The sequence below is a fragment of the Leucopleurus acutus genome (assembly GCF_964270905.1).
Source record: "Leucopleurus acutus genome assembly, chromosome: 5".
Taxonomy (NCBI): domain Eukaryota; kingdom Metazoa; phylum Chordata; class Mammalia; order Artiodactyla; family Delphinidae; genus Leucopleurus; species Leucopleurus acutus.
Window position 1 is genome coordinate 19,356,801 of NC_139147.1, and position 144,179 is coordinate 19,500,979.

Consider the following 144,179-nt stretch of genomic DNA (forward strand, 5'->3'; position numbering starts at 1 on the left):
TGTTGCCTTCATTCTGCTCATCTTACTTATGGAAAGATCTTGGACCATGATCTTCCTAGATGGGGAGTGAGGGGCCTCTAAATCAGGTTCTTAAAAGCCCATTACAAGAAGCTATTTGCCTTCTAAACTCTCTTAAAGTGTCTTCATTGCTTCACTAGTTTGGAGACTGAAATCAGGTATTCTGAGTATATAATTGGCCCAGAAAACTGATTTTGATTTAAATTGCAGTCTTACAGAAAAGAGAGCACATAATATTGTTCTTCCATCTGAGTCAAAGGAAATTTCACAGCCAGCATTGATGGCATTTTCTGAGGCCAGCTTCAAATTCATGACATTTTGGCAAGTGGAACAATATGATATTCACTGTTCTAGAAACACATAGTAAGATGGATGTCACCAAGCTACCAATATTCCTTCACGTCAGAACCTGTTTTAACACTCAGTGTGACTGTAGCTGTCATTTTCATCTTTCAGTTAAAAGGTTTCACCTTCACTGAACCAAGATTACGAGTTTTGAAAGTTTAAAAAAAATAAAAAAAGACCTCATAAAATATTTGCAGGTAATATGCAGCCATAGCAGTCTGAATTCTGATAAATAAATTATATTTTTCTCTAAAAATGAATTATTTTCACAGGAAACAACATCAACAAAAAGAATGTTTCCATATCCAGGAAAACCCAATATGCCAAGAGGTTAAAATCAGCACAAGAAGAATTCAGAAATATTATAGTGGATTAAATATCAGCATTTTCCAAATAGTCTGAAATAGAAACACCACTTTCTCTCAAATAATAATGCTCTGAACTGTTTGTTATCAGCAAATGCAATTTAAAATTAGAGCAATATATATAATAAAAACTACTTTGGTATATTAAAGGTGGCATTATATGCAACTTATTGATTTCTGGGTTTACTTAATGACAATTATGCTTCTTGTCTGTCTTCTATGATGTCTTCCTTATATTCTCATATCCACCTTTTATGCAGGCATCAAATGCCAAATCTGAGATTCAGTGGGCCTTGCTGAGAGAAGGAATGAGATAGTGAAATAAATAATCATGCCATCTTGCCTTTACTACCTTGGGAGCTCATCTGGTTTTAGGTTATCCCAACAATTTCCTGTTCCAAATAGAATGGGCTATGGATGTGAAATGTCCACAGATGTGGTCTAGAGGACCCTCATTAAGTTATTTAATTTATTTTTAAAAATCAATTAATTATTATTAGTTATAATTAATAATTATTATTATTACAGGAAATGTGTGGGGACTACGGTTCTGGGTTTGTCATTCCTCTCTCTCAGCATAGAATTATGTCCCAATGAGACCACAGATGGAATTCAGATTCTCTGGAAGATGTTGAGCTAGGGTTGCCAGATAAAATACAGATAAATTTGAACTTCAGTATAAAGTACAGTTAAATTAGTATTTCAGATGAATATATTTTCAGTATGAAAGATAGTTAAATTAGCATTTCAGATAAATAGTAAATACTGTTTTTTGTAGAAGTATGTTCCAAATAGTGTGTGGGCTATACTAAACATTATTTGCTGTTTATCTGAAATTCAAATTTCATGGGGTGTCCCCTTTTTTCCCCTCTTTAAATCTAGCTAACCCATTCTGGGCTGAGGATGTCCCTGTGCTGGACTGGATCTTGGCACTAGAGTAGACTATCTGAGGAGAGTGATATGATCTAGCAAGTGTAGACACTTGTGTTGTGTAGGTATGGAAAACATACTACATTGCAACATTGGAGGATGACAACTGCCTACTGGCATTAAGCTTGATATTTGCTAAAAATTAAATTTGAGCTTTTTATAGGATACCACCTGAAACTTCACTCAACTTTGTTATTAAACATAGGATGACCAATTAATAATGCCAAATATTTTATTTGAAATATAACAACTTTGTTGAAGAATTTGAGATTTTTGTGGCCATGTTGAGGCTTAGTGGGAAGAACATGATGTGTACAGTCAGAACAAGGTTTTGAAACATGACAAGCAAGCTTCTTATCTTTTGAGTCTTGACCTCCATATCTATAAATAAGGATAATTTAAGCCTAACTGATAGAGGAATGGTGAGTATTAAATGAGATAATGCAGATGGAAAACTTGCATGCAGGTTCTCCCCACCCCACCCTCGCCCCCAGTAATGGGAACTCTGATGTTAGATATCAAACTCTACTATGGAACCAAGTCAGTTTCTCAGCCAGATGGAAAATTGGACGTGTAAGTTTCTCTCTTTTTCTAGCTTTTCCTGCAACACCTCAGCCTGACTGATTTCATGATATCTTTTTATTTTCAAAGCCATGGTAATATTATTAAAGTCTAACCACTATGTTGGAGGTTGCTTAGGGTTATCACGGCTCAGAGATTGTGTGGCAGTTGATGGTTTGGGGAAATGACTCTCTGATATCCAGGAATGTCAATGAACCTATTTAATGATGTGAAATAACTGGCCCTCATTTTTATTTAATGAGAGAGTCTTAGTCTACTTGTGAAAAAAATGACCCCCATAATTCAGCATTGCTGTGTTTAAGACATAACTTATTTTATACCAATTTTACCTTCTTATTGAAATGTAATGGAAAGAGACTGAGAGCAGTTTCCGCAGAGTAGCATTTTAACAGGTTTTATCATTATTTAAGTATAGGAAGGGCAACACATCAGTAAACAACTGCAATTGAAAAGGTAGTTTGTTATATCCCACAGATCCCAATTCCCATGGAATTGAGCGTGCCATGGGGGCTAGATGGGAAACCACTGGGTTTGATCAGGAGACAGGGAACTGTGGGTAAGAACATTTATTGTAGTTTCCAAGGGAAAGAATCAATGAGGCAGGGCAAACAGGTTTAGGATTGGCCAGTTTAAATAATTTCAGTGGGCTCTGAGGCATATGTGTTGTCCCTAGTTGTCTGGTACCTGGCCTTGGGGTGATTGGCTGTTGGATAGTGGTCCAGAGTGTAATAGCCCCATAAAGGAGGCATTTGGGGATTTGGGCCCCGGATTGGGTCGTTTGCGTTTGAAAAGTACCCTCATGGGTGAGTTGTTTATCATCTCTAGGAATTCACTAACCTTGGGAGGGGCAGTCCCTCCAGGGTTTGCAAGGCCCCAAGGGTTAAAACATTAGAATACAGAAAATATAAGACATGATTAACATAAAGAGAGAGCCTAGAGGTTGACACCATGGTTACTTATCTTGGTTCTGCTTGGTTTTAAAATATTTTTCAAAAGAGAGCTTATCTTTAGAGATAAATACTGAAATATCTATAGATGTCTGTAATTTGCTTTGCAGTCATCTGGAGTGGAGTGAGAAATAGGTGTAGAAAATGTATTTATACCCATTTTGTTCTAAAAATAATCTCAGATGATTCTCTGTCAGTAAATGATTGTACAGTGTTTCAGTAACTTACATTAGCTTTATGAGTCTCATTTTCCTCACCTCTTAGATAAGAATAGTAATATTTCTCTCACAGATACTGTATTGGAGAAATCTAAAATATGGGCAAAATTAATATTATTAATAATGTGGTGTCCGGCAACATATTGTGTCTTAATGTCTGATGTGTCTGGTTATGAACTAATATGAATATAAACAATCTGTTCATCTTATTCAGAAACAGTATTGTGGTTTTGGTCCCTGGTAATTTTATTATGTGTTTTCACTTTTATCAAGGTCTTCTTTCCTAAGTGGTGATGACTTGACTTTTTAACTAACAAGTTCAACCTGTTTAGTTATATTATCAGATGGTAATTTCAAATTCTTTGCTCTCTATCTTTTAATAATTGCAAATATACATTTTTGATGAATCGCTTGTTTTTCTATGAGAAGCCACAGATACTAACATGTATACTGCTGAGATGGAGTCTTATATAGGAAAGATTCTCCAGGGTTGGTAAAGAAATACCGTAATAGAAAAATTACTTATCTAGAAAGAAAAAACATGAACCATCTTCAATGTAAAACATTTTTTGAGGATCAGCAGGGGGCACTAAGATTCCACAGGAAAAATATATCCCTGTAGCATTCATAAATTATTTTTCTTTTGCTTTAACTCCAAACTGATAACACCATAAACTCTGCACCTTTTTATCTTCACTATAGCTGATAGTGTATCTTCTCTTTTTAATCCTCAAGTTGTAGGTGCACTTAACAAATTTATTTATCTGCCAGTTAAAAAAAAAACCTTCAGATTAACTCATCTGCACGCTGGTTTACTCCTCATTCAACATTCAAATGCAATGTTATTTTCATCCCTTTGACAAACATACAGTAATTAGGATTTTTCACAGACAAGTGATTACCTAATAAATGACCTTCTGCAGTCAGCTCTATTAAATTGGAGCAGAAAGGATGTTTACTACAAGCAGTGGCCAAGAAAGAAGGTGCAGGGAGAAGACAAGTTCAGCATAACCAACAGCTTCTTCATCTCCAAGAATAATGAAGGCACTTACTGGACTAGCAGATCTGAACTGAAAATAATTATAAGCCTCACAAGACACTAAACTATAAACACAAATTGTGATTGGCTATTGCAACAGTTCATTAATTCTGTGGAAGTCCAAGGATAAGGTAATAATACTTATATTCACATGGGACATCTGCAAGTAAGAAAAAAATCAAAGTGTATAAACTAGGGAAGAATGAAAAGAATACTAATCAATTTTCATATGTCTTCTCTGATTCTAGTACATTTAAAGGATGAGAAAAAATTTGAACTCTAAGTAGAATATCTTTGAAGTATATTTTTGTGAAGATGTAATTTTTTTATAAAACAAATTGCTGCAGGGTCCTTGGAATGGAATGTTGGCTATGACCACATATTTTTGCCTGTACCCTTACTTTACATTTATAAACTACTTAAAAATATAGGCTTTGCTTTGGGTTATACTGGCCATGACTTTAGATAACTTATAGATTCCTAGTAAATATCCTTAGATCATAGAACCTTAGAAGTGAGAGAAGCTTTGTTGATTATATCAGCCAATCCTTTAATTTTATAAATGAGAGATCTATAGGGTACAGAAAGATCAGTCAGAAAGCTTTATAAACTGATGTGAACTATCCACCATAGTATCTGAACTAGCAGTAAAGTTCCTGACTCTAATTCAGTCTTTGCCATACTGCCTTTCTCTTTGAAGTATAACCTATTCACTCACAATTTATATGTAAATAGTGTTTATATACATATATATGTTATATATCAATATAGCATATAAAAACAGGTATATATACAGCATATTATAAAACAGTTATTATACATACTATTATATACCAGTTATATAATTGCCATTATGTAATGGTTATATATGTTATATAATGACATATTTGTATATTACATTACATATATATGTAATATCATATTATATATACACACAATATGTAATATATATACATATATGTGTTATTTTATTTTTAACAATTTGATAACAACGTGATCCTAAGGTAAACAGGTGAAAGTTGACTCCATGTGCACTTGGTAAATGTCCCTGGACCTTTTAAGCAGAGGATACTTTGGATTACAAGAATGAATATACAGGACGATTAAGGAGAGGTCCAAAGGAATGAGCATGCCACTTATTGTTTTCCCTACTGGTACAGTGGATGGTCTAGGAAGAATAAATAAGACATCCAACAAGGGAGAGTTGCTTTTCAGAAAGACTAGCGTTGCTACCAGACAGGACACCTGAGGACGGCAAAGTCAAAAAGGAGCATCTCAGCTCTATGCTGAAAGTGTATCACTTCTCTATAATTTGGAGTTGGGAGTTGGGTGCCTTGCTCTCCTCTGGTTGATTCAGTCGATCTTCTCTCTATTCTCTTCAACATAATTAAATCAATTTTATTATGCTGAGTCTGTGATGACTCAGTGTGGCTGTGTTAGCTGCCAGTGGAAATGGTTTGTGCACTACATTTCATGCTGGTTCTTTTTCTATTAACAAAAATGGAATTTTCAGGCTTCATTACAAGATTAAACTCCTGATAGAATTAAAGACTGCTGATCCTCTCTAGGCAGTTTTCTCCCTGGGGACCACCATCCTGAAAACTAGAGCTCCAGACCTCAATTTCTTCAGGATTGCATTTTTCTGTGCTCACAGGGAGAAAACTTCACAGTGTATCACTGAACCTGGCAAAGGAGGTAGACAGTGTACAAATAAATGAATTCTTTGAAATAAATGAAAGGATCTTGCAGAATAGACCACCTCAAAATACCCATGAGCTGTACAATATTAGCTGTGACTCTAGGGACATGGAAAGTTGAGATTTCTGTGAGATGGTAAAAGATGCCTTTTAACTTGATAGAACAATGATTTCTTTATTCCTTTTGGGTATTGAAAATGTAAGCAAACTTTCCTTTAAGTGGGCTTGGGATCGGTTTCCTTCTCCCTTGTAGCAAAAAATTTTTACAGAAACACTATATCATTGTCTGTTCATTTTTGCTACATGTGTTGAGTTGTCAGTATATTTTTGTTATGGCTTATCAAGAATTAGCCATAGGAGTCTGTGGCTAACAGATATAGACCCTAATGAAAGCAAAGGTGCAAACTATTCATTAAACAGACAATTTCGGGGTGGTGCAGTGGTTGAGAGTCCGCCTGCCGATGCAGGGGACACGGGTTCGTGCCCCGGTCCAGGAAGATCCCACATGCCAGGGAGCACCTGGGCCCGTAAGCCATGGCCGCTGAGCCTGCGCGTCCGGAGCCTGTGCTCCACAACGGGAGAGGCCACAACAGTGAGAAGCCCGCGTACCGTAAAACAAAACAACAAAAACAAAAAAAACCCCCCAAACCCCAGACAATTTCGATTGAAGTACCATACTTTTTTGACATATTCTTTTTCATAGTGAATTAAAGAAGAGAGTTGAATCCAAGATAAATGCAAGAGTTCATGCATGAAAATATGGTTGGATGGGGCTTCCCTGGTGGCCCAGTTGTTAAGAATGCACCTGCCGATGCAGGGGACGTGGGTTCGAGCCCTGATCCGAGAAGATTCCACATGCTGCAGAGCAACTAAGCCCGTGTGCCACAACTACTAAGCGTGAGCTCTAGAGCCTGCGAGCCACAGCTACTGAGCCTGTGAGCCAAAACTACTGAAGCCCGAGGACCTAGATCCTGTGCTCCGCAACAAGAGAAGCCACCGCAATGCTACGCCCACTCACCGCAATGAAGAGTAGCACCAGCTTGCCAGAACTAGAGAAAGCCTGCGTGCAGCAACAAAGATCCAAGGCAGCCAAAAGTAAATAAATAAAATAAATAAATTTATTTAAAAAAAGAAAATATGTTTGGAGAAGGTCTATTATTTAATGTAACTTGCTAAATGTGAGTTTGACAATCTCAATGAAGAATGCTAATTAAACATTTTTATATTTATTGAATTATTTTTTTCTCAAATAGCTTAAATGTGGACCTGAGAAGCTCTATAAGATTGGAGAGTTCTGAGCTGAATCTCCCTGGGTTCTTCACTGTCTCCTTCTTATTTTTGACAGAGTAAACTAATACATTAGAAAATGGAAATTTGTTCAATACCCAGTATGTATACTCACTATACCGCATGTGAGGTTAGAGTGGCCAAGCAATTTGGCTAAAGTCAAAAGGTAGTAAGTTGCAGAATTGAAATTTGAATCCAGGTCTATCTGATGTCAAAATCTATGTATATTTCCCCCTCTACATTATATTTCCTTTTATGTTCAATTCAATGGGCCAATGAATCTTTTAAAACAATGGAAGCATTTTTAATTGCCTCCATTAAAATATATCTATGTAATATTTTTTGAAAAACTTCCTAAGACCCAAGATCATGTCCCAAACAGTCAACAGTATGATATGGACTCACTTCAAAGATAGTAACATGGAGAGGGCTTTATTATGCTTTATCAAATATTGAAGATTCACATCTAATAAAATGACAGTATGACAACTTTTCTCTTGCCTTTTGGCTTTGTTCCTTGATTTGGTTTCTAGCCTGGATTTCTCTGTCTGCTGTAAGTTAGTCAACAAAGCTCATTTGGTTTTATAGGAATATGGACATGGAAAAAAGTTGTAAACATATTTGGAATAATGGGAGAGAGATGTGATTGGGTGATTGCAAAAGGGTTCCTAATTCTTCACTTTTTCTTGTATAATGTGTTTTGCTGTGTGACACTGAAGCTTCTTCCATCAAGAGTTAAAGTCTAGGTCCCATTTTCTTGGACCTAGGATAACCTTGTGACTTGCTTTGGATAAAAGAATGTGGCAGAATTTAACTGTGTCAGTTCTAGGGTTCTAGGCTTAAACTTCAGGAGTTCTTGAAAGCTTCTGTTTGATCCCTGCTCAGCTGCTGTGAGGGAAGCCCAAACTAGCCTGTTGGATGATGAGAGATACATGGCCCAGTATCCCTGTTGCCCCAGCCAACAACCAACCATGCACCAGACATATGAGTGAGCCTATCTTTGAAGATCCAGGCCACAGCTGACCTGCACATACATAAATAAGCCTACATGACAGCAAACAAGCATAACCCAGGTTAGCAGAACCACTCAGTCAACCTGTAGTCATGAGCTAAAATAAGTGGTTATTAATTTAAGCCACTTATTTCTGAGATTGTTTGTTACATAGCAATAGCCAGATGATAAAGAAGACTAAGGAGCAGGGCAACTGAGCATAGCATAAGGGAGCAGGAGGGGGTGGGTCATCCTCTGGGAAGCATAATGGAGAAGTAGGGAAAAGAGAGAGTTAAGAACTGGAAACCAAGGATCAGGTGAACTGGAAATACAGCTCAATTTGTGTGTGTGCATTGCTAATTCTAAAGACTAAGGTAGTTAAAAATAAGTATGCATACCTAAAATGGCAAACAAAAAGTAATATCTACAAAAAGTAATGTCTAAGATTTAGTAAAATGTGTCAACAGGTATTAGCACTAGGCAAAAATGTTTGGCTTTCTCTCCCGATGGAAGAAAAAAAATTCACTCCTTGCATTTTATTGGGATTTAAGTGGTCTGGCCTTAAGTTTCCTGCTATTTCCTGCCATCACTTGTTTGAAATGGCTGAATAAAGTAAATCATTTTGTTTTGGTATATGAGCTTTATTTTACTATTCTCTTTGTAGTTGAAATGAGCAGTGGAAAATAGCCTTTCTGCAAGGTTAGTCTTTTAAAATATGCACCACTGTTCCAGACAGCAGGTTAATTTTTGAGTTCATCAGATGTGTATTTATATGGTGAATGTATCTGTCACATAAACATTTTGTCAATCATGCCTTCCTTCTGTTCTGACACAGTGTGCTAGAGCACCATCAAAACGTGCTGAATGTTGTGCTTGTTCCAAGGGAGAATTAATTATGGCAATGACAAGTGTGTTTCCAAAGCCACCCATTTTCTATGACAATACTTCATTAACAGAAGCAACCATTGAAGTTTCAAATAAAAATTAAGTCCACAGTTAATTTAGCAAATCCTTTAGTTTGGCCCTTAAATTACTTTATCTTTTAAATGAAATTTCTGCCTAAATCAACTCAACATAAACACTTGTCAAGCGTCTAAGGTCTGAAACTGATCAGAATGAGGGAAATAATCATAAGTTCAGTGAGAAAATCATTTATTCTACTTCTACTCTGTATCCTTTGAGATTGATTTTTAAAAATTATAATGATATAAAAATAGCTTAAGAATTCAAAAAAGAGAGACAGCAGAAGCAAGAAGAACTACAATTCTGCAGCCTGTGGAAGGAAAACCACATTCACAGAAAGAGAGACAAAGTGAAAAGGCAGAGGACTTTGCACCAGATGAAGGAACAAGATAAAACCCCAGAAAAACAACAAAATGAAGTGGAGATAGGCAACTTTCCAGAAAAAGAATTCAGAATAATGATAGCGAAGATGATGCAGGACCTCAGAAAAAGAATAGAGGCAAGAAATGTTTAACAAAGACCTAGAAGAATTAAAGAACAAACAACTAGAAAAATTAGAGAACAAACAAACAGGATGAACAATACAGTAACTGAAATGAAAAATACACTGGAAGGAATCAATAGTAGAATAACTGAGGCAGAAAAACAGATAAGTGACCTGGAAGACAGAATAGTGGAATTCACTGCTGCAGAACAGAATAAAGAAAAAAGAACAAAAAGAAATGAAGACAGCCTAAGAGACCTCTAGGACAACAGTAAATGCAACAACATTTGCATTATAGTGGTCCCAGAAGGAGAAGAGAGAGAGAAAGGACCTGAGAAAATATTTGAAGAGATTATAGTCGAAAACTTCCCTAACATGGGAAAGGAAATAGCCACCCAAATCCAGGGAGTGCAGAGTCCCAGGCAGGAGGAACCCAAAGAGAAACACAACGAGACATATAGTAATCCAACTGACAAAAATTAAAGACAAAGAAAAATTATTGAAAGCAACAAGGGAAAAATGACAAATAACATACAAGGGAACTCCCATAAGGTTAACAGCTGATTTCTCATCAGAAACTCTACAAGCCAGAAGGCAGTGGCAAGATATATTTAAAGTGAGATGAAAGGGAAAGACCTACAACCAAGATAACTTTACCCAGCAAGGATCTCATTCAGATTTGGTGGAGAAATGAAAAGCTTTACAGACAAACAAAAGCTAAGATAATTCAGCACCACCAAACCAGCTCTACAACAAATGCTAAAGGAACATCTCTAAGTGGGAAACACAAGAGAAGAAAAAAGACCTACAAAAACAAACCCATAACAATTAAGAAAATGGTAATAGGAACATACATGTCGATAATTACCTTAAACATGAATGGATTAAATGCCCCAACCAAAAGACACAGGCTTGTTGAATGGATACAAAAACAAGACCCATATACATGTTGTCTACAAGAGATCCACTTCAGACCTAGGGACACATACAGACTGAAAGTGAGGGGATGGAAAAACATATTCCATGCAAATGGAAATCAAAAGAAAGCTGGAGTAACAATATTCATATCAGATAAAATAGACTTTATTTAAAAAAATTTTTTTTATTTATTTTTATTTTTTGCCGTGTTGGGTTGGTCTTTGTTGCTGCATGCAGGCTTTTGTCTAGTTGCAGAGAGCGAGGGCTACTTTTGTTGTGGTGCATGGGGTTCTCATTGTGGTGGCTTCTCTTGTTGTGGAGCATGGGCTCTAGGCACGTGGGCTTCAGTAGTTGTGGCATGTGGGCTTCAGTAGTTGTGGCACATGGGCTCAGTACTTGTGGCTCATGGGCTCTAGAATGCAGTCTCAGTAGTTGTGGTGCATGGGCTTAGTTGCTCTGTGGCATGTGGGACATCCCTGGACCAGGGCTTGGACCTGTGTTCCCTGCATTGGCAGGCAGATTCTTAACCACTGGGCCACCAGGGAAGCCCCTAAAATAGACTTTAATATAAAGAATGTTACAAGAGACAAGGAAAGACACTATATAATGATCAAGGGATCAATCCAAGAAGCAGATATAACAATTATAAATATATATGCACCCAACATAGTAACACCTCAATACAGAAGGCAACTGCTAACAGCTATAAAAGAGGAAATTGACAGTAACACAATAATAGTGGAGGAATTTAACACCTTACTTACACCAATGGACAGATCATCCAGACAGAAAATTAATAAGAAAACATTAGCTTTAAATGACACAAAAGATGAGATAGATTTAATTGATATTGATAGGACATTCCATCCAAAAACAGAAGATTACACTTTCTTCTCAAGTGCACATGGACATTCTCAAGGATAGATCACAACTTGGGTCACAAATCAAGCCTAGGTAAATTTAAGAAAAATGAAATCACATCAAGCATCTTTTCCAACCACAACATTATGAGAGTAGAAATCAATTACAGGGGAAAAAAAAAACGTAAAAAACTCATATACATGGAGGTTAAACAATACACTACTAAATAACCAAGAGATCACTGAAGAAACCAAAGAGGAAATAAAAAAATACCTAGAGACAAATTACAACAAAAACATGACAATACAAAACCTGTGGGATGCAGCAAAAGAAGTTCTATGAGGGAAGTATATAACAATACAATCCTACCTCAAGAAAATAGAAAAATCTCAAATAAACAATCTAACCCTACACCTAAAGGAACTAGAGAAAGAAGAACAAACAAAGCCCAAAGTTAGTAGAAGAAATCATAAAGATCAGAGCATAAATAAATGAAATAGAAACAAAGAAAACAATAGCAAAGAACAATAAAACTAAAAGCTGGTTCTTGGAGAAGATAAACAAAATTGATAAACCATTAGCCAGACTCGTCAAGAAAAAGAGAGAGAGGACTCAAATCCATAAAATTAGAAATGAAAAAGAAGTTACAACAGACACTGCAGAAAAAGAAACCATCCTAAGAGACTACTACAAGCAACTTTATGCCAATAAAATGGACAACCTGGAAGTAACAGACAAATTCTTAGAAAGGTATAACCTTCAAAGACTGAACCAGGAAGAAATAGAAAATATGAACAGGCCAATCACAAGTAATGAAATTGAAACTGTGATTAGAAATCTTCCAACAAACAAAATTCCAGGACCAGATGGTTTCACAGGTGAATTCTATCACACATATAGAGAAGAGCTAACACCTATCCTTCTCAAAATCTTACAAAAAATTGCAGAGGAAGGGACACTCCCAAACTCATTCTATGAGGCCACCATCACCCTGATACCAAAGCCAGACAAAAATACTACAAAAAAAGAAAATTACAGGCCAATATCACTGATGAATATAGATGCAAAAATTCTTAACAAAATACTAGCAAACAGAATCCAACAACATATTAAAAGGATCATACACCATGATCAAGAGGGATTTATCCCAGTGATGCAAGGATTCTTCAGTATATGCAAATCAATCAATGTGATACACCATATTAGCAAACTGAAGAATAAAAACCATATGATCATCTCAATAGATGCAGAAAATTTTTTGACAAAATTCAACACCCATTTATGATAAAAACTCTCCAGAAAGTGGGCATAGAGGGAACCTACTTCAACATAATAAAGGCCATATATGACAAACCCACAGCAAACATCATTCTCAATGTTGAAAAACTGAAAGCATTTCCTCTAAGATCAGGAACAAGGCAAGGATGTCCACTCTTGCCACTATTATTCAATGTAGTTTTGGAAGTCCCAGCCACAGCAATCAGAGAATAAAAATAAATAAAAGGAAAGAAATTGGAAAAGAAGTAAAACTGTCACTGTTTGCATATGACATGATCCTATACATAAAGAATCCTAAAGATGCCACCAGAAAACTACTAGAGCTAATCAATGAATTTGGTAAAGTAGCAGGATACAAAATTAATGCACAGAAATCTCTTGCATTCCTATACACTAACAACGAAATATCAGAAAGAGAAATTAAAGAAACAATCCCATTCACCATTACAACAAAAAGAATAAAACACCTAGGAATAAACCTACTTAAGGAGGTAAAAGACCTGTACTCAGAAAACTATAAGACACTGATGAAAGAAATCAAAGGTGACACAAACAGATGGAGAGAAATATCATGTTCTTGGATTGGAAGAATCAATATTGTGAATTTGACTATACTACCCAAAGCAATTTACAGATTCAATGCAATCCCTGTCAAATTACCAGTGGTATTTTTTACAGAACTAGAACAAAAAAATCTTAAAATTTGTATGGAGACACAAAAGACCCCAAATAGCCAAAGCAGTCTTGAGGGGAAAAATATGGAGCTGGAGGAATAAGACTCCCTGACTTTAGACTATACTACAAAGCTACTGTAATCAAGGCAATATGGTACTGGCACAGAAACAGAAATATAGATCAATGGAACAGGATAGAAAGCTCAGAGATAAATCCACACACCTATGGTCAACTAATCTATGACAATGGAGGCAAGGATATACAATGGAGAAAAGACAGTCTCTTCAATAAGTGGTGCTGGGAAAACTGGACAGCTACATGTAAAAGAATGAAATAAGAACACTCCCTAACACCATACACAACAATAAAGTCAAAATGGATTAGAGATCTAAATGTAAGACAGGACACCATAAAACTCTTAGAGGAAAACATTGGAAGAACAGTCTTTGACATAAACTACAGCAAGATATTTTTTGATCCACCTCCTATAGTAATGGAAATAAAAACAAAAATAAACAGATGGGACCTAATGAAACTTAAAACCTTTTGCAAAGCAAATGAAACTACAAGCAAGACGAAAAGACAACCCTCAGAATGGGAAAAAATACTTGCAAACGAATCAACGGACAAAGGATTAATCTCCAAAATATGTAAACAGATCATGCAGCTCAACATTAAAAAAATCAAACAACCCAATCAAAAAATGCTCAGAAGACCTAAATAGACATTTCTCCAAAGAAGACATACAGATGGCCAAGAAGCACATGAAAAGCTGCTCAGCATCGCTAATTATTAGAGAAATGTAAATCAAAACTAAAATGAGCTATCTCCTCACACCGGTTAGAATGGGCTTCATCAGAAAATCTACAAACAACAAATGCTGGAGAGGGTGTGGAGCAAAGGGAACCCTCTTGCACTGTTGGTGGGAATGTAAATTGATACAGTTACTGTGGAGAACAACATGGAGGTTCCCTAAAAGACTAAAAATAGAACTACCATATGACCCAGCAATCCCGCTACTCGGTATATACCCTAAGAAAATCATAATTTAAAAGGACACATGCACCTCAATATTCATTGCAGGACTATTTATAATAGCCAGGGCATGGAAGCAACATAAATGCCCATCAACAGACGAATGCATAAAGAAGATGTGGTACATATATACAATGGAATATTACTCAGCCATAAAATAGGAAAGAAATTCAGTCATTTGTAGAGTCGTGGATGGGCCTAGAGACTGTAATACAGAGTGAAGTAAATCAGAAAGAGAAAAACAAATATTGTGTATTAACACATATATGTGGAACCTAGAAAAATGGTACAGATGAACTGGTTTGCAGGGCAGAAATAGAGACGCAGATGTAGAGAACAAACGTATGGACACCAAGGTGGGAAAGTGGGAGGGGATCATGGTGGTGGGATGAATTTGGAGATTGAGATTGACATATATACACTAATATGTTTAAAATAGATAACTAATAAGAACCTGCTGTATATAAAAAAAAGAATTCAAAAAAGATTTGAAGAAGATTTTTGCGTGTAGATTTGATCCATGCAAATTTGAATAGAAATAATGATAAACTCGAATATTTGATACGTTTCCAGTATGATATTTTGGAATACCTAATATATCTAGATCATTTCCTTTGGACTTATTTTCTTAAGAACTTATTTGCTCCTGAGGAACATTATTGTAAAGAGGATAACATTAGTTTGTGAACATGACTGGATATAAATATAATCAAACAAGTAGCCTGAAGATGATAAATACTCAAATCTGGCAATTTAAAGATAAGTTTAGAATGACTAAAGAATGTTAAATTATATCCCCAGAGGTCTCAATATAAAATCGTTATTCAAGCACTGTACACACATACCTGAGTAGAATACCTGAGGTATTATATCAGACTCTCCTTATAGGCAGCACTGAATTAGGTTAAATAATAATGATGATGATGCTATAATAATAATAATAATTTTTAAAATAGCATGTAAAAAAGCCCTTATGTGTCAAACATTTGGCCTACATTTATCTCACAAAATTCTTTAATATTTTTTCCAAATATACATAAAAAATTATAGACAACCCATCTTAAATTGTCAACATTTTACTGTATTTTACCTACATGAAATGGCAATTTCATGTAGTTTAATCTAACAGGAGTATGGGTGATCAGACCATAAGTATTTGGACGCCTAAAGCCTGCTAGTTCTACTAAGTTAAAAGGAAGAGAAGCAAATCAAAGAAAAGAGGATAACAAACCAGACCCAGTGAAAGTGTGGAATGGGCAGAGTATAGCTCTCTGATCCCTGGAAGAAAGAATAGCTACAGAATTAATGACCAAACAGATGAAGTTGGTGAGATAGAGACAAGTTACCAAATACACTCAAATGTAAATCTATAATCTACAAATAAGACAGTGTGGTACGTGTTATGGAGGCAGAGAAACACAGCATGATGCCCTCTAAAAAGCATTTACATATAAGTTACAAATCCGTCTCATTGCCCTACACCACATGCTTATCACCAGGGCTTTCTTGTATTGCAAGTTTTAATTTAATTTTAAGGGAAGAGAAATATATATTTTATTATTAATTCTTTGAATGATATGAAGCATCTGAAAAGTTGTCAATTTAAGCCATTGGAAATTAGACACTACTTAAAAAATTAATAAGTGATATATTCACACATCACCGGTACTTTTTAGCAAAAGAAAAATGAAGGGAAGTAAAAGGATGGCGATAAGGTATTCCCCAAACTTCTAGTGTCTCTGAGTAAAATTAAGAAAAATCAATGTACGTTGGGGAGTGCTATTGTGGAAGACCCTGAGAAGTCTTCTGTGTGGGCCTGGAGATCTCCCCAAACCACCATTTCCTGGCAAATAAATGGGATAGTAACTATTGATTATTTTTCCTGAACAAGGTACATCAAGGCCTTTGCATGCTTTCTGAAAGCAGGCTGAATCAGTACAACAGCAGAGAAGGTATACTGTCTGCTGACTAGTGATAAAAAGATCTGTTTAGAAGTTGTGTCTGCTTGCTTTCTATTTTATATAGAATAGGATAAAACCTGCTTGCCCTGCTTCTTAGAGCCCCAGGGTAGGTGAATCATCCTGACCCATAACTCTTGCTTGTAATAAAGTGCAAAGAGGATTAAAATCAGCTTTTTCCTTCACTGGGAGTTGCAGATAAAACTGTCTGTTGCTTGCTCACCTCCATCCTCAACATGGGCAATGGCAACTCTGCAGCTTAGACTGGATATCATCTCTGACTGTTTCTGCCTTTGGATGACATCTAGGCATTGGCCAGACACTGTATTTGGTAAAATATGTAAAAGTCAGATTGTATGTTTGCCTTTTTGTGTCCTGAAATTTTTTATCATTCTGAAAAGAATAAAAATAAGAAGTATGATCTGGTCTGGACAGATAAGATAGCCCAAGTTTGACAGATCTGTAGTACATGAACTAACTTTACAATTCCTGTCAAACACTTTAAAGACTGTGCAAAATTTTGTGTGCGTGTACTATATTTTTTTTTCTGGGAAAAGGCCTAAAATGTTTGTATATCTTTAAGAGTATCTGAGATATAAGTAAATAAGTACAATTAAGAACCACTGATATAATGAAAAATGTAGGGGACTTCCCTGGTTGTCCAGTGGTTAAGACTCCGTGCTTCCAATGTAGGGATGCAGGGGGTGTGTGTTCCATCCCTGTTCAGGGAACTAAGATCCCACATGCTGCACGGAGTTGGGGCAGGGGGAAGAAAATGAAAAAGGTAGACCATCTACAGAAGGAGCCTGACACCATTACCAAAAAGATAAAGCAATACGGCAAGAATGTACTTGATTGGAAAGTATCTGAAAAAACCAAACTGCACACGCACTCACACACACACCAAAATACAATCCAATGCATATTCTGTATCTGAAGGAAAATTGAGAAACTGGTCTGAAAAGTGAAATGCAATCATAACTTTTCAGTGTATCTCTAACATTTTGTCTAGAAAGAAGATTGACTCAATAACTCAAGAATCTATCTATAAAATGTTACATAGGTCATTGTTTGATGATACCAGCATAAAGATCATTCTCCCTTCTCTGTGTCCATACTCACCAAGCAAGCTGATAACAATTTGTCTTTTCATGTAGATATATACACCCACAGGTAGACAGTTTACTGCTTAGTGGATATGAGTATTTGCTTTCTTTGGTAGTTGAACTTCTCAATGCATCTGATTTATACATTATGTCCATGAATTTGGTTACTGATGGTGTAGTACACTATCTCTACCTGAAACACAAATAGTATGTTCAGGGTCTAATAATTCATGTTAATAAAACTTCCCTGAAAATCTTTTCTGCTTTTCAAAGAAGAATGCTGTCATGGATAATTGTTCACCAAGAAAATTCTTGTAATTAGCTTCTTACAGTTTAAAAAAATGTATAAAATTTATAATTATCAGCTGGCGTCTCAGATTTTGAAGGGACCTCAGACACGGAAAATGTTTTAGTAGATTAACTCATTGGATTAAAATTTGAAAACCATTCTTTATGTATACTGGATTGTCTTGTAATCAATAGATAATATTTAAGGTGACTTGTTAGGGTTTTCTAAGGCTCTAGGAAACCCTGAACATATAGAAAATACAAACTCAGTCAAATGTTCTGATTTTCCAGGAAGTGCCCTTTATCTGAAAGAGAGTTTTCTAGGTTATTGGATGTTAATGACTAATGTTGTGATATCCAGGAAGATATGTGAGCTAGCAAGGCAAGATTAGGTGCAGGGAAAAGTAAGCCTAACATGAGAGTGGGCAGCCAGACATTGTGACATCTGCACTGCAGCAGGAGAACATGGGGCCATATTATCCAGGTGTTGTCATTTGACCTATGTTGGTAGTGGTGAATATGCCATTTAAAAAATACTTTCTTACATTCAAAGAGGAGATACAATAATAATGTAAGAAGGTTCAAATGAGATAAAATTATAGCAGTAATTCACAGTTAATAAAATGAATAAAATTTATTATTATACTTGTGTGCATGGTTTTACACCATGGTCAGATTCTTTGTCTATGTCAGATGTCACTTACATTAACATGCAGAAAAAAGGTTCTAAGACTAACAACAACTTGATACCACTACTATTGAAATGACCCATAAAAGTGTTGCAATTTTTTTAAGTAAGAAGATTTATGGGGACTTCTCTGGCAATCCAGTGGTTGAGACTCCACACTTCCACTGCAGGGGGCACAGGTTGGATCCCTGGTCAGGGAACTAAGATCCTGCATGCCAAGGAGCACAGTCTAAAAAAAATAAATAAATAAAATAAAAATAAAGAAAAAAAAATTTATGGCAAATTTGAGTAGCTTTTCCAATATATATATTTTTTAAATCTTTGTACTTACAACTTCTTATTTATTTATTTATTTTTGGCTGTGTTGGGTCTTCATTTCTGTACGAGGGCTTTCTCTAGTTGTGGCAAGCAGGGGTCACTCTTCATCACGATGCGCGGGCCTCTCTTGCTGTGGAGCACAGGCTCCAGACACGCAGGCTCAGTAGTTGTGGTGCATGGGCCTAGTTGCTCCGCTGCATGTGGGATCTTCCCAGACCAGGGCTCGAACCCGTGTCCCCCTGCACTGGCAGGCAGATTCTCAACCACTGTGCCACCAGGGAAGCCGCCAATCTTTTTAAACTTGTAAGTCTCATAATGTATGTTTCATAATATACCTGAGAATTGGCTACTTGGCTTCTTGGGGTTATTATTTTGTCTATGTGGATTCCATCTAAGATAAAAAAAAAAAAAGGATTCACTAACATCTTGGCTTAAGAACAAGTAAAGTTTCTGGACATAAATGATCTGTCCGTTTCTGAGGAGCATTAGGAGAGAGAAATGTTTTGCCCTGAATACATGTAAATAGGGTAGTAGGAATACTGAAGTGGGACAGTTTAATGTTTTCTATGCACATGACTGGTAATTTCCTAATTACCTGCTTCATTCTGAAATTGTGTTCCATCTCATGCTTTACAGCTGGTAATACCAAGGACATCTTCGGTGGTTGAGGAATGATTATTTACAAATAATCATTTGTAATGAACAAAATAAGTGTTGGGGAAATCATGGGCTAGGGAATTAGTGTCTTCTGAAGTAAAGTCAAAAAGCAATGGATGATTTACATACAATTAGAAAGAGGAGATGATGGATTAATCATTTATTTATTTATGCAGATATTGTATGAATATTGACTTGATATCTGGACTTCTGCTCCATTCATTAGTACAGAACATTCACTCAATTACTGAGTTTTTACTATACAATGTGGTCATTTACCTTGGCTTGTAAAGTTCTAGAAGGCAGAGTCTAAGGAAATCCTCATAATGCAATGCTTATAACATTAGCACATGTAATTTCATGTTTTTTAAATGATGATAATGATGATTCTGATGATAGAAAATATTGAAAAATCCTCTTAAAATACAATGTAGAAAAATGATACAAGAATGAAAGTGAAAACTAAAGCATCATACTTAGTTTTATATTATTTTGCAGGAAAGGGAATGATTACTACTGAGGCAAGATGGTAAAGAGGTATAAAAATACTTTGTATCATCTTTAAAAACTTGCTAGTATAGTTTAAAATATTGCATAACAATCCATTATATGGCTGTACCACAATTGACTTAGTCATGTCCTTAGTGATCATCATACATTTATCTTGGTTTATAACTATTTACTGGTTCAAGATTTAACTCAACATAGATTCTCAGAAGTAGAATTTTGAGTCAAAGGGCATGGTTAATTTTATGGCTATTTGGGCATACCATCAAACTGATTTCTAGAAATTTGTACCACTTGATTCTCAAACCAGCAGTGTATAGTGAGGATTAACATAGACCTGAATGACTAAGAATAGAAAAGTTACACTTAGTATATACCTACTGCTCCAGGCACAATGCTTTCACACATACTACATTATTTAAAGATCACAGCTACTCTGTGGAAAGTTTTGTGGTTGAAGTTAAGACTTGAGAAAAAACTTGAAGGATGCATAGATTTGGAAAAGGTGAAAAGAATGAGGAAGTGCCTTCCAGATGGTAGAAACTCCTGGAACACGAAGTTGTAAATAAATATAGTTCTGTGGTCTTTGAGGTGAGCCTGAAATAGCACCCCTGGTCCCTCTATGTGCTCTGAACCGATTGAAAAATATGACAGTAGTAAAGCAGAGGGGAACAAAAATGCTCCTTCTGTGGTCAAGTGTTTTCTAAAGTGAAAATCCCCAAACTAGTCAGCAAAGAGCAGCCTTCCCATTCCAACCCACCTCACTCCACTACAGCTTCATTTGGGAGCAGAACCGTTTAAAATTTGAGGCATGGAGTAAGGAGGAATATGTGTGTTTCCTGTAGGTAGGCTTGTTCACAAGGGAGAAGACAGGAGCCTGAATGGGGGTGCCTAATTTCTCTTTCCAATCTCAGCAGTGGTAAATTCTTCCTCACTGGGGAAAAGCAGTGAGTGAGAGGATGAGGAAAGGCTGGGATTCCTACAGCTAGAAGAGTTCCCTCCCCAAGGAAGACAAAATCAGGAGTAGGGAATGAGTAGTTTACCTCTGACCACAGGGCAACTTAAGGAACAGTGCAGGGCGTGGCCCGGTTAAGGATGATGCTGGGAATTACTAGAAGGCTGAACTCTGGGTCATCTGAAGTGTCTCGTTGAGGTATCAACCTTTGCCTTTGGGGACCTCTGGTGATTCCAGAGCAGTCAAGATGTAACATAAACTTTCTCTCTTTCATAATTGTCCCTTTTGACTGCTCCAGCTGTTGAATTCAACGCCAATGGAGAAGATGCAAGGTCTTAAGTAACAATCCTAGTTTATCTGGGTCCTTCTTCCAGGTGGCGTTCTGTCTTCTACTGTGTTCTTGTTTTATGGGCCAAAAGCGCCAACACAAAAATTGGCCATAATTCCATTATGGAAATCATTCTGAAAATAAGGCTTAATGTTATGAATTGTCAGTGGCCAGAAATGAGGTAACACAATTATTAATTTAATCTTTAGCATGAGGTGGCAGGACGGCCAAATCATTACTATTTTGCTCCCCAGCAAACTCCCTCTCTGAGAAGAGATAATTCCATGGGCAACTCAGTGCACCTGTCACTTACAGTTCATAGATCAGGAGCAAGGCTAATGTCTTCAGGGTGGAACAGTCAGTAGGAGAATAATGGTGCTTAAGGAAGTGAAAGGAAAGTGATGCCCACTACTAGTTTTTGGTTAGAGGATAATGCTACCCTCAGTAGCAGACAATGGCTTCACATACGTGTCCCTTACAGAGTCAGATGCAGGTTCTGTTTCAGTTTATGACCGTAATGGCCTTAAACTCTCAAAACAAAGTCTTTATTGCCATGGACAATTACCTGTGCTTTAGGGCTCTGTTGTAACCTAAAAGTCACTGTAGGCTGGTCCTTCCACATTCCCATAAATAACCAGTACAATGCATTTTTTAGGGCCCCAAGACAGCTCAAATCAGGGAACAGAGTATTTTTCCCCATAGATTTTAAAATATTGTTATAGAGCATATTTGAACACAGTACTTTTTCCAAGAGGGTAAAATGTTCTTTTTTTTTTTTTTTTTTTACGATTGAAGTATAGTTGATTTACAACTTTGTGTTAGTTTCTGGTGTACAGCAAAGTGATTCAGTTTATATATATATATATATATATATATATATATACACACACACACACACACACATATATACACATATATCACATATATATACATGTATATACACACATATATACATATTCTTTTTCATATTCTTTTCCATTATTGTTTATTATAAGATATCGAATATAGTTCCTTGTTGTTTATCTATTTTATATACAGCAGTTTGTATCTGCTAATCCCAAACTCCTAATTTATCCCTCCCCAACCCCCTTCCGTCTTGGGTAACCATAAGTTTGTTTTCTATGTCTGGGAGTCTGTTTTCCATTTCGTAAATAAGTTCATTTGTGTCATGTTTTAGATTCCACATATAAGTGATATCATACGGTACTTGTCTTTCTCTTTCTGACTTACTTCTCTTATAATGATAATGTCTAGGTCCATCCATGTTGCTGCAAGTGGGATTATTTCTAAACTGTTCTTGTTTTTAATACTTGGAGGTTGATTAAAGTGGGCAATGAAAGCCACCCCACTGTTGAGTGGAGTTGCCCCTCACGGTGACTTTTACCCTGCTGGGCAGAGGCAGACAGCTCTGCGGAGCCCTGGCTGGCGTTGCGCTCAGCAAGGCCAGCTGGAAGGAGAAGGGCTCTGGGCATGGCTTGCCCCCCTGCTGTGTCCAAATGATGGTCCCTACTTCCCCCACATGAATGCTCTGCACTAGATACTTGTCTACATTTGGCACTTCCATAGTGTCTTTTGCATTCTCCCCACAGTAGTAACTCATTCCATTGTGTTTTCCCAGCACTTTTCAGAGTCCACTCTTGGGCTTCAGCCTATATTTCCAGAGATCCCTGAGTGATGACCACTCTCATCAGGGAACAGAGGATGGTCTGTGGTTTGCAAATATAATGTTCCTAATTTGCCATAGAATGAATTTCCCCCTCTTCCTCCTCCTCTTTCTCCTGTCCCTTCTGGTGAAATAAACAACTAAACCACATTCCTTTTACTCCCAATACATTCTTAGAGAGAATTTTTGCAGATTAACTAGGAAAGTGGCAGAGTTTAGGTACACCATTTTAACATGAGACAGGGAATATATTACGATGTAAATTTTTGTTAACAAGCACTCTTAAAATATTTCTTTCAATATTTGTAAAAATGCATGTATGTGGTTACGGAAACTATGACTGCATGATAAAGAAACCCAATATATACTTTTAACCTCGTTTAGGACAGCCAAAAGTCCAAAGTGTTTTTAGTTGTGTTTCATGTAATGACAGGAAGACAGTACTGACACCCGATCTTCACACCCCATCACACAAGAGAATTTGAAGGCCATTGAGCACTGAATTTTCCATTGTACTGCAGTTACAGGAACACCTGTGCTACCTAGCTGTGCACTGAGGCCCAAGAAAGGCAATGTTCCAGAGCTGTCAAAATGTCTCATTTCTTGCCTTTAATTCAGGGCTCTAATTGTGGTCGATCTGGTTATTATGTTGTACTATGCTTCATTTATAAGCACACAGCAGAAAGGCTAATAATTTTAGGTTAAATCCAGAGGGCTTTTGTAAATATTCACCCAGGTCTGTGTACCTTTCTTTAAATAGGACTTGTAGTATATTTGCAAAAGGAAAATGGGGTTTTCTGTAATATAAAAATAATCCTTAAATGATGAGGATGCTTTAGCGGGACATGTTAAACTGGACTCAAATGCATGTTCTTGGATACCTCTCAGCTCTAAGGTCTGAGTTACGCAGTTTAAGCTCTGTCCAATACAAGTAGAGGGAAAGCTGACTTTATTCACTGGCTGATACAGTGTAGTTGCAACATCTGAACAAATTCACAGTGATTAAAAAAAAAAATCTCAAATAAGATCAAGTGATCTGGAAAGGACATCATCTAATGGATGAAATTATTTATATGACTAATTTAGAAACTTTAGATTATATATTTAATAGATTAGCTTTATCGAAATGAATACAACTCTTAAGGATCAACGCTCTACTGGAAACTCCCTTAGAACTATGATGTGTCATTTCCAAATTTAAGAGTTTTCAAGAAAATGGTTGAGAAGAAAATGGTACAATTTGGTAAATACGGCAATAAAGTTGGATTCCAAAAAGATGTGTTCTATGATACAGGTGTATACCAGGTTAAAGATTAAGCTCTTGTTAAATTTTTCTAACACAGATGTTTCCTTCTACATATTCTTTAATTTAATATAAAATTCTACTGGGCTATGAGTTCTTTGAGGCTGAGGCTGTGCTTGGTCTCTATTATCAGCAGATCATATAATATCCAGTAGGTCCTCAAATATCAGTAACTTTTGTTGAATTGAAATAAGACTCATATTTGGTTATTAAATATTTTTAGTGAAGCTTTGTATCCATGAATTTCTCTGACACCTGACTTTTAACCTTTCCTGAGTATCCAACTGAATTTAGATTTGCATTTGGTGAAAATCGGGACAGTTGTACCTAAAATGCCCTTGCAATGTGCTCCCATATTGCCTAATGCTTATCTCTGACTGTGAGACCATTTCATTCTATAACTGTGTTTATGTGTCTGTTACTTCAGCTAGCTACCTGAAGGACAGATGCTGGGTCTTTTTCATTTTTTTGTATTCCCTGCCAAGTACTATTTGCTTTGCAAATGGTGGGCTTTTAAACTTAATTAATTAAAGCTTAACATTTCGGTAATGGTAGGTAAGTCACGTATTATTCTGTTCACTGATATAACAGAACTTTTATGCTTAGAAGATTAATCGTAGCAATCCTTTTTTTTTTTTTTTTAGATTTTACTGTATTTCAATCTTTTTTGGTGTATAGTTTGTCAGTATTCTAGAAATGCTTTAGGATTCTTAAAAATGTTAATAAGTTTAATAAGTTATTTTGCAAAATCATTGTATCAAAAAAAAGAGTTAGATTTTGTTACTCAGCCTTTTCAGATCTTGTGTTATTTTATTTCTATTCTTAGGTCTAGTTCCCACCCTACTTATAAATGTATTAAAACAAAGTCATCAGAGTCCTGTACTTTACGTAATGGGCTTTCCCTGCTGTTCTACCATCAGGGAGAGTTGATGCTTCATTAGAAATAGAAGTTAAATTAAGGAATCAATTTTCTTCAGTTTTGTTTTTTCTTTTCTGAAGCTATGGTGCAGTTATGACACTAGATCAGAATTTTTTTTATAATTCAGAGAAACTGATTCATATGGAGATGGACTCTGATAGAAACCTTATTTAAGCCATTTATTGACCAATGAATTCCACTTTCTAAATGAATATATTGAAAAGTTGAGTAAAGGAAAATCATTTTGAGAACATCACTAGTTTACCTTAGATTTCCTAATACTGTGGCAAATTTCAACTGCATGTTTGATACAAAGATCAGTTTTGAAAGTAGCACCTGTAACAAACCATATTACTATGCTAATGTGTTATTAAAGGCTTTTATTCTGTAATGAAAGAGGTATCCCAGACATCTTCTAATTAAAGGATATTATCTGGTAAGAAATAAAATTAAATCCATGGAATGGAGAGATGATAGCAATATTTCTACAAACATTTTATATAATTAAGTCCAAATGAAAAGACTCTTACTATGTCTATGGAGTTAGATCAACCCTTCCTGTTAAACTTACCATCTTCCTTCTTCTCACAAAGCATATGTTGTCATTCATGCCGCTTTTAATTTTCAAGCATATAGTAAGAAGCAAGATGATTCTAGAGTCATTCCTGAAGCCACGTGTGGTGTGAAAACAAAATGCTATCAGGTCTGTGAAGTGGCTATTTGAGTTCAACACAAATGAGACTAAGTCACTGTCATTTTAGACCTTCCCATGGTCTCTTCTGCCCTCTGGATGAGCTTCAAACACCCTAAAGAACTCCCTCCTTCCCCCCAACTTCTGCCCATCTCTTCTGCCTTCTGTCTACCAACCACCTTTCACTTGGGCTTCAGCCAGACTGATCTATTTGCTAATCACCCAAATGCTCCACACTCTCCTTTGGCCCTGGGCATTGGCACATGTCTGCTTTGTCTGGAGTGCTTTTGTCCTGTTTTGCTTGATTAATTCATCATCCAGTCTAGAAGATAGTTGTTCCAAGAGTCTCTGCTCATCCCCAAAGTCGTGGTTAGTGCACCTATGATGGACCCTCCCAGGTGCATGGGGCTTCCACTGCTGCAACACTCAACTGCTCAAGGGGAAATTGATTGCCTCTTTTCTCCTCCAACTTTCTCACATGATTTCACACTCCCTGAGAGCAGGAACTATGTCTTCCTTAACTCTACTGTATCCCCAGTAGCAAGTACACTCAGTGTCTGGCCATTAGAAGGCTCTCAGTAAGTGTTACTGAATGAATGAATGATTGAATGCATGTAACCTGTTATAGGTACCTGTGTTTTCTTCTGAGAAGAGGTCTATTAAAAGTGTAACTATTTAAGCTTGACAAGATATTTAATAATTGCTATTGTTGCACTTATTTTTGAAGGGTTAAGACCAAGGTTACTTATCTATTTTGTAGATTTTAGTTTTCTTTTAATGGCTTTCTAATGCTGTTTTTTGAACTTAGAAAGAAAAAAAAGAAGTCAGTCCAACTCTGTCATTTGCCTAAGATCAATACTCAATACTAAATGAATAAAATGTGGCCAGAGCTCACCACAACTTGCTTGCTTTTGTAGTTTGACTTTAAGCGTGTCGTTATCTAAATATACCTAAAGGATCTCATTACCCAAAGCAGTCCTTCAACATAAATGACCCTCCAGCTTTGGCTACCCAAGCACTGTGATGGAGCAAAGACTTATACAGTTAATTTTGAAGCTATAATAGATGAATGAATTACATTTTAAAAACATGACTTTTATTACAATTTTCACTATATGAATTTCTTTTGTAATAATGAGAATGGACATTTTCATGTAGATTTCATTTCATGTAGATGTAGAAGCCTACCATCATTCTGTGGCGCAGTAGGACAGGGTGTTACAGACCACTGGGGTACCCATAACATAATTTTGCATTTATTGGAGTTCTTTTGACATCACTTTCTTTATATTAATTTCTTACTTCTAACATAAAAATTATTAATTTCCCCAATACTTTGACTTTATGGAAAAGAACTTTAAAAAGTTCTAATTCTTAGTTACCCTTATCTTTTGGGCAAAATAGAAATAAAAGGTGTAAAAATAATTTTCCCAGTGAATAAGGTGAATTATTTTGAATATCTTTATCTTTGCTGATGGAAGCCTGCCTTCTGGAAGTAGCATTAGCTTAGCACTCTAGGGCCTCTGTCCATTTGCATCTGTTCCACATTGCATGGCATTAATGTTCTTAGCATATACTGGGGTGGCCTCACCTCTCCCAGGATCTCTGTCCATAGTTATCTCCTCCGTATATAGTATAACATTCTCAGCTTGTATGGGGATTACCTTGCCTCTTAAGCATAGTTTGTCTGGATGGAACACCCAGCACAGAGTCAGGGCATTTTGGTCCCACATGAGAAGGTCAGCCTGAACTCCTGCATTCCTTTCAAGTTAATTTTAAAATCTGTCTTCTTTACTTGCCTGATGATGATACCTTATGAAAGCACGGTTGATGGGAACAAGCAGTATAAATTAAGTTAGCCTTTCTATAGCTATTGTTTTTCACAATATATAACAAAACTCTGTTATAAAACTACAATAATTATGAGATTTTAATTTCATTGAACTTAATTTCGTGTTCTCCTATTAAAGCATAGATTCATTGTCCTTATTGGAAAGAGTTCTGTTTTAATGATCAAGAAAGCAATAGGTATTGCTAAGAAACCAGTAACTGTAATTTTATTTCTGAATGAAGGCAAGAACTACCCAAAAAGAATTGGAATAGTCTTGGCTTAAATAAAACTTCTTATTTGCAAGCAGAAAGTGTTTAAAATTATTTGTACTGTTTAGTAAATTAATTAAGTTTTATTAGATAAGTAGCATTTTGATATTTTATATATATATATATATATATATATATATTTAAAGGACGCAGGATACCAGTTTTTTACAGTGATGTATTAAATAAATGGGCATTTCTTGAGCTATGCTTCAGGGAACACTAGTGTCCTGAGAACTGTTAATAGGTGTTTTGAGAAAAAAAAGAATTTCTTGGCTAAATTAGATTGTTAAATGTTGCAAGCTAAATTACCGTCCTAACTGTTCACAGTTTGCACTGGCATTTTAAAGTCTCTAAGAGCTACCAAAGTAAAGAAACCTGTTTAACCATGTTCAATCTAGAATTTTTTAAACTTCTTAAAAAGTTTTTTAACCTTAATGGTCATTATTGTATAAATTCAGAAAATCACATAAATGCACAGCTTAATGATTTGTAAGATGTACATCCTGGTAACCACCATCCAGGTTAGGACATAGAACATTCCCAGCCATCTTATGTACTTTCCATGTGCTCCCTCTTTCCCTCCCAATCAAACTTTACCACTACCAACCCTACAAAAAGGAACCACTATCCTGGCTTCTTTGGTAATCTATTTCTTACATTTCTTTTCCTCACAAATGCCATGTAATTTAGTTTTGTCATTTAATATATGTCTTTAAGCAGTTAAAAGTCCCTCTCTCTCTTTTCGTATAAATATATATGTAATATTTATAAATATAAATGTAAATCAAAAATGTATATCCAACATCTTGGATTAGCTGTCTACTTCAGATACCATCTGATTGTGCTGGTCTTAGTCAGTAAAAGTCAGGTGTCAGAGACAGGAGTTATAGTCCATTCAGGACAGGAGGCCTGATATGGCTCCCTCCAAGGCAGCTATAAAGAGTTCTTTGTCTACTGTCTTTTCCAATATGCATAATCTCCTAGTTTCAGGACATGGGGCATCTGATCTTCATCCAAAGATAGATAACGGTGATAAGCTTCAGGAACAAACCTAGAATGTCCTTTTAATAAGTCAATTAAACTTTACAATAATGTAATATCACAACAGGGAGCCATCTGGAAAGTGAGTCTTAGACAGTAAATACAAAAACCTCAAAGACAACAACACTAGAACTTAATATCCACTAAAAACTAATTTCTTCTCTCCAAAATTACCCAAATTTCTACCAAATATAGCCAAATTAAGACTAATTTGTCTGCAAAATAAGTCTGGTTCAATAAACTTGGCCTGATTATTTACATAAGTGTAATTGATCATACAGACTCTTAAGTTGGCCTTGCTGGAACTTTTTATAAAGAATCTCAAATCGAACTTTTAAAAGGCCTCTCAAGGCTGGAAAGGTCATGCCAACGGCTTGCCATTAGATTCTGCCTGTGATATGTATAGATTTGGATGAATTCCTCTCTTCTTGAGGTCTCTCAAATATCTTGAGATTTCCGCACCTGTCAGGAGGTGGCCTTTCTTATTCACCTGATAATGATGCTGGGAACCTAAGTGTTTCCAATTTCTGGAGGGATCAGGTAGGGAAAAAAGATAAATGTTTCAATTCTGCTCACAAAGGTATACGTTACCAAACTACTCTAAGTCATAATTCACATAAGGGTAAAGATATCCTTATCTCTGGAAAATAAAGATTAAATAGCCCTATGTTACTAATTCTTGTTGATCTTTTTTTAGCAGTTTATGAAGCCATCAGTTTTCCTATTAGAATTCTTTAACTTCGTAGGCAGTTCAGTCGTATGATCTGAAAGTTATCAGAAACCTGTACTTTTGTCCTTTCTATGTCCTTTCTATGAATCTTCTTGACAATGAAGCATTCTTTGCAAAAGCATCAGAGTATAACAATAACTGTCTATAAATGACAAAAAGCTCAAAAATGCACTGTTAAAGCCCTGATTACAATGTATTTGATAAAATAAACTTGGTTACCACTATGACATACAACATTTTAAGATAACTAGACTCATAACTGAAAACATTATACCAGGACATGTTTAAATTTTAGAAGTTTTATATAGTTTCTGGAACATTTATATTAATGGCATTTACCTGTTTGGCATAACCCAAGAAGGATTATCACCACTCATTTGACAATGTGTCCCATGTAATTTAACATAGCAAATAAGCTTAATTAGTTTAATGTAGATTTCCGGGCTCTCAGAAGCATCACAAAGCTTAGCTGGGGGTCAAAAGAACTCAGAATTTGATGCTTGGGAAGTTTTTCAAAAGTATCAGAAAGGTTTTAAAACACTTGGTCAAATAGGATCATAGGTCACTGTGAAACAATACTTATTCCCTTAACCAAAGTGGCAATAAAAGATTTCAAGGACAAATACAGAAAGTTACAACAAATTACTTAAAAGATAAAGAACTTTATAATCTGTTACCAAAAGAACATCAATATTCTAAGAAAACTTTGTCCTCATAACAGAGAAAGAAACGAAATTCAGGTTTTGCACCATCTTACCTTTAATATTAAAATCCATTTACTCAACTAAATTTATTCTAATCTTAGTCAGTCCTGACCACACACTCCTTTCTAAAGATCCCCTCCCTTTTTTTTCTCACAAACCTTCTACATCTTTCTATATCTGTGTGAATTTGTACCTTATTTTCTTTCCTATTTAGAAATAACCAGCTTTAGGACAAAATTAATTTCTTTGCCCTTAACAAAATGTATTCCCATTCCTTATACCTTCTTTTTTCCTTGTATTCAAAGATGTTTTCCTCCTTAATTTTCAGTAGTTTTAGTTACATATTTTAATTAGAATTCTTAACCTTTAAAAAACGTAATTTCTTAGGAAAATTAAGAATGCAGTTATGAACTGTCTTTTATGTTAGCATTCCATAAATTGGCAAACTTATAAATACTATTTATGGTTTCTAAAAGACACGTGTTCTTTTATAGAGTTTGTTTCTCAGTGTGACACCAAACATATTTATTAATAGTCCTAAATCTCTTTAGTTTCTCTGTAAAAGGAAACCTATGTTCAATAATTAATGTTCCAGTGTCTTATTTTATTTTGGACTGACCTAGATATTTAATAAACTTCCATCATTTAACTTCATTTATCAAGACTATAAAGTTTAAAGCTAAAAAAATTCTGGAAACTATTTTTAAGCAAACATACTATAAACAAATTTTTCTCAAAAAAATTACCTAAAAACTCTTAACCTATTTACATTTAATTTACTTATAAAAAGTTTATCATACTAAGTTATTTTTCTTGCTGACAAATTTGTAACAGAAATAATAAGACCTTATTTGACTTTTAGTAAACCTAGGTACAATCAAAGTATTATACTTAATGTTAATGACTCTAAAGACATGTCTACATTAATTAAACCAACAAACATAAACTTGTTTTTATTCATTAAAAATTAATACTAGATCACATAATCCTGATATTCATTTGGGTTATTTTCTATTTCTGAGTTTTTTTGTTTTTGTTTTTGTTTTTTTTTGCGGTACGCGAGCCTCTCACTGTTGTGGCCTCTCCCGTTGCGGAACACAGGCTCCGGACGCACAGGCTCAGCGGCCATGGCTCACGGGCCCAGCCGCTCCGCGGCACGTGGGATCTTCCCGGACCGGGGCATGAACCCGTGTCCCCTGCATCGGCAGGCGGACTCTCAACCACTGCGCCACCAGGGAAGCCCTATTTCTGAGTTTTTATATAAACACATAATTTCCTTTAAGCCAATTAAATGGAGCTCTTTTACAAATTAATTTAGGCAATACCACACATATATATATGTATGTGTTATGTTTGTGTGCGTGTTTGTATACACACACGTAGACACAGAGACCCCATAGTTCACATAGCAATATTTCTGCCATGAGTCAGGTTCAATAATATAAAAATCATCAGTTACAAATGAGGTTGTATTTGGATTGGGTTTCTGGTGGATGAAACAAATCAAGGTCATCTGTTTAGATGGCTAAACCCTTTTCACTAATGTTTATGGAGAAGACACTGAAGATTTGTATTTGTCCTTGACAAGTCAAGTTCCAAATGACCTATCACCCTTTCCTTTTTTCTTTTGATAAGACTTAACTTCCTGAAATTTGTATTTTAAAAAGATCGCCCGGGGGCTTCCCTGGTGGCGCAGTGGTTGAGAGTCCGCCTGGCGTGTCAGGGGACACGGGTTCGTGCCCCGGTCCGGGAAGATCCCACATGCCGCGGAGCGGCTAGGCCTGTGAGCCATGGCCGCTGAGCCTGCGTGTCCGGAGCCTGTGCTCCGCAACAGGAGAGGCCACAACAGTGAGAGGCCCAAGTACCGCAAAAAAAAAAAAAAAGATCGCCTAGATAAGAGATCCTGGAATAGACCAAGTAGAACATTTACATCTCAAAGGCATAGGAGGAGAAATGCAAGCAAGTTTCTCCTAGGAGTTTTGTTCCCTAAAGGCCATTTTTATTTTTTAAATATTTATGTATGTATGTATGTATTTATTTAATTTTTACTTACAAGCTTCTTAAATAGAGGAAGTTTTGGGAGTGATGAAAAGGATTAATGGGGTTTGAATTGTTTCTGGAGACACACTACTAGTTCTGTAAAGACTAGATTTATAAAACAATAACAGCTGTTTTTAATTCTTCAAAGAATTGGGTGGCCACCTAAATGATATCAAAGGACTGACATACCTATCTACCTATGTTGGAATGTGTTCCTTTCTCTCATTTAGCTTAGGAGAGAAGACCAAAAACAAACAAAAAATCCTATCGAGCTCTGAATATCAACTATGGTCACAAGTTTAGTCATATAGATGGCCTTTCTTCTTGATAATCCATTTACAAATTTTTTTTTTTTTTTTTTTTTTTTTTGCGGTACGCGGGCCTCTCATTGTTGTGGCCTCTCCTGTTGCGGAGCACAGGCTCTGGACGCGCAGGCTCAGCGGCCATGGCTCACGGGCGTAGTCGCTCCATGGCATGTGGGATCTTCCCAGACCGGGGCACAAACCAGTGTCCCCTGCATCGGCAGGCGGACTCTCAACCACTGCGCCACCAGGGAAGCCCCATTTACAAAAATTTTTTGAGGATCCTTTCAAGGTTCAAGAAGTTCTTTAACTATGGCCTTTTGTTCAGCCTTGACCTGAAAAAGATCACCTACAGCCTCAAGTGGCCCCATTTCTAAAGGTAACCTTTTAATAGCGTTTTCAGAGTGAAAAGGCAATTCAGATAGAAGATTACTAGAATGAGTACTCAAGGGATAGAGGGCATCTTCTATGTCAGGTTGTAGTTTTCTGTTTTAGGTACCTCTTACATTATTTTATTATTATTTTAATTAATTAATTAATTATTTTTTGGCTGCATTGGGTCTTCATTGCTGCGCACGGGCTTTCTCTAGTTTCAGCGAGTGGGGCCTACTCCTCATTGCGGTGTGCGGGCATCTCATTGTGGTGGCTTCTCTTGCTGTGGAGCATGGGCTCTAGGTGCATGGGCTTCAGTAGTTGTGGAATGTGGGCTCAGCAGTTGTGGCTCGTGGGCTCTAGAGCTCAGGCTCATTAGTTGTGGCACGTAGGTTTAGTTGCTCCACAGCATGTGGGCTCTTCCCAGACCAGGGCTCGAACCTGTGTCCCCTACATTGGCAGGTGGATTCTTAACCACTGTGCCACCAGGGAAGTCCCTATATTATTAATCTTCCATTATCTTTCTACAAAAAATCATTAAATGAGGCTAATTTGAAATTACAAAACCTTTGAGGCTTCTGCATACCAATTAAAATAGGTATAAGAGTTTAAAATGAGAGCTCTTTAAAATTTTAGTTCCATTCTAAAACGAAGTCTTTCCATTTAAATCAAAGGATCCAAAGAGCTAACCCTACACATATTTTCTCCTGCTAATCTAATTTTAGAAAAGAGAAACACTCTTACCATTACTGTCCCCAGTAGACCCTGAAGGCAGGGATCCAGGAGACTGACATGGTAAGAATTCTTACCTTCTGTTGACTTTGAGCATGCAAAAATCAATTTTGGAATGCCAAAGGAACCCCATCTTGGCCATTTTAGGGCAGGATTTCCTTTAAGTCCCAATTAGTAAGTAGTTGCAAGTATCAGTTCTGTAAGTGTTATACATAAACCCAGCATGTATCCTAACAGGTGGCTGTCCATCAGGGAGCTGTTTGTCCTTTGAGGTACAATTTCCTGTTATTAATTTGGTAGCTTAATTTAGATATGAGATATGATCTGAACAATTTTCTGAGGACAGTGTGGGGGATCGGATCTGTGCTGCTTCTGAGTTAGCTCCCAAGGAGTTATCCTTGGGTTGGTTTGACTCTTTTATGTGTCTCAGTTTCTCCTTCCAACAGTCTGAAACTGCTGTGGGTGCTTGGAGCGCTAGGTGATCAGTTTATCTTGTGTGTCCTCGGAGGAGCATTATTTGCTTAAGTTGTGGTGGGGTTCCCTGTGGGACTACTGCACATTACAAGGATTAATCCTCAGACACTTCCACTGTGTTCTCAGTCACCTGAGGATACCTTGTAGTTGGAAGGAGTAAATGTCCCTCGTTCTTCCTGAATAATGCTTTTATAGAGGGGACAGAAAGCTGGGATGGCTCTAGTAAACAAAGAGTCCATGACCTGTCATTGGCTGTGTCCTCGCCAGGAAAGAAGTGGAGTCTTTCTTCTTCCTGTTGGGCTCTGCTATCATCACAGGGCAGGACAGCTCCTCCTTCTGGTTTTCCCAACTCTATTTAATTGAGGTTTCTGTATATTAATTTTTTACACTTACAAAATGGTAACATCTACTCTTTTCAGATTTTCCTCTGTCTGTAGCCTCTCAAAAATAATCAGCCCAGAATAATAAATTTTCCAAACAAGCATATTTTGGTGAGGCTCATTTTGCTTCCCTCCAATAGTGACAAAGACAGAGTTAGTGTTTCCCCTCAGCTTGACTAAACTTTAGACAGACTTTTTCTTCACTCTAGACCCCTGACCTCTCTTTTCTTAGAACACTTACTTTAGATAACTTGTAATTATATATATTTTTTCTATGATCCTTTGAGATGTAAATCTTTTTAAAACCCTCTTTTTAGTTTTACAGCCTAGGATTGTCTTTCAAAGGAAGCCATGCCTTTGAAATATAATCATTTAGGAAGCTAGTGCTGCCATCTCTCAGTCTCTGTGGAAAGGTAGGAGCTTAATTTCAGTGGGCACTTTACTTCAAGTGAAACCGAGCAGGACCCTGTAGCTCTCCTGGGTACACATCCTTTCTGTGTCCCCCATTTCTTGTTTGTAGGAAATAGGCTTCATTCAGCCTCCATGACTTTCCCTGAGTTCCAAAGGGCAGGTTCAAACTGTTGCTAATCAGGGAAGGGAGGGGATACAGAAACAAGGGAGGAGCATTCAAGAAACAATAGAGCAACTATTAAAGTAGGGTCCTGGTTCATCTTCAAGGAATATACATAACAATATCTTTGAGTTCTGTAGGAACTAAGGTGCACACCCAGGTGGAGAATGGCAACTTCAGGCTGAGCACAAGATTTCGTGAGCACTGTCCTGTTACCTCACCACTAGCCAATCAGAAAATAATCCCAAACCCTGCAGCTCTCGCCTCAAATTTTGCTTATAAAATCATTTTCCCCAAAACCATTGGGGAGTTTGGGGTTTTTGAGATTGATCCCACCATTATCTTTGCTTCAACCCACAATAAACCTTTCTCTGCTCCAAACTCCGATGTTTTGGTTTATTTGGCTTCACTGTGCAATGGGCTCATGACTTGGATCAGTAACACAAGTTGTAAAATTACCTCCTGACAAGAAGATATGAGAAACTTTACTTTTCCTTTGATTAAAGAAAAAAAAGTAAATACACTTTTCCGACCACAATGCTATGAGACTAGATATCAGTTACAGGAAAAGATCTGTAAAAAATACAAACACATGGAGGCTAAACAATACACTACTTAATACACTGAAGAAATCAAAGAGGAAATAAAAAAATATATACCTAGAAACAAATGACAATGGAGACACGACGACCCAAAACCTATGGGATGCAGCAAAAGCAGTCCTAAGAGGGAAGTTTATAACAATACAATCATACCTTAAGAAACAGGAAACATCTCAAATAAACAACCTAAACTTGCACCTAAAGCAATTAGAGAAAGAAGAACAAAAAAAAACCAAAGTTAGCAGAAGGAAAGAAATCATAAAAATCAGATTAGAAATAAATGAAAAAGAAATGAAGGAAATGATAGCAAAGATCAATAAAACTAAAAGCTGGTTCGTGAAGAAGATAAACAAAATTGATAAACCACTAGCCAGACTCATCAAGAAAAAAAGGGAGAAGACTCAAATCAATAGAATTAGAAATGAAAAAGGAGAAGTAACAACTGACACTGCAGAAATACAAAAGATCATGTGAGATTACTACAGGAAACTCTATGCCAATAAAATGGACAACCTGGAAGAAATGGACAAATTCTTAGAAATGCACAACCTGCCAAGAAAGAATCAGGAAGAAATAGAAAATATGAACAGACCAATCACAAGCACTGAAATTGGTACTGTGATTAAACACCTTCCAACAAACAAAAGCCCAGGACCAGATGGCTTCACAGACGAATTCTATCAAACATTCAGAGAAGAGCTAACACCTATCCTTCTCAAACTCTTCCAAAATATAGCAGAGGGAGGAACACTCCCAAACTCATTCTATGAGGCTACCATCACCTTGATACCAAAACCAGACAAGGATGTCACAAAGAAAGAAAACTACAGGCTAGTATCCCTGATGAACGCAGATGCAAGAATCCTCAACAAAATACTAGCAAACAGAATCCAACAGCACATTAAGAGGATCATACACCATGATCAAGTGGGGTTTATTCCAGGAATGCAAGGATTCTTCAATATATGCAAATCAATCATTGGGATAAACCATATTAACAAATTGAAGGAGAAAAACCATATGATCATCTCAATAGATGCAGAGAAAGCTTTTGACAAAATTCAACACCCATTTACAATAAAAACCCTCCAGAAAGTAGGCATAGAGGGAACTTTCCTCAACGTAATAAAAGGTTTGTCATAATATATGACAAACCCACAGCCAATATCGTCCTCAATGGTGAAAAACTGAAAGCATTTCCTCTAAGATCAGGAACAAGACAAGGTTGCCCACTCTCACCACTCTTATTCAACATAGTTTTGGAAGTTTTAGCCACAGAATCAGAGAAGAGAAGGAAATAAAACGAATCCAAATCAGAAAAGAAGAAGTAAAGCTGTCACTGTTTGCAGAAGACAGGATACTATACATAGAGAATCCTAAAGATGCTACCAGAAAACTACTAGAGCTAATCAATGAATTTGGTAAAGTAGCAGGATACAAAATTAATGCACAGAAATCTCTGGCATTCCTATACACTAATGATGAAAAATCTGAAAGTGAAATCAAGAAAACACTCCCATTTACCATTGCAACAAAAAGAATAAAATATCTAGGAATAAACCTACCTAAGGAGACAAAAGACCTGTATGCAGAAAATTATAAGACACTGATGAAAGAAATTAAAGATGATACAAATAGATGGAGAGATATACCATGTTCTTGGATTGGAAGAATCAACATTGTGAAAATGACTCTACTACCCAAAGCAATCTACAGATTCAATGCAATCCCTATCAAATGATCACTGGCATTATTCACAGAACTAGAACAAAAAAATTCACAATTTATATGGAAACATAAAAGACCCCGAATAGCAAAAGCAATCTTGAGAACGAAAGATGGAGCTGGAGGAAACAGGCTCCCTGACTTCAGACTATACTACAAAGCTACAGTAATCAAGACAGTATGGTACTGGTACATAAACAGAAAGATAGATCAATGGAACAGGATAGAAAGCTCATAGATAAACCCACGTACATATGGTCACCTTATCTTTGATAAAGGAGACAGGAATGTACAATGGAGAAAGGACAGCCTCTTCAATAAGTGGTGCTGGGAAAACTGGACAGGTACATGTAAAAATATGAAATTAGATCATGCCCTAACACCATACACAAAAATAAACTCAAATGGATTAAAGACCTAAGTGTAAGGCCAGAAACTATCAAGCTCTTAGAGGAAAACATAGGCAGAACACTCTGACATAAATCACAACAAGATCCTTTTTGACCCACCTCCTAGAGAAATGGAAATAAAAACAAAAATAAACAAATGCAGCCTAATGAAAGTTCAAAGCTTTTGTACAACAAAGGAAACCTTAAAGACAACAACAACTTAAAGACCAAAAGACAACCCTCAGAATGGGAAAAAATATTTGCAAATGAAGCAAGTGACAAAGGATTAATCTCCAAAATTTATAAGCAGCTCATACAGCTCAATAACAAAAAAAACCAAACAACCCAATTCAGAAATTGGCAGAAGATCTAAATAGACATTTCTCCAAAGAAGATATACAGACTGCCAACAAACACATGAAAGAATGCTCAACATCATTAATCATGAGAGAAATGCAAATCAAAACTACAATGGGATATCATCTCACACCAGTCAGAATGGCCATCATCAAAAAATCTAAAAACAATAAATGCTGGAGAGGGTGTGGAGAAAAGGGAACCCTCTTGCACTGTTGGTGGGAATGTAAATTGATACAGCCACTATGGAGAACAGTATGGAGGTTCCTTAGAAAACTACAAATAGAACTACCATATGACCCAGCAATCCCACTACTGAGCATATACCCTGAGAAAACCATAATTCAAAAAGAGTCATGTACCAAAATGTTCATTGTAGCTCTATGTACAATAGCCAGGGGATGGAAGCAACCTAAGTGTCCATCATCAGATGAATGGATAAAGAAGATGTGGCACATATATACAATGGAATATTACTCAGCCATACAAAGAAACAAGATTGAGCTATTTGTAATGAGGTGGATAGACCTAGAGTCTGTCATGCAGAGTGAAGTAAGTCAGAAAGAGAAAGACAAATACCGTACACTAACACATATATATGGAATTTAAGAAAAAATAAATGTCATGAAGAACATTGGGGTAAGACAGGAATAAAGACACAGACGTACTAAAGAATGGACTTGAGGATATGTTCATTGAGAATATGTCCAGAAGGAAAAATATTTAAATAGAGGATATGGGCAGGCGGAAGGGTAAGCTGTGACAAAGCGAGAGAGAGGCATGGACTTATATACACTACCAAATGTAAGGTAGATAGCTAGTGGGAAGCAGTCGTGTATCACAGGGAGATCAGCTAGGTGCTTTGTGACCGCCTGGAGGGATGGGATAGGGAGGGTGGGAGGGAGGGAGACACAAGAGGGAAAAGATATGGGAACATATGTATATGTATAACTGATTCACTTTGTTATAAAGCAGAAACCAACACACCATTGTAAAGCAATTATACTCCAATAAAGATGTAAAAAAAAAAAAATTAGTAAATATAGATGGTCTTTGATTCTCCCCCATCCACCCCAGTTCTTAAAAGGCTTCCCGTTCTTTGTTTCAGAAGGGCATAGTGTCAGAATTCTATCTCTGGGCTCTTTTCTCTGTTGCTGGCTTTGCTCATCTTGTCCAGTGTGATTTTTCTTTAACAATAATATTTGATTATTATGGAGAACAATGCTAACGCAGTTGGTAGTATTAAAAATTAACATATTAAAAAATCCAGCTGTACATATGTCTAAAACTTGAATTTTAGAGTCTACATATTTGCTGTTAGTAAATGTGATGGGATTCTGTTCATATAATGGGATCTGGATATGGTAAATAAACCCTTTATCAAATGATATATTTGTCGATAAATAAAAGTAATATATATATATTTGTTAAGGTGGAAAAAAATGAAAAGCTAGATACTCAAACTCATGGGCAAGAAACACTGGTTTAAAAAACAAGGAAATGACTTTATTACTACTTACAAGAAAGTATTTGACCTGTATTCTTCAGATATTTCAAGTAACTGGGTATTGTTTTTACATGACACCTTTCACCCAGGAATTCCATAGGTGTCTGAAATAGCAAGGATTATAGCTGACATCTGGCAGGTGAGGAAACTGAATGCTTAAATAAGTCTTCCAAGATCACAAATCAATTAGTGGTGGTCTCGTGCTATTTTACATCATTTGTAAACTTACTCAATGACAAAGCTAATTTTGAACGCAATATTTCAATATGATGGCTTAAGGAAAATCATTTAAACAATTAAGGAAATAACGTTTTAATCAAAGGTGTAGGAAAAATCAGTGATAAAGACTCTAAATAGATGTATATTAAAAAACACACACAAAACGTCTGTCTGTGAATATTAGAAGTCAATTTTCTAGCTTATTATTCCTTCTCATTTAAAATTGCTTTTCTTGATTGTTTCCTTTTTTCTCCCTTGTAGCACCTCTCTGATATGCTGATTACTTAATGGATGTTTATCTTTGTGTACACAAGTTGAGAATGTTTGTATTGTTGAATGTTGCTTTTCTAGTCTTGCTTTTAATTGAGCTACAAATGTTACACTTATGAAAGTAATAATAATCTCATTAGATTACATGAATGTGTTTGCAATATAAAAACCTAAGTATTGAGGAAGTAAAGTTTTTTTATAGAAAATGTGATATTATTTGTAAAAACAAACTGATATTCAGGCATTTTACAATAATTATAAAAGTTTCCTGACCGCCAATATTGCTCAGAAATTAAATTAGAAGTTTCTTTACAACTATGATTGGAAGATTCATTATTACTGACCAAGATCTATTTTGTTTAATAACGTGAATCCTTTACCTTTTATGGTTACACTTATTTTGAATTACTGGAAAAGGATTTAAAAATTCTGAAAGTGTATTGGCTGCACTGCATTTATTCGTGTTTTAAAGAGTGTTCTTTTATTTTTAAGAACAGTAGTAGCTTTGTAATATACTTTTTTACTTCTTCAACTTATATGATAGTTAACTGTTAATTATAGCATAGGTAATTTAGATTAGTTTTTTTTTCCAAAGTAGTTCCATAGGGTGATCTTTGAAAAAAGAAGTCCAATATTTTATTAGAAATTTATGTGCACAGTTGCAAATCCTCCTGACTCTACCTCTTTCTCAGAAGCTGCTGCAGCCACCAGCTCTGAGCAGGCTCTGGATAACTTAGGGTAAATGTAATCTGACAGCACTTTTCCTCAAGCCCTATCCACATACTTCTCACAGCAGTTGGCCTTCCATAACCACAGGTTCGATGAACAAATGATCAAAAATATTTGAAAAGAAATTCCAGAAAATTCCAAAAGGCAAAACTTGAATTTGTCACTATTTATGTAGCATCTACACTGTATTTACAACTTTTTTTTTTTTTTTTTTTGTGGTATGTGGGCCTCTCATTGTTGTGGCCTCTCCCGTTGTGGAGCACAGGCTCCAGACGCACAGGCTCAGCGGCCATGGCTCACGGGCCCAGCCGCTCCGCGGCATGTGGGATCTTCCCGGACCAGGGAACGAACCCGTGTCCCCTGCATCGGCAGGCAGGCGGACTCTCAACAACTGCGCCACCAGGGAAGCCCTATTTGCAACTATTTACATAGCATGTACATTGCATTAGGTATTATAAGTAATCCAGAGATGTTTTAAAATATATGGGAGGATATGCATACTACACCATTTTATATAAGGGGCTTGAGCATTTGTGGATTTTGGTATGCAAGGGATGGGGGTGATGGGGCCCTGGAAACAATCCCCTGTGCATACGGAGGGATGACTCTCTATCCTCTGTGCTCCTCTGACGTTACAGCGTGGACTGTTTGAGAAAACTCACTTGTATTCACACATTTAAATTCTGGAAATACTGGGGATGTTGATACCTGTGAAATCACCCTAGACTAACAGGGTCTGAAGTCTGGAAAACGAGGGCTTTCCCCTTAAATCCCCTAAGTGTAGAGTTTTTTCAGCGGCCATGGCTCACGGGCCCAGCCGCTCTGCGGCATGTGGGATCTTCCTGGACCGGGGCACGAACCCGTGTCCCCTGCATTGGCAGGCGGACTCTCAACCACTGCGCCATCAGGGAAGCCCTAGAATTTTAAGACTAATTTCATAAGCCATCTCAGATGCCAGAGAAAACTAGGACTAGTTGCTCACAATGACAAATTTGTAATGAGACCTTTTATTAGTGTTTTCTAGTTTTTCATACCTGTTTCCTGAGATTAAAGCCCTGCTTTGGGGGAGAATGAAGGATAAGATGTACATGTAGATATTTTTGGCAGATGCTATCCTAACTTCCTCTATTAATTAATAAAATGTGTTTATCATACTGGAGGCTCTGAATAGTCCTGTACTAAATAAACATGTTTAGCTTTGTGAATCTTAGAATTTCTCAAAGTTAGCACACCACAAATGCCCACTTTCACCACATAACAACTATTTCTATTGTAACACCTTGAGAAATGTTGACCTCAAGTTGAGGAACGGAATGCTATGTGAAAAGCATGGATTTCATTTGGCAAGTCCTAGCTCTGCTCGCATTTCAGTTTGATATCAATCACACTGAAACAGGGGAAAGACTCACCCTGTTGCTTACTCTTCTGTGGAAAACAATCTTCCCATATAGCCTAGACCTACCTACGTCTTCAAGGCTATTATCCAAAGGGCTAATGATTCTGATTTCAGCCCTTATTGCTTGTCCTTAACAACTCAATAAAAATGGTAATTTTTTAGATTAATTGATAAAAAGAATACTTAAATAATTATGCTGTGTCAGGCATTATGGAGAATTCTTTATGCCCTCAAGAAGCTTAAAAATTAAAAATATATATACATATATGGGGCTTCCCTGGTGGCGCAGTGGTTGAGTCCGCCTGCCGATGCAGGGGACACGGGTTCGTGCCCCGGTCTGGGAAGATCCCACATGCCGCGGAGCAGCTGGGCCCGTGAGCCATGGCTGCTGAGCCTGCGTGTCCGGAGCCTGTGCTCCGCAACAGGAGAGGCCACAACAGTGAGAGGCCCACGTACTGCAAAAAAAAAAAAATATATGTATATATATATATATATATATATATGTAAAAGTTGTGGTAGCTTTTTTACTATTTATAACATCCTTTTCCTCGACTTCCAGCCACATGGAAGATGGCACTTCTGTACCCCTTAAAGTTAGCTGTGGCTTGGTGCCTTCCTTTGATCAATGAAGGTGAGAAGAAATGACATGTGACACTTGTAGGGGAAAGCCTTTGATTTCAGATACTCAATTCCTGAGGCAGCTATTTCTGAGAAATTGTGACAGCAGCAGTTTATATGGAGAAAACAAAGATGGAATCAGCCAGAATACAGAGCCAACAGGTGGAGAACCGTTTTCCTGGAGATTCACTTGGAAACACTGCAGACTTGGCCTGAATGAAATACTGTATTAAAACATTTTTTTTGTTACTGCAGCTTGACTTAGCCTGTGCTAACTAATGTAATGAAGAGGATAACAAAGAAGCAAGTAGGTATTACTTGTCAAGAACTGTGAAGGTCTGAGATTGTATCTTACATAGAGGCTAACAAGTTAGCCAACTACAGTTTAATGGATGCAGGCAGAAGATACCAGACTCTTGGGTCAGAAACAATGACAGCAGCCAGAGTATCAACACTTGTACCAGTTCCCTGAGCCTCAATTCCCACAGGGAAGCAAAAAGAGCAGAAGATAATACCTGTGCACGCAGTGGGATGTGGTATAGAACAAGAGCTCTGAGTTTAGAGAGTCTGATTTTCTTCTAAGGGTCAGTGGGCCTGCTTGACCTCTGTCCTGAAGGGAGATGTTATTATACTACATATGACTATGTCATATGAGTATGGAGAAAAATCTTCTCCAAAGGGAATCACTATCTCCATCTTCCAAGCCTGGCAACAAACTTGCCCTTGGCTCCAGAAGGAGACACTGTGTCTATCTTTCCAAGACTGTTCATATGCAAACTTGCTTGAAGAGATAGTTTAGCACAAAGATAGTCAGTGCCTCTGCCTCTAGGATGCCCAGAAACATGGGAGAATCACAGAAAATTGTCTCTCAACAGTACTTGAGGTAATTTCCAAATAACTTATTCATTCATTTATATATAAATATTTATTGTATATTTAGTATGGACCAAGTGCTCTTCCAGGCTCTGGAGATTGAATAACCAAGATTAAAAAAGATTCCTGCTCTCAGGGAACTTATATTGCAGTGTGGAGACTCAAACAACAAATACAAAGCAATTATAAATAGTGATAATAATTTTAAAAATACAGAGCAATAAAATGGAGAGTCATTTGAATGCAAGAACAGGCCACTTTAAGGGAAAAGTAGGTCTCTCTGAAGAGGAGGCAGCACTGGATTAAGAATTGAATGACAAGAAAGATCTAAGTATCGATAGGGGAAGATCTGAGATAAGGTTACTCCAAACAGTGGTGGAATGAATTTAGCTTTTATGAGGAGAGGAATTCTGCTACTGATATCATTAGCACTACCAATTACTACAACTACTATAGCAACAGCAAGATGGTGGATCTCTTCTAATCATTTTGCATGTTGACATGAGAAGACTAATGCTCAAAGAAGAAGGAGAGTGGTGATGATTAAGCAAAGTGTGAAGGAGGAGAAAGTGGTGTGAAATAAGGTCAAAATCATGGTAATGGCCAGAGGAGAGATGAGAGATGACAGGTTTGAGGTTGTAGTGATGTCAAATCTTTCCAGGAAAGGTGGATTCTGAGCAAGATTTAAATAGGCAAAGAGAAGGGGATGAGGGTATGATGGATCTGGAATCTTATAAATGGAAATAATGGGCAAAGGGAAGACCCAGGGCAGTGCAACGAATGATGAAGGAGCAGTTACATGTGTATTTGTGACTCCGTTTATGGTTCAGGTGTATGATTATATGGGTTGATTGTGGAAGACAGGGCTGGGAAGAGTATTTAATTGTATTTAGGAGGCAAACAATCCTTATGAGATATAGGCCCAGAATTCATGTGGCATAGATAAATCTACTGGTGGCAGGATTTTTTAGATGAGATTGATTCGATGTGGAGAGACTGAGGAGACCTGGAGATTTTGCAGGAGTGACTCTGGGAAACAAATATATGTTTCTCTATCAATTCTGAATTATTTTAAAAGGCTAAACCCTAAAGCTTAGGTACAACCTGGAAGCCTGCTCTTATTTCTTTCACCTTCCTGGAAGGTAAGCATCCTGTGGAATGGCTTGAGTAGCTTTGCTCTAAAGCTGCTGAAGACAAATTTTGGAATGTTACAAGGCAATGTGTTAAAAATTTTGGCCAGTGTTTGAGCTGGTGATAATTCAAGCAAGAATGTGTATTGCTGCTTAACTGTTGGTCAACAGAGTGTTGGCACAATCTCTTTCCATGGATCTTTCATGAAAAAGAGTCATGTACTCCACTTCCACAGTTATTGTAAGACTTCGTTAAAGAAAAGTCTGAATTCAGAGAAAATTAGAAGCAAATGTGAACCTTAGTTCAAGGTTTCTCAATCTTCATCATTGCTGTTATCCTAAAGTGAAAGGAAAATGAAAGACAGTGCTATTTTTTTTTTTTTCATTTTGGTAAGAACACTTGAGATCTACCCTCTTAACAAATTTTTGAGTTCAATACATTACTGTTGGCTATAGGTACAGTGTCTACAACAAATCTCTAGACCTTACTCCTCTTGCGTGATTGAAGGTTTATAATTAATAACTTTGTTCCCCCCCCCCAGAGTCCCTGGCAATCAATAATTTCACTCTTTTCTTCTATGAATTTGACTATTTTATTTAGATACTCATATAGGTGGAATAATGTAGTATTTCCCTGTCTGTGACTGGATTATTTCACTTACCATAATGTCCTTAAGACTCATCCATGTTGTTGCATATTGCAGAATTTCCTTCTTTTTAAAGAGCTGAATAGTATTCCATTCTGTATGTATACCACATTCTCTTTATCCATTCGTTCATTAATGGACATTTAGCTTGTTTCCATACCTTGGTTATTATAAATAGTGCTGCAGTGAACATAGGAGTACTTATATCTCTTTGATATCATGATTCAATTCTTTTGGATAAGTACCCATAGGTGGGTTGCTGGATCATATGATAGTTCTGTTTTTAAGATTTTGTGGAACCTCCATACTCTGTTCCATGGCGACTGCACCATTCTACATTCCTACTAATAATGTGTGAGTGTTTCAATTTCTCCACATCCTTGCCAACACTTGTTGTCTTTTGTTTTTTTGTTAATAGCCATCCTGACAGATGTGGGATATCTTATTGTGGTTTTGACTTATATTTCCCTGATGATTAGTGATATTGAGCATATCAGTATAGATTGGATGAGACTCATCCACTTTGGGGAGGGCAATCTGCTTTATTCAGTCTACCTATTTTCAAAGGTTAATCTCATCCAGAAATAAACTCATAGATACACCCTGAATAAGTTTAACTAAATATTGGGATACCTCATGACCCAATCAAGGTGACACATAAAATTAACCATCACACTTCCTAAGAAATCTTCCCTGATCTTTTCATAGAGAAGTGCTGCCTCACTTCTGTGAACTCTTACACCATATGGAGCTTATCTCCTTTTTAGTTTTGTGCAGTCAGTGCATTAGTGTTAGTTATGTATGCGACCTATCTTATCTGGCTGATGGTAAGTACTTAATATATGGTTATTATTATCCTTATGTTTGAATATTAATATGAAATCCCAGGTTCTCGCTACTCTTCTGCCCAGAATGCTGTGAAAGTTTAGCTACAGTGAAAGCAGCTAGAAAATTGATTGACTTCTTTATTTTTGAACATTAGCCTAAGTGTGTCTGAATATGCATGTGCAGTTTCTACACCTAATCCAGTTCAGAGGCTGGATTTTCACTCTGGAGAGGAGAGATACTATATTGTTTCTAGCCTATGGAAAACCTCCTTCTACTTTCAAATCCATGCAAGTATTATTTTTTCTTTAAAATAATCTTTAGGTCTATTTAAATCTGTGTGATAAAACTAGATAAAAGATAGTTAAATAACATAAAGGAAAATAATGCAAAATTGTTGTTGAATTTTTGTAATGACAATTGTTTTCTGTTCACTTGCACTATTTTTATTCAGGAGCACAATTAAAAGAACTTTTCAATAGCAAAAAATAAATCTTTCATAAAATAAGTGAAAGACATCAAAACTTTTGTTCTAAATATAGGCCACTGGAGATTTATAGGCACATTGTTATGTTCTTATAAGATAATTGGGGGGAAAAAGTATGGAGACTTCAGTAGCATATTTATAAAACAATCTTTACAGTGGTTTTATAAAACAGGAGAAAATCATACGTATTAGCCTTTATATGTGAATACACCATTGCTGTCAGATATTTATTTTTAGACATTCTCTGAAGAAACTACTTGGAAGTTCTTGAAAATTTGAATCAGATTTGGAGTTCAGGTATCTAGTTAACTATACATGTATGTTTTGATGACTAATCTTATTGGCCCTAACCAAGATTTGACTCTCAATCTTAGATATTAATTGAAAAACATTTTGAGAACTGAAATTTAGATATTTTAACGTCTACATGAATGATGTAGAGCAAATATATTATTTGTAGATCCATTATATTTTTATTCTTATTCAATGTGAACCAAAAAGTTTCCTCTTTTGAGTATGAGGCATATTCTTTTGAGTTTGTCTATATTTTAATGTCAGTGTAACCACCTGCCTTAAAATGAGAACCTAAGGAGTGTACTGCACAGCATCATGTTCTTGACAGGGGAAGGTTCTAGTTAAATTCACTTTAACCCCAGGGATGCAGGTCCAGTACTATGTGATCTGTAAGCTTCCTACCTATGAAGCCAGAAGGGATACTCAGCTGCTGCACTATACTCAGCTGCTGCACTATAGGTGGCTTAAAAAATTATACCTTCAGATTACACATCTGCTGGCGATGAGTAAGGAGTTAGATCTTGAAGACATAATTATTTGATACTTCCTTGTGCCACCCATTATGATTCATTCACAACAGGAGAAAGCACAATAGACAATATTGAACAGAATTTGCACCTAGTCTTCCTACAGGATACTTAAAAGTGGTGCATGACTCAGAAGCTTAGTCAAATGGTCTCTTATATTAGTCCATTGAGACAAATACTTGTAGACCTCCTTGAAAACTTTTTAAAAAAAGAATCACCCACATGATTTCTTATTCTCTAGTTATTTGGCTAGAACATTTTCTTTTCTTTTTCTTTTTCTTTTTTTTTTTTTTTTTGCGGTACGCGGGCCTCACACTGTCGTGGCCTCTCCTCACACTGTCGTGGCCTCTCCTCACACTGTCGTGGCCTCTCCCGTTGTGGAGCACAAGCTCCGGACGCGCAGGCTCAGCGGCCATGGCTCACGGGCCCAGCCGCTCCGCGGCACGTGGGATCTTCCCGGACCGGGGCACAAACCCGTGTCCCCTACATCAGCAGGCGGACTCTCAAACACTGCGCCACCAGGGAAGCCCCTAGAACATTTTCAATGTTCAAATTGGAAAAGGTAAAATAGAATATTGCCTGTATTTTTGTCTCTAGTTTGGGTAGGAGCCTATTATATATCTAATATAATATATACCTAAAGATAATTTTTTTTCTCTTCATCCAGTTCACAACCAGAAATTATAGCTGTAGTCATGATTAGAGGGATCATGGAGCTAACATTTACTGATCATTTACTATGTGACAGGCACTGGCTACTGCTCATATACATTTTCTCACTGAAAGGTTCCAGCTATTTTATGCCTAAGGTTCTATATTTTACAGAAGAGAAAACTGAGGCTCAGAAAAATGAAGAACTTGGCTGAGGTTCAAAAGCCAGTAAGTGGTGGAGGTGAAATTTGAACCCAAGTTTATCATGTCAAATCTCCTACTTTAAAATCCTTCTGCTTCTGTAATAGAAATACTTAAGGAGATGAAAGTTGTGAATATAAAAGTTAAAGAAATCATATATGTATAAAATCTGGGTGCTGAAAGTAAGGGACAATGGGAGAATATTTGTCTATAGAGCTTAGCTTCAGATACACTGTAAGAGGAAGACTGGTAATAGGGAGGATGAAAGTAAAATTTTGTTGACACTTTTTGGTGCACTGGTGAAGGAGTACCACCTCTAGAGGTACTGATCGGTACTTTCCATTACTGAAGCAATATGAACTTATATCTTATAGGGTCATCGGAGAATGATACAGAATTATATTTTGCAAAAATACAGAAATAAAAACATAATTAAAAACACCATGCTATGTTATTTTTAGTCAAAGAAGTTGTTTAAAAAGATGAAAAACACCATGAATGTCTTTTATTTTGCGTCTAAGCCTCCTTTTTTAAATCATTACTAGGCTCATTTTATTTTTCTATTAGAAGTTATTCCAACCTGAAGAGTATACATTGTATTTTCTTCCATCATCATTGCAACAAAAATTAAAAGTTGTAGTTTTCATGAGTGGATAACACTATTGCAGTGTCTTGCAAAAAATAATAAGTTGAGAGAAGCACAGGCTGGGAAAAGAAATGCCAAGATATCATGGTGCTGACAATAATACTATAGTGACAGGATGAGTGATGTTGAGGGTTCTGGTGGCAGGTGCAGTTATCTTAAACTGCCAGGCTAACAAACTGAATTACTACCTGGGTTGCAAACATATTACTTAAGTCTTAGAAACCCCAGAGTAGTTCTGTATTTATTAGGTATTAGAAAGGGGAGCCACACAACTTGTTATAATGTGGGGAATATCTTTTTTTTTTCTCTTTCTCTCTCACACCTCACTCCATAAGATAGATGTGCATTCATATATTATGTGAAAAGATCAGAAGAGGGAACTTAATGAAAGACTCTAAATTTTGCTTAAGGGCGAAACCATATTTCCCTGGTACCTTTCTGTTTTAGGTCAAAATCGTATAAGGGTTAAGTGTTTGCCCGGGAATGGGGGCAGGGAACAGGGAATGAGGAAAGATTATAAAAGGACAGAAGGAAATTTTGGAGGATAATGCATATGCTCATTGTCTTGATAGTGGTGATATTTACATGGGTGTGTAAGCATATGTCTAACCTTCTCAAAATTTATATTTCAAGTATCTGCAATTTACTGTATGTCAATTACTCTTCAACAAAGCTGTTAAAAAAAAACCCACATAAGAATTATGGCAGATAAACTGACTGTATTTCTCAATTAAACCTAATCTGCCTCTGCATGTATAAGACATGGTTCATAGGTCCATAGCTCCTGCCTGTGTTCTCCAAGGATATTGTAGTTTGTTCTTTTTTATAACTTATAATTGCTTTACAATGTTGTGTTAGTTTCTGCTGTATAACAAAGTGAATCAGCTATAGGTATACATATATCCCCATATCCCCTCCCTCTTGTGTCTCCTTCCTACCCTCCCTATCTCACCCCTCTAAGTGGTCACAAGGCTATTAGGTCTATTTAGGTCTTCTGCCCATTTTGGGGTTGGGTTTTATGTTTTTTTAATATTGAGCTGCATGAGATGCTTGTATATTTTGGAAATTAATCCTTTGTCAGTTGCTTCATTTGCAAATATTTTCTCCCATTCTGAGGGTTGTCTTTTTGTCTTGTTTATGGTTTCCTTTGCTATGCAAAAGGTTTTAAATTTCATTAGGTCCCATTTGTTTATTTTTGGTTTTATTTCCATTTCTTTAGAAGGTGGGTCAAAAAGGATCTTGCTGTGATTTACGTCACAGAGTGTTCTATGTTTTCCTCTAAGAGTTTATAGTGTCTGACCTTACATTTAGGTCTTTAATCCATTTTGAGTTTATTTTTGTGTATGGTGTTAGGGAGTATTTTAATTTCATTCTTTTACATGTAGCTGTTCAGTTTTCCCAGTACCACTTATTGAAGAGGCTGTCTTTTCTCCATTGTATATTCTTGCTTCCTTTACCAAAAATAAGGTGACCATATGTGCGTGGGTTTATCTCTGGGCTTTCTATCGTGTTCCATTGATCTATATTTATGTTTGTGTGCCAGTACCATACTGTCTTGATTACTGTAGCTTTGTAGTATAGTCTAAAGTCAGGGAGCCTGATTCCTCCAGCTCCATTTTTCTTTCTCAAGATTGCTTAGGCTATTTGGGGTCTTTTGTATTTCCATACAAATTGTGAAAGTTTTTGTTCTACTTCTGTGAAAAATGACGTTGGTAGTTTGATAGGGATTGCATTGAATCTGTAGATTGCTTTGGGTGATACAGTCATTTTCACAATGTTGATTCTTCAAATCCAAGAACATGGTGTATCTCTCCATTTGTTTGTACCATCTTATTTTCTTTCATCAGTGCCTTATAGTTTTCTGCATACAGGCCTTTTGTCTCTGTAGGTAGGTTTATTCCTAGGTATTTTATTCTTTTTGTTGCAGTGGTAAATGGGAGTTTTTCCTTAATTTCTCTTTCAGATTTTTCATCCTTAGTGTATAGGAATGCAAGAGATTTCTGTGCACTAATTTTATATCCTGCTAATTTACCAAATTCATTGATTAGCTCTAGAGGTTTTCTGGTAACATCTTTAGGATTCTCTATGTATAGTATCCTGTCTTCTGCAAACAGTGACAGATTTACTGCTTCTTTTCCGATTTGGATTCCTTTATTTCTTTTTCTTCTCTGATTGCTGTGGCTAAAACTTGTAAAAATATGTTGAATAACAGTGGTGAGAGTGGACAACCTTGTCTTGTTCCTGATCTTAGAAGAATGGTTTCCGTTTTTCACCATTGAGAACGATGTTGGCTGTGGGTTTGTCATATATGGCCTTATGTTGACGAAGTTCCCCCTATGCCTACTTTATGGAGGGTTTTTATCATAAGTGGTGTTGAATTTTGTCGAAAGCTTCTTCTGCATCTATTGAGATGATCATATGATTTGTATCCTTCAATTTGTTAATATGGTGAAACACGTTGATTGATTTGCATATATTGAAGAATCCTTGCATTCCTGGAATAAACCCCAGTTGATCATGGTATATGATTCTTTTAATGTGCTGTTGGATTCTGTTGCTAGTATTTCGTTGAGGATTTTTGCATCTATGTTCATCAGTGATATTGGCCTCTAGTTTTCTTTCCTTGTGAAATCTTTGTCTGATTTTGGTATTAGGGTGATAGTGGCCTCGTAGAATGAATTTGGGAGTGTTCCTCTCTCTGAAATATTTTGGAAGAGTTTGAGAAGGATAGGTGTTAGCTCTTCTCTATATGTTTAATAGAATTCGCCTGTGAAGCCATCTGGTCCTGGGCTTTTGTTTGTTGGAAGATTTTTAATCACAGTATCAATTTCAGTGCTTGTGATTGGCCTGTTTATATTTTCTATTTCTTCCTGGTTCAGTCTCGAAAGGTTGTGCTTTTCTAAGAATTTGTCCATTTCTTCCAGGTTGTCCATTTTATTGGTATATAGTTGCTTGTAGTAATCTCTCCTGATCTTTTGTATTTCTGCAGTATCAGTTGTTACTTCTCCTTTTTCTTTTCTAATTCTATTGATTTGAATCTTCTCCCTTTTTTTGTTGATGAGTCTGGCTAATGGTTTATCAATTTTGTCTATCGTGTCAAAGAACCAGCTTTTAGTTTTATTGATCTTTGCTCTTGTTTCCTTCATTTCTTTTTCATTTATTTCATATCTGATCTTTATGGTTTCTTTCCTTCTTCTACCTTTTGGGTTGTATTGTTCTTGTTTCTCTCATTGCTTTCGGTGTAAGGTTAGGTTGTTTGAGATGTTTCTTGTTTCTTGAGGTAGGATTATATTGCTATAAACTTCCCTCTTAGAACTGCTTTTGCTGCATCCCATAGGTTTTGGGTTGTCCTATTTTCATTGTCATTTATTTCTAGGTATTTTTTGATTTCCTCTTTGATTTCTTCAGTGATCTCTTGGTAGTTAAGTAGTGTATTGTTTAGCCTCTTGTTTGTTTGTATTTTTTACAGTTTTTTTTCCTGTAATCGATATCTAGTCTCATAGCATTGTGGTTGGAGAAGATACTTGACAGGATTTCAATTTTCTTAAATTTACCAAGGCTTGATTTGTGACCCAAGATATGATCTATCCTGGAGAATATTCCATGAGCACTTGAGAAGGAATAGTATTCTGTTGTTTTTGGTTGGAATGGCCTATAAATATCAGTTAAGTTCATCTTGTTTAATGTATCATTTAAAGCTTGTGTTTCCTTATTTATTTTCATTTTGCATGATCTGTCTATTGGTGAAAGTAGGGTGTTAAATTTCCCTACTGTGATTGTGTTGCTGTTGATTTCCCCTTTTATGGCTGTTAGCATTTGCCTTATATATTGAGGTGCTCCTATGTTGGGTGCATAAATATTTACAATTGTTATATCTTCTTGGATTGATCCCTTGATCATTAAGTAGTGCCCTTCTTTGTCACTTGTAATCGTCTTTATTTTAAAGTCTATTTTTTCTAATATGAGAATTGCTACTCCAGCTTTTTTTGATTTACTTTTGCATGAAATATATCTTTCCATCCCCTTTCTTTCAGTCTGTATGTGTCCCTAGGTCTGAATGGGTCTCTTGTAGACAGTATATATATGGGTCTTGTTTTTGTACCCATTCAGCAGGTCTCTGTCTTTTGGTTGGAGCATTTAATCCATTTACATTTAAGGTAATTATCGATATGTATGTTCCTCCTACCATTTTCTGAATTGCTTTTGATTTGTTACTGTAGGTTTTTCTTCTCTTGTGTTTCCTGCTAGAGAAGTCCCTTTAGCATTTTTTGTAAAGCTGGTTTGGTGGTGCTGAATTCTCTTAGCTTTTGCTTGTCTGTAAAGGTTTTAATTTCTCCGTTGAATCTGAATGAGATCCTTGGTGGGTATTGTAATCTTGGTTGTAGGTTTTTCTCTTTCATCACTTTAATTATGTCCTGCCACTCCCTTCTGGCATGCAGATTTTCTGCTGAAAGATCAGGTGTTAACCTTATGGGGATTCCTTTGTATGCTATTTGTTGCTTTTCCCTTGCTGCTCTTAATATTTTTTCTTTGTATTTATTTTTTTGATAGTTTGATTAATATGTGCCTTGGTGTGTTTCTCCTTGGATTTATCTTGTATGCGACTCTCTGTGCTTCCTGGACTTAATTGACTATTTCCTTTCCCACATTAGGGAATTTTCCAACTATAATCTATTCAAATATTTTCTCAGTCCCTTTCTTTTTCTCTTCTTCTTCTGGGACCCCTATAATGTGAGTGTTGGTGTGTTTAATGTTGTCCCAGAGGTCTCTGAGACTGTCCTCAATTATTTTCTTTCTTTTTTCTTTATTCTGTTCTGCAGCAGTGATTACCACCATTCTGTCTTCCAAGTCACTTATCCGTTCTTCTGCCTCAGTTATTCTCCTATTGATTCCTTCTAGAGAATTTTTAATTTCATTTATTGTGTTGTTCATCATTGTTTGTTTGCTCTTTAGTTTTTCTAGGTCCTTTTTAAGGTTTCTTGTATTTTCTCCATTCTATTTCCAAGATTTTGGATCATCTTTACTATCATTACTCTGAATTCTTTTTCAGGTAAACTGCTTATTTTCTCTTCATTTGTTTGATCTGGTGTGTTTTTACCTTGCTCCTTCAACTGCTGCATGTTTCTCTGTCTTCTCATTTTGCTTAATTTACTGTGTTTGGGGTCTCCTTTTTGCAGGCTGCAGGTTCATAGTTCCCGTTGTTTTTGGTGTTTGGCCCCAGTGGGTAAGGTTGGTTCAGTGGGTGTGTAGGCTTCCTGTTGGAGGGGACTGGGGCCTGTGTTTTGGTGGATGAATCTTGTCTTTCTGTTAGGCAGGACTGCATCTGGTGGTGTGTTTTTGGGTGTCTGTGAACTTTTTATGATTTTAGGCAGCCTCTTCGCTAATGGATGGAGTTATGTTCCTGACTTGTTAGTTGTTCTGCATGGGGTGTCCAGCACTGGAGCTTGCTGGTCATTGAGTGGACAAGCTTGCTGGTCATTGAGTGTACAATATTATATAAGTTATATAAGTTACAGTGTTGAGACACAGATCTCTAGGATAGCTCTCACCAATTGATATTACATGGGGCCAGGAGGTCTCTGGTGGTCTAATGTCCTGAGCTCATCTCTCCTACCTCAGAGGCTCAGGCCTGACACGCGACCAGAGTACCAAGACCTTGTCAGCCACACGACCAGGTATGTGGAGAGTTTCTTGCCTTTTGGGAAGTCTGAGGTGTTCTGCCAGTGTTCAGTAGGTGTTCTGTAGGAGTTGTTCCACATGTAGGTGTATTTTTGATGTATTTGTGGGGAGGAAGGTGATGTCCACATCTTACTCCTCCACCATCTTGAAGGTCCTCCTGTAGTTTGTTCTTTATGTGCATGTCTCTCCAGCTGGATGAGTCAGCATTTTGAAGTTTTAAAACTCTAGCACACGGCTAAGTGATATACATTAGGAATTACTCTTACATATATAGTCTGATAACACAAACTCCTTACGTTTACACAGTATTTAAAAATTTCTCATGTGCTTTTACATTTATTGTTTTATTTGGCACCTTCACAACATTGCTTTTAGGAAGTTCATTATATCCATTTTCCAGGTAAGGCAAGAGAAATTTAGAGGATTCAAGAGACTTCCCAAAGTCTTAATGCTAGGTGTACACATCATTTTACCCACAATTATCTTAATACTGACAGGTTCCTCTCTCTTATATCAACACTGAGCTCTAGTTTAATCAATGGAATTATTCATTAGTATTATGATCTTTTTGCATATTTGTGTCCTCACGTAATTACTTTCCATAATCTTTTATCAGAGCTGAGTGATGACAATCAATTAACCAAAAGAGGATCTTTTGTTATCCCACTTGAATAGTTTCATTGTGATAGGGTGTTATGATGGTGTGCTTTCTGCCTTTATTAAGCATAAAAGTGAATTATTTGGCTCATGAATTTGGGAATCCAGGAGAGTGCAACCTATTCAAATAATTTCAGCAGATTTGATCTGCCTCCATCCTTCCTTTTCTTTGATCTGCTTCCTTTTATAGCCACAAGATGGGCATCTGCACTTGAAGATTGTAGTATCTCTTTACCTATGATTCCAACAAGAACACAGAAAGTTCTCTCTGCCTCAGTATATCATTATTATCCTGAAGTATCCACATAGACACTTATTGCTTGGTCTTTATCTAATTTTAAGAATGTGCTCCTTCAGTAATGCTATGGGAGTATGAAAAGGCAGCACTCTGCTTTTTAAAACTTTTCATTTTGAAATAATTTTAGACTTATAGAAGTGTTGCAAAGATAAGACAGACTTCCCAGATACCCTTTACTCCGATTCCTATAATATTAACATCACACATAATAGCACAATTAAGAAATTAACATTGGTACAATATTACCAGTAAAGTCTAAAGTATAGACTTTTAATCAGAGTGTAGAAGTTTTTTTCATTCTGTTCCAGAATCCAATGTAATATCTAACATTGCACTTAAGCATCATATTTTCTTAGTCTCTTCCAATCTATGAGTTTCTGCATATTTCCTTGCCTTTCATGACCTTGACACTTGAAGACTGGTTCTGGATTTGGGGGAAGGATAGCAGAGAGGTGATGTGTGCTTCTCTTTGTATCATCTCAGAGTGTTCATGATATCAACCTGAATTATCACTGGTGATGCCAACCTTGATCACTTGGGTAAGGTGGTGTCTGTCAGGATTATCCCTTGTAAAGTTACTCTTTCCCTCTTTCCATACTCTATTCCAGAGGTCTGGAAGAAAAACTAGTTAGTAAATATTTTAGGCTTTGTGGGCCATATGGTGTCTGTCACAATGACTTAACTGTACTATGCAACAGAAAAGCAGACATAGACAACACATAATGTTCCAATGTGTGTTCTAAGAAAACTGGCTGACCACTGTTTTTTTCACTAAAAGGGAGCCATTAAGTCAAGCCACACTTAGGGGGAGGGGAATTAAACTATACTTCTTGGAAGGACGAATATCAAAGAATCTGTGGACATAAGTTAGAACCATCCAGAAATTAATAAATATTTTGGGGGAGATACTTTGAGGCTATACAGATATCCACTTTTCTTAAAGTTTCTTCTACTAATTTTAACATTTGGCAGTGGATCTTGCCTGACGCAATTATTTTTTTCAATTGAAGCACAGTTGCTGTACAATATTATATAAGTTGCAGGTGTACAATATAGTGATTCACAATTTTAAAAAGTTTTACTCCATTTATTGTTATTATAAAATATTGGCTATATTCCCTGTGTTGTACAATATACTATTGTAGCTTATTTCATACCTAGTATTATGTAACTCTTATGCCCCATCTCTATATTATGTTATAATGATTTTCTATTTCCCTTATTCCTTCTACATTTATTAATTGAAATTCTTTTGTAAGGAAGAGTTGCCTCTTCTCTATTTACTTATAATTCCAATTGTTTCTTTATATCAATATGGCATCTTAGATATTTATTTTATTCCTTGGGAAATAATCCAATATTTTTTCTTTATTTTATTGCTCATATTGTTATTTTGCCATTGGGAGCTCTTCTAGGTTGGCTCCTGTGTCCCTTTGACCTGTGCTTATCCTTTTGTGTTTCGAGCACTTTCTTAGTTTCTGACACCACAAGATTCTTCAGGTGCATCTTGTGTTTTTCCTGCCCCAGTGCTAGAGTCAGACATTTCTCCAAGGAGCACTCGTTCCTTTTCTTGGAGAATGATATTTAATAAACCAATACCTGGAGCTAGGTGTGCTCATTGCTACTGGAGTGTCACTGCTTCTGGGTCCTTTGGGCAGATGAAGCTAGGAAGTGTTATATGTTTGCCAACCCATATATAGGCTTATATCTATGTTTACTCCTGTATCTATCTACATATTTATTAAAATAAACATGAATTCATGTTGTTATATACAACTTCAATCTGGCAGCATGATTTTCTTCTAGCATTCCCAGTTTTCTTACTTGTAAGTTCTTTCTCCTACAGTGGTAAAAATAGCTCTCAGAAATTGACAATACGAAGTTGTTTCAGAATTTTTAATGTGTACTCCTGTGAGAAATAATTTACCAACAATAGTACAGTGTTTGTGTACAGTTCTTTTTGTTTTCAGACTTATAGTATAAAAATCAAAACACGGGGGGGACCTTGAAGATGGCGGAAGAGTAAGACGCGGAGATCACCTTCCTCCCCACAGATACACCAGAAATACATCTACACGTGGAACAACTCCTACAGAACACCTACTGAACGCTGGCAGAAGACCTCAGACCTCCCAAAAGGCAAGAAACTCCCCACGTACCTGGGTAGGGCAAAAGAAAAAACAGAGACAAAAGAATAGGGACGGCACCTGCACCAGTGGGAGGGAGCTGTGAAGGAGGAAAAGTTTCCACACACTAGGAAGCCCCTTCACGGGCGGAGACTGCAGGGGGCGGAGGGGGGAGCTTCGGAGCCGCGGAGGAGTGCACAGCAACGGGTGCGGAGGGCAAAGCGGGGAGATTCCCGCACAGAGGATCGGTGCCGACCGGCACTCACCAGCCCGAGAGGCTTGTCTGCTCACCCGCCGGGGCGGGCGGGGCTGCGAGCTGAGGCCGGAGCGCAGGGAGAGGACTGGGGTTGGCGGCTTGAACATAGCCTGAAGGGGTTAGTGCACCACGGCTAGCTGGGAGGGAGTCCGGGGAAAAGTCTGCACCTGCCGAAGAGGCAAGAGACTTTTTCTTCCCTCTTTGTTTCCTGGTGCGTGAGGAGAGGGGTTTAAGAACGCTGCTTAAAGGAGCTCCAGAGACGGGCGCGAGCCGCGGCTGAAAGCGCGGACCACAGAGACGGGCGCGAGCCGCGGCGGAAAGCGCGGACCCCAGAGACGGGCGGGAGACGATAAGGCTGCTGCTGCCGCCACCGAGGGGCCTGTGTGCGAGCACAGGTCACTCTCCACACCCCTCTTCCGCGGAGCCTGTGAAGCCCGCCACTGCCAGGTTCCCGGGATCCAGGGACAACTTCCCCGGGAGAACGCACAGCGGGCCTCAGGCTGGTGCAAAGTCACGCCAGCCTTTGCCGCCGCAGGCCCGCCCCTCACGCCGTGCCCCTCCCGCCCCGCCGACCTGAGTGCGCCAGAGCCCCCGAATCAGCGGCTCTTTTAACCCCGCCCTGTCTGAGCAAAAAACAGACGCCCTCCAGCGACCTACACGCAGTGGCAGGGCCAAATCCAAAGCTGAGCCCCTGGGAGCTGTGAGAACAAAGAAGAGAAAGGGAAATCTCTCCCAGCAGCCTCAGAAGCAGCGGATTAAATCTCCACAATCAACTTGATATACCCGGCATCTGTGGAATACCTGAATAGACAACCAATCATCCCAAATTAAGGAAGTGGACTTTAGGAGCAAGATCTATGACTTTTTTCCCTTTTCCTCTTTTTGTGAATGTATATTTGTATACTTCTGTGTGAGATCTTGTCTGTATAGTCTTGCTTCCACCATTTGTCCTAGGGTTCTATCCGCCCATGGTTTTTTTAAAAAATTTTTTTTCTTAATAATCAATTTTAATTTTAATAACGTTATTATACTTTACCTTCTTTCTTTCTTTCTTTCTTTCTTTCTTTCTTTCTTTCTTTCTTTCTTTCTTTCTTTCTTTCTTTTCTTTCCTTCCTTCCCTCCTTTAGACAACGAATCATCCCAAATTGAGGAGGTGGTCTCTGACAGCAAGATTTATGATTTTTCCCCCTTTACCTCTTTTAGTGAGGATGTATGTGTATGCTTCTGTGTAAGATTTTGTCTGTATAGCTTTGCTTCCAACATTTGTCCTAAGGTTCTATCCGTCCCCCCTTTTTTTTTTTCTAAGTAAGAATTTTTTTAATTCAATAATTTTATTATACTTTATTTTATTTTTACTGTATCTTCTTTCTTTCTGTCTTTTTTCCTTCTTTCCCTCCTTCCTTCCTTCCTCCCTCCCTCCCTCCTTTCTTTCCTTCTTTCCTTCTTTGCTTCTTTCTTTCTTTCTTCCTTCCTTCCTTCCCTCCATTCCTTCTTTCTTTCCTTATACTTCTACTAATTCCCTCTACTTTTTCTCCCTTTTATTCTGAGCCGTGTGGATGAAAAGCTCTTGGTGCTCCAGCCAGGAGTCAGGGCTCTGCCTCTGAGGTAGGAGAGCCAACTTCAGGACACTGGTCAACAAGAGACCTCCCAGCTCCACATAATATCAAACGGCGAAAATCTCCCAGAGACCTCCATCTTAACACCAGCACCCAGCTTCACTCAACGACCAGCAAGCCACAGTGCTGGACAACCTATGCCAAACAACTAGCAAGACAGGAACACAACCCCACCCATTAGCAGAGAGGCTGCCTAAAATAATAATAAGGCCACAGACACCCCAAACACACCACCAGACGTGAACCTGCCCACTAGAGAGACAAGATCCAGCCTCATCCACCACAACACAGGCACTAGTCCCCTCCACCAGGAAACCTACACAACCCACTGAACCAACCTTAGCCACTGGGGACAGACATCAAAAACAGCAGGAACTACGAACCTTCAGCCTGCAAAAAGGAGACCCCAAACACAGTAAGATAAACAAAATGAGAAGACAGAAAAACACACAGCAGATAAAGGAGCAAGATAAAAATGCACCAGACCTAACAAATGAAGAGGAAATAGGCAGCTTACCTGAAAAAGAATTCAGAATAATGATAGTAAGGATGATCCGAAATCTTGGAGATAGAATGGACAATAGAATGGACAAAATGCAAGCATCAGCTAACAAGGACCTAGAAGAACTAAAGATGAAACAAGCAACGATGAACAACACAATAAATGAAATTAAAAGTACTCTAGATGGGATCAATAGCAGAATAACTGAGGCAGAAGAACGGATAAGTGACCTGGAAGATAAAATGGTGGAAATAACTACTGCAGAGCAGAATAAAGAAAAAAGAATGAAAAGAACTGAGGACAGTCTCAGAGACCTCTGGGACAACATTAAACGCACCAACATTCGAATTATAGGGGTTCCAGAAGAAGAAGAGAAAAAGAAAGGGACTGAGAAGATATTTGAAGAGATTATAGTTGAAAAGTTCCCTAATATGGGAAAGGAAATAGTTAATCAAGTCCAGGAAGCACAGAGAGTCCCATACAGGATAAATACAAGGAGAAATACGCCAAGACACATATTAATCAAACTGTCAAAAATTAAATACAAAGAAAAAATATTAAAAGCAGCAAGGGAAAAACAACAAATAACACATAAGGGAATCCCCATAAGGTTAACAGCTGATCTCTCAGCAGAAACCCTACAAGCCAGAAGGGAGTGGCAGGACATACTGAAAGTGATGAAGGAGAAAAACCTGCAGCCAAGACTACTCTACCCAGCAAGGATCTCATTCAGATTTGATGGAGAATTAAAACCTTTACAGACAAGCAAAAGCTGAGAGAGTTCAGCACCACCAAACCAGCTTTACAACAAATGCTAAAGGATCTTCTCTAGGCAAGAAACACAAGAGAAGGAAAAGACCTATAATAACGAACCCAAAACAATTTAGAAAATGGAAATAGGAACATACATATCGATAATTACCTTAAATGTAAATGGACTAAATGCTCCCACCAAAAGACACAGATTAGCTGAATGGATACAAAAACAAGACCCATATATATGCTGTCTACAAGAGACCCACTTCAGACCTAGAGACACATACAGACTGAAAGTAAGGGGATGGAAAAAGATATTCCATGGAAATGGAAACCAAAAGAAAGCTGGAGTAGCAATTCTCATATCAGACAAAATAGACTTTAAAATAAGGACTATTAAAAGAGACAAAGAAGGACACTACATAATGATCAAGGGATCGATCCAAGAAGAAGATATAACAATTGTAAATATTTATGCACCCAACATAGGAGCACCTCAATACATAAGGCAAATACTAACAGCCATAAAAGGGGAAATCGACAGTAACACATTCATAGTAGGGGACTTAAACACTCCACTTTCACCTATGGACAGATCATCCAAAATGAAAATAAATAAGGAAACACAAGCTTTAAATGATACATTAAACAAGATGGACTTAATTGATATTTATAGGACACTCCATCCAAAAACAACAGAATACACATTCTTCTCAAGTGCTCATGGAACATTCTCCAGGATAGATCATATCTTGGGTCACAAATCAAGCCTTGGTAAATTTAAGAAAATTGAAATTGTATCAAGTATCTTTTCTGACCACAATGCCATGAGACTAGATATCAATTACAGGAAAAGATCTGTAAAAAATACAAACACATGGAGGCTACACAATACACTACTTAATAATGAAGATATCACTGAAGAAATCAAAGAGGAAATCAAAAAATACCTAGAAACAAATGACAGTGGAGACACAATGACCCAAAACTTGTGGGATGCAGCAAAAGCAGTTCTAGGGGGGAAGTTTATAGCAATACAAGCCCACCTTAAGAAGCAGGAAACATCTAGAATAAACAACCTAACCTTGCACCTCAAGCAATTAGAGAAAGAAGAACAAAAAACCCCAAAGCTAGCAGAAGGAAAGAAATCATAAAAATCAGATTAGAAATAAATGAAAAAGAAATGAAGGAAACAATAGCAAAGATCAATAAAACTAAAAGCTGGTTCTTTGAGAAGATAAACAAAATTGATAAACCACTAGCCAGACTCATCAAGAAAAAAAGGGAGAAGACTCAAATCAATAGAATTAGAAATGAAAAAGGAGAGGTAACAACTGACACTGCAGAAATAAAAGAGATCATGGGAGATTACTACAAGCAACTCTATGCCAATAAAATGGACAATCTGGAAGAAATGGACAAATTCTTAGAAATACACAACCTGCCAAGACTGAATCAGGAAGAAATAGAAAATATGAACAGACCAATCACAAGCACTGAAATTGAAACTGTGATTAAAAATCTTCCAACAAAGAAAAGCCCAGGACCAGACGGCTTCACAGGCGAATTCTATCAAACATTTAGAGAAGAGCTAACACCTATCCTTCTCAAACTCTTCCAAAATATAGCAGAGGGAGGAACACTCCCAAACTCCTTCTACGAGGCCACCATCACCTTGATACCAAAACCAGACAAGGATGTCACAAAGAAAGAAAACTACAGGCCAATATCACTGATGAACATAGATGCAAAAATCCTCAACAAAATACTAGCAAACAGAATCCAACAGCACATTAAAATGATCATACACCATGATCAAGTGGGGTTTATTCCAGGAATGCAAGGATTCTTCAATATACGCAAATCTATCAATGTGATAAACCATATTAACAAATTGAAGAAGAAAAACCACATGATCATCTCAATAGATGCAGAGAAAGCTTTTGACAAAATTCAACACCCATTTATGATAAAAACCCTGCAGAAAGTAGGCATAGAGGGAACTTTCCTCAACATAATAAAGGCCATATATGACAAGCCCATAGCAAACATCATCCTCAATGGTGAAAAACTGAAAGCATTTCCACTAAGATCAGGAACAAGACAAGGTTGCCCACTCTCACCACTCTTATTCAACATAGTTTTGGAAGTTTTAGCCACAGCAGTCAGAGAAGAAAAGGAAATAAAAGGAATCCAAATCGGAAAAGAAGAAGTAAAGCTGTCACTGTTTGCAGATGACATGATCCTATACATAGAGAATCCTAAAGATGCTACCAGAAAACTACTAGAGCTAATCAATGAATTTGGTAAAGTGGCAGGATACAAAATTAATGCACAGAAATCTCTGGCATTCCTATATACTAATGATGAAAAATCTGAAAGTGAAATCAAGAAAACACTCCCATTTACCATTGCAGCAAAAAGAATAAAATATCTAGGAATAAACCTACCTAAGGAGACAAAAGACCTGTATGCAGGAAATTATAAGACACTGATGAAAGAAATTAAAGATGATACAAATAGATGGAGAGATATACCATGTTCTTGGATTGGAAGAATCAACATTGTGAAAATGACTCTACTACCCAAAGCAATCTATAGATTCAATGCAATCCCTATCAAACTACCACTGGCATTTTTCACAGAACTAGAACAAAAAATTTTGCAATTTGTATGGAAACACAAAAGACCCCGAATAGCCAAAGCAAGCTTGAGAACAAAAAAAGGAACTGGAGGAATCAGGCTCCCTGACTTCAGACTATACTACAAAGCTACAGTTATCAAGACGGTATGGTACTGGCACAAAAACAGAAAGATAGATCAATGGAACAGGATAGAAAGCCCAGAGATAAACCCATGCACATATGGACACTTTATCTTTGATAAAGGTGGCAGGAATGTACAGTGGAGAAAGGACAGCCTCTTCAATAAGTGGTGCTGGGAAAACTGGACAGATACATGTAAAAGTATGAGACTAGATCACTCCTAACACCATACACAAAAATAAGCTCAAAATGGATTAAAGACCTAAATATAAGGCCAGAAACTATCAAACTGTTAGAGGAAAACATAGGCAGAACACTCTATGACATAAATCACAGCAAGATCCTTTCTGACCCACCTCCTAGAGTAATGGAAATAAAAACAAAAATAAACAAATGGGAACTAATGAAACTTCAAAGCTTTTGCACAGCAAAGGAAACCATAAACAAGACCAAAAGACAACCCTCAGAATGGGAAAAAATATTTGCAAATGAAGTAACCGACAAAGGATTAATCTCCAAAATTTACAAGCAGCTCATACAGCTCAATAACAAAAAAACAAACAACCCAATCCAAAAATGGGCAGAAGACCTAAATAGACATTTCTCCAAAGAAGATATACAGACTGCCAACAAACACTTGAAAGAATGCTCAACATCATTAATCATTAGAGAAATGCAAATCAAAACTACAATGAGATATCATCTCGCACCAGTCAGAATGGCCATCATCAAAAAATCTAGAAACAATAAATGCTGGAGAGGGTGTGGAGAAAAGGGAACCCTCTTGCACTGCTGGTGGGAATGTGAATTGGTTCAACCACTATGGAGAACAGTATGGAGGTTCCTTAAAAAGCTACAAATAGAACTACCATATGACCCAGCAATCCCACTACTGGGCATATACCCTGAGAAAACCAAAATTCAAAAAGAGTCATGTACCAAAATGTTCATTGCAGCTCTATTTACAATAGCCCTGACATGGAAACAACCTAAGTGCCCATCATCGGATGAATGGATAAAGAAGATGTGGCACATATATACAATGGAATATTACTCAGCCATAAAAAGAAACGAAATTGAGCTATTTGTAATGAGGTGGATAGACCTAGAGTCTGTCATACAGAGTGAAGTAAGTCAGAAAGAAAAAGACAAATACCGTATGCTAACACATATATATGTAATTTAAGAAAAAAAATGTCATGAAGAACCTAGGGGTAAGGCAGGAATAAAGACGCAGACCTCCTAGAGAACGGACTTGAGGTTATGGGGAGGGGTAAGGGTGAGCTGTGACAGGGCGAGAGAGAGTCATGGACATATACACACTAACAAACGTAGTAAGGTAGATAGCTAGTGGGAAGCAGCCGCATGGCACAGGGATATTGGCTTGGTGCTTTGTGACAGCCTGGAGGGGTGGGATAGGGAGGGTGGGAGGGAGGGAGACGCAAGAGGGAAGAGATATGGGAACATATGTATATGTATAACTGATTCACTTTGTTATAAAGTAGAAACTAACACACCATTGTAAAGCAATTATACCCCAATAAGGATGTTAAAAAAAAAAAAAAGGTGAATCACAGAAAAATAAAAAATCAAAACACTACTTTTTCCAAAGTAACTTAGGAAATGTTATTCTCTACCCCTTCAGTGAGGTTATGTCATGCATACAATTATGTGCATCTGTCACAGTATGCATTCTTTCTAGTGTTCCCCTGACATTCTGATTGATAGATATTTTAAAAATTTGTTTACAGTGACATTCACTATTTGTGACATACAGTTCTGTATGTTTCATGAAAACATAAATGCATGTATCCACCATTCCAGCACCATACAGAACTGTTCCATCACCTTAAGAAAGTGGTCCCCTTTCCACAATCTCCAGCCCTTGACAACCACCAATCTGTTTTCTGTTCATATTGTTTCAAATTTTCTGAAATGTCACATCGATAGAGTCATACCATATGTAAACATTTTTCATCTGGTGTTTTTTTACTTAGCAAAACACATTGCAAATTCATCTATATTTTTGTGTAAATCTAGTTCATTCCTCTTTATTTCTGAATAGTATTACATTGTAGGAACATATCACAATTTATCTATTCACCTGTTGAAGGTCATCTAGGTTGTTTCCAGTTTTGGCTGATTATGAATGATGCTTCTATAAACATTTGTGTAAAATTTTATGTGAACATAAGAATTCAATTCACTTTGGTGAATATCTAGGAGTGGGATTGCTGGGTTGTGTGAAAAAGTGCAAAACTACTAGCAAGTTTGACATGGGATGGGAAGTAGAAGAAATATAATGAGATAAATAGAGAGAAAAACCATTGCAGGATTCCAGCCTGAAGCAAGCCTGAATTTGGTGAGGAGAGAAAACACTAAATCAAGATCAGATTTTCAATGACTAATTTAGGCTGGACATAGCTTAATTGAGAATGTTTTTGTGACTGTTTTGGTTGAGTGAGCAGAAAAGTCATGGGACATGCTAAATTTTTACCCTAGTGGTGAATACATTTTAAAGGGACAGAAGGAAACACAAAATGTGCACTTAAAGTCATTAAAAATAATGTCTTTTGAATGTCCCAAATCACCCAACAACCAAATTACATCCACTTTGGTGATTAATTTACTGTTCAGTCATTAGATATGATAAAATTAAGTCAATTTCTCATAACTTTGCTATTATGAAAACAACAGCAATGGTTTCAAGTGAGGCAATGATAAAACAAATATAATGCTAGTTCTGAAACAGGTTAGGTTATACTTTGTTTTGAAATCAGTGAAATAAGTACTTAATTTTTCGGTCTTGAAGATAAGAATTTAAGGAAGAACTATGATATCTTTTTTACCCCTTATAATATGGTACACTAGTTTATCTAAAAGGGACTGAAATAGATAGTTATTGAATGAATGAATAAATGAAAGCATAAAAGTGGTGCTCAATAAACACTAACATTATTTATATACATATATACCTTGTTTACATGAATATCATCCTGAATTATGCTGTTTCCTTCTATATTATTTGTTTTTGAGGCAAAAAATGGATAAATAGTCTAACAATTTATTCTTTTTAAAAAGGGAAATGTTAATGATCAATAATGTGACAATTTACAGTGTATAAGAATGTGGATTTTAGATAGATCAGAATTTTATTTCTGGATTCACTCATTATGGTGAACCCTGGGGTACATAACTTCTCTGAGCCTTCCTTTATTTGTCTACAGTCATAACACTGATCTCAGAGGTTACTGAGAGAATTAAAGGGGAATTAGATATAAAGAAGACCTGGGACATGGTGACCTCTCCATAAATGTTTGCTCTTAGAGCTCTTATTAAGTTATTAATTCAACCCACAGTGTTCCTATCTGCTTTGGTAGACTGTGCATGTGAGCCAAAAAAATTACTTCTCCATGGAATTCTCATTCTGGCTATATATATCCTGGGATTCTTGTTTGCAATCAACCTATTTGTTATTTGAACGCGGTCGTATGCAGTTCACTGATCATACAGAGATATGAGGAGGCTGAACATATTGATTAAGTAGTAATTACAAGTTTTGACCAGAACGGTCTATTCGATATGGCAGAAAATATCATTTTGAGGCAAATGTTTTATTGAAACATTTCCTTAGACAGATCTGATTCCTTCATGAAGAAAAATTGGCCAAATGTAAGTAGCTAAAAGAGGCACATTTGTGAATAGAGAAACTCTCCAAAAGACATTACTTCTGCTAAATCAAGGGAAATGAGGATTATTTGGGTCACATAACACATTTTTTATAAATTTGCTCTTAAAGTAAATATACATGTGTATACTATTTAAAATTTTAAAATAATGCAAGAACATGGATTGCATATAATTTGTATTCATTTTTAAAACTTTTTGTTTCAAACATATACAAAAGTAGATCAAATAATATAATGATCCCCCCTTTCTGCACCCCACCCTCCACCATGAATTCAATACCTGACCTTAAAAATGATCCACTCATGGTTAGTCTTGTTTTGTCTATTACCTTCCCAACTCTCTCCCTTACTTCTGGATTATTTTGAAGTGAATCCCAGAGAATTTGTCCTGTCTGGGTCCATTTTTTTTAATCTTGGGAAAATATGATTCTATAACTTTATAGATATAAGGGTAACCTTGTGTCATTCACTCTATCTTTGTCAAACAGAGAGAGTGCTTCAAAAGCTATGCCTACATATTAAAGAAATGAAATATGCTATTTGTATCATTCTTAAGTATATTGCAAGTTACTTTTTTAACCAAAATATCATAGATGAAAAGCTTTGAAAAAAATGTACCAATACTGTTTTACAAATCAGCATATCAAATGAATCTCTAGTGGCAGTAAAAAATTTATTATGACATATTTAGTTTCACATAAAAATATGTATGTGTATTGAAGCCATATTTTTAAAATCCTAAGTATTAATTTGTATGAGAAATATAAAGAAACAAATCCAAATGTGATTGTCTTTTTGTCCTTAAATGGCATACATTCTTTTTTTTTAAGGTTTTGCAAAATAAAATTTATTTGCTGATGAAATTAAGAAAATATAGTGAAAAAGCAGAAAATGCTTTTTCAGAAGCTTTTATCATATTTCATCTATATTCTATTGATAATAATTACTTCTATTTTTATTATTTGTATATCACCTTTCAGTTTACAAAGTCTTATCTAATAATTCTCTCATACCTTAACACTAGTCAAACCACTTGAAACCATTTGAAATAGTTTGATGGGGCTTTGTGACATAGTGTAACACATTTTCTTCCACAGATTTTCAAGAATCATATAATGAAAATAAATGGAATACATTCTTTTTTCTAGAAAGCATACAACTCTTTAGAAGATCAAGCAGTTTGACCTTTCAGTTCTCCATGATTGTATTTTCCTGGTTGTAATCATCTTTGGCAGTAATTAGATTTCCATTTGGAATTTATGAAATGAATATTGGTAATATTAGTTATGCTAGGAGTTTTAAGAGTTCAGAAATGCATAGAGCTTAGAGTAAATATTCGACCAGGATAAATATGGCATATGAATTTTAGAGCATCATGTACTATCATAGAAAGAAAATGAATGTTGTCCAAATAGCAATCATTCCATATAGTTGGGATTTAATGGAGCAAAGAATTAATTTGAAGGGCATAGAGCTTTACTTTGCTTTGATATGATAAATAGTGAACACATACAATATGAACTAATTCATTTAAAGCACATATTTCAAGAAATATTAAATCATTTCTAAATACCCAGTATTCAAGGAGATTTTAAAAAGCAAAAGCTTTATGTTTGCTTTAGCATTTATATTTATCTTCCTTATAACCAATTTCTCATTCGGGGGAAAAAAAAAGATTTCCATTCATATTTCCAATCCCAAGTTTCTTTTGACATGTAAAGGACTTATTTTTTAAGATCCCAAATAATGCTTTAGTACAGTTACATTATAACTTTAAACCCTTGATAGTTTTGTGTGTGTAACTTTGATGATAAGGTATTCAGTAAGTGAAGAATACAGTTTTGATATTGATAGTAAAGAGAAAACCAAAATGATGTATTTGAAACTGGAGTAAGAGAATACAAGTATTTGTCAATTTAACGACTGCATTTGTTGAAAACAGAAAAGAGTAAATTTAGAATTCTTTTTAGATTAGATTTTAAAATTAATAGTGGGATCGTTACATTAAACTATTGCAAAATTCCTATTTATTGTTAAAAATAACACTTTTATAAATTAGATCAGCTAGATAAGACCATTTAAGTTAATGAAATGAACAGTTGAAACATCTGCAAATGAGAAATTACCCAATTAAAAATTGTTGATGTTGATCATTGGGATTGAGGGGAGAATTAGAGATTCATTTTATGATTCTGTGTGTTTATTTGGCTAGGTTAAGATAGGAAATGGAAGGTTAAATTTTCTGTACCATTTATGTAAACTTGCCTTATAGATAATTAAAATAAACAATCCTTCACTGTGTTTGTATTATGTCCAAATAATTGCAGTAATTATTATGAAGTCTAAGGATGAAGAACACAGGGTACTGTCATCAGAAATTATGACATTTCAACTTACTGCTTACTTTTTTTTAAATAACAGATAAGTTTATTAACTGTATGACATGATGCTTATTTACTGTTCATTAAGTGGAAGTGGATCATCATGAAGGTTTTCCCTAATATCTACCTCACACTGTTGTTGGGTAGATGAAATGAGATAATGCATATTAAATGCCAGTACATGGTCAATAAAAGGTAGCTGATATTAATATTATTTTCATCTTCATTATCATTATTGCCTTTTAGAAGTTACCTTTTCAGGGATTCAACTGAAGCAGCTGAGTTCTCCTAACTCCAAAGGGCTGGAAATACTCGACCAGTTTGGGAGCTCCTGTTGTTCTGTTGGAGAATCAGAGGCCACTGGATCTTGACTCTTGGTTCCCACATAGGTCTGCTTTGGAGCAGCAACACGAATCAACTCCAACCACCCATCATAGGTCTTATCTGATTGCAGGCTCTTGGTCTTCAAGGACTGCTGACTTTCTAGGAACCTGAATTACACTGAAAATAAAATGTCTAAAATCAACCATCTTTGCTAAGATCCTTTTACAGGCTGATTATTTATCAGATTTTCTCACCTAATAAACTAACAATCTACTTCCCGGCTTTATGTTTTCTGGACATATTTACTTGGTTACCATATTTACTTGGTTATATATGGGGGATCTCTGTGGTACATTGTCTCTGTCACATGATACATCTTCATTCAGGCTGATATGAGTGGGTCACAGGAGATTAAATTGGGTCAGTGAAATGTTTATTTAAAAGGACCAGAGCAGGAAAGTGCCAGAGGAGGAGGGAAGGCATGTTGGAAGGAACACCCTAAGTCAAATAGTGCATGTCTTAAGTTTGAGCTCAGAGCAAGAAAGGTGTGATGAACATAAAAGTTTCAGTAGTTGTCTGGAACTGAGACAGAATAAGATGACAGAGAACCCTGAGCAAAGCAAAGTACAAAATAGTGCTGAATGAATTTAGAGGGCCGCAGGCTCATTTCACAATATTTATTTTCTGTTGAGTAGAAATAAATCATTTTCTAAGTGGTTAGCTATCTCTTAAAAGAACAAACCTCAAAGGTAACAATTATTCTTAACAATTCACATTGGGCTGCCTTCTCTCTTCCCTATTTGTTCCTGACTTGTTCTCATCTCCCAGACCACGACTCCAAATTCCAGCTTTACAACCCACTTCTGAGCCCTCTCACTTTGGGATACACCAGACCTTCTCTCCATCTCCAGTGCTTCATGAGAGTTGCACTCTTCCTGGCTTTGTTCTCTGGTTTTTGTCACTTCTACTTGCTGTGAGGACTGCCAGCATCAGCTTCAGTCCCACAGAATCATGCCTCCAGCCAGCCCTTCTCACCATCATATTCGTCCCATGGAGAAGCAGATGGAGGTCAGGTGGAGACAAGAGAGTGACAAAAGAACAATGTGGAGGAATGGACTGAGTTTGAATTTTTCCACATGCAATCAGGTTAGTTTTTAAGACCATTAGATTTTTTTTTAACATCTTTATTGGAGTATAATTGCTTTACAATGGTGTGTTAGTTTCTGCTGTATAACAAAATGAATCAACTATACATATACATACAGCTCCATATCCCCTCCCTCTTGCATCTCCTCCCCACCCTCCCTATCCCACCCCTCTAGGTGGACACAAAGCACCAAGCTGATCTCCCTGTGCTATGCAGCTGCTTCCCACTAGCTATCTATTTTACTTTTGGTAGTGTATATATGACCATACCACTCTCTCATTTCATCCCAGCTTACCCTTCCCCCTCCCCATAAGACAATTAGATTTTAAAATAGCTTTGGGTAATATGATATATGCTGTTTGTGTGTGTGTGTGCATATTGTCAATACTAATTAAACCAAATTTTTAAGATGTGTGCTTTTTATTATTTGTGCTTTTTACTTCAATTTTTTTAAAAAAAATGTAGGTCTGCAAAAAAGTATATAATATAAACCTATTCATGCATAGTGATTACATACAAATATCAATTTGCAAAGAAGAAAGTAAATTATTGGCATTCCCACTGTTCAAAGGTAACCACTACACTTATTTTGGTAAACATTCCTTCAGATACCATTTCTTGTGTATGTGTGTACATACAGATCAATGATTCTCAACCAGGTCGTTTTACCTACCCTTCCCAGCCCAGGAGATATTTGTCAATATCTGAAGGAATTTTTGGTTGTCACAACTGGAGGGTGCTACTGAAATCTTGTGGGTTGGGGCCAGGGATGATTATAAACATCACACAATGCATGGGACAGCTTTCCTTGGCTCCCCAGCAAAGACTTATATAGTCCAAAATGTCAATAGTGCCAAGGTGGAGAAGCTCTGATGTAAACAGACAGATAAATGTATATTACCATTATGCATGGATGAATTCATAGCATAAATGCTTTTGCAGATGTACTTTTTATTCATTCATTTTTTATTGTGGTAAAAAGCATAAACAATGAAAAAGCACCAATCTTAAAGTTTGTTTCATTAACTCTGACAAATGGATACATCCATGTAGCCACCACCAAAAATAACACAGAAAACATTTTCATCACTTCAGAAAAATCTCTTATGTGTTCTTCCAGTCAATTTCCACTACCCACAGAGGTACAATTTCTGACTTCCATCCTCATACACTTGGAAGTCCTGTAAATGTGTCATGCAGTATGGACGTGTGTATGTATGTGTGTGTATTCCTTCAGTAAATGCTTTTTGAGAGCATCTCATTAAATGTTTATGAAATTTATCCATGTTCTTGTGTCTAGTTCATCTCTTTTCTATCACTGAGTGATATTTTGTTGTGTGGATATAACACCATTTGTTTATTCATTTTTTGGTTGATTAAGGATAGTAAGACAGTGTTGTGCTATGCATTAGAGCAAACAGGAAGTGCAATTCAAAAGAAAATATTAGCAAATATTATGAACTAAACTGCCTTGCCTTAACATAAAATACTATTATAACTTTGATTACATTATTAGGAGTGACATTGATCATATTATAATATCTATGTGAAACAAATAAATTATGCAAATATCCTAAACATTATAAAACAACTTTCTTGACATAAAAATTTTGCTTCAGTAAAAAATATTTTGAAGGAAGGAAGTGGGTGGTAGTAACAGATAAGAAAATTAGGGATTAGTGAGATATTCTGTCCATGTGTATATTACAAACATTTATTTTTCAGGGTTTGAACATCATTCCTCCTGATAGACTATTAAAGCCAAGTAAAATTGAGATCCATACAAACTTAAGTGCCATTAAATCAGCCAGCAAGTTCTGGGAGAGAATTCTTTCTTTACTACTCATTGGACATGCATCTGCTGAGCCTCTCTTATACAGGAATTGTTTCAGTTGTATGAATAGGAGAAACAAGTTCAGACTATTTGCATTGAAAAACATTTCTTTAGAACCAGCCAAGCTTAGAAGTGGCCCAGGCTTTCAAATGTCACTTGTGGAGCAAATACTTAATCAAATATACAGTAAAATGCATTAACATAGATGCAAAGTACTAGGGGCGCTTGAGTGAGGTGGCTTTAAGAGTAGACTCTCTAGTCTGGCCATCTGGGTTTTAATCCAACTTCACTGTCTATTAGCTCTGGGGCGTTGGGCATTTGACTTTACCTCTCAGTGGCTTAATTTCCTCAAGAGTGAAGTGGAAATCTGACTTAGGTTTTATGAATCTTAAATGAGAAAGTGCTTTGTGAAATACTTAAACAATGTCAGGTACCTAGAAACACTCAAAAATATTAGTTATAATTGAGATACAACAGGCAATTTATAGAAAAACTAATATCCAGTTTTTAAAAGAAGCTGTATGTATTTCAGGTTGGGAATAAAATTTGGGTCCGCATCAGCACGTGCTTACTGAACTACAATTAACTTCCCCAAACCCTTTAACTTCCCCAAAGGTTGTTAAATGCCAGATGTGAGAGTAACCAAGATAACATGCGTCATGAAAGTGACTTCCCAGAACCCTGTGCTCTTTCCTCACCTCCAGGTCCACTGTCCCCAGCCTGACTAAAAGCCTGAAAAGGAAACTTCCTAATCAATCAGGCTTGGAATATCAGATATACAGATTTAAGTGTATTTTAGGTGATATTTTATAATAGCAACATTATAGAAACCTGATTTTTTTCCTCCTCTTTTTCAACTTTGGCTTATTTCTGTTATATTTCTTTTGTGGTTTTATAATAATTTATTTTCTTTTATGTCCTCCTTTCTAGACTATGAACTCCTTAGAGGCTGGGATCTGAATCTTGGTCATCTCTGAATCCTGGGCTCCTGGCTTAATAAACCGAAGATAATTTCGAATAAAAAAATATATACCTGAGATTGATGTGAAGTTTAAAGTGTGGGCCAGTTTGAATACAGCCTTGGGAACAGGGATTAGATCTATCTATAATCTATCTATCTATCATTAATCATCTATCATCTCTCTCCAGCCACTCGTCTGCCCATCCATCCATCATCTATCTATTATCTCTCTCTCTCTTTCTATCTATCCAACCATTTTTTGTTTTATTGGTCTTACTTATGCATCAGCTGATGACCATGACTTGCTCTATATGTGAGACACTCTAGTTAAGCATAGGGTCTCTGAAGCAAGATAATAGGGATTTGAGTCCAGGCTGTGCCTCTTACTAACTGTGCAAAGAAGTTTGTCTGTTTCTCTGTTTCACCTCATCAATAAAATAAGAAAATAGTAGTACCTATATATATAATATTAGGTTTATTGTGAAGACTAAATGAGTTAATACATTTTTACCTTTAGGAAGAGTGGGAGGCATAAATTAAATGTGCTCAATAAATGTTAATTACTATTTTCTGCTTCCTGAACTCAATTTTTATCTGTCCAGTTGGTTCTAGAGTAACTGAATTCATGTTTCTGGTTATATTTTATCAACTTATTCATTGAAAAATTCTCTGTAATATAATAAAGATTTCCAAAAATTTCACATAAAAAATCTATTATCTTCAAAATCCTTCATATGGCCTATTAAATTCTGCTACCATATTAAAAAAAATACACAACACTAATTTAGAACTAAAGCCTGGAAGTTTCTGACTATAGGTATTGAAAACCTAAGTTGAACTAATAAAAAATGTACTCAAGAGATTTTTTTAACTGGCCAGAAAGAAACACAGTCATTTTCTTAACATACTTTAAAAACATTTGGAGACAGCAGTGCATCAAAAGTATAAACCACAAAGGATCCTGAGAGAGAATGGACCCTCCCTTTTGGGTCCAGTGAGTCTTAGCATATGACTCAGCTCCATTCTGCATTTTGCTGCAGAAGAATGGTGGCATGATGACAGCACATGTTCCACATGTGACACTCTGTGTGGGTACTTCTGAGTAGTGAAAGAGAAGCACATTTTATTGTAAACTGGGCCCTTAGCTACGTAGAACAAAGGATAGAAAGTAAAAATTGGTTTAAGGTCAGACACATTTTTCCAGGAATGGATAAACGGGGTTGGGGGGGTGTCCAAGGAAGTAAACAGAGAAATCTGTGGAATGCTCCAGCCTTTCTTGGGTAAACAAAAATGTGAAATATTTTACACCCATTGGAGCATAATGGATTATGTGATGAATTTACTGTAGGGACCTAGCCAGGGATGGCATGGTATTGGACCACAGCGATGAATGAAAAATTCTATGAAGGAGACAGAAAGAAATAAAGGAAATGAAACCCTTGCTCACATGTGGGTATTTGTGGGCTATTGTCAGTTGTGTTTGTTAAGACTCCATGGTCTGCTGATGTGACATTTACATCTTTCTGAGTTCTATTTTTTCATAGCCCAGAGGAATCCCATTCTTTCTTGACATTTTAAAATGCAAAGCAAATTATTATTCCTTCTAGCAGAAACAAAAATTATTTTTACTTAAACAACTTAATTGTTAAAATATAAAATTACACGATGAGACCCAAAAATGCAATGGGAAGAAAAATTACTTCCACCTTGCTAATTAGCAAATAAGCTTCTCCTTGCAAAATAGCAAATGTGTAAAATGGCTGTTGGAAGCTCATATTACCTACAAGTTATAATATTTGTTTCAAGCCACACATGCATTTTTTTTCCTGTTAAGCAAAAAGGCCTTTTCCTCCCATAAGAAGGCTACATTAAATTTTTTTCCCTCTGGAAATTTACATAAACTACTCAAGAAACGTTTCAAGTCTAAACCAAACAATTGCGTTTTTGTCCCTAGACTCTCTCTCTCTTTGGTTATAGCCCTTGTCATGGAGGTAAGATTTCGGCATTAAAGCCTAGAATATTGTTATAAATGAGATCAGTTGGATCTGCTCCTCCCCACTCACATAGGGATTGAACAAGAGAGGAAAAAGCCCACGGGTTTACTCTTGTCAAAAGAAGGAAAGAAAAGATTGTGAAACAATTGTGAAAATTCTTGTGAAAGAAGAGATCAGTTGGTGATTGGCAAGGAAGGGAGACAGGGACAGGCAAAGGGTGCAGATGGGCCATTGAGTCCTCTGCCATCGCCTGTCCTTTCTCTAATCCTTTGGACACCCATTATGCCATCTAGATGATGAGCGCTGTACCACGCAGGTCACTACTGTGTTTTTCTTCTTTTCTATTCTCATAACCATGTAAGTTCTCTCTGGACTCCTTGTTGGTTCAAGGAGATCATTCTACTGCTCCCTTGCCCCACTCTGGACTTCAGGTCCCTGTGTGAAACTGTCTAAAGTCTGCACCTGTGTCATGCCGCTCTCAGATGCAACAGAAATCTTTTGCTTTTGCAGGCCCTGCTGAGGCATGAGGAATTCTCCGAGGCTGCCTCACTCCCATCTGCCTTAATACATTCCCCAGGCATTTCTGCTCTGGGATTTTATTGCTTCCCAGGGTTCTATTCAGGAAAGGGGGCCAATAGAGAAAGGTACTTTCTACTCTCAAATATCCATAACCCTTTCTGCCAAGCTCCCGCCCATGTTCAGGTTAGAAGACTGGGTGGGCCTTTCTCAGGGACCCACACCATCTACTCATCTTTCACTTTTCTTCTATCTTTCCTCCATTCCAGACCAGGGAACATTTATTGCATCTGTGGAGTCCAGAATCTTTCACATGCTTCCATAGTTTCTCCCTTCCATGTATTATTCATACACTGTAGTCTTTTGGCATCTTCCTGAAGAGTGAATTTATAAATTGAAAGCAAGGAAAATGTTTGTCTCTTCCGTTTGCTATGTCATCCTTTCTTGGAGACAAAAACATCCTAGACAGCGAGGAAGGGACAGGGATAAAAGGAATTTTAAAGAAAAAAATCACTACCACGCAAAGCATATTAGTTAATATTTTTGAAATTTTATAGTACCGCACAACACAGAGGATGTATCTGAACTTGCCTCTCTGACAGTGGATTGGTATGGGAGGAAAAGTAATGTCAGTAAACTGGGACTTAGTGTGAAATGCAAGAATAAATTTCACTTTCTTGCATAAGGCTACACTGACTCCTGAAATACTTAAGGCACTGATTTTCACTTTCTTTAAATTTCGACACTTCTTTTTAGGCACTGGACAAGAACTGCTTAGAGTATTAAAATGAGATGTTACTAATTCTTCAGCTTTTCAGCCAGAAGATGTCAGTTTCAAAGGAAAGAATAAACTTTTAAATACAGACATATTTGATGAAAATGATTCATTGCTCAAAAGTATTTATCAACCATTAACAATATGCATAGGAAATGTAAAACTTCATTGGACGTTTGAAACTGCCTAGGAATTACCTTGATAGAGTTCGTTTGTTTTGTTGTTTTTTAATCTGTTGTGGACTTAAGATGGAACCCAAGTGATTTTTAAATAAAGTCTAAGTTTAAAGAATAAACTTAAGTAGTTAATTCTTACAAGCCTGTGATTTCACTTGCCTTTGTTAAAACAGGCTGGCCCTCCAGCTCCTATAAATTTGATCTAAGAGTTTTTTCTTATTGTTTAGCTCAGGATCACATGCATTTTTAGAATCCAGATAGTAAGTACTCAGTTCTGCCTTCTGCAAATAATAATTCACAGTACATATTCAATGGTGCTGATTTCTTTATGATGGTGACTGCTGTACAAATCTCTTGTACACTGAATGTTGAACATCTTTTACCATTATTTTGAAAAATATCCTTAGGTCTTTGGCACTAGTTTTGACAAATGGTCATAATGAAGCTTATTCAGATGGACGACAGGCAGCTGTAGTGCAGTTCAACCAATCGATTTTTTGCCATGGAATGATTCACAAAGGCTAAGGAAAGTGTTAATCTGACTTGACAGTGGGAGATCCGTCTGCACTGTGGACTGTCGGTGTTGTTAATGGGCTGGAAATACTAGGCAGAGGCTATCTTCGCCAGAGCAAGTCAAATAATTACCGCTGTCAACTCCCTACATTGTAAAACCCTGGCCTATATGATTGTGCTTAAAAGTGTGTTTATATAAAAATAAACTTAATATGAGCTTGCTTACCATGTATTTAAAATGGATTAGCCAAGTCATTAGGATCCATCTAGATAAGAGCTGTGTGTGTGTGTGTGTGTGTGTCTGTGTGTGTCTGTGAGTTCAAAATATACAACACGGTTAGTAGATTTTGAGTGATGTTTTAAATAGTGAAACCAAATAACAAGAAAATAAAATACACAGAAATATCCTCATGTAAGTAAATCTTATGTGTTACCTTGGTTTTCAAAGGAGGTATGTTTGTAAAACTTCTCTCTGTTATTTTTCTTTTAACTGCTGAAGTGGTTATGCTGTGAAAGAAAGAAGATTGAACTCAATCAGAAAATCTGCTTTGGAGTCCTGCCTCTGTAAATTTACCCAATTCATTTAATACAGTGTTTTTCAATTTTTCATTATTGCTCTTCCAAGGAGACTTATTAAACATTTTATCTTAATTAGCCCATCTTCACTGAAATGTTCATTTCACAGATACACTGTTTGTCTGCTTGTGTACTATAGTACATCAATAATTGTGTATTATGTATATAGTATATGAGTTTTTTTTTAGTCACTCTCCAAGAGCCAATTTTTGTCCCTGTTGGCAGTGATATCATTCCCATTGAGAGTGCACAATTTATACTTTTCAATCATGTGAGAATCATTTATTAAGCACTTGCTCTATATCAGATATTGTACTATGTGTTAAGGATATGAAAATTAATAATGCTCTTGACCAATAGACTTTTACAGTCAGTAAAGAAGATTCCAGCATGCAAAAGAAATTATGATACTGTGAAAGCTCTAGCAGAAATATGTGCATGAAGATGATGGGAGAATTTAATTCTGCAGTAGTCAGGGGACACATCAAGAGGAAGACAGAGTAAAACTGGGTTTTGAAGCATGAGGAGGAGTTTGTTGGATAAAGGTGGCGTGCAGGGCTTTCCAGGCAAACAAACAAAATGTGTGAATCATGAAAGCATGTAGTCACAATCTTTGAGATTTATTCTTGCCTGTAAATAAACAAAATAACATCTTCATTATAGAACTATTAAAGGATTAGAAAAATACTCTATGATATAAACCTTTGGAGACCACAGAATACTAGATACCTTTACAAAATTATTCATATTACTAATTCCTTGCTGATTAAACAACCTATTATTCAAAATATTCATTTAATTGGGTGTTTTGTTTATAGCGAGTTTTTGGTAGACTGAAGATGAAATATAAAATCTTTTTGATTTCAGCACTTCTTAAAATATAAATCTTAATAAATTAGGATGGAAATGTATATGTTCTATTGACTAAGCAAACTACATGGATCACAGCTTATTTATATATTTATGTATAAATTTTTATTACTTTTTATTGCTACCTAGCTATCACCTCAAAGTATTGCAGCTTGAAGCAGTATTTATTGTCTCACAATTTCTGTGGATTAGGGATCTGGGTGTAGTTTAGCTGGGGACCCCTCAGGGTCTCTCAAAGGGTTGCAATCAAGGCATAGGATGGAGCTCTGCTTTTCTCAGAAGGCTCCACTAGTGGGATGAGAGTGGGGCAGCAGGATTTCCTTCTAAATTCACTCGAGTTGTTGTGGGCAGCATTTAGTTACTAACAGGTTATGGGACAGAGGGCCCCATTTCCTTACTTATTCCTTCCCAGAAGCCACCCTTAGTTCCTTACCATGTAGACCTCTCCTTAGGGCAGCTCACGACATAGCAGATGGTTTCCCTCAGAGTGAGTAAACAAGAGTGAGAAAGAGAGCCCAAGATGGAAGCCCATTCTTTTTTTTTTTTTTTTTTTTTTTTTGCGGTATGTGGGCCTCTCACTGTTGTGGCCTCTCCCGTTGCGGAGCACAGGCTCCGGACGCGCAGGCTCAGTGGCCATGGCTCACGGGCCCAGTCGCTCCCCGGCATGTGGGATCTTCCCGGACCGGGGCACGAACCCGTGTCCCCTGCATCGGCAGGCGGACTCTCAACCGCTGCGCCACCAGGGAAGCCCGGAAGCCCATTCTTTTTGTAACTTAATCTCAGGACTAACATCCGGACACTTTGTCATATCCTATTTTTTGAAGAAGGTCATTAGGGACCCCCCCCCCATCACACAACGAAAGGAATGAATACCAGGAAGCAGGAGCTAGTGGAGGCCATTTTTTAGGTTACCTACCGTATATGCATTAATTCATTTCTCAATCCAGTTCAGACTATCGAAAATAAGTAATATTTTTATAGTCTTACAGAATCATTTAGTTCTAAAGTATAGTTCACATATGATTATTAAACCCTGATTAAAGATATCTAGCAACAGGGCTTCCCTGGTGGCGCAGTGGTTAAGAATCTGCCTGTCAATGCAGGGGACGCGGGTTAGAGCCCTGGTCCGGGAAGATCCCACATGCCGTGGAGCAACGAAGCCCGTGCACCACAACTACTGAGCCTGTGCTCTAGAACCTGCGAGCCACAACTACTGAAGCCTGTGTGCCTAGAGCCTGTGCTCTGCAACAAGAGAAGCCACTGCAATGAAAAGCCCACGCACCACAACGAAGAGTAGCCCCCGCTCACCACAACTAGAGAAAGCCTGTGTGCAGCAACAAAGACCCAACTCAGCCAAAAAAAAAAAAAAAAAAACTAGCAACAGATACCTCGTTGGTAATGAAGGTATAATTTCCACTTCTGGGTAGCTGTGATGGTATACATTTTTCTATAATTTCTCAAGGTAGTATTAGAAGACTGAGCCTATTAATTCATTTTAACGTTTATAAGTAGATGTTTGAGACCATAGGATGTGGAGGACGTGAGCTAGAGGTTAGAGGAAGCTGACTAGGGGGAAATTGAGTGACCCCTCCCCCCTTGTTTTTGCAAGGGACTCATTCTTTCATTCCAACAATTACTGAGAATGTAAAAAGCTCTGGACCAGGCACTGAGAATACATTTAAAAATCCCACCTTTGTGCTGTTAATTCCGAGTGAAGGGAAGGGTGTGAGAGCAGAAAAGTCAGGACCTGGTGTCATACAGCAAACTGATACAGGACAGGATAGGGTTACTGCAAATAAATAGGTTGTGATATGCATTAAATTGTTAAAATGGAATTCCTAGGATCTGTGTCCCTTGAGTCACAAAAGGAAGAGCAATACAGTAGGTCCAGAGCACTCACTTATCATAAGGTGGGGCCTGGATCAGGGTTTACCAACCACTAGCAGTAAAAACATTAAAAGGAGTATTTAGTAATACAATTATTTGCAGAGTTGTTGAAATGCGTGTGCCGCTCCCTGTCGCTGCCCTCAGCCCCCAGCATGAATAAGAAGGAGATATTTTCCCTTTATCTGATTCTAAGAGAGAGGTGATGAAGAAACTCACCAGGAGAGTTGAGGACTTTGTATGCGTCTCCTGGGTTTGGGGAACCTAAGTCTGCAGTGGGAGGTGTGTCTAGATCTGTCAAGAGAGTGAGTAGAAAGAGACAGGGTTCATTGCGTTGGTGATGACTTGGTGAAGTGAATGTCTGTGTTTTCTGTGCCCACACTGAAACAGCCTCCAAGAGCATCCTCTGGAGGAATAAACAACGCCCAGAAACCGAGGCAGAAACAGAGAGCAGCCAGTAGAGGGCGCACGACTGCTTTAAGCGAATTGCAGTTGGAGAACTGAGCCGCTCCCCCAGCCTTTGAGAAGGAAGATTCAGACTTGAGTGTTTGCCAAACTCAGAGGACAGTCTTATAGAGCCAGACAGCACCAGTCCCCTAAAATCGTACCCACTCTCCTCTAATCCTCTTACATCCTGTGCCTGACCCTCTATCGGTCAGAATCTAAGCCGGTAAATTAAGGCAGAAGCCAGTAGAAAAGTAAATTGGGGCAAGAGAATATGCTCACATGTCTCTTCCCCAAAAGAATCTGTCAAGCTAGGAGTGACCTCAAACTGATAGTTATGGGATGAGGGATTGGGTGAAGCACATACCCGGGCAAAGAGAAGTGACATGGAAATGTAAAGAGACGAAGGGAGTTTTCAGTCAAGACTCCAGCTCCAGGATAAGATTGACTTGCATTTGCCCCTCAGGTCCTTTGTTCCCCTCCTGCACATTCCTGGACAAATCACTAAATCTCTTGGATACTAAGTTTCTTAGTATATGAAATGGGAATCAAAATAGACTCACCTCATAGGGCTGAGATGAGGATTCAATGTGAGAAGAGCTGTAAAGTGCCAGCCACAGAAGAAGGCTCAATAAATGCTTCTTGTTGCTATGAAGTAACTGAAGTATTTGAAATTGGGGTGCGATAAAGCTTACCCCAAATCAGCAGCCAATATCCAGTGTAGGCTGTGTTTTGCTTCAAATATTAGTGAATCAACATGTTTTAATTCAGTCTTTTTGCACTACCTTTTGCTTTCTCTAACACATTACAACTTTTGAAAAAAAAAGTAAACCTTTTGCTTTCCTGAAAACTATATAATTTAAATAGAGAAATCTTACCCCCCAAAATTTCATGCTGCACATTTCACAAGTCAAAGGCATGTGGAATAATGAAATCTATAAAATTAAAAATAAATTAGTTCTTACAGAAACCTTACTCATGACAGGATTTGGGTGAATCTACTAAAATATATATACATTTGTCAATAAATCATATAAAAACATAGCAAGTAGGAAAAATATGTTTATCAATGTAATTTCTTGTTTAAAAGATACTATAACAACAGTAAAGTCAATTAAAAATAATAAAAACCCTTGTTTCCAAAATCTTAATAAGACTACTTTTTTATTTTTAACATCTTTATTGGAGTATAATTACTTTACAATGGAGTATAATTACTTTACAGTGTTAGTTTCTGCTGTATAACAAAGTGAATCAGCTATACTTATACATACATCCCCATACCTCCTCCCTTTTGCGTCTCCCTCCCACCCTCCCTATCCCACCCCTCTAGGTAGTCACAAAGCACCGAGCAGACCTCCCTGTGCTATGCGGCTGCTTTCCACTAGATATCTATTTTACATTTGGTAAGACTACTTTTTTAAATTAAGATAGCCTACCTCCCTTGATCATATTTTTACAAACTTCAAATTATATTTTAGTTAATATTAAATAACAAATATATTCATGTAACAAATATATGCATGTTTTTTGAAAAGGAAGCCTATTAATTCCACCAAACTAGAATAACTATTATAACAACTTGATATTTTTCTTTTTATCAAATCCAATTTTGTCACACATGTATACATGTGTGTTTTAAAAATTATTTTTATTTTCCTTAGAGTAGGTACGATATAATTTGCTAATTTTTCCACTTGGTTGGCTACAAAATAAGTGTAGTAATTTCCCGGAAGTGTAGTGATTTTTATCTTCATTGGCATTTGATTTTGGGGCCCAGAGTTTTGACTATTCTTAATTATGTTAGCAAAATATGACATCATAATTGCTCTCATTTCCATTTACGTAACTTTAGTGATACTAAATATACCCCACAAATTTTGTTTTAATCTGTATATCTTACTTTGTATCAATGTGTTTTGCTCATTTACACATGGAGAGCTTAGATATTTCTTTTCAATTCTTTTACATTTTTAATATGATAAAATATTAGCCTACTGGTAACATTTTAAATACAAGTATTGCCTCTATAGTTAACTTTCTGGTTGTTATTTCAAGATAACAATTTTATAAAGTATTTATAACAGCAAGATTTTTGAACTAATATATACAATATAATTGATTTGTTTATCTTCCATCTCCCCCAAATGAAGACTGGTTAAATTCGTATCTACAAAAGAGTACAAAAGATTTTCTGCAATTCTGCTTAATTTAATTGTTAATTTTTATTTTTTTAAAATGTGCTATCTTAAATCACAGATTTATAGGATCATTTGTAAGAATTCTACGGTTGAATCTTTCACAGGACATAGTGGCACTGTAGGTGCCAGGCAAGACATTTTCTACCTAGGTTTGAAATTCTTATGACATTTCAAGTCCATTTTTAACTTAAAGAGAATGAGAAATGGCAAGGACTTCAAATTTACAGTGTGCCTGAGGCGGAGATGGAACTGAATTCAGCTGGTACTATTATTCATGGTAGACAAAGCTAAAAATTGAAGTGTATTCCTTAAATAGTATATTAAATGTGTCTTGAGAAAAAGTTCGTTTAATGAGGGAAAGTTTTCCAATTTTAGGCTTTTTAAATGACTAAAGCCATTATAAAATGCAAATAATCTGAACTGAAATTATTTTGTCTTTAGGTTTGAGGGAAAACTTTATATGAGTGCTTTATTTTTAAGAAAAAGTCATACTTATAGATAGTAAAATCTGGTCTGTAAATTTCCATAGTCTCAATTTAAAAGAACACATCAATGTTTTAAAACTTTTTAAGAAGTGAATTTCTTAAATGAGCATTTAAGTTAATTAATATAAGCAATCAAGTGGAAAAAAATTACACGCTTTCATTATAAACCCTAAGTCTTAGAACATTTGGATCATCGAGAAAATAACATCTTACAAGTTATGATGATTATGTGTCAACTTGGCTGGGCTAAGTGATGCCCAGATAGCTAGCATAACATTATTTCTGGGTGTGGCTGTGAGGGTGCTTCCAGCAGAGATTAGTATTTGGATCTATAGACTAAGGATGACACTCCCCAATGCGTGTGGGCATCATACAATCCACTGAGGGCCTGAATAGAACACAAGAAAGCAGAGGAAGGGAGAATTTGCTCTTTGCTTGAGCTGAGACATCTATCTTCTGACCTCTAACATCCGTGCTCCTAATTCTCTGGCTTTCAGACTCAGACAAGGATGCATGCCATTGGCTCCCCTGGTTCTTGGGGCTTTCATTTTGGACTGGAACTGTACCACTGGCTTTCCTGGTTCTCCAGCTTGCAGATGGCAGACCGTGGAACTTCTCAGCCTCCATAATCATGAGCCAATTCCTATAATAAATCCCACCTTATGTATATCTATATATATTCTATTAGTTCTGTACAGGTTAAAGGTTGATTAACTGTCTAAAGAACTATTTATAGGAGATTGGGAAATGTCAATAAACTTATCCACTTGCATTCTCGCTTTCTTCATTATTCACTGTAAAAGCAGGAAAACAATGTACTTTAGAAGTGATTAGTTTATCCCTTCCTTACGGTGATGAGCTCCTTGTTAGTCTCAGAGTCTGGAGTTCTAGAGTCTTGCTCTACACAGTTTGTTTTTGGCACATCTGTTCTTACACATGGTCCTCTGTATAGCTGAACTTTTCAATGTTCAGCCTACGAATGTACAATTCAGCTTTCAGGTCCACTCTTAATCCTTATCTCATTTGTTAAGACCAGTGCACTGTTTATCAGTGAATTCTCCAGGCACTGTGACTGCTAAACCTCCCCATAGGCATCTTACTGATATCACTTTCCAATCTCAAGAAGCCCAGTTTAATTGAACACAGCTGGCTCAAAGGTATGAGACCTTGAATCCCATCAGCAATCCTTCTTTACTGTGTAATCCACATGCAGTGTGATTTAAGCCACTTCCTAAGTTTTGTCTAAGTACATTACCCTCCAGAGATTTCATTTTCCTCTAAGAGGGAAATTGCTCCTTTGCTCTTCAATTACATGTATAGATAAGGTGTAGGATGACAGTTCTTTTGGAGAGGACTTCCACCATTGATCCAGTATACAATATACCTGAAGCTGTGAAATCTTCTGGTATTACTCATGAAAATAAATATGATGCAGGAGTTGAAGCCTGCAAAGTTACAGCTGGCACTTGCATCTTTAAAAAGGAGGGGATATTTTCATTGCAATATTGAAATATCATTTGTTAGTTTCCACATTTGTTAAACTTTATAGAGTTTATATCAAGCGATATGTAGAAATACAAAAATAATGATTGAATATCTGTCTTAAGGAAACTCAAAATCTATTTCATTAATGGTCATATTTTTCAACATTTATTTTATTTATAAAAATAACTAGAAGTTAAATTAATCATGATGCATTGTATCATTTTACTGTGTGAATCATTTCACTAATAATGACTATCTACCAGACTCATTTTATTCATTCATTCTCATTTGTTTAACATATATGTGTGTATAAATATATATATAGAGAGAGTTTTTTTTTTTTTTGAGTACCTGTTAGGTGTTAGTGAGAAAGACAGACAAAAATTTAATAAATACATAATATATACTCAGAAGATATGGCGGCCCTGGATGTGTGTCACTAGTATCTCCCTTCAAGAGAAAATCTGCTGCAAAAATTGCAGTCGGCCTACAGCTTCCAGAAACAATGCCCTTGGAATCTGCATCCACCCTGGAGCCATGAGTGGACAGCACCAGCCAATGACCGGGCATCTGGGGGAGTAGGGCATATCCACTTTCGCCCATCACAACTCTCCTCTAACAAGCCATCTTTGCTCTGGAGCTCTCTGTTGGGCTGGTCAAGAACTTCCCAGGGTTGCACTTTAGTCTAAAGCTCTGTTCAACCCTCTCTTTCCCTCCCTCTTCTCCAATACCTGTCAGACCTGCATTGTGGCTTACCTACACCTGCTCCTTTTCTCCTTATCTTCCACAGAAATACCGCCAATTGAATTACTTGTGCTTCTAACTCTGTCTTGGTGTCTGCTTCCAGAAAGACATGACCTGACACAGATGGCGATAAATATAATTTAAAAAATGGCAGCATAATGTGGTAAGGGGTTGGGTTTACCATATGGGAAATGGAGGTTAGCAACTTTAAAGCACGGTAAGAGAGGTGTCCCTGAGAAGATGAATTTTGAGTAAATCCTTAAAGGAAAAAGGAGTGATCTATATGGATAGAAAGACAGAGGGAACTGCCAGCCAAAACTCCCTTCGAGACCCATATGCTGGTTCAGTGTGATGGAGGGAGGCCGCATGCTCTTCACTCATCATTGAAAAAAGCTTGTTGGAAGAAGGATGATTTCATGAGTCCTTACCTGATGTAGAAGCCACAGTTCTCAATCTGTGAAGTCAGGGACGATGTTCCCACAGTGCAGCACTTTAATGAAGTCATGCTTGTAGGAAAGGAATAAGCCGGTGAAATGAGTTTGCATATATTTTTATAAGATGAACCATTTTCTTAGGAGGAGTCAAAGTTGGCATGAAATTCTCTAGTGGTTTTCAAGCACTTATAAGGATAAAAGCTAAAATATATGATGTAATAGTTATAAAAAAATTAGAGTGAAATGCATTGTTAAAATAATGCACATGTACCTTGTATTTTTACTCTGAATTTTTGTTCATCTTTCATCAGTATTATTGTACATATCTTTAGGAATAATGTTTTGAAGTTTTTCTGTTTCATCCCATTATGAAAACAATAAAAATACAAAACCAAACCATTAGATTACTTTGGGTCTCAGGATGAATATACTACTCTGCTGTCAATTTTTCTCAAATCTCTGAAAAATCAGTTAAAATGCCCTCTTGAGAAGCAGCTAAAAAATAAAAGTGTCATGTGTTCCTCTGGTTTGAAACAGAAAACCAAATGATGTGGAGTAAATACACAGGGAGGAAATGGGAAGTATGACAAGATAAATGAAGTTAAATAATTCCCAAAGGTTAAGGCTGCCCTCTGCCTATATAGTAGTGGAAAAACACTGGACTGGGAGTCATAAGTCACCAAATGAAAAGTGCTAATAGCGTGAAGGAGATGAATGACACGTATATATGAGGCGGAGTAGATGGAAAGCATATTTGAATTGAGGTGGGTATGTAGTGAAGAGTTGGTTAATTAATTAATTTTTTAATTAAAAAAATATTTATTTAATTTTATTTTTGGCTGTGTTGGGTCTTCATTGCTGCACGCGGGCTTTCTCTAGTTGCGGCGAGTGGGGGCTACTCTTCATTGTGGTGTGCAGGCTTCTTATTGCGGTAGCTTCTCCTGTTGCGGAGCACCTGCTCTAGGCTCTCAGGCTTCAATAGTTGTGGCACGTGGCCTCAGTAGTTATGGCTCATGGGCTCAGTAGTTGTGGTTCGTGGGCTCTAGAGCACAGGCTCAGTAGTTGTGGGGCACTGGCTTAATTGCTCCGCGGCATGTGGGATCTTCCCGGACCAGGGCTCGAACCTGTGGCCCCTGCATTGGCAGGTGGATTCTTAACCACTGTGCCACCAGGGAAGTCCCTGGTTAATTTATTATAAGCCTTGCAAATGCTCAAATGGAATCCAAGATGAAGGTTGAAGAAAGAAGCCTAATAAATCTTAAATCTCACAGTACTTAAAGAAGAACTGAAGTGCACATATCCTCAGCAAACTTTTCAATTCTGACACTCTCTTCTGGAAGGAGGGGCCTGTCAAAATAGGTTCTAGTGGTCAAATGATGGATCTTCTTCCCCAACACAGAGCAGCACTTTCTGGTTTGATGAGAAAATGTTAAGTTTACCCTTTGGACGTCCAGTCCCAGTCAGTGTGTTGCTTTAACAACTGTTTTCCAGGGACTGTAGCAATAAAACATGGCAAGAGCAATGGATTTGCAGCAGATGAAGGTGTTGCCAAATCCCCAAAGCTTTGCCTGCTTCTGTGTTGACAGAGGAAGGCAGAGGAACAGATGCTAGAAACAAACAGTTCTCAGGGCAGGAAAAATAAACACTAAAGGAAAACTGTATTTTCCCAGAACAGATGATTAAGAAATTAGATGATTAAGAAATTAAAATAACTGATGATAAAGGCTAGGTCCAGATGCATTTATTTCTGACCACCCAAAGAAAAGAAACATTATGGACAAAAAAATGCAGATCCCAGAGATAACTAAATTCCCTATGAAACTCTGGAATATACAGAAGACAAGGAAACTATTTTTTTTTATTTAGAAAGAAATATGGGCATAATAGTTACTATAATGCTATCTGACTAAATATCAAAAATAATATTGCATATACTTACTAATTATTGCTATCAGATTAAGGTAATGATGAAAATTTTAATGATTAGTTTTTTTAACTTATAGAAAAACAGCAATTAATGTTTTGGTTTTTATTAGTGCTTTTAACCAAAAATTTCTCCTGGCATTCCTTGAAGTTAGGTGTGGTCATGTGACTTAGTTGATCATTGAAATGGGTGGAAGTAATGGGTGTCACTTGCAGGTGGGAGATTTAATGTCTAGTGCATGATTCACCATGTCCCTTTTTTCAGTCTTGGCAATTGTGGAAGCAACTGAGTTGCAGTGTGGTGTCCTGAATAAGATGATGTACAGCAGAGCGAGGTATAGCAAAACAGTTATAATTCTAAGTCACTGAATTTGGAGTTATTGCAAAGCATAACCTTGACTCTCCTGATGGATGCAAATATTTAGTAAAATCAGCATATTCACAGGATAACAATTTAATTTTTTATTCAGTGGCTTTTATAGAATAGCAGTTGTGTGGAATTTTACCCAAAGAGCTTTGGCCAGTTCAAATAAATAGAATTAGCAGGTCTTGTGCAAAAGACTATGTCATCTAATAAATATTGAATAACCTAATTTTTTTTCCCAGAAACATTAACATATAGACATGATTCTCATTTCAGAGCTAAAGAATCTGGGAACCTGTGCATCACATGCACTAACTGAGACTCAAAAGGCAGCGATACTAAGAAGGGTGAGGTTGGAGTACCTAAGTAGAGGCTGAATTTAGATTTTTAAATCTATTTTTGGGCCTGTACTATAAGAAATAAGGATTTGAGCCCAGAAAATTGATCCAAAGACAGGCAATAAATCAAAGAGGGCAGGGGAGGGACCAGGTGGTGTAATATGTTACATTTTCCAGCATTAATGAAAAACAGGCAACCCCAGATCCAAGAAGCCCAGATAGCCCTAAGCAATACAGATATCAAAACAAAATAAAACAAACAACAACAATGAAAACAACTTCACACAGACACATCATAGTCAATCTTCTAAAAACCAAAGATAAAAAGAAAACTTAGGGCTTCCCTGGTGGCGCAGTGGTTGGGAGTCCGCCTGCCGATGCAGGGGACACGGGGTCGTGCCCGGGTGGGCCCGTGAGCCATGGCCGCTGGGCCTGCGCGTCCGGAGCCTGTGCTCCGCGACGGGAGGGGCCGCAGCAGTGAGAGGCCCGCGTACCGCAAAAAAAAAAAAAAAAAAAAGAAAACTTAAAGGGAGCCTATGGGGGGGGGGGGCGGGAGTGAAGCATTATGTGGAGAGGACCAAAGGTAAGAAATACGCAGAGTTTTCATCAAAGATGTTATAGGACAGAAGACAGTTGAATGGGAATGTTTAAAATGCTGAAACAAACAATAATGTCAACTGGATTTCTATATCTAATGAAAATATGTTTCAAAAATGGAGGCATAATAAATACTTTTTCAAACAAAGACCAAGAGAATTTATTGCCAGAGACCTGTAATGCAAGATACATGCAAAGAAATTACTCAGACAGAAGTATGAAATCTGATGGAAATTTAACATTAAACTCTTTAAAAGATAATCAATTTTAAAGACAAATTGTAATAAAGTATTCTGAGTTTATGACATATGTAGAAGTAAAATGTATGATAAATAGTTCAAAAGGTGGGAAAGAGGAAATGGAAGTATACATGAATGGTGTAAAAATATTTGATAGTACTAATACTAAGTTAAAAATGTTTATTGTACACCCTTGAGAAAGTCACTAAAATTTTTAAAAAGTGACATAGTTATTAAGCCAATAGTAGAGATAAAAAAGAAAAATAAATAATAATTAATACAGAAGAAGGTGGGAAAGAGGAATAAAGGAATAAATAACAGAGGTAGCAAATAAAAAAACAGAAAGCAAGATGATAGGTTGAAATCCAACTATATCAATAATTACATTACATATAAAAGGCAAGTCCATCAGTTTAGATAAAACACAGTAGACTACCTATAAGAAACTACAGTCAGTAACCCTTGTGAACATAGATAAAGATTATCAGGAAATTTAAACAAATTGAATCCTGTAATATATAAAAATGAAATATATATCATGACCAAATGGGGTTTCTCCCAGGAATGGAAAACAGTTTCAACATTCCAAAATCAGTGACTATAATTTACCATATCAACAGAATAAAAAAACACATAATCTTCTCTATTTTATGCACAAAATTATTTTACAAAACTCCACATCCATTCATGATAAAAAAAAACTCTCAGTAAACCTGGAGTAGAAGAAAACTTCCTCATCTTGACAAAGGGTCCACAGAGTCCTGTATGATCTGGACTCTGTTACCTTTCCCACTGCATCGCTTTATACTCTCTCACTGGCTCATTCTTTATTAGTTGCACTGGATTTCTTGCTGTTCCCCAAGATGCCAGCCTGTTCGCACCTCAGGGACTTTGCTTTAGCTGCTTCCTCTGACTGGAACTTTTTTCCCTCAGGCAGCTGCATGGATCATTCTATCGCTTCCTTCATTTTCTTGGCCAGATGTCACATTCTTAGTGAGCATTACCACAGTCATTCTTTTCAAAATTCCCAATCACTCTCTCTGATCTGCTTTTGTACTTATTATTATTTCTTTTAATTAAGACATTTTTTTTAGAAAAGCAGTTTAAAGTTCACATCAGAACTAAGGGGGAATGTAGAGACATACCTCACATTACTCCCTGCCCCCCTCACACATGCACAGGCTCCCTCATTATCAACATCCCCACCAGAGTGGTACCATTTGTTACAACTGATGAACCTTCATTGACACATTATCACCTGAAGTTCATAGTTTACATTACAACATTACATTTCATTTTTGGTGTTGTACATTCTGTGGGTTTGGACAAAAGTATAATAACATTTATCTCTCATTACAGCATCACACAGAATATTTTCACTCCTCTAAGAATCCTCTCTGTGCTATATATTCATCACACTCCTCCTCTCCATCAACCCCTGAATTTTTTTTTTTTTTACTGTTTCCATAGTTTTCCTTTTTCCAAAATATCATATAGCTGGAATCATACAGTATGTAGCCTTTTCAGATTCACTTCTTTCACTTAGTAATATGCAGTTAAATTTTCTCCATGTCTTTTCCTTTTTTGATAGCTCATTTCTTTTTCACGTTGAATAATATTCCATTGTCTAGATGAACCACAGTTTATTTATCCATTCACCTGCTGAAGGAAATCTTGGTTGCTTCCACATTTTGGCAATTATGAATAAAGCTGCTATAAACATCTGTGGGCAGGTTTTTGTGTGGACATGTTTTTAAGTCCTTTGGGTAAATACCAAGGAGCGTGACTGCTGAATCATATGGTAAGAGAATGTTTACATTTGTAAGAAACTGTCAAACTCTCTTCTGAAGTATCTGAACTATTTTGCATTCCCACTAGCAATGAACGAGAATTCTGTTGTTCTACATCTTCTCCAGCATTTGGTGTTGCCAGCGTTCTGGATTTGGGCCATTCTGATAGATGTGTAGTGGTATCTCATTGTTGTTTTAATTTGCACTTCCCTCAAGACTTATGATGTGGAATATCTTTTTTGTATGTTTATTTGTCATCTGTATATCTTCTTTTTTAAAATATAAATTTATTTATTTATTTATTTATGGATGTGTTGGGTCTTTGTTGCTGCATGCAGGCTTTCTTTAATTGTGGTGAGTGTGGGCTACTCTTTGTTGTGGTGCGCAGGCTTCTCATTGTGATGGCTTCTCTTGTGAAGCACGGGCTCTAGGCACATGGGCTTCAGTATTTGTGGCTCGTGGGCCCAGTCGTTGTGGCTTGCAGGCTCCAGAGCGCAGGCTCAGTAGTTGTGGTGCACGGGCTTAGTTGCTCCGTGACATGTGGGACCTTCCCGGACCAGGGCTTGAACCTCTGTCCTCTGCATTGGCAGGCAGATTCTTAACCACTGCACCACCAGGGAAGCCCCTGTATATCTTCTTTAGTGAGGTTTCTGTTAAGGTCTTTGGCCCATTTTTTAATCAGCTTGTTTGTTTTTTTACTGTTGAGTTTTAAAAGTTCTTTGCCTATTTTGGATAACAGTTCTTCATCAGATGTGTCCTTTGCAAATAGTTTTTCCCAGTCTGTGGTTTGTCTTCTTATTATCTTGACATTGTCTTTCACTGAGCAGAAATTTTTAAATTTAATGAAGTACAACTTATCAATTATTTCTTTTCATGGGGTGTGCCTTTGACATTGTATCTAAAAAGTTATTGCCATGCTCACTTCAGCAGCACATGTACTAAAATTGGAACAATACAGAGAAGATTAGCATGACCCCTGCGTAAGGATGATGTGTAAATTCATGAAGTGTTCCATGTTTAAAAAATAAAAATAAAAAAAATAAAAAGTTATCACCACACCAAAGTTCATCTACGTTTTCTCCTATGTTACCTTTTAGGGGTTTTAAAGTTTTGTGCTGTTTTACATTTAGGTTTGTTATCCATTTTGAGTTAATTTTTATGCAGGGTGTAAGGTTTGTGTCTACGTTCATTTCTTTTTCTTTTTTTTTTTTTTTGCATGTGGATGTCCATTTGTTCCAGCAACATTTGTTGAAAAGATTATCTTTGCTCCATTGTATTGCTTTCATTTCTTTGTCAAAAATCAGTTGACTATATTTATGTGGATCTACTTCTGGGCTCTCTGTTCTGTTCTTGTTTTTTAAAAATAGTACTTCCTTCTAACAACTATGCAATTAACTTATTTTTATGTTATTTTTTAGTTTACTTTACGATGCAAGATACATAAGAGCAAGCATTTTTTTTAAACTACTGTATCCCCAGTAAAGAACACATTTCACAATATATATAGACACTCTGTAAAAATTTGTTGAATGAATAAATAAGTGAATCACTGAATCAGAAAGTTTCAGAATGAGGTATAATAATACTGACTGCTTGAACTTAGTAGCTTCTGTCCTCTGGTAAATAGAGATGTGAAAGAGGGACTTCCCTTGCTCTTGAAGAAAATACAAAGTTTTAGATCCTATATATTTTTAATTTACAGATTCTATGTCCAGAGCTGGTAAGATTCTAATTCTTGTTTTTAAGAATAAATGTAAAAGGAGTCTGACAGAGAGAGAGAGATGAGTGCTATATTGAGACAATAGGAACTATACTCCATTTCTTATTTTTTCTCTGATGTCTTTGAAGTTTATTAAGGAAAGAGGACATTCCTTTTCTCAAAAGAATTGTGATTTTTCTCCTCTTTTCTTGGAAATCCCTGTGAATGGTACTGAGCTTACAGAATCAGGCATCAAAGAAATATCTATTCTGCACTGTAGTGAACTAAAGTAGACTACACTTTAAGAACTGTTGTTTCCTTATGCATTTCTCCCTTTGGAGACGTTGACACACACATTTCTGAAATAACTTGGAGCACTGGGTATGTTTCATCTACAGGCTTTTGCTTATCACACAAAGCTTCTTGGCTTAAATTGTGCTTTGGTGGACGTCCCCCTGTGCCTGCAACTAAGAGGTGTGGCTTTCACAGGGATGGCAACTCCTGTGCGAAGAGCAGCCTGTGTGATAATTCAGACATAACTAGGTCAATTTCCTTTACTTATCATTTTGCCATAGATTGTATTCGTGTTTCCTTTTGTCCTTGGAGACAGTGTTTCAAAATGTAGAAGTAATGAATACATTGAAAGGAAAGTATTACAATGAGATAAATGTTATTAAAATATATTCCTTGAAGGGAAGTCCTTCAGGGCAAGGTAATTTTGCTGAACATATACTTGGTGTTATAATAATATTATACAATACTACTTATGTTATTTTATTGGGATAATAATAACAGTTTCTATTTTTCTTCCAAGCCACTCAGGAGAAATTGTGTGTGTTGTGGGGGAGGGCGGAGGTGTTGCTTCAAAAAGGCTTATTTCATTACCTGATGTTAGTTTAAGGAGAATTTATTACTTTTATATTTAGAGAAAGATGGCCATTGGATAAATTTTTCAAATTACTATCTAAGGTCATGCAGATATGGACAGACTATGATTGTTATTTTTAGTAAGGGCAGCTGAATAGATGAACCCATAATGATAAATCCAATATAATCAAAATGTTTTTGTTCATCCTTGACTGAGGTACACTTTTTCACAAAATATCATTTCTGAAAAGAAATTAGACTAAGATGAAGTGCATTGCTTTTATATTTTGGAAGGATTAAAATTTAAATAAGTAGGAATTGGAGGCCCATAGTGTTTATTTTTTCCCCACTAGAGAGGAGGGGTGATTTGTGAAATGACAGCACTATTGAAATAAGGAAAGCTAATTGTTGGAATTCGGCACAATTCCAGGAGAGAGAATTGAAAGCTTCATTTTATCTCTGATTGATCAATAGATTATGTTCACTCAAACAACATTTATTAAACACCTTCTATGGGCTGAGCACAGTGCTAGGAGCTTGGGATGCAAATATGAACACACTGAAACTCTTGGTCTCATGGAGTATATGTTTCAAAAATAAATTACTACATATGCTTTCAGATGGTAAGTTTCTTATTCAACTTGGTTTGCACTGTAAAATGATATTTTATCAAAAATTTTCTGATTATAGATATGGTATGTGAAACTACCCATAACTCTATTGTCTAAACAACTGTAAACATTGTTTTTTCTTTCTAATTATATAACTATATTAAAATATTGCTTTTCACTTAGTATCTATTTGTACATTTAAACATACTGATCCCAACAGTTATAAGATTACACAGAAATAAATAATCTATTCTTCAGCATTTAGTTTGCTTTTAATTTCCTGCTGTTAGGAAGAAGATCTTTGTAAAATGTCTTTGGGTGAATCAGAAATCATTTTTAGGATAAATTCCTATAAATGATGTTACTCAATACAACAATAGGGAAATTTTAAAAACTTTTGGTAATATTTTCAAATTGTATACTTTGCAAGAACAATCTATTTTAAAGCTATTCAGTTAGGGTCTTAGATTAGTGACAATTTCCATTCTCACTTTCATTCTAATATTGGTTATTGTGTTGCATATTCCTCAGTACTCTATGCAAAATGCAACATTTTCTCAAACATTATTCACTTATCTTGCTCCTTCAGTTAAAAGGATTATGGTGATGGATAAATAAAATTGCAGAGTGCACATAATTTCTTGGAATGACAAAACCTCTGCATATATTCAAATTTTACTTCTGCATTCTCTGGTTATTGCATTTTCAGAGTTAGGTTTTTTTTTTTTTTTTTTGCTGTACGCGGGCCTCTCACTGTTGTGGCCTCTCCCATTGCGGAGCACAGGCTCCGGACACGCAGGCTCAGCGGCCATGGCTCACGGGCCCAGCCGCTCCGCGGCACGTGGGATCTTCCCGGACCGCAACCACTGTGTCACCAGGGAAGCCCCAGGGTTAGTTTTTATCAGGGAAGATTTCACCTGTGTTCGCGAAAAGCAACAATGCATTGTTCAGCATAACTCACTGAGGTCAATCTAAATACCACGCACTACCCTAGTTTTGTTGCTCTAAATACCATTTTTGGCATTGGGAATCACCAGAGAGAGGGAAGAAAGTAACCCTGAGCTACTTCAGCTCAATTCAACAAGCGTTTATTTATTGTCTATGACGTATCTGACTCCATCTAAGTACAGGTACTGTAACCATGTGAGTTGAGGCCCAGTTACCTTGGGTATTGCATTTAGCTCTGGAATTTCCTCACAGCTAGCAGAAAATTCCCAATACTTGGAATTATGTTTCATATGGTGCCCTGTGCTATTCTTTCTATATAATAATTATGATTTATGTTTTTCTCACAAGAGCTATCCTGTAGTATTCAATTTTGAGAAGTAAAGAAAAGAAAGTGTTTCATATTTTCTAGACATACATCAACTGGAAATTGACCGATTCCCTGAATATGCCTTTAATATTGGTTAAACAGAGTCAATATGTGGGAATTTTTTGCTAGTCACTTTGAATCACCATAAAAGACTGTGGATGTAGCTCTGGGAGAATATGATGGATGCTCAGTGCAGGGTAAACGTAAGAAAGAAACTCAAAACTCAATTTAAGAGATAGAAAGGAAATGTAATTTCAAGAACATAAATCAAAGTTTGTTTCCTGGAATGTGTGTTTTAAGTGAATCTGATATTTTGCTGCTTAGTCAATAGAAATTGAAAGTATAAAGAAGTGAATTCTGAGATATATTTGTAATCTTATCAGATATTGCTGTGCCGACGTCTCATTTAGTGTGGTGATACCCACTCATGGTGAAATATTATATATTTTTTTTTCTTCCTCCCACCCTCCCTCCTTCCCTCTCTTCTTCCTCTTTCTTTCTTTCTTTTTCTTTCTTTCCTTCTTTCTTTCCTTCTTTCTTTCTTTCTTTCTTTCTCTTTCTTTCTTTCTTTCTTTCTTTCTTTCTTTCTTTCTTTCTTTCTTTCTTTCTTTCTTTCTTTCTTTCTTTCTTTCTTTCTTTCTTTCTTTCTTTCTTTCTTTCTTTCTTTCTTTCTTTCTTTCTTTCTTTCTTTCTTTCTTTCTTTCTTTCCTTCCCTTTTGTGTTACATGGTAGTAAGGAAGCCCCATCACATCAGAATTCTGCTCAGAAAACTCCTGGCAAGGGACACACTGCCAAACACAGAGTGAGTGTGTATGCCAGATTGAAATCTCCATGTGATTTTGTCATGCAGCATAATGAACTGGCAGCTAAAAATAAGCACAAGCAGATTGCCTTTCCTTCCTTCTATTTGCAGTTATTCCTTTGGAGAATATTCTTCACCTTTGGATGGAGCTGAATTCCAAATATTTTGCTAATTTTCCAAATACAATTTTGAAAATATTCTATTTGCCCTATCAGACAGATGACCCTCCAATTTATCAACTCTGGCCTTAGATTACATTCTCCCACTTTTTAAAGATGCACATAATAGCATGGTCTTAAATGCACTGACTTAAAATTATCCTTTTAATAGGAGGAAACTCATTTTTTTCCCCCCAAATGGTTTTCAGCACTGTCTTCTGTCTGAAAGTGTATCTGAATTCAAGAAGACCATTGTCAGATAACTAGATGCGTGTGTGTGTTAATAATGCTCAGAAATTGCCAGAACTCCTAAGATTAATTCTATCTTCTAACTAGAGGAGGGAAAAAAAAAAAAAAAAACAACTGTTAAAGAACATATCATTGTAAGTAATTTTTTTTTTTGTAGAAAACATATATTTTTGTCTATTAAACCCACAATTGAACATCACTGTCTGTTTGGAGCAGAAAGACATGAAGCAGTTGATTAAAAAATTTTGCATATCTATACTATAACAGTAGTATAAGTTAAAGCTGTATTTTAAGAAAGTTGTGGTTTAGTGGAAAAAAGGTTCAGGGTCCTGAAAGAACAATAGCAAAAGGAGCCAATTATCTTTAAATTACCTGATTCAGTAGGAAGAATCCTTTCATCTTTTTTCACCAAAAGCATTTTTAGCCAAGCCTAATATCACTATTTCGTATTAGTCTGTGTTTTTCCTGGACACTGAGTGCCTTTGGGTCAAATCCTGGCATTGCTATAGTGTTCATGATTTGGGGTAAGTTACACAAAGTTCCTGAGAGTTGTCTTAGTTGTTTTATTTGTCTGTTAAGACATGAGACACAGTGTGAGGTTTCACGGAGTACATGTGAAAAAAAGTCTCAACTTTGTTAGATTTAGGATACATTGGTTCACTTATTCTGTCATTTGAACTAGAGAGCTACCAGCTGGACCCTTGTCCCTTAGCATATATTTTACCTTCATTAAGAATTAATGAGGTTCCTCGACTCGGCAAAGGACACCTACAAAAACCCTACAGGCAACATTACACTTAATGGTGAAAGACTAAATGTTTTTTCCTAAGATCCAGAGCAAAACAAGGATGTCCACTCTCACCACTTCTACTCAACATTATACTGGGGGTTCTAGGTAGGATAATTAGGCAATAAAATGGGAAAAATAAAGGCAGACAGATTGGAAAGGAAGAATTAAAACTATCCTCAGTTGCAGATGGCATGATCTTATTATAGAAAATCCTAAGGAATTCACTAAAAAAACTATTAGAACTAATAAAGTTCAGCAAGTTTGCAGGATTCAAGATCAATATATTTAAAAATTGTATCTCTATATATTTGCAAAGGAGATTCCAAAAATGAAATTAAGAAAACAATTTTATTTATAATAGTATCAAAAAGAATAGTACACACATAGAAATTAAACAAAAGAAATACAAAACTTATGCTCTAAATACTGTATAGCATAGTTAACAGAAAACAATAAATGGAAAAACATTCTATTTTTCATGGATTGGAAGTCTTAATATTGTTAAGATGGCAATATTTGGCAATAATCCCAAATTGATCTACAGATTCAATGTAATCCTTTTCAAAATTACAGCTAGCTACTTTGCAGAAAATTACAAACTGCTCCTAAAATTCGTATGGAAATTCAAGGGATCTAGAATAGCCAAAATGATCAAAAAAAAAAAAAAAACAAAAAAAACAAATGTAGAGATTCAGACTTTAAAGCTTACAACAAAGCTATAGTAATCAAGACTGGCATATACAGAACATTAAAACAGAATTGAGAGTCCAGAATAAACCCTCACATTTATGCCCAACTAATTTTTTTTTTTTTTTTTTTTTTGCAGTACGCGGGCCTCTCACTGCTGTGGCCTTTCCCGTTGCGGAGCACAGGCTCCGGACGCGCAGGCTCAGCGGCCATGGCCCACGCGCCCAGCCGCTCCGCGGCACGTGGGATCCTCCCAGACCTGGGCACGAACCCGTGACCCCTGAATCGGCAGGTGGACTCTCAACCACTGCTCCACCAGGGAAGCCCTATGCCCAACTAATTTTTTACAACAATGCCAAGATCCTTCAGTGGGGGAAAGAATAGTCTTTTTAACAAACGGTCCTCGATATCCATACACAAAATAATCAAGTTGAACCCCTACTTGATATCATATATGTAAGTTAAATAAAAATGGATCAAAGAACTAGGTGTAAGAACTAAAACTATAAAACTCTTAGGAGAAAACATAGGCATAAATCTTTGTGATTTTGAATTAGTCAATGGTTTCTTAAATAGGACATCAAAGGTGCAAACAGGGCTTCCCTGGTGGCGCAGTGGTTGAGAGTCCGCCTGCCGATGCAGGGGACACGGGTTCGTGCCCCGGTCCGGGAAGATCCCACATGCCGCGGAGCGGCTAGGCCCGTGAGCCATGGCCGCTGAGCCTGCGCGTCCGGAGCCTGTGCTCCACAATGGGAGAGGCCACAACAGTGAGAGGCCCACGTACCCCACACACACACACACACACACACACACACACACACACACACACAAGTACAAACAATAGAAGAAAAAACAAATAATTAGATTTTATAAAAATTAATTTTGTACTTCAAAGGATAATGTGAAGAAATTAAAAAGGCCACAGAATGAGAGAAAATATTTGCAAATCATATGTTTGATAGAGGACTTGTATTTAGAATATGTAAAGAACTCTTACAAAGCAACAATAAAAGGGCAAATTACTCAATTATCAATGGACAAACAATGTGGATAAATATTCCGTCAAAGAATAGATACAAATGGCCAGTAAACACATGAAAAGATGATCAATGTCTTTAGCCATCAGAGAAATGCAAAAAAAGCAAAATAAGATACTACTTCACACCAATTAGGATGGCTATAACAAAAATGACAGATTATAATTGTTGGTGAGAATGTGGAGAAATCACAGCCCTCATACACTGCTGGTAGGAATGTAAAATAGCACAGCGTCTTTGGAAAACAGTTTAGAAGATCTTCAGAATGTTAAGTACGGAGTTACCATATGAACCAGCAATTCCACTCCTAGGTATGTATCAAGAGAAATAAAAACATATGCACATACAAAACTATGTATTAACTATGCTAATATGCTAGAAAACATTGAACTGTACACCTTAAATGGATTAATTGTATGGCATGTGAATTATATATCAATAAAGCTATTAAAAATGGAATTAATGAATGTAAGTGGCTTTTAGCTTGTGTGGTATGAACACATTTAAAATCAGAGCATACTTCCTATAAAAAACAATCATATTTAGACAGGACATATCTAGTTGGAATAAATGGCTAAATTCATGTGGGCACCAAAAGCAGTCTAGTATGGAGCATTTTCTGTTTGGCTAAAGTAGCCATTTGATCGAAAACAAATAAAAATGGAAAAGTCAAGTTAACCTGTAATTGATTTACTAGGAATGTTATGTATTGGTATGCACATAAGAGAAAATAAATTTTATACACATACATATACACTATGTATATACTATATACACTATATACTGTATATATACAGCATATAATTATATATATGCCTGTATATGCATGTATATACAGTTGTGTTTTTATATATGTTTTATTATTATTATTATTATTTTTTACGGTATGTGGGCCTCTCACTGTTGTGGCCTCTCCCATTGTGGAGCACAGGCTCCGGACGCGCAGGCTCAGCGGCCATGGTTCACGGGCCTAGCCACTCCACGGCATGTGGGATCTTCCCGGACCGGGGCATGAACCCGTGTCCCCTGCATCGGCAGGCGGACTCTCAACCACTGCGCTGCCAGGGAAGCCCTATTATTATTATTTTTAAATTTATTTATTCAATTTATTTATTTTTGGCTGCGTTGGGTCTTCGTCGCTGTGCGCAGGCTTTCTCTAGTTGCGATGAGCAGGGGCTACTCTTCGTTGCGGTGCACGGGATTCTCATTGCGGTGACTTCTCTTGTTGAGGAGCACGGGCTCTAGGCTCACGGACTTCAATAGTTGTGGCACATGGGCTCAGTAGTTGTGGCACACGAGCTCTAGAGCACAGGCTCAGTAGTTGTGGCGCACAACAATGTCCCCTGCATTGGCAGGCAGATTCTTAACCACTATGCCACCAGGGAAGCCCTTATTATTATTTTTTAATCTGGAGAATTTTAATATTTGGGGATGGATATTTTCAGTTACTTTTAAAAATATATATATACTATAGTGATCATGGAGAGAAAATGGAATTCAATATGTATGCTGTATGTATGTGTCTGTGTTTATATACATATCTATATATATATCTGTATAAAGTGTACTTCACATGTTGAATGAGTTAATGATTGATTTCTTACATTTTCAGCTCTGCACAGAGCATCTATAATAAATAAAGCAATGGAGTGAACGCAGAGATTTCCAGGCATATCCAGTAATGAGTGCTTCTAAAATGATACAATTTCATCTTATATTTTAATGTTACTTCTCTTCAGGGTGTTATGTTTGTGCTATTGGAAAAATGTTATATTATTGTTTGCATACTCTGAAGAATATTGTGCCTGAGAGGAGACAACTTTTCATATGCAGAGGCATAGGCAAGTGGGAAGTTCCTTCTTCCTGCTTGTACATTCCAGGAACGTAACCAGGGAACAAAACAGGTTACTAAAAAGAGAAAGAGTATAGGACTGATTGACTGCTAATTTAAAAATTGGCAAGTGTCCTATGTAGCTAGCTGGCTTGAAAATTATCCCAAACTAGAGTCATTGCTGCTTAATTGTAGACATGCCTAAGCATCCAACTCAGTCTGTCTCCAAATGACACAAGTGCTTCTTGTATGATGGAAATGCAGGTGAATGTTTCCTACATGCCTAGAGAACCAACCTAGGTTTAGTTTTAGATGCTCAAATGAAAGCTATGCCATACTGGTTTCTTTCTTTCTGATTCTCCTCACCATGTCTGAATATAGATACTGGTGTGAATGTACATTAGCGTATAGTTTTTAAACAAGATGGAAGCAACAAATGTTCCCTATTGATCCCTAGACCATGTACTGCATTAAACATACAGTGTAAAAGTGGTAATGAAAGTGGGTAAATCTTTGTGCGTTTATTAAAAGTTACAATCTGATATTTAAGTATTTTGAAAACCACTTCACAGTGAAATGAGTATTTTGGTTGATATTTGTGTTCTTTGATTATTAATATAAAAGAATTAGATAAAAATTATCTAAAATGTTGGCAATTTTTATATAGTTAGAGCTAAGTATTTTACTCCTCCTCTGGCTTTGCCCTCAACAGAATTATTTAATGATTATAAACAAGTGATATCTTTTTTTGTTACCTTAACAACCCCTAAAATTAGCTTCAGGGATTTCCCTATCCATCATTCTATGTAGGCTAGCTAGGGATCCACTCTCATCTTCAAAGTCTGCAAAAGTGACTTAGGCCAAAGCCATTTTGTTTAGAGATGAGCAGATGACCAAAACTAAGCTTTAAGTATGAATCGTATGACCTATATAGGAACACTCAGAAAGAAATTTCCTTCTTATCTGTTGGTTGGTAATTAATTGGCTGCTACCATGTAACCACAAGCAAAGCATCCTTCTGAGGTTGAGGAGTAATGCTGAGGTTGCCCAAGAAAATGTAAGAAACCAGACCCCAAATATATTATTAGTATTCAGCCAGTAACACAAATCAATAAACTACTTTTTGCTTAAGACAGTTTCAGCCAGGGTTTCTATCATTTGCACTGAAATGAACCCAATTTCACAAATTGTGGGAAATCCTCTTTACACTGCATAATTGCTTTTTACCAAAAATTGTAGTGTTTTAGAAAAAGTTAGATCTGGATGTGATGGAAATTGGCTAATCCTTAAAAATATCCTACTGGAATTACAACTTAAGAATTCTCATTTTATCTTTGTCATTCTTTTCTTAGAAATATTGTTCTTTTCCTCCAATACAGAAGGTGGTTGACATAATTTTATTAAGGCTTTACAAATTATGAGAAAGTAGATGGAGGTAAGACACAATGCCTTCAGAAACAAGGATCCTGCTGCATTTTGTGTTTCCATCTTTGATTTATTCCTTTGTGCAAAAGTAGGACATTGAATAGTCACAACCTTTAGGCATCCACAAAGCTACCAGGAAGAGAATAAGAGGCACAAATGAAATTTTAGCCTTATATCTTGACTTATGGATGATGTTAGTCTTGATCAGGTCCTTATTTCAGGGATCTTCTGTATGTTGACTTATTCACTTCTGAAAAAGATAGTTGTAGTCAAAGAATAAAAGTGCCCAGTAATCTCTGTTAAACTTTGCCCACCCAGTACCCAGATAATGGTAGGCAGGAATTTGTATGCAACCACAGGCTTCTGACTCAATGGTGAGGGGAGTTTGGTATCAGACACTTCCTTGAATAGACTGTAATAGAGATCATCCCTGATTTAAGACTTGGTGTTCCTCCTGTATTCTCTGAAACTGAAGCTCACTCTCAGCACTCCTTTCTGCATTTTTCCTATCCTGTTAACATTTATCATTATTTATCACATGTCCTGGTTATAATGTGCAGGGACTGTTACTCAGGTTAACTTTGGCTGAACTTTTGAATATTTCCTCCTTTTCTCCAGTCTTCTCTTTCTTCAATTAGATTGTGGTATAGTTTGATCAGGCAGTCAGACATTCAAAGGGGTCATCATACCTAATTCCAATTTCAGTAAAAAAAAATGTATGTATATATATATATATATATATATATATATATATATGTATTTATAAATTTTTTTCTGGCTCTTCTCAGAGCACCAGAATTCTGCCTTGCTTGTTCTCACCTTTCTTCTAGAAAATAAAACCCATCTCAAAGTGTTCCTATCTGCTTGCCTTTTGCTTCAAATACAGACTCCTTTAGCTTCCCTGTTACCAAGCTTCACTCACACATGAGGAAACTTGGCTTTTAGTTGGGGCTGCTGACAACTCTGTCCCTGAATTTTTCTTTGAGCATTTTCAGCTGTAACCTTTGGATCCAGTCCTTCCTGACAAATCCTCACTGTCTATGGGACTTCCCACTGGTGGCTGCCTTTCTTTAAGGGTGTGCCCTTGTCAGAGTTCAGCTCTTACTTCCTGACCCTGTGTTGATAATGCATTCTGATACATCACATCAACTCTTTTCCCTTGGTTTTCAGTTCTCTTTGCCTAGTTGCCCAAAGGAATAGCAAAGGGTTTTTCAAGCTATGAGATACATTATGACTGGATTTTCATTGTGTTAAATATTGTAAGATATGGGCTTTTAAAAATGTTTCTTAGAAATCACCATTTCAGTGTTGGGAAAGTTTAGAATCAGAGAACATCTCAAATTTTTAAAAAAGGTGGATTTTGTTTGTATTGTTTTTTTTGGTCTTGCTTTAAAAAATATGTGAACTCATTATATAATAGCTAGTAATTCTAAGTAGTTCTCTTTTGTTCTTAATTTAGTTCATTGTTGTTATTTGGTGTGAACTTCTAAATTTTATTTTTATTAATGGTGAGGAAAATCAAGCCAATAGTAAACATAGGGAAATACAGAGTCCATATGACTCAACCAATGTAAACAATATCAACAATTTAACACAATGTGAAAGACGATTTTTATTTTTCAAGCTTTGTGTATCAGCTTGACTTCAGGGAAAATAACACTTTCCTTGGTCCGCTTTGAAAACGGAATTTTCTCTCCTCGACTTTCCTGAACTTTGTTAAATATTTGTTGTTGTTTTCTACTTGTCCTCTCTTTCTCTAATTAAATGGTGATATAGTTTGACAAGACAGTCAAAAATTCAAAGTGACATATGGAGGCTTTCCACTCTGTTTTCTATCTGGGAGAATTATGAAACAAGAATGAGGGAAAGGGGGAGGAATGGTGAAAAATAGAGTTATTGCAGTGATGAAGGGCAGAAGGAAATGTGATGTGAGACAGGAATGAAGCCAAACAGGTAAAAGAATTGGGGATATGCATTGGGTCTTTCTTTCTTTTCTTTTTTTATTTTTTTTGTGGTACGCGGGCCTCTCACTGTTGTGGCCTCTCCCGTTGTGGAGCACAGGCTCCGGACGCGCAGGCCCAGCGGCCATGGCTCACGGGCCCAGCCACTCCGCGGCGTGTGGAATCCTCCCGGACCGGAGCACGAACCCGTGTCCCCTGCATCGGCAGGTGGACTCTCAACCACTGCGCCACCAGGGAAGCCCCAAAATGCAAATATTTTATACTGAATTTTTATATGAACTATGAATCCACATGTTCCCAAATCAGTGAAGAGTTATAGGAAGAAAAATAAAGTTTGACTTTATTCATTCCCAAAACGTCTCTATATTTCATATCCTATCAAATGGATTTTATGATGTTCTTTTTGAATATTTGCAGTCATTATCTGGAAAATGTAAATATTTTGAAATGTGTCATCAAAGGTATATATTATTGGGCTTCCCTGGTGGCGCAGTGGTTGAGAGTCCGCCTGTCGATGCAGGGGACACGGGTTCGTGCTCCGGTCCGGGAGGATCCCACGTGCCGCGGAGCGGCTGGGCCCGTGAGCCATGGCCGCTGAACCTGCGCGTCCGGAGCCCGTGCTCCGCAATGGGAGAGGCCACAACAGTGAGAGGCCCGCGTACAGGAAAAATAAAAAAAAAAAAAAAAAAAAAAAAGGTATATATTATTTTCTATATTTTAAGCTAGCCAATATGAAGAAACATTTTTGAACATTGCAGGTAGGATTCTTTAAAAGAGATTAATTCCTTCCAAATAGCATCACCTATATGTAAACACAAAGTATAATTAAAACTGTAAGAGGGGCAGGGCAGATGCAACCTATAGCAGCCCTGCTCAGACATTGGTCCGCACAGCAGTGGCCCCTCCCTCTTCCCTCTCCTCTGTATAAAAAGAACCTGAATTCAGACTGGGACAAGATGATCTTTTTCAGATGCTTTCCGATTAAAGTCATTATTCCTTGCCCCAAAAACTTATCTCCCGCTTTATCAGCCTGTCTTGCTGCGAGCAGAGCGAGCTTGGGCTGGGTAACAAAACTACTTTTTAAGGCTTTGTACACTTGTATGATTTTAGGTGACTGTGTTTCTTTTATGTCTTTGCTGATTGTCTCCCATCCCTACTTGCCCCATTCTGGAGTGCCTTCCATCACTCTCCTAGAGTTTGGTTCTGTGAGTTAAGCAGACAAGTTTTTCTTGTCTGTGTAGTTGGCTAAATTATTAAAAAAAAAATTTTTTTTTTTACTCCATCTGATGCCTTTAGTCATAGACACCTAACATCATACCCAAAGGTCAAACAACCTGAAACTCACCATAGATAGCCACTCTCTTCATCTGCAATCCTCCTCCTTACCCCCAGAATGAGAAATTCTAGTACAAAAATGGGCTTCTGAATTATAGAACTAGTTTTATTTAAATTGCTTGGTAAGAAAATATCACTTCCCACCGAAAACTCATTTGTTCTTAAGACCCCGGCTAACATGTGTTGCTTCTTTGAGCAGATTAGAACTCTCCTCTCCCCACACAAACAGACATACCTCCCTTTGAGTAGATACAGCTCTGTGGCTGCACAAAATTTTAAACAGAGCACACACTAGATTTCTGCTGCCATGTGCTCCTCAGCTGGGCACCATTCTGCAATGACCCAGCATGTTCAGTCCTATATAAATTGTAATCTCCAGATTAAAAGATTTAGAGACAATTTCTGAAAAGAAATAGGTGATGGATAAATTGGAAACTGGAATAAACCTGCTTTTACAAAATACTAAGTATTTAACTTTTACATTATACTGATAGGTTTAATTTTGACTATATTAATAATACATGTTTATTTTAGTAGAGTTCAAACATAAAGAAAAAAGAAAAGAAAAATACCAATTTTCCTAGAGTTAGCCGTTATGAATATGAAATTTTCATATTGTTTTTATTTTTTTCCAACAAAGCTCTCACTTATTTATTACTGAGCCAAAGCACTAGGGTAGAAACACTGACACAAAGAGAACAATCATTTTCCCAATAAAACACATCCAGCTGTTCAGATAGTAGTGATGTTTCCAGAGTGGTATGGTAAGACTTAAGTGACCCTGACACAGAATAAATATGTGTGCCACCTCACATAGGGTTCCTTATAGACCCAGCTTGGTTCTTCTCCATTGTCTTCTCTTAGAGTTGTACCTGATGTTATTACCAGTTTTCATTCGAATCCATTGGGGAATGGAACAATTCTTCTTTCATTTCTTGGCCGGGAATCTCTTGACCCTGAGAGTCTTATGACAAGACATGGCAAGGAGCAAATGCAACTGCTCATAGGATGGCAGAGAAGAGCAGAGAGAGTTGTTTTTATTTAAAAAGAAAGAATAAACATTACTCAAGTCACTTAACACGTGTATATTGTAACAATAACTTCTAATTTTATAATGTCTCAAGATGGATATACTAAAATTTACTAATCTTTAGTTGTTGGAAAAGTGAATAGTTTTAAGTAAAATATCTTTCTACAACTTGAATTTCTGATGTTATTCATCTGAATAATGAATTATTTGCCTTTTAATGACAAAAAAATTTCCATCCAAACTAAAGTAGAAGCTACTGCTAGGGAACAGTCTTTTTCTGTTAACATGCATTATTAATACTATTGTAATTATAACCACATTGCTACTGGAGAAAATTATTTTATTATGAGTTTCAGTGTCTGATATTAAGGACTAGACTTTATTCCCCATACTGCAGTTTTAATAGCATAATATATCAAGGATTTATTTACTGTTTTAGGTAGAGCCACAGATTTGTTTATTCATAGACTCTTAAATAACCAGATTGCACAGCTGAAAATAATTTGCAAATTTGATTCATTTTCTGACTTAATCAGGCTTCAACTTTAAGAACATAAATACTGAAACACAAAACATTATTTCTATTGTGATTCTAACTTGCAAAAGTGTAAGAAAGTAATATTATTGCCTATGGTACTATGCAGGTTGCTATTTCTTTGCTTGAAAAGACTCCTTAACTAGAAAAATTGTTTATGTCACTGTTTTAATGTTTGCATTTATTATACATGAAAACACGGAGCCACTTAATCAAAGAAAAAATTGTCTAATTTCTTTCCTGTGGACTGACAAACACTGGGGGTGCAAGAGATATTTTTCAATCTATTTAGACATAGTTGCTTTCAAGCCAGTGGTTCCTTCTTTTACCACCCACTAAGTGCTTCTCTCAGCATCCAAGGTCAGTGGCTATTTTCAATGAAAATTCTATTAACTGTAACTCATTGGTATCATTACTAATCAGATAGTATCTCTCTACTAGCTAACCAGGATTTCTCATAGTAAACTGGAGTAATTTTCAAGGACATTTAAAGTGACTGGTTTTCTTACCTAAAGCACAATTTACATGTGGTACTGTGGACCCAATGAACACATGTGACTGTCTGGCTATGGATGGCTACTGCTAATAATGCAGATGCCCAGGAAGCCAAGACAATTGAATTTGACCGTGGGATGTCCAGCCTCCTTTAATGAACCAAACATTTGCCACTGACTTGCAGGCTTCCACCCCAGCACCCATTGAGACACACCCATTCTGCTTCAAAATGGCATCAGTCATAGGAAGGTCAGAAGCACCTCTTCCATGCTTTATGGGGCAGCATTTTGTTTCTGTTCCTGGGAAGTAGATACATGTGTGAGCACACACACAATTGCTTTCTGAGAAAAGTCTTTCCTTTCAGATATTTCCACTGCCCACATCGATGGAGGTTGGGGAAGAGTCCTGCCCACACACCTCGCAACCTGGATGCTAAGTTGTGCATAACTCACCCTGTTACACAGCCAACTGAGGCAACAGTTCATTTAAAAGAAACAAACTCAAGATGATGCTTTGTCCTTGTCTCAATTCATAGCCCCACAAAGTTTGATAAGTAGGTTACACGACTGGACATTCCTTTTATGCCTCTGCTTCATGTTTCCCAAAATTATGTCCTAATATTTTACCAAAAAAACATTTATTGAAAAGCTATATGTCTGCATTTCAATTAAACTTGCTGTTGACTATATCATTTATTACTTTGTTCCTAGGGACTAATACCACTCAGAAAAACAAAAGGGGAGGGGTTTAAAAAGTTGTTTTTCACATTGAATTGGTATATTTTCTACTGTTAGATAACGACATTTTCCTCTTTCTGTTGATTGCTAAGATACTCAGGTAAACTTTATGCTCATTTGTTGGCCTTTTCTTCAGCTACACCGTATGGCTCACAGTGGAAGCTCAATGAATTTTTGTGATTTTTTTTATTGCATGCTGACTCAACTAGCTCTTGCAATGAATAAGTTTCCTCCCACACTTTTCTTCCTCTTTTTTCTACAAATCTGTTGATTAAATTAAATGTGATAGGAGTACATGGAGACTTCTGGGTGAGATGGAAATGTCCTGTACCCTGATAATAACTATTACATGGGTGTATACAATTGTTAAAATTCACCAAGCTGTATCTCTTTAAGCATAGGTGTTGTTTATGGTATCCAAATTATACTTCAATAAAGATGACTTTGAATAAGAGTGTACAGAGTCAATATTCATGTGTTGAGTGCAGTTCCTTTTGGCATGCTAAAATATCAATACTATCTTTACATGAAAGAAACATATTATTTCAAAATGTAATAAAAAGTATCCTTGAGAAAGTTTGCAATATTTATATTAAAGATAGTCACTGTGTTTAGAAGTGAGAATAAGAAATTGAGTCATATGAAACAGAGGCAAGTCTCAGGTAGAAAATTAACTCAGAGTAGAACCCTGGGAAATGCTTCCTCTTTTGTAAAATTGGACTCAGTAGCTTCTCATTAAGATTGCGGTAAGATTTTGTGTTTCTACAAGAATTCAGCAGTCAATATGTAGTAAATATATTTTATATATGTATTTTTCTATTGTATTAACAAAAGGCTAAATTGACAGTTTACATAATCTTTTACAAGTCCACATATATTAAAATGTAATATCCATGATTCCATAGAACACAGGAAATGGAATATTTTAGCGGTCATACCACACATACCAATTCTCCAGGTGTGTTATCAAAAACCTGTAAGAAGCATTATTTGGGGCCCTCTGCTGGGTCCCGGACCCAGGATTCTGGATGTGAGGTCACAGAATTTGGTATTGTATCCTTGAAATTTGCTAAGAATTTGCTAAAAACGTACAGCTTAAGAGTCTTCACCCCCCACCATGTGATAGATATATTAATTAACTAGATTGTGGTAAATATTACACAGCATATACATATATTAAATCCTCACATTCTACACTTTAAATACGTACATTTTTTGGTCAGTTATACCTCAATAAAGCTGAGAAAAAAGAATTCAGGGTCAGAGCTATAACAGTTCTGGGTCATGTCTCCCAGCGAACCCTCAGACCAAGATAAAAAGAGCAAGGTGATACAATAACCACATATGGGTCACCTATCAGCAGAAGGAGACTGAAGAGAGTGATAAATGGGCAAACAGAATGCATCTCACAATCAAATTAGACACTTTTAATGATTAGGAACAAAATCTATAGATAAATGAAGCCAGTTACATATGATAACCTAAAATGATAATAGACAGAGCGACAAAAGAATAAATCATTTAAACAAGAAAATGAGCCAACTGAAGGCAATCTATTCACTTTGAGTCTGAATGAGAGAGGCAGAGAGAAAAGTTCAGTGTAATAAAATACAAGTAGCATCTAAACGTTAAAGCAGAGGCCACAACATCAGATGTTACAGAGACCTGGGAGGATGAGGAATAAGAAAGAACACACATAGGTATGAACACACACGTCCCCCCCGACATATGCCCTTCTCCCACCAATAGTCTCATACTTTGTGTATTTGAAAGAAATCATCCAAAATATTATTAAAAGAGAAGTCAGATGTAAAGGTATTTATGGGTGAAGAAGCAGAGGCAGAGATTGTAGACTACGCATTTGAGAAATGGGATGGTATAATATTAGCTACAGAAGGTACCAGACTTGAGGGAATATTTTTAGGGTGTGCAGACGTGGGCAGTTTTGTGATCTGATCAAAGGAAACAGACAGAGGAAGATTGAGGTTGAGAAATGTGTGTAAAAGTGTCTTTTGGGAGAGTGAGAAAATAAATGGATATTTAAGAAAGAATGGAGGATAAAGGTTAACTTATTCATTATTATGTGGCAGCCCCATAAGACATTGTCAACAGGGCACTAATAGGGGTTGGGTATTGGCTCAGGAAAGTGTGGATCGTGTTTGTTAAGGAGTAGAATGGAGTCACATATAGAATTGAATTTTGGAAGAAAGGATGGAGGGAGGGATATATGTTTATATGTACATATTTGCCTTAGTATGTTTGGAAACTGAGAATAATAGAGGAAGGAGGCTGGGAGATAGATGAAGACACACTAAATACATGGCTTGGTGAATAGGCTGAGTTCTGTAACTCAGGTTAGGATTATCGGTCTTTAACAAGTCCCAAGTTCTAGTGGGACAGTTGGTGTGACATTGTAAGGCTGAGTCGAGTTGCTCAGTGGTAGAGCAGGCAGGGTCATAGAATGGCTGCTGGAAAATCTGCATTAATATTAACAGCCAACACTTCCTGAGCATTACTAAGTGGAGGGCACTCTTCTAAGTGAACTGCATAGTTTAACTTATTTATTATTTATATGAGATAAGAGCTATTAATATCTCCATTTTTTTTTCAGAGGTACAGAGAATTTAAGTAACTAGGCCAAGATTTAACGGCTTGTAAATGGAGAAGCCAGGCGTAGGACCCAAGCTTCTGACTCTAGAGATCACGCTTTCAACCACAGCATTATTCCGCCTCCCATATTAGTGAACTCAATGAGTTGCTAAGTGAGAGTCCTACTTTCTCTTAGGCTGCTCTTCAAGGGAAGTTTCAGGCCTACAAAGGAGGTCTGGATAAACTTGCCTTCTCATCATCCAGAGCAGGCCCTATGCTTTCTGCTGGGTAGAGACTCACGTTCCTTTATGCCTCCAACTGCCCATGTTCTCATTTTCTGCCTCATGTTAGCCTGGGCCGGGTACTGGGTATTGGCTCAGGAAAGTGTAAACTGTGTTTGTTAATGAGTAGGATGGAGTCACATAGAGATCTGAATTTGGGAAGAATGGGTCAGTCTCATTCATTTTTTTCCCATAAACCTACAATTACCTCCCAGCCTATCATAGGATTACAAAGGCCATTGAAGATGATGGGGATTGTTTCTGTTACCTACTGCTGTGTAAAATACCACATAAAAATTTAATGCCATGAAAAGATGAGCATTATTTCTTATGCTTACCAAATCTTGGAAATTATTGGCTTTCCTTAAGTGATAGAGAGTAATAGTTACTAGTATTTATTGTCATCAACAGGAGCAACAGTAGCACAAATACAAACAATCCACAACCAGGTATTGGAGAACTTATACCTCTTCTATTCCTGGCGCCCCAATACCCTCGAGTCAGGGATGTGAAGTGTGGGGATGGTCACAGACTGTTCTAGGTGACTCCAGGAATGTTTCAATGAACTTAGCATAGTATGTAAAAAGAGCATTGAATCAAACATAAGAAGACTTGGGGACAGTCTTGTTTCCACCATTTGGTAGCTATGCTAACTTGGGCAAATCATAGTCACTTAGATTCTGAGTCAGTTTCTTAGTATGACCAGTGGGGCAGATACTCACCTCACTGGCTTGTTACAGTGTGGCAGTCACAATCAGATTAATAATGTGTGCAGGGCGCTTTGAAAAGGGTAAAACAGTAAGCCAGCAATACCTAATATGTATTACAATCTTTCATACTGTGTTCCTATCTGAAATGCTTTACATGTTATTAAATCGTCTATGAAGTTGGTGGTATTATTCCTATCTTGCTGTTGGGGACCCTGAGGCACAGAGAAGGTCAGTAATTTGTCAAAAACCAGGCAGCTCATAAGTGGCTGAGTGAGGAACCAATGAGAGGGTGCTCAAGGCTGACAGGAACCAAGGAGAGAGGGGCTTGCTCCTGATAGGAAGGGAACTAGAGAAGCCTGTAATAGGTGCTATCATGATGGCACAGAATGAATGGATCCAGTGGAGGCAGGGGCGGGTGTCTGCACGGGGCTGACAGGGAGTACCTGAGTACAGCCTTGCTTGATTATTGGTTCCTGTTCTCTTGGAGGCATTAGATGTGGCAGAGGAAGGCTATTGTGCCTCAGGCTTTATCTCAAGAGGCCACTAATCAGTCCTTCAGTGAACACCACCCCAACTTCTTCCCTCAGGAACTTGAGGCTCTAAGCAAGGGCTTTTTAGTCACTTGGTTTATACAGAGAAATGAGCTTCGTCCTTAGTGATTTTGTTTGCTACACTAGAATTTACATCTTATTGTTTCTTTCACCCTATGTTTCATTGTGTGAAACAGAAAGAAGACAAAATGTAAGCTTGATAACCTTGGGGATAGCCCAGGCCCTAGATGCTCATCTTCCAAGGCCTGAGTCAGAATACTTAGCTGAACATTCAGGCAATTTCCTCTCCTCCCTACAGAGAGTGATGATCCCTAGGACTTTGGAGAATGCAAACCTTTCCATGCATAAAATTAATGCTGTAATAACATTTGACAGTGAAAATCCAGGAAAAAATTCACCCCCAAATTATATGCACCCAGCTTGACAAGTGGATTGACTTGGCAAAAATACTGCTTTCTTACCCTTTGTACATTTATTAGCTCTCTAAATGATACCTATAAAGTAGACTGTGGCCTTGACTTTCCTAACTTTGCCAAGTGCTTATAACTTGAGTTGAAAGTAAAGTCACTGATGAAGGATAAGATACTAATCATTTGCTATTTATTTAGCAAAACATTGCTTCATTTCCTCCTTTAGGGAACCACTGTGCTACAGCAAAGGAGAGGAAGAGGTGATCTTAAACTTCAAGGGATTCCTAAAAGGGAGACTGTCAGATGAGGAAGAATTCCAAAACCAAAGGAAGGACTAGCTCACAGGAGCCTATCCCTTCAGTGGAAATCCAGAGAAGTTGTAGAACTGCCCTCCTGAGACCATGTTGTCAAGAGGATCCCAAGAGGGAGTACATGTACATAAGCCAAGGTGGAGAAAGATCCGGGCCACTTTCCCATGTGCCCAGCTAAAGGAGTAAGCCATGAAAGACTACTAGTATACACATGCCAGAATCTAACAATGACAGAAGGTTCTAATGAACAGAGATGTGTCACAAAAGTGAAAATCAGTGAGAGTAGAGTGCACAAGGATGAATGAGTTAAGATATATGTATGGTGGGTACTTAGGGCAAAAATCAAGACAAAAGCTAATATACAGGCCTTGTGTGTGCCTCTCTCTTTGTGGCTGGGTATACGTGGCCTCTTTTGTAATCTATTCTAGAAAGGCTCCCTTAAAGCCAAGGACTACCAGAATTATCCCTTGATGGATGTTGTCTACAAAAAAGTCATTGACCTGAACCAAACTAGATGAGTCTGAGAACAGTAGTGGAGGAAGAATGGTCTGGAAATTTCCAAGGGAAGGAAGGAACATATCAACTTTTATATCTGGTCTGGGATATATAAGAGTGGTCTCTATTGGAGAGTATGTGCAGAGAAGTGCCCACCAAAATAAATAGAAGAAGGACAAGGCTCAGTAGAATGTCTTCTTGTAAGTTTTTAGAATGCCCTCTGCACTTGCTCATTTCTAGCAGAGCTGTTGTTCCTGGGTGACCTTTTAATGGTGAGAGAAAGTAGCTGTTGATGCCATGTGAGCACTCTTGAATTCAAAGACACCCCTGGAATACAAATGGGCATCTTTGGGGTTTCCACTATCAGCTCCAAGGTCTCCCAATCACCAGAATACCAGGAGCAGCATGAAACCTACCAGATATAAGATTGAAGAAAGCATAGTTTTTGGCTGGGCAAAGAGTCATTCCAACGCTTACTGTTCATTGCCCTCCATTTGGAGGACAGAGGTCCTTTTTATAAAACAACATTCAAGGAAAGGATAATAATACGTTTTGGGTGAGGAGCTATGATTCCCCACAAAATACACTGGTCATAGAGTGGGCATAGATTCCAAAATGTAACTCTACTTTTATCTTCCTCATAAAGAATGTGGGGTGAGAAGATTTACCCACGTACAGCCAAAGTTCCAGTTTTCTTTACTTTTCTTTTCTTTTTTGATTAATTCTGAAGCTAACTTTGCAAGAATATTTTGAGAAACGAATTGGAATCTGTCACAGGTTAGTGTAATTAATCTGCAAAAATTAAGTTATCCAAACATTTTTTAAAAAGTGGAATTGAATTGTTTAGCGATGAATGTATTTGTTTTTCACCTTAATTACCTTTTAACATTTTATACAAACTTTATATCTAGTTTCTAAGTATCCTTCAGTTTGGGGACACTTATTCAGCTAATTTTAGGAATGCAAATTGTCCGTATTGGAAGTGATGGGCAATGGAGTTTAGAGCTTATTTATGTAGATATTTTTAAATGTCTGTGGTCTTATTGACTAACTGAAAACAAAGATTTTGTTTTATATATATATATATATATATATATATATATATATATATGAGTTATCTGAAGACAGTTTGTAAGAGGTGATAAGTTCAAAATGATTTTTTTGTTCCAGCTGTACAGCTTGTAGTCAAACTTTGGAGATTGCTTGAGGAGAGAAACACTCAAAAATTTGAGACTTCAGATAAAAGTACACATTTTGTTGCCTGAAGCAACAGGGAGAAATCAAGTTGGCTGGTACAATTTTGTCTCATCTTATTTCTTCCTTGATATATAATTGCTCTTTAGTGGTTTATAGTCACTGAAAGTCTCATCTTTCTACATGTAACACATTTCTGTAGAAATTTTAAAATAACAAAATGAACACTGTCAACTGCACTATCTCCCTTCTAAGCTTGGTTATTTGTAAACATTTAGGACAAATTTCTTTTCAGAAAGTTGATTGATTGGCTGACCCCATTTTGAATAACGTAGGACAATCTATTTCATAGAGAAAAAAGATAACTATCTTCTATTTTGAAGCAACTCAACTTTAAAAACACAGGCATCTTTAGCGTTCAAATAATCAAAGTTAAATTCCTTTCAGAACCGTGACTTGATAGACCTTTCATTGTGTGTTTTGATTAACTGGCTGATTGATTGATGGGTCTTCTGAACATTGGGCTTTTCTTTTCACAGTTGATTGTGAAAGTGTCTGCAGTAAAAGGACCATGCTGTGTATTTTGTGAATGAATTCAGCTGTTGGTCTTTTATGTGTAGTTTAGACTATAGATCAGTAGGCATTTGGACTTCAAGGCTGTGCTTCAGCTTCTTTTAATGATGTATTTCATATATCTAATACGTAAAATATACACTATATCAAATTACAATACAAAGGTTATGTTTCTGAAAAGCATTAATATTTAAAAGGTATGGCATTATTTAACTATATCATCAATATTTTATTAATGAAGAGTTAATATTCAGTGGTTTAACTATTTCTGCCACTGTATAATAATACTTCTCCACTTCTGGCTTGTCCAAAAATCTTCCTGCAGTAATGGAGGGAGACATTTTCTATTTGTGACCCCTATATGTTTGAAAAGTTAAAAAAAAATTCCCAATTAAACTTCCCCCAGATTCTAAAACCAGGGTGCTGAATTCAAATTCTGATTCCACATTTTGTCACTGTAGGACCTTGAGTGAGTTTACATAACTGCCCTGTGCTGCATTCCTTCTTCTCTATAACTAGGATCATATTACCTCTTATACTATTATGAAGATTGCATGAGTTATTAGGTACCTGGCATATAATAAGTTATAATTATTACTTTTTATTATTCTTGATAACCCTAATGTAGAGAATTGTCACTCACATCCATAAATTGCTAGGTGAGAAAGGATGTTGGCAACATATTAGAATTCCAGAAGGCCTGTTCTTTCTGAATCTTACTGTAAGCACCACTGTAATTAAATCATAAAAATCAAGATATTTCATCAATTTTCACTAAACAAACAGTTACTGATTATCTACTAAGTGTCACACTTTGTATTCTCCTTTAAGGATACAAAGATAAATAAAACAAAATCTCTTCTTCGAATCTTAATAAAATAGGAAGGTTCTCAGGCCTTTGAACATTTGTGACCTGCTTTGCACCTAGAGGTGTATTCAGAGGCTGGGGTAACTGAATCAGGGTAAGGTGCTGTCCAGATAATCGTCAATGTGATATGTGAAGATCTGTGTGGTCACATCTTTCAAAGGCCCCATAGAACATCATTAAAGATATAAATTTCATAATTGAGTTTTACTCATATTCAGAGAGGAGATAGAAGTTGCAATGCCCTTTGCCTTCAACACCCTGCAAACCTGGGGCCCAGGGTGATCTACTGGAGGGCCATGCAATTGCCCCAGACCTACTCGAGACACAGACCTGATTGTGGTGACATGAATCCACAAACTGGCTTAAAGATGAAGCTATTTAACTCCACCAGGGAATGGGAAGTTGTCTTGATAGAATTATAGAGAATTAAAATCACAGAGAGACATTTCTAGTCTAAAGGTTAATTATAATACACACTGCTTTTGAAATTAATCCTCTCATTGTACAAATGTCACATAATTGGGGTCTTTGAGTATTCATGGTGATCAGAAGATAACTGGAGAAGGGCTTTAATGAAAGCCCTTTTAGTTATCCTAAAAATGACAGAGACTTAAATACTTAGAAAGATACTCAGACAAATGTTAAATTTATGCTATATCATTTTCCATTGTTTTCGTTGGTTGAAATAAATTGAATAAGCAAAAGGGGACACTGTGCTTTAGTGGAGAGAGGGTGGTTTTAAACCAGGCAGACATGGATGGAGCATAGGGTGATGTTGTAAAGGGATGTTGAACCCTAGCCTATGATTCTATATATGTAACCTTGGATGAGATACTAAATATTTTATTCCTCTAGGACCTCATATGCATAAACCAAAAGCTGGTTTGTGGAGTAGTACTAATGTGTATAAAACACTTGGCAAGGTGTCTGTGTGTCTGGCATTTCAACAGAGTCTCAATAAAGAGCAGTTATTTGTTTATTTTAGCCACTGTGACGAGCACATCTAACACTGGACCTGCTCCAACCCCCCTTTTTGGAAAGTATTGTGTTACCTTCCATTCTGGGTTAGATGACCCTACTTGCATGCACATTTTCCCTACTGGACTGTAAATTCTTCCAGGGCAGGAACTGAAACTTTGTCAATACCTAGTAAAGAGTTTGCCTCTTAGAATTTAGTCAGTCAGTTTGGAATGCTGAGTTCCACTCTATGTACCAGAAGATTCTAGACAATAATAAATTACGTTCTGCAGAGAACAGAGATCTCCAGTAAATATAATTCTTTACCTGTGATGGACAGAAACAATAGATGGAATATATCTTGATCTAAGTAACAGTTTTCTATTTTGCTTAATAATAGTATACCTTTGACTTTTCTGGAAAATCACTTGAATGACAATTATTTAACAAGAGATTATTTTTAACTAATCTAATGTTTTACTGATACAGTGTTATAGGTACTGAGTGAAACACACTGAGGAGAGGAGTTTCTTTCAGGCATTATTTTTAGTACAGTGGACCATTAAATATTACATAGTTCATTCTCTTGCCTATAGTAAAGCAACCATGAAAGCTAGCTGTCTTTCTTCCTTCAAACATTGATAAATGATAGAAACTATTTAATGCAGTGAAAATGTCAATTAACATGGCAAGCCACTCAAAAGTTACAATTAATAATTTAAATGATCTTGAAAACGGAATAAATTTTCAGAACTAAATGGGGCAAAGCCCCACAAATCAATGTGTTTTTCTCCATAAAAATCAATCAAATTTACAATGAAGAAAAAACGATCATATTTTTAAACTCAGCTACAAAATACAGAGTTGCTAAATTCTTCAAATTCCATAAAGTCATGGGTTATTTATTTTACTGTCCCCTTGGTTCATTACACAATAGCAGAACATTTACCAGGACCCCTTAGGAGCTACACTGAGGTTATTGACTATTAGAGGCTGTAAATAGCAGACGGGCACATTCACAGATTTCATGTCTTTGTTCAGTTACATCTTTATTTGTTGGATTCTTGGCAAAGTACCCGTAAAAATGTGCTGAATATGGGCATGTCTGTAGACTATTGCATTTGCACAGCAAATTGAGTCATGTTTTTCTTTTCTGTTTTCAAAACAGTGTCATTTAATCAAAAGGAGATCTGAGGGTGGGAGGGAGGGAGACACAAGAGGAAAGAGATATGGGGATATATGTATATGTATAGCTGATTCACTTTCTTATAAAGCAGAAACTAACACACCATTGTAAAGCAATTATACTCCAAAAAAGATGTTAAAAAAATAAATAAAATTTAAAAAAAGAGGAGATCTGATTATTGAATGAAACCTAGACATACATTATGTATTTATTTATTTTTTTGGTCTCTGTAAAGGTAGTTAAAAGGCAAATTTCTGAATCTCTTGAAATCATGGCACAGTATTATCTGGCCCTATTGAATAGTTTTGTGCTCACTAAAATATAACACTTTTAAAAAGTTGACTTAGGGTCTTCTTTGTTAGGAAAAAGCAAAACAAGTTCATCACGCTGAAAAAGCAATAATTAATAACAATATAATGTTTTAAAGTTTATATCGCTATTTTCCAAGAAATATTTGACATTTCCTTATTCATGAAATACTTTCATGGTTTCTTTCTTACCTCACTGGCCACTAAGTGTTGCTCTTGACTTCTAGAAGTCTAAGTGGAGCATCTTTTGGGTCCAGTGCACTCCTATCTTCTCTGTTCCACTTACATAGCACATTACCAAGTGATCCCACCTAGCCCCAGGGCTTGAATTTCAACAGAGTGATGCAAAAACACATGTTTACAACCCCGATCTCTTTGCTGAGTTTCAGACCCTTATGTTCTTTAGACTAAGGAGCATTAATTGTTGGAGGTTTAATAGGCACGTCAAGTTTATTATGTCCAAAACAGAGTTTCTGATCCCTCCTTCAAACCAGCAACTCTGCGGTCTTCCCTATCTTGGTAAAAGATCCACAGGGGTTGTCTTATTGGTAAGGCCAGAAACTTGGGACTTCTCCCTATTTTCTCTCTCTTTCTGACATCTGATTTCCAGTCCATCAAGAAATTGTGTTTATTCTAAACGGACACTTCTCCCCAACAGCTCTGTTCCTGCCCTAGTTTAGGACACCATCATACCTTGCCTGAATAGTGCAATACCTCAGATTATTTTCTCTGCTTTCATTCTTACTCTTCCCCCATCCCTCCATCCCACAACAAAACATCCAGGGAGAGTTTTTCAAAATTTTAGTCAGAACCCCTATTCAAAACCTTCCAAAGCCTCCTCTCTCAGTAACAGGCAAATCTAAAGTCTTTAATCATGACCTGCCAGGCTGCACAGGAGCTGACCCACATCTACCTCACTCACTCATCTCATATCCCTCTCTTTCCTCCATATGCGATCAGCCTCATTCACACTGGCTTTTCCTCACCAGAAATTTTTCTGCAAGGTACAGATAGTAAATATTTTGGGCTTTTTAGACCATTTGGTCTTTGTTGCAGTTCCTCCATCCTGCCAGTGTAACATACAAGCTACCATGTACAGTATGCAAACAAATGAATGCCCATGGCTGGATTCCAATAAAACTTTACTTTTAGGGAGTGAAACTGAATTTCATTTTTTTTTGTGCGTGTGTGTCATAAAATATTATGTTTTTGTATTTTTTGCAACCACTTAAAATATAAAAACTATTCTTAACTCATGGACTGTAGAAAACCAGCATGGGGTATATTTGGCATATGGAAACTAGTTTGTCAACCCTTGTTCTGATGCTCCTTAGACACAATAAGCTTGGCCTCATCTCAGGGCCTTTGCATTTGCTCTCCCATCTTCTAGACATCTAGATGTTTCTCCCTGATCTTTGCATAGATTTCTCCTTCAGATCATTTATGTCTCTACTCCTACATCATTTCCTTGGAGAGAACTTTCCTGACAACCATTCCCTGCACTCTCTATGCACTCATCTTGCTTTATATACTTTAGAGCACTTATTTCCACTTTGAATTAAATGATTTAATGGTTTTCTTGTTCAATGGTCTGTCTTTTCTACAAGAATGTTGACTTTATATGGACAGGGTCCTTGTCTTTTCCTCTACTTTTTTCCCAGCTCCCACTGAAATTATATTTAGTTGCTCAGTGTTTGCTGAATGGATGACCTTATAATTGGAGCCATTGCTTTTGCTTAAAAGCACAGACGTTGTTGTAGAATGGACTAAGGTTCAAGTTTTAATTCTGTGATTTGTTGGCTTAACGAATCTGTCTGGTTTGTCTAAGGTTTGTAAGCTTCAGTTTTTTTAATTTTTCATTAAGAACATATGATTAATAATAATAACACAGAGCTTGACTGAAAGGATAAAGGAGAAGATATGTATAAAGAGCTTAGATCAGTGCCTGCTCTAAACCAGTAATAGACTTTACATGAGTGTGAATTCTTATTCCCTTCATTGGACAATAAACTTTGAGAGCAGAGATTATATATTTCTTGTCTACTAGTATACTCTTGGTTTCTGGCACATGGAAAGGTCAATAAATATTGCTGACTTATGAGTGAATGAAGGAATGAACTCTACAGAAATTCAGACACTCCAAGTGTGATAGCCTTTTAACATGCAGTGGTGGTATTAATCAAAGTAAATATGTTTCCTTTTGTCAGATAATCATAGGAATTTGATTGCTTTATATCACTGTATTCTAAACACTGGGTTCTTGATGGCCAACTATTAGTTGACCTCTGAACACTATGAGAAACCTGAGATCTGGTAAGTTCAGTAACTGGTGAGGCAGCTCTTTCTAAGTTCATCTTAGCAAACAAGAACATTTGATTCTAAGGAGTTAGAATACTCATCAGAATTATTTATTAATCTACAAAAAATGAGACAATATAGCATATCTAATACTATGATCTTCTCAGGGTCTTGCAAGAGACTTTGTTTTAGTTTGTGAGGGAACTGCAAAACTCTCTACTAAAAGTAAGGATTGGCAAAGCTGCAGTGTATGGAATTGACCCTCCAAAGAGTGCTCATCTTGGTCAGGTCTATAAGTTTAATGGCTCCTGGAATTGCATTCCAAGGGTGTTACATCTAAGAGTCCTCTTTGGGAATTCTGACTCTCTCCATTTGCAGACTTAGACCAACTTTTATTTTCTTAGATTACTCTGAACTTGCTCTTGATTGTCAGTAGTTTTTCTGGTCCACAATCCATGTGATTGTTATGTGATGCAAAAAGATCAATAACCCTTCTGAAGTTTTCATTTCAGTCTAAAATAATTTCCTATATCCTACAATTTTGCCAAGAAGAAAGTTAAAAAGATGTTGTTAAGCTATTAGAACATATAAAGCATGTATTTGAGTCTAATAAATATGATTGTACATTAATTATTTAAAGTATGTCTTCAGGAAACTTTTGAATCACATGTATTTTTCTCCTTGCACTTGATTTTCAGTGTACACATAGAACTGCACTGAAAACACCTCAGAAGGAAGAGGACAATTTTGAAATATGTTTTACTTAAAAAAAAAAAAGGAAAACAACTACTATAACAGAAACAGAAGGACATTACAAATTATATAGGAGCTGTATAGTTGGTATTTCAATGTAGTCAAACATTTACTTTGAGCTGTGCTACCTGAAGTTCAATGTGGTCTGCAGAATATTTCAGTTCATTAACAGGGATTTTGTCAACAAATATGTTTTTGAGCTAAACTTTAAGGTAGAAAGTAAATTTATCTGCACATTTGCATTTGATACCTTTGCTTCAAACATTGGTAAATTGTTCTAATCACAGTTTGAAGTGGAGCAATACAATTTATAACCAGATATGGTTTCCTTTCAATCATGAGAAATATATACTATATATATGTTTATTGTGTATATACATAAATACTATATATTTTTCATTTATTTGTATTTATATGTGTTTCTATGTATATTTACATGTTTATGTAATAAGTCTCCACAAGGATGTTCATTTCAAATAACAGAAAAAAAGTCTGACATAGCTTAAGTGGAGTTTATTAACTTATAGAACACGAGGGCCAGGCGAGAACAGTTGCAGGGCTAGTTAGTTCAACTGCTTAGCAATATTACCAAAGGCTCACCTGTCCTCAGAACTTCAGTTTTAACCTCAAGCTTGTTCCCTCATAATTGTAATTTGGCTGCCACAGCGCCAGCCTTTATTGCACCTCAGTCTTATTCAGGGAACAGGAAAAATAATTCTTATCAAATACCCTCTTTTTTTTTTCTTTAAATCAAAGGCTTCCTTAAAATATTTCTTCTTTTAATAGAAAAAAATCCCATGTCAATTTGTAGATAAATTATTCTCAAGGATGATGGAATTTCTAATAGAGACTTGATCAGGTTGAGGATAGAGCCACCTCCGTCAGGGCATGACCAAGTAAAGGGTAGAAGTGGTCATTTGATCCATACTGCTGCTCTGCTAGCTGGGAAAATATGGGGGAAAGACTTACAGAGATAGCAAATCACTGCTGATAAAAATACCAACTTCCTGTTACCCACAAGTGCTAACATTTTTAGTTCTTTTATATTTGCTGTGAATTTTTAAGTCAATAAAATCAGGCAAGGTAACAAACTATGGTTACCAAAGGGGAAAGTGAGGTGGGGGGGATAAACTAGGAATTTGGGATTAACAGATGCACACTACTGTATGTAAAATAGATAAACAACAAGGACATACTGTAGAGCACAGGGAATTATATTCAATATCTTGTAATAACCAATAATGGAAAAGAGTCTGAAAAATAATATATATGTTTATATAACTGAATCACTTTCCTATACACCTGAAACATTGTAAATCAACTATAGTTCTATTAAAAACAAACAAACAATGGGAATTCTCTGGTGGTCCAGTGGTTAGACTCAGCGTTTCCACTGCAGGGAGCCTGGGTTTGATCCCTGGTTGGGGAACTAAGCTGTGGGTGCAGCCCAAACTAACAAACAGACAAACAAACAAGCAAGGTATAGAGTCTATTGATGTAAAATTGTATCTTTCTTTTCGTGATCCTTAAATAATTTAAAATATAAGCATTTTGAAGCAAAGGAAATCAAAGCAGAGTCCAAATTGTTAAAAATATAGATATTTTAAGTGGATTTATTCTGGTATTTTCTTATAGAGTAAGAGAGTGTGTTATTTCCTTACTACATGAAGAGGAGATGAAGGAGTTAAACAGTGATACAGAAATAGTTTTCAAATTTTACCTTGGTAAGGCTATTAAACATTGTACATTTCAAAATATTCAATGAAATCATATTAAAATGCACGGTTACATGATATATATATATACAAGTATGTATATATTTCATGATGATTGGCCTCAATTAGAAAATCATATTGAAAGTTTTTAAACACTTTATTAGCATCTAATCAATGGTTTACTGGATAAAGAAATTTGTAAGCAAAAGAAATCAAAAGCATTGTGCGTTATGTTTTTTCCAATTTATTAAAGGGAAATTATTCTTTGAGGTGACTTGACGTTCTTTGAGACTGAATAGAAATAACAACCTGCCTTCCTGGAAACACACCTATTTATTGTTTCATTGATATATAAGAACATGATTTGGTATCAACGGCTTATTCCCAGGTTTCTACGGTTCTCACACTCAGTTTTATTCATATTCCTTGCCCATTACAGGGAAACATGAACCAGTGAATATGTCAAGAAAAAAGGGATTTGGAACCTAAAACTGAACTGCCAGGCAGGATCACAGAGTAAAAGAGGGATTTTTTTTAAGCCTGAAACAATAGGAAACATAAATGGCATACAGTTACATGTTTCTGTGTAAGACAAAGGAAATTTCTTATCTTTACCTGAGGATGTTTCCTGAGCTGTCAGTCACTTTCAATGGGAGTTCAAATCAAGTCATTTGTTAATGTTGATATTAACTCTGAAAAAAGAAAAAAAGAAAAGAAAAGGAAAGAAAAAGAGTTCACAGCATTATGAAAACTCAAAAACAAGTACAACCACAAAGTTTTAAATTGGTAGTTTGCTTTAAAAGTTTTTCTCCATTCATAATTTTTCTAATACAAATTAAAAATGGTATTTTGAATTAGAGTGTTGGTCAGTAAATAAAATGAATCTGTACATTAAGTGAATGGTTTTTATAGCTCTTAAGTAAAGTAATTCCAGTGAGAACAGGGGACTCTGATACTTACATTTCTGGGAAATTCTGGAAATGATGGAAGAACTCTGGGAACAAATGTTGCCTGAGTTTCACTCTGTCTAATGTTAACATCTTTCCATGACGAAACCTGAATGCCCCCAAATTCTCATGTTCTTTGGTGATCACCTTTTCCTTTTTAATGCAGCCAACATGTAACACAGTCTGGATCATCTTCCTCCTGATGGCAGTAATTCCTTGCCTTTGTGGGACCCTGTCCTTGGCTATAAGTTTGAAAAGCTCAGGGATCCTTACATGTCTAATAAATCCAGCCTAAGTGGCTACTTGTCATCCCTTTTTTAAGATTCCTGTTCTGAACACTCTGGTGATCAGAATTTGCCCTCTCACAATCTTCCCTCTAGGAAATGATCCTCTGTACACTGTTATGTCACATGCAGGGTCAGAACCTCCACTCTCCCTGGTAACATACTCAGAGACACCATTCCTCAAAGCAAAAACCTAAGAAAGCTAAAACTGCCATGTAGCATTCAAAAAGAAACCTGAACGAGCAGAATGGGATTGCAATGCAAAATATTAAAAAGATAAGCAAGAAAAAAAATGTTAACAGTTAGCACTGCTCCTTTGGGTGTATCCATTCTCCTTTACAGGGTTCCTGATTTTTTTCTGGATTCCCCTTACCTCCTCCTTTCACTTTTCCAACTCTACTATGCTGTAGTCATGCTTATCTCTTTCAGGAGTTCCTTTCAACTATTTTGTCATTCCTTGCAGTCCAGGCTCCAACCCTCAGACTCAGATAAATAAATGAAATTTTCTATCCCCAAACAAATCCTACTTCCTTTATTCTGTCCCTGAATTCTTGATTCTGGAAAGCATCTGTTCCTTCAATCACTACACATGCTACCCACATGAGAGTATTATGTTGCCTAGGGTCTAAACTAGCAATCTCAAGAGCTGACAAGACTTTTTCCTGGCATTGGTTCAAGATATCTCCATGAATAATGACTATATTACAAGCATCTGATTCATTGTGCTTACCCAGGTGGTTCCTTCTGGTATTAAGGGGGATACTGTCCCCAAAACAATTTCCAATTTCCACCCAAGAAGACAGACATGGCTTGTTACCCCAGCACTGTCTCTTTTAAGTGCAAAATTTAAAGGTGAAAGTATACCTCTTGCAACAAAAAGAAACTACTGGAAACCAAAATAAGCATAGTTGCTCTACACACACTGTTGACAACTACTGATGTGTCTTGTTATGTAGCAACCCCCTTTAGTATATAGAGAGCTGTAGCATCATCTTTTATATAGAGTCACATGAACCTTAACATCAGCAGAGCTTATGTTTGCATTTTCATGTTTTATACTATTGTAACTTGTTTTTTAGAGATATTCTGTTAAAAGAAACAACTGATTTTGCAATAGAAATCTCTAAAGATGTATGGAACTTAGGGGAGGGAAGTAAGCTTCAAAATTTTTTCCAGTCTAAGGATTTTTTTACAAATCTTCTTGAAAATTTCCTTTAGTGACATCAACCAGTTAATTATCATGTATTGCTGAGAACTCACCTTCTAGACCTGGAACTGATCTAGGAGTTGTAAGTGAGATGTTATTTAAATTTAAGACAAGCCTCTGGTATCAAAATGCTTTAGTCTTTCTTTCTGAAGATGTCATAATTCCTCATCAACCTGAATGTGCAGTTCAGAAAGTTCTAAATTTAATGGGTTTAAAAGAGAAGCTGATTCACGTTTTTGAAAATTTGATGTCTGAGTGATAGACAACCTGTAGCAACTTTTTGGTAAACAGTGGTATTTTATTTGCTTTCTACAGTGAGAATATGAATATGGTTAGATGGTTGATAAAATATGTTTAAATGTTTCTTGTACGTAGAATTAATCTTATTTATTTAATTAAAATAGTCTCATGCTGGCAAAATTTTAGTTTTTACTGTATTTTAGTAGAATATAAAATCAGACTCAGTTATTTATTTCTCTTTTGAACAAGTATGTCTTTCTTGTTTGCACTAACATTGAGTCATTGCAAAAATACTCTCTCCCACCGGCGATTTGCTATAGTTACACACAATTCTCCTTTAGCATGTCCTGCCTGGCGGAATAAGTGTTCTCTATCCTCATGACAGAATCTATCAAGGGGGCTGGGCTTCATAGCCTTTCCAGTGACAGGGTTTCAAGAAAAATTGCTGATTGAAAATAATGTGCAAACCTACTACTGGGCATTGCTCAGGTAAATCTCTCTTTTTAATGGCTGAGGGTCACTTTGTCTCAGAATAACTGTACACACATCCACAGAAGTTGGATGGAATCTGGAATATGGAATATGGCTTTCCTCAAATGGTTCCTTTGAGACCTCTCAAGATGTTTTGAAAATATTTTTAAAGAGATCATGACAATGTGATAGTAAATACATTCATGATCATGTCCAGATGCTGAATAACTCATAGAATATTCTATGGTGCTTCACCAGGGCCCTTTAAAAGTTATTCAAAATCATTCTCAGCTGAACTTTGAAAAATGTCACTTGATCTTGACAACACTCAATTATATAGAAAATTATATAGAGGCCTTGGTTTAATAATATATCAATTATATAGAGGCCTTGGTTTAATAATATATCAATGAGTGATTCAACTAGAATTGTTTTTGGTATTTTATTGCTGGAAGTTTTGTCCTTCTGAACAAATAGCTCATTTTTACTTTAAATTGTATGTAATTTAATATTAATATACAAATTTAAATGCATTTGTATATTTCAAGTTCTGTGCCAGAAATTTGGATCTTATGTTTCTTGTCTAATTAGTCATAAAATACTTTTTATAGTTTTGACTTTATCTGAAAAAAACTATAGAGAATTTTAGTTCACTTTTCTAACCTAGAAGATTTGGTACATAAACTACTTGATTTTTTTCATTGTATGGTTGAGGATCTTCTATGGCCTTAGATGGATTTTCACCACAATCACTGGTATATTTGAGATAATGAGCTGAAGCTAAATATGTGCTGATTCCTGGTATTTTGTGGAAGTGTTTTGCTTAGTTCTTAATTTGGTTTTGCTATGCACATGGGTGTGAGTATGTGTTTGTGTGTGTGTGTGTGTGTGTGAAATAATATAGCACATAGAGGGTTTTGAGTTAATTGAGGGTTTATCCTACAAAAATAAGATAGAATTCTTTATAATTTGTAAGAAATACAGAAATATACTATGTCAAGTGAAGAAATTCTTATATTGATCTTTCACAAATGTGATATAAGAAACCATATTTCTTAAGAGATTAAACCATATGGAGTCTATTTACACAGACACATGATTTCAGAAGGTAAACACAGTTGATGATGCCTGTGTGTTTAGGGTAACAATACTTTGAGAAGGTTGTTTTCAAAAAGTTTTTATGTTCCATAGTCCTCAGAAGAGAAAGTGGGATCCTGAGTTGATGCAACAATCACACATTATTAAACATGTTCCATATAGAGATAAACTTAAGAGATTCTGGATTTATATATATTAACATCTAATGTGAATAGAATCATAGAATGTTAAAGCTGGAAAGGAATGTAAAGATTATCTAATTAAAATTAGATAATCTCCCCATTTTAAGATCCTTAACTTTGTCACATCTTCAAAGCTTTTTTAGCCAAGAAGGTAATACTTTCACAAATTCTGAAGATTGTGTTAACTGTGGGAGGCCATTTTTCAGCCTACTACACTCAGTGATGTTTTTCTATGTTTAGAGAAACTCTTGATACGAAAATCAGTAAAATTTCTGTCATGCCAATTTACTGTTCCATTATACAAATTCCCAAGCGAAGAGTGATGGAGGAAGCACTGTTCATGAGATAAAATTTATAAGAACTTAATATATATTAGACATGTAATAAATACACATTGCATGAATAATTGAATATTTTTGGTGGAATCCTTGATTTTTACTTTGAATCAAATGGAAGAACACTAAGGAAAGATTCTTTACCACTCTGACCTAAGTTATGATGACTAACATATGGAAAAAGGCAATGACCAATGCAACCAGATAGAATTTATGCCATTTTATTTTAATCTATAAGACACCAGACATAATGAAAATCTCTGCTCATAGGATTAAAGAAGGAACTCAGAATTTGTGGCCCTTGCTTAGGAGATTTTGGGATATAAGCTTAATTTTGTGAGTTACAAATCAATTATACTTCATATTTGTAAATTTATAAGTACTGTTAATAACATTTCTGTATCAATCAATGCAACAAATCTTGAGTAAAGATTTTGATAGGACAACAGAACAGAGTACTTGACAGGTATAGTTAATTGACAATACAGCTAATACTGAAATAATTATCTGGCATAAAAAGATTTGTATATGCTTGTAGCTTCTGAATTTGAAGACTTTGACATGCTACATTTCTAAATTCTTCAACTCCTATTTTCTTCTTGATCTAGAAGTTTTGTTAGAAGAGATATTAACACAACAGGATCTTTGGCTCTTGACACCATGTTGAATTAAAGAAATTAAAAAGATAGCTAAAAATGAAGCTTTAAAGATTTCCCAAAACTTTTCTTAGCTCTAACACGATTTGATGTAGTGTTGTATTTTAGAATGGAAGACCATTCTTATGTCATAAATATTTCTATTGTTTGCCTCCTAATGTTTGCTTTTTTTTGCTAGTGCATTTCTTTAGTAATTCACAAATATTCATGTGTGCTAGATGTCTGCTAACCTGATTCAAAGCATCATTATTTAGATTTACTAAGGCTTGATGCATGACTGCATCTTCTTTAGCAATGCATCTCCACATCACTCTAAGTTTGCTTTACCTTTTGAATTCACGCTTCCTCTATTTGGAGTAAGCATGCTGTAGTTTTCTCTAAAAATGAGATTTATGCTGGAGCAAAGGGAAATAGATCAGCACTTTGGTGCACACTGAAAATATTACCCCTCTGACTGACTACTAAGATTAATTCCCATCTCTATCAATAAGGAGAAATTGCCAAATGTGTCACCTTTCTGACCCGACATCACTTGGTGGTCCCAAATGCCACATATTGTCTGCATTTGTTCTAACTTACCTAACCATTAATAGAGATATTTCAAAAAGGGAATATAAAGAAAGCTCAGAAAGTCAGTGCACAGTTGTTTCAACTCTATAGTTACTCTTATTAACCTATTTAAACTGTTTGGTTTCCTTTTAAAAAAAAATCAAGTATTCCTTTCCTATATTTAATATTTATATTCATATTTTACTTTTTTACAAAAAGAATAAAAAGTAGTCTAGAATAAAGGTATTAAGGCAAAAATCGAGACATAAATGGGGTATGGAGATACAAGTATCAGATCCACATCTAAGTATTTTATATGTAATCTCATTTAATCGTCACAAGAATCATTTGAAGTAAGTACTGTTTTTGTCTCCACTTCATAGATGGGAAAACTAAGGCTCAGAGAGCTTAAGTGACCTTCCCAAGGTCATGCAACTGTCAGATGACAGAGTCAGGATTTAAACATAACTATGACAGGTTCTAAAATCTGTGTTTATAACCACTATACCCTCTTGAAGTACTGCCCCTTTGAAATACACTCAAATAGTGAGTATAGTTATTACCTTGAAATCCAGGCCTCCTGATAACCAAGATAAAATGAGAAAACATGACAAAAAATTTAATTTTCATGATTTATTAAGAGTAAACATGACCTTTCTTCAAGAAAGGGGCTATTTGTTTTGCTACCAAATTCTGTTAGATATTACTTATGTAGGCCTTTATCTATGGAGAAAAATAATATTCAACAATTTTAACTTATCCTGAAGTATGCTTCATATGGCCTTTTCTTTTTAATTTTCTTACCTTTCTTTGGAAAGTAGCATAAAAGAAAATGTAATTTAGTAAAATGGCTAGCTAATGAGTATAGTCTGCTGATCATTAAATTTGAATTAAAATTGACCTTGAAAAACCAAAAAGATTAGATGACTAATACTGGATTATCTTTTGAAATATAATTTCCTGGACAAAGCTGCTATAATTTAATTTTAAATTTTTTGAGGAGGGATCACTTTTGATAAGCAGATGCTCTTTGAACTCTACAACCTGCAGGAGGTTCTGTTCATGGGCCTTTATAGAGCTGAGATAACTCACTGGTATTCTCACTAGGTGGGGTGGCAGACCACCCTACCTCGGTACACATGTAGCTGTAAGAAATTCTAAGCAGCTTTACATATGCGCTTGAACTTGGTAAAGGCTAGTTTGAAGCATCACGGTCCTGCTCTAGAGACCAAAGCAGGGTGATTATGACTTGATATGTTTAAGTTTAGTTAGCTCCACTGACAAACTGACCACAGCCAAACCCCATATTGCTTTTTGAGAATGTTTGTGTTAGTACGAATTGTTTGGTTAAAAACTGTAGGAGGTTATGCTTAGAAATGACAAGCTTATCACAGCAAGCTGTGAGGAGGGTAGGGCCCTGACTGAGCTTATTTTTCTTCACCTCACTCCACCCTTCCTTTTATGTTTCTCCACAAACCCGACTCAACTTCTCTCTCTCTCTCTTCTTCTCTTTGTGTTTCTTCTCAATTTTCCTCCAGTTATGAGCATCTTGATTCTTTTCTATATTTTATTTCCAAACTCTCAGAGAAAGACCTGTTGGGATAATTTAATCACCAATGTCTCTGTAGGGTTGAGTGTTTATTGAGGGTTACCTTTTTAGCCATTTTCAGGATTGCATTTTTGTATTGGTTTTCTAGGGCTCCTGTTAACAAACTGCTATAAAATTGGAGGCTTAAAACAGCAGAAATTTATCCTCTCACAGTTCTGAAAGCCAGGAGTTCAAAATCAAGGTGTTGGCAGGGCCATCATCCCTCCAAAGATTCTAGAAAAGAATCCTTCCTTTTCCACTTTCTGATGGCTCCAGTTAGTCCTGGGTTTGTGGCTAGATCACGTCAGTCTTTGCCTCTGTCTTCACATGGCCTTCTCCTCTGGGTCTATGTCTTCTCTCGTCTCTTATAAGGACTCTTGTCATAGAATTTAAGCTCCACTTGGATAATCCTGGATCATCTCATCTCGAGATCTTTAATTATGTCTCTAAAGACCCTATTTCCAAATAAGGTCACATTCAGAGATTCCAGAAGTTAGGATGTGGACATATTTTTTTGAGGGTGAACATTTTTGATCTCACTACAGCCTTGTATGTCCTTGAGCCAGATGCTCTCCAGTGTCCCATTCACTGGTTTGATAGGACAGGTGTAACCCATGGCCAAAGATGCTAAAGGAAAAGCCAGGGCTAATCCTTATGTGGAAACTGTGGTCAAGGACCAGGAGCTATGACCTTGGCAGGTCCAATATTTGTCTTGCTTAGCACATTGAACATGGATTATGGTGCCTTGAAGTGGGCCTTCCAAAATCAATTAGTTGCAAGTTTTATAAATAAGTTTGTCCTTAAGTGGTATAGGATTATTTAGTATTCACCATTTGGATTCAGAAAACAATCTGATACCAAGGAAAAAAGTCTAGTTTTACAAAGACTAACAATGCAGTATTCAGTTAGACAAATTGATGCCCTATTCAGATAGACAAATTAGAAAATCAAAGAAGTTTCTTTATGAGACTGTTCTTTTTTCAGATAACAAAGTCACGTAACTGACCCTAAGGAAAGGACATGTTCCTACTTGCCACACAAGAGGCCAAGTCTTTCACCCATCAAAACTTTGTATCACCTTATTTAGTCATAATTTAAAGTGAAATGGAGACTGAGATAAAAATCTGCTTTTATGACACTTTAGTCAGAAGTGTAGTCTGTTCTTTCCTTTCTCTGATTCTGTCAGGGAAATACAGTACACTAGAAAAGGATGTTGAACTCATAAAACTGGGTGCAGAGCCAATTTCTATCCACTGACACAACAGCTGTGAATTGATTGAAGAACACTGAAAATATCTAAACTTCAGGTGAGGTTGAAGCTGAGTCCAGCCTCTGCACTCTGACACCGAATTAATTCTAGGAGACAGAGTTTTGGGTGAAGTAGAAAAGAATAGCTTTACTGCTTTGCCAGGCAAAGGTGTGTGTAGGGGGGCAGTCACAGCAGCCTAATGCCCTCAAAACTGTGTGTCTCAACCTGGAGGAGCTAGTGAGGAGATTTATAGTAATGGTTCAAAGAGGGCGTGATCAGCTCCTGGACATTCATCTGATTGGTTGGTGGTGAGGTAATGGGAGTCAGCATCATCAACCTTCAGGTTCCAGCCAGTCTGGGGTCCACTTGCTTGTGGGCACCATACTGTTAGTTTCTTCCACCTGATGGGGGTTTCAGTATCAGCAAAACAGCTCAAAGATATTATTATGTGTATCCCTTGAGGGGGAGCCAGGACCCTGCCCCAAGGCTGTACTATTATTTCTTTTAACTTCCCCTCCCTTGTCTCCACATCCCCTCCCTTCCCTGATTAGCAACTGTTTGAACCTGCTCTTTGGAACACAGGGAAGGTCATGGAGGCTGAATGAAGCCTATTTCTTGTAATCAAGAAATGGAGGACACAGAAAGGCTTTTGCGCCCAGGAGCCCCACAGGGTCCTGCTCTGTATCAAGGAGATATCTCCAAACTCAGTACAATGCTTCAGGGTATAGCTCTTTTTGGATTCTGCAGTGTCCAAGGAAAATTAATCAGTCAATCTAAGGAAGAAATGGAAAATTTTATTCAAGTCGAATTTGAGGATTATACCCTGAGAGGAATATCTCAGAAAACTCTGAGGACTGTTCTGCCTGTTAGAAGTCAAAGCACAGTTATATAAGTTTTTTGAGATGGAGGGTTTTACATCAAATGATGTATTATTGACAATTTACCTAATCCAGATCTAAGCGCCATATGAACCCTTACAAGATCAAGAACGAAAATTATCTTTTAAGGAGTTGTCTTGTTGGTGCTGGGAGAATGTTGCTCTTTATGGTTGAGGTTTGGTCAATGTATAATGCAGATACACAATGCACAGTGTGAGGAGAGAGGAAGCCAAAGGGCAGAGACAATATTTTGTTTAAATTTTTCTTGTCTTGCCATAAAATATGAATTTTATTTCACAGCAGGAAATGTTTCTCTAACATTGTTAAGGTATTTTGCTTATCTGTTGTTTGCTTTAATAAGATGTTTATTCCATCTTTATTGAATGAAGGCTTTCGTTCATCTAAACATGGAACAAAAGAAGTCATCTCATAATATGTACTTTTGGGAAAAAACTTTAAAAGTCAGCTGAAGGAAAAAACTACTAAACCCTTGGATATTTCTTATAGAACTCTTCCTCTATTTTAATTTTCTGAATCTTTGAACTCACCATTTAAGTCATAAGTACACAGAGAAAGAGAACAGCTAAATGGAAGGCCAAAAGATCAGGGTAGAGTGAACATCCAAGGACAGTTAATTTCATTCAAGTCAGACTTCAATTTGCCCTCAGAATCTTTTCATTGAACTGTAATTTAAGTAACAGTGACATAGAAGGTTAACTTTCAGATAGTTAGAGGCAAGGTGGGTCTAGCCACAATAAAGGCTGTGACCTTGACTGTCAAGGCTGCTGGGGGAGGACAATACTGAGTTTGTGAAAAACTAACTCTGGAGTGAGTCCTTAACAGGGGTAGTCCCTTGTCTAATTCCAGCCACCAACAAGGCAATGATGAATTTGAACTTGTTTTTTGCAGACACTTTTATGTGAGGAAACCCTGTTGTGTGGGTCAACACAACATTGGGAAGTTCTAGAAAAGGAAATTCATTGCTGTAACTCATTGCTGTAATTCCATGTGCCCTGTGCATTCAACGTGGAAGCAGAGCTATTGGTTCAACATGAAAAAGGTCATTCTGAGCTCCCCAGGGGAAGTGACTGAAAGAGACAATAAGGGTGTTCTGGCCTAGCCAAGCTGGCTGCAGTGCAGGGCTAGGAGTTTAGTCTTAGCAGAGAATCACACAGGAATAAGACAGAATTCTAAGCAGATGGCATGTAGAAATGAAGTTGTGTGGACTTTACCCACAAAATGAAGATTCAAATTTACTGAACTTGGGAGGTTTCCTTGGTGCTTGGAAACAAAGAACATCAAATCTATAGCAGAAGAATTAATTTTAAGATTTACTCACAACCTTGGTTGTTTGAGCTGGGTGGTCTGACTAAGAGAATCATTACTGAGATTTGTGTTCCAAGATAACCAGACTGTGGCAAGACAAGGGGAGCAAGAGAATGGTCACGTGCCAGGTCTCAGGAAAGTTCCTGGGATGGGCCATTAAGAGAAGGTCCTTGGTTTTGCACAGGAAAGAATTCAAGAGCCAGCCACAGTAAAGTGAAAGCTAGTTAATTTAGAGATATACACATTCAATAGGCAGAATGAGGTCTGTCTTGTTTCAGAAGGCAAGAGTGGCCCTTGGATATGGGGTGGTTAGTTTTTAAGGGTTGGGTAATTTCATATGCTAACAAGTGGGAGGAATATTCTAACTGTTTGGAGGAAGAGGTGGGGATTTCCAGTAATTGGGCCACCGCCCACTTTTTGGCCTTTTATGGTCATCCTTGAAACTGTCATGGAGCCCATCATGGTGCTGGTGGGTGTGTCATTTAGTATGCTAATACATTACAATGAGCGTTTAATAAGGCTCAAGGTCTACTGGAAGTCAAATCTTCTGCCATCTTGGGCCTAGTTGGTTCTAGCCAGTTTTTGTTGTATCCTCAACAGCTGTGTCGTTCTTTTAATGGTTGTGCCCTGCCCCCTTCCTTCCTATCTCAAACTATTGCATGGTGTCCTTCCCAAGTGATCAGGAGTTGATTGAGCTGAAAGGGATGTTAATTAGAAACATGAAGCTGAAAATAAAATAATAGGTTCAGGACTTGGAAATAAATCCAAGGATCTTAATGCTTATCATAACATCAGAAGTGAAATGAGAAAGCAGTGAAGACCCAAGTAGAGGGGACTTGAAGCCTGAACTGTCTTCTCCTAGGAAGGGGTTTCCTGCTGCATCAATTTTCATAAATTCTTACTTGTTTGCATGCTCATTTGTTTACTTGATGTCATCAGATTGCATTTAATTATTCTTTCAAGAAATATTTATTACTACATTCTTTTTTTATTATTACGGTCTTTTTGCAGTCATAGTACTGCTGAATTATGTGGAAAATAAAAATGATGAGAAAGCATAGTTCTTACCCTCTTAATTGCCATTAACTTGGTTCATTGTGGAATAAACCTTATTTGATCCTACCTGTGCACCCAGATTCCTATTAGAAGCTAAACTGTGCACTAATGTGATTAAACAGTGTCAAAGTAGTTGGAGATTAACAGGGAAGGGAAAAGAAACCACATGAAAATATAATGCAAGCCATTATCAGTCACAAAATTAGTTTTGGAAGTTTATAATTAAGTTAAACTAGATAAATTATTTTATGACCATCTTCTGGGCTTTATGGCAATGCAACATTTCAGTCACATGGAAAATACTGGAAAACTGGAATGCAACTTTCAAGGATAAATCAAGGGATTAGTTCACTTACAGAGCAGCACAGAAATAATGACTCAGATTTCTTTGGGGATAGGGAAGTAATAACAACTTTGTCTATAAGGTAGAATTAAGCAAATGAGAAATTCCAGAGTAAAAGTATAAGCAGCTATTAACAAAATGATGTTCTATATCGACATACTATTTACACATTTTTCTCCTTAGATTTTCTTTTCTTTTAAAATTTCAAATTGTAAGGAACATTTCCTATACAGTCATGTGTGAATTTGATATAAACAATAAAATACACCAATGCCAATGATAAAAATTTCACTAGTTTTACATATCAATACCCATCTTATCCCCAGAGCTTATACCTCTGGGGTTATCCCTGTAAAACCAGAAAAAAGACTATAAACACCTCTTGCTGGAATGAAACAAGAAAGTCTCTCCATTGTTTGAAATGCTTTCCTTTTTCTCATGTCCATGATTTCTGTTAATTCTCTGCCCACATCACACTCAGCCATGTCCATTGGGAATGATTAGCCTTGGTTACTCTCTTTCTTAGACAATCACATACATCCTATCTTATGCAAGGGGTTCCTGCTGAGATAAGATGTTTCTGGGCTGTGCTTGCACACACACACACACACACACACACACCCTTACTTTGGTCAGTAAAAATTGTTACTTTTGGCAAAATTCAGACTTTGGTTCAGATTTTGTATGAACCTTTACCTTCATCTTATTCCCATCACAGGTGAGGTGATTCAGTGTAGAGGATGGTCATTTATACATATTCAGGTGTTCTCATGCTTATATGTAATCATAAATGCACTCAGCTATTTTCACATTTTCATATATGTTTTATGTACTATTTATTCACCCCTACTATTTATTATTGCACCCTACCCATGTTCTGTGAAGTAGATTGGTATTATTCCCATTTTTGTAAAATACATATGCAAATAAGTTTTGACATTTCAAAGGGCAGAGCTAGCAAAGGAGCGGAAGTGAAAAGCCAAACTTCTGCCTTCTTCTTCTTCTTTTTTTTTTTAACTTTCAAGTTCATTTTGTAGCTAATTAGGGAACTGCAGTTACCTTGTTTTCCAGAAAAACATATTTATCCAAACTGAGATAGCTTTGTTTCAATGGATTTTTTTTTTTTCTGCTGAGGTGCTATTCTAGTATTCAGTGTGTGAAAGTGAATTAAAAACGCTAGATGAATCTGTGCATCTCAGTGAATGTTTACAGCTTTCTTCTCTATAAGAAATACAGATTATTCTTTAATTAACAGGTAATTATAAACCAGACCTGAAAGCATTTCTTTCAAAAGATTTTATTCAAAAAATGGTTACTTCTTTAAAATAAGTGATGAGACTGGGCAAAGAAAAGAAGTGTTCTAAAACTGATATTTTGGCAAATTAGATACCATAGATTTTCTTACAAGCACTTTAAAAATAAACACATCACTGCCTCTGTCATTATACACTGATTTACGTTCTTACCTTAAATTATAATTTTCTCTGTCGTTTCCTGATATTTAAAATATAAGAAAATAATGTTAAAAAGCAGCTTATTGGGTAAAAAAAAATTATGCAGCATTTGTAAATCTCCAAAGAAAATATTCTAAAAAGGTCATTCATTGCATATGTTCTTACATGTGGGATTTGGGGATTTAATTTTGTCTTTGCTTATATAAAAGCCAGAAAGATTACTGAATCATAGCTCATTCATTTCTTACTGATTTGTAAAACTTCTCTGCCTTTGTCTAATCTACGTGAGGTGACTCTGATTCCTTTTCTTACAGTTGTTGCCTAGATTTGGTGTCAAATTTACAATAGCTCCAGGGAATGAGTTGGATGGTTTTTCACTGAGCTTACATGTATAGAAGTTCCATCAAGATTTTGCTAAAGCTATTTATAAATCAGCCTGTATATTTTGGTATAGAAATTACTAGCTGATGATCCCATATTCTTAAATGATCATGGAATTCAATTTTAATCTTTCATTGTGTAATTTTGCTAATATATATTCTTTTGAAAACAATTAGATAATTTCCTCCATTTTCAAATTTCTTTTTTTAATTCCTTGCTTCTTGTACCTTCATTGTTGAACTGGCTCTTCTGCTTTTTGCCCAAATCATTGTTTTTTTTGTTTGTTTTTCATTCCTGCATAGGGTCATTGGATCAGACCTTACCTTCCCTCTGTCAAGGATCTTTTATCTGACTAGGAGCATGGAATTTTAAGCTCTTTTGTATTCAGTTCTTAAGTACAGTATTCACTTACATTTTTGCTTAACTGGAACATTTTCTTTTTTTTCATCAGTGAGATTTTTTTTTCAGAGTCTATCTCTGCTAACCCTCTCCTCCTCTTTTCCTGTTTCTTAATTTTTTTTTGCCTTTCAAACTACATCACTTTATTTTTTTGTTATTTTATTTCAATTTTGATGTATTAACCTTCTTTATTTTAGTATTCTTCAATTTGTCCTTTACTAAAACCTTCTGGGTCTGTTTATGACAGATGCTTTAGGCTAGTGTGGTATTCTATGGCATTGTCTCTTTTTCATTAGGCATTTTTAAGCTACTGCAATAGCTTTGCGTTCAGAGCAAATCTGAGACTCTGGAAGTTAAGAAGCAGCCAGACAGTGCTCAAATGAACTACAATTGCAGTACAGAAGACACTCTTGGAAAATGTAGAATACCCAGCCTGCCTGTCTTTTCACTTGCAGATCATTTTTTGTTGTTGTTGTTCCCCGCATTCCTCCATCTTTCCCTTGTTGATTTCACTCTAAAGAAATCTTAAACTAGATAGAAAATTTTTTTAAAAAATGACTCTCTCATCAGATTGTGTTCAGATGTCAGAAAAAAAACACAAGTTGTTCCTGGATTTGATTTTTGGCTATGACTTGAAGAAAAAAATGAACTTCGTCACATGTGAGTTTCCTGGATTCTACGTCCTTGTCTCCTGTTTATCATCTTATACTCAAACATTCTGGATGACTGTGCAGTGCCTTGAGTATGGTTGTTTTTAGCGGTTATCTGAAATCTGTATTTAAAAACCACTTCCAGGGCTTCCCTGGTGGTGCAGTGGTTGAGAGTCCGCCTGCCAATGCAGGGGACACGGGTTCGTGCCCCGGTCCGGGAAGATCCCACATGCCGCGGAGTGGCTGTGCCTGTGAGCCATGGCCGCTGGGCCTGTGTGTCCGGAGCCTGTGCTCTGCCACGGCAGAGGCCACAGCGGTGAGAGGACCGCGTACTGGAAAAAAAAAAAAAGAAAAAAAAAACACTTCCAATTTTTCTCTCCTTTTCACTTTTTCCTATCCAAATAGAAGAGAGAGAGAGAGGAGGACCAGAAAGCCTTCATGATACATCTTTATTCCTTCAACAGTTCATCTGGGCACATGATTTACAGGCAGTGGAGCTGCATCAGTGAATCTGGTTTCCCATGGATCTTGGGGTCTCAGCTGAAGGATCCCTCCACAAGTGGCACCTATATCTGCTTTGTGCTATCTTACTGCCTTTACGTTTCACCATCACTTCTCTTTTCCCTCTTTCTACCTCAGTCCCATTAGTGATGAGAAGACTTCAAGCAAATCAAGTCATTTACTCTTCAGGAAATGCTGAAGGCTCATTCTATATGCCTGAGCCTATGTGTGTGTAGTTATATATATATATATATATATATATATATATATATATATATATATATATATTATTTACACATATATTCTTTTTCAGATTCCTTTCCATTATAGGTTGTTACAAGATGTTGAATATAGTTCCCTATGCTATACAGTAGGTCCTTGTTGTTTATCTGTTTAATATATAGTAGTGTGTATCTGTTAATCCCAAACTCCTAGTTTGTCCCTCCCCAACACTTTTTCCCTTTAGTAACCATAAGTTTGTTTTCTATGTCTGTGAGTTCATGTATAAGTGATATCATATGGTATTTGTCTTTCTCTGTCTGACTTATTTCACTTAGTATGATAATCTCTAGCTCCATCCATGTTGCTGCAAAGACATTATTTCATTTATGGCTGGGAAATCCGGAGAGGGCCAAGAGATTATAAGAAGTCTCAGATTCACTCAGTCTAAGTCAGTGAACCAGTTTATGATACATTAAGAGCCCAGTCACATGAAAATAGAAGGTTATGAATCTACCTCCTTTAGATAGAAAGTATAAAGTTTTAAAAATTGCTCTTTAGGCACAGATTATTAATGCTGTTATGACACTAAAGAGAATTAAATGCAAATTTGCAAAGCTCTGAAGAGCTTTATTAAGATAAGCAAAATTTTATTCAGCCAAATCAGTTGCTATTTTAATGAAACTCTGGATAAATAACTCTCAGTGGAAGCCACTACAGATGTTGCATTGTGTATTCTGGGCAATAAGCAATTGAACCTGGCAGGGTGGTGAGGGAGGAAAACCTGAAGCAGGAAGGGAAAGGTTAGAAAAATTGAGCTTTTATATCTTTAATCTGTATTTCAGAATGATTTACATCTCCCTTCTTCTGAATCCCTTAATGCAGTTGTGTAATAAGTTTTTCCCTGCTTTCTGATACTAAGTTAGATTTTCTACATTTTATAAGTAAGAGTTGAATGACATTGCCAATGTTTTGTAGATAAAGAAAAAAATAAAATCAAGGGAGAAAGGAAGAAAAGAATGAAGAGAAAAAGGAAGAATGGAAGGAAAGAAGGTAAGAAGGAAGGAAAGAAGGAGGGAAGGAAGGAAGATGGAGAGAGCAGGTTTTTTGCATGCTATGTGAGAAGATTGATAGGTGGGGCAAGAGTCCTAGGTTTTAGTCATGGCATCTGCTACTTACAAAGAATGTGCTCTTAGATGGTCCACTTAACACTTGGGATCTCAGTTTTCTCATCTTTAACACTAGAGTAAGATCATTCTTCATTGTGCATTTCCATCCCACACATAGTAGAAAGATAAGCACCTTGGCAACAGCCTGCTAAATACCAGTAGCTCTTCCAAGCACTGAGACAACCAAAAACTTTACCACACATTTAAAAATGTCCTCTGGGTGCCATTTTAGAACTGCTGGACTCAAGCTGACTTCCAAGGGTTTTATCCAAATTTAAAAATACCACAATGTTAGTAGGTTATTTGTAGGGCACTGTGTAATTTATCGTCAAAATGGATATTTTTGACAGTGCAAGTCAGAGTTGTTAATAATTACACTTGGGGGCCAGGGGTAAAATCAAGAATTATAATTTACCTGGTCATGTCAGTAATTGGTTTTGATGATTCCTTTTTAAAGTAGTTTTATTGTAAAATTAAATATACCTAAAAATGGTACAAAAGAAATGTGTGAAATTCAAATAAGTATTACAAAGTGAAAAGCACTACACAGATCAAAAATTAAAATATTGGCATCACCCACATAATCTCTCCTCATGACTGTTCTCACATATTACTCTGGTCTCTCATGTTCCCCTAAGTAGCCATTATCCTGATTTTTACACTATTACTTTCAATTAATATTTTTTATTACAAAAGTAATATACATTCCTTGAAAAACAACTTATGTTTGAATTGTATAAAGTAAAAAATTAAGGTCTCCCCCAATCCCCAGTTTCATTTCTCTGTGGAAACTATAGTTAAAAATTCTTTACGTATATTTCCCATGTGTGCACAAATACACACAAACACAAATTTTTTTTTTCAAACTTGAGATCATACAGTACATATTACTCTGCAATTTGCTAAATTTATTAGAAGTGCATTTTCTGCTCCCACATATGCAAGCAATGATGGCTGTGGTTACTATTAATAATTGTAAAGCCACTGTTTTTTCCCCATCTCATTATGTCTATGGGCATATGTGAATGTTAGAAGGGAGGGCATTGAATAAGTATAGGTTGAAGGTGAAGTGACTTCTGTGTTCTGAGTCCTTCTTCCTCTTTCTGTGGATCTTAAACTTTTCTTTAATTTCCTATTTTTCCTGAACTTGAGAGGGATCAAGGTGAAGTGCAAAGACTGAAAGATCTGGAATCAGACCTAGGTTCTAGCTCTGTCATTAACTGCATCTGTGATCTTAGGTCTACTGTGTAAAATGAATATTATAATGCCTGTATGGAAAAAGAGGTTTTGAAGATAATTTTAAAAACGTAATAAATCCATTAGTCTTACAACTATCCTAATT

At 36.6% G+C, this 144,179-nt stretch overlaps 1 pseudogene across 1 annotated transcript; it reads right to left on the reverse strand.

Moving 5' to 3' along the window:
* Positions 1-108,482: 108,482 nt before the first annotated feature.
* On the reverse strand, positions 108,483-108,638 carry LOC309961855 (large ribosomal subunit protein eL39-like; annotated as a pseudogene). The gene has a single exon. The product of its transcript is annotated as a large ribosomal subunit protein eL39-like (transcript).
* Positions 108,639-144,179: the final 35,541 nt, after the last annotated feature.